The sequence below is a fragment of the Electrophorus electricus genome, chromosome 24 (assembly GCF_041902795.1).
Source record: "Electrophorus electricus isolate QZ-2024a chromosome 24, ASM4190279v1, whole genome shotgun sequence".
NCBI lineage: Eukaryota > Metazoa > Chordata > Actinopteri > Gymnotiformes > Gymnotidae > Electrophorus > Electrophorus electricus.
In genome coordinates, this window is record NC_137520.1 from 9,257,406 (window position 1) to 9,387,711 (window position 130,306).

The 130,306-nt window shown below is 43.8% G+C and overlaps 11 protein-coding genes and 2 long non-coding RNA genes across 29 annotated transcripts; 5 read left to right on the forward strand and 8 right to left on the reverse strand.

Moving 5' to 3' along the window:
* The first annotated feature begins 16,518 nt into the window (after positions 1 to 16,518).
* Positions 16,519 to 34,108, forward strand: avpr2ab (arginine vasopressin receptor 2a, duplicate b). Of its 3 annotated transcripts, XM_081706991.1 has the most exons (9): positions 16,519 to 16,647; positions 16,865 to 16,973; positions 22,998 to 23,378; positions 23,755 to 24,000; positions 24,152 to 24,298; positions 24,950 to 25,643; positions 26,795 to 30,334; positions 30,427 to 30,564; positions 31,765 to 34,108. In XM_081706991.1, the coding sequence occupies exons 3-7, from the start codon at positions 23,007 to 23,009 to the stop codon at positions 26,998 to 27,000; spliced, it is 1,665 nt and encodes a 554-aa protein (XP_081563117.1). In that variant the 5' UTR covers positions 16,519 to 16,647; positions 16,865 to 16,973; positions 22,998 to 23,006; the 3' UTR covers positions 27,001 to 30,334; positions 30,427 to 30,564; positions 31,765 to 34,108. The 3 variants fall into 3 exon arrangements, with proteins under 3 accessions (XP_081563117.1, XP_026882750.2, XP_081563118.1); XM_027026949.3 differs by having other exon boundaries at positions 26,795 to 30,564; XM_081706992.1 differs by having other exon boundaries at positions 16,525 to 16,973; positions 26,795 to 30,564.
* Positions 34,109 to 35,474: 1,366 nt separating this feature from the next.
* sephs3 (selenophosphate synthetase 3) lies at positions 35,475 to 41,031 on the reverse strand. Its single transcript, XM_027026950.3, has 8 exons — positions 40,573 to 41,031; positions 39,720 to 39,823; positions 39,401 to 39,508; positions 38,867 to 39,021; positions 38,648 to 38,738; positions 38,431 to 38,530; positions 37,953 to 38,165; positions 35,475 to 37,579 (listed from the first exon to the last, which is right to left on the reverse strand). The coding sequence occupies exons 1-8, from the start codon at positions 40,874 to 40,876 to the stop codon at positions 37,299 to 37,301; spliced, it is 1,356 nt and encodes a 451-aa protein (XP_026882751.1). The 5' UTR covers positions 40,877 to 41,031; the 3' UTR covers positions 35,475 to 37,298.
* Positions 41,032 to 41,256: 225 nt separating this feature from the next.
* LOC145653487 (uncharacterized) lies at positions 41,257 to 42,918 on the forward strand. Its single transcript, XR_014119736.1, has 2 exons — positions 41,257 to 41,355; positions 42,286 to 42,918. It is a non-coding gene; the product is annotated as an uncharacterized LOC145653487 (long non-coding RNA).
* Positions 42,711 to 45,818, reverse strand: ssr4 (signal sequence receptor, delta). The gene is made up of 6 exons (XM_027026945.3): positions 45,664 to 45,818; positions 45,024 to 45,142; positions 43,645 to 43,719; positions 43,452 to 43,541; positions 43,294 to 43,359; positions 42,711 to 43,091 (listed from the first exon to the last, which is right to left on the reverse strand). The coding sequence occupies exons 1-6, from the start codon at positions 45,713 to 45,715 to the stop codon at positions 42,987 to 42,989; spliced, it is 507 nt and encodes a 168-aa protein (XP_026882746.1). The 5' UTR covers positions 45,716 to 45,818; the 3' UTR covers positions 42,711 to 42,986.
* Positions 45,819 to 45,949: 131 nt separating this feature from the next.
* Positions 45,950 to 54,354, reverse strand: ikbkg (inhibitor of nuclear factor kappa B kinase regulatory subunit gamma). 2 transcript variants are annotated; one of them, XM_027026972.3, is made up of 14 exons: positions 54,060 to 54,354; positions 53,241 to 53,427; positions 52,879 to 53,156; positions 52,683 to 52,754; positions 51,488 to 51,655; positions 51,182 to 51,240; positions 50,905 to 50,952; positions 50,581 to 50,683; positions 50,310 to 50,425; positions 50,045 to 50,197; positions 49,826 to 49,913; positions 49,493 to 49,636; positions 46,730 to 46,910; positions 45,950 to 46,616 (listed from the first exon to the last, which is right to left on the reverse strand). In XM_027026972.3, the coding sequence occupies exons 2-14, from the start codon at positions 53,422 to 53,424 to the stop codon at positions 46,477 to 46,479; spliced, it is 1,734 nt and encodes a 577-aa protein (XP_026882773.1). In that variant the 5' UTR covers positions 53,425 to 53,427; positions 54,060 to 54,354; the 3' UTR covers positions 45,950 to 46,476. The 2 variants fall into 2 exon arrangements, with proteins under 2 accessions (XP_026882773.1, XP_026882774.1); XM_027026973.3 differs by lacking the exon at positions 50,905 to 50,952 and having other exon boundaries at positions 54,060 to 54,353.
* A 43-nt stretch (positions 54,355 to 54,397) lies between these two features.
* On the forward strand, positions 54,398 to 56,826 carry LOC118240703 (uncharacterized). The gene is made up of 4 exons (XR_004775572.2): positions 54,398 to 54,483; positions 54,870 to 55,032; positions 55,147 to 55,234; positions 56,688 to 56,826. It is a non-coding gene; the product is annotated as an uncharacterized LOC118240703 (long non-coding RNA).
* A 1,131-nt stretch (positions 56,827 to 57,957) lies between these two features.
* cav4b (caveolin 4b) lies at positions 57,958 to 59,912 on the reverse strand. Its single transcript, XM_027026946.3, has 4 exons — positions 59,604 to 59,912; positions 59,020 to 59,202; positions 58,615 to 58,802; positions 57,958 to 58,510 (listed from the first exon to the last, which is right to left on the reverse strand). Exons 2-4 carry the CDS (start codon positions 59,197 to 59,199, stop codon positions 58,360 to 58,362), a joined length of 519 nt encoding a protein of 172 aa, XP_026882747.1. The 5' UTR covers positions 59,200 to 59,202; positions 59,604 to 59,912; the 3' UTR covers positions 57,958 to 58,359.
* Positions 59,913 to 60,235: 323 nt separating this feature from the next.
* arhgap4b (Rho GTPase activating protein 4b) lies at positions 60,236 to 79,991 on the reverse strand. 7 transcript variants are annotated; one of them, XM_081706990.1, is made up of 25 exons: positions 79,664 to 79,991; positions 77,742 to 77,888; positions 73,305 to 73,853; positions 72,094 to 72,265; positions 71,793 to 71,955; positions 71,536 to 71,598; positions 70,894 to 71,067; positions 70,667 to 70,795; positions 70,047 to 70,268; positions 69,763 to 69,864; positions 69,238 to 69,420; positions 68,992 to 69,076; positions 68,722 to 68,749; positions 68,222 to 68,318; positions 65,896 to 65,956; positions 65,718 to 65,795; positions 65,442 to 65,570; positions 65,178 to 65,283; positions 63,504 to 63,731; positions 63,335 to 63,390; positions 62,888 to 63,068; positions 62,650 to 62,748; positions 62,357 to 62,551; positions 62,137 to 62,218; positions 60,236 to 61,975 (listed from the first exon to the last, which is right to left on the reverse strand). In XM_081706990.1, exons 3-25 carry the CDS (start codon positions 73,369 to 73,371, stop codon positions 61,772 to 61,774), a joined length of 2,904 nt encoding a protein of 967 aa, XP_081563116.1. In that variant the 5' UTR covers positions 73,372 to 73,853; positions 77,742 to 77,888; positions 79,664 to 79,991; the 3' UTR covers positions 60,236 to 61,771. The 7 variants fall into 7 exon arrangements, with proteins under 7 accessions (XP_081563116.1, XP_035378325.1, XP_035378324.1 ...); XM_035522432.2 differs by lacking the exons at positions 68,222 to 68,318; positions 77,742 to 77,888 and adding an exon at positions 66,293 to 66,320 and having other exon boundaries at positions 62,888 to 63,059; XM_035522431.2 differs by lacking the exons at positions 68,222 to 68,318; positions 77,742 to 77,888 and adding an exon at positions 66,293 to 66,320.
* A 3,536-nt stretch (positions 79,992 to 83,527) lies between these two features.
* zgc:103759 (U8 snoRNA-decapping enzyme) lies at positions 83,528 to 86,397 on the reverse strand. Of its 4 annotated transcripts, none has more exons than XM_027026960.3 (4): positions 86,133 to 86,397; positions 85,599 to 85,639; positions 85,268 to 85,493; positions 83,528 to 85,194 (listed from the first exon to the last, which is right to left on the reverse strand). In XM_027026960.3, the coding sequence occupies exons 1-4, from the start codon at positions 86,262 to 86,264 to the stop codon at positions 84,991 to 84,993; spliced, it is 603 nt and encodes a 200-aa protein (XP_026882761.2). In that variant the 5' UTR covers positions 86,265 to 86,397; the 3' UTR covers positions 83,528 to 84,990. The 4 variants fall into 4 exon arrangements, with proteins under 4 accessions (XP_026882761.2, XP_026882762.2, XP_081563380.1 ...); XM_027026961.3 differs by lacking the exon at positions 86,133 to 86,397 and adding an exon at positions 85,814 to 86,118; XM_081707254.1 differs by lacking the exon at positions 86,133 to 86,397 and adding an exon at positions 85,736 to 86,118.
* An 11,401-nt stretch (positions 86,398 to 97,798) lies between these two features.
* myh7bb (myosin, heavy chain 7B, cardiac muscle, beta b) lies at positions 97,799 to 112,422 on the forward strand. Of its 4 annotated transcripts, XM_035522325.2 has the most exons (43): positions 97,799 to 97,916; positions 98,184 to 98,320; positions 98,458 to 98,561; positions 98,793 to 98,936; positions 99,140 to 99,296; positions 99,405 to 99,432; positions 99,647 to 99,743; positions 100,249 to 100,341; positions 100,431 to 100,494; positions 100,626 to 100,724; positions 100,842 to 100,945; positions 101,065 to 101,203; positions 101,276 to 101,394; positions 101,511 to 101,660; positions 101,914 to 102,084; positions 102,191 to 102,370; positions 102,457 to 102,589; positions 102,780 to 102,856; positions 103,258 to 103,345; positions 103,497 to 103,614; positions 103,850 to 103,973; positions 104,087 to 104,223; positions 105,532 to 105,787; positions 106,083 to 106,325; positions 106,490 to 106,666; positions 106,853 to 106,998; positions 107,103 to 107,193; positions 107,281 to 107,670; positions 107,788 to 107,914; positions 107,999 to 108,117; positions 108,209 to 108,405; positions 108,665 to 108,848; positions 109,003 to 109,168; positions 109,283 to 109,407; positions 109,527 to 109,642; positions 109,799 to 109,991; positions 110,192 to 110,395; positions 110,496 to 110,621; positions 110,776 to 110,946; positions 111,059 to 111,163; positions 111,246 to 111,341; positions 111,574 to 111,711; positions 111,857 to 112,422. In XM_035522325.2, exons 2-43 carry the CDS (start codon positions 98,221 to 98,223, stop codon positions 111,866 to 111,868), a joined length of 5,808 nt encoding a protein of 1,935 aa, XP_035378218.1. In that variant the 5' UTR covers positions 97,799 to 97,916; positions 98,184 to 98,220; the 3' UTR covers positions 111,869 to 112,422. The 4 variants fall into 4 exon arrangements, with proteins under 4 accessions (XP_035378218.1, XP_081563311.1, XP_035378219.1 ...); XM_081707185.1 differs by lacking the exons at positions 97,799 to 97,916; positions 98,458 to 98,561; positions 98,793 to 98,936 and having other exon boundaries at positions 98,188 to 98,320; XM_035522326.2 differs by lacking the exons at positions 97,799 to 97,916; positions 98,184 to 98,320; positions 98,458 to 98,561; positions 98,793 to 98,936; positions 99,647 to 99,743 and having other exon boundaries at positions 99,185 to 99,296.
* A 454-nt stretch (positions 112,423 to 112,876) lies between these two features.
* Positions 112,877 to 119,874, reverse strand: trpc4apb (transient receptor potential cation channel, subfamily C, member 4 associated protein b). The gene is made up of 19 exons (XM_027026953.3): positions 119,521 to 119,874; positions 118,480 to 118,608; positions 118,219 to 118,335; positions 118,049 to 118,106; positions 117,765 to 117,820; positions 117,511 to 117,639; positions 117,145 to 117,346; positions 116,677 to 116,865; positions 116,404 to 116,546; positions 116,024 to 116,152; positions 115,874 to 115,932; positions 115,662 to 115,763; positions 115,470 to 115,553; positions 115,271 to 115,361; positions 114,977 to 115,117; positions 114,367 to 114,478; positions 114,137 to 114,249; positions 113,767 to 113,973; positions 112,877 to 113,632 (listed from the first exon to the last, which is right to left on the reverse strand). The coding sequence occupies exons 1-19, from the start codon at positions 119,641 to 119,643 to the stop codon at positions 113,495 to 113,497; spliced, it is 2,322 nt and encodes a 773-aa protein (XP_026882754.2). The 5' UTR covers positions 119,644 to 119,874; the 3' UTR covers positions 112,877 to 113,494.
* A 183-nt stretch (positions 119,875 to 120,057) lies between these two features.
* emp3b (epithelial membrane protein 3b (MAM blood group)) lies at positions 120,058 to 122,929 on the forward strand. 2 transcript variants are annotated; one of them, XM_027026965.3, is made up of 5 exons: positions 120,058 to 120,647; positions 121,606 to 121,690; positions 121,843 to 121,945; positions 122,042 to 122,182; positions 122,400 to 122,929. In XM_027026965.3, the coding sequence occupies exons 2-5, from the start codon at positions 121,613 to 121,615 to the stop codon at positions 122,573 to 122,575; spliced, it is 498 nt and encodes a 165-aa protein (XP_026882766.1). In that variant the 5' UTR covers positions 120,058 to 120,647; positions 121,606 to 121,612; the 3' UTR covers positions 122,576 to 122,929. The 2 variants fall into 2 exon arrangements, with proteins under 2 accessions (XP_026882766.1, XP_026882765.1); XM_027026964.3 differs by having other exon boundaries at positions 120,068 to 120,647; positions 121,595 to 121,690.
* Positions 122,930 to 123,449: 520 nt separating this feature from the next.
* nsfl1c (NSFL1 (p97) cofactor (p47)) lies at positions 123,450 to 129,221 on the reverse strand. Its single transcript, XM_027026963.3, has 9 exons — positions 129,067 to 129,221; positions 128,185 to 128,282; positions 127,996 to 128,067; positions 127,511 to 127,676; positions 127,324 to 127,419; positions 127,140 to 127,249; positions 126,816 to 126,953; positions 124,594 to 124,764; positions 123,450 to 124,422 (listed from the first exon to the last, which is right to left on the reverse strand). The coding sequence occupies exons 1-9, from the start codon at positions 129,166 to 129,168 to the stop codon at positions 124,260 to 124,262; spliced, it is 1,116 nt and encodes a 371-aa protein (XP_026882764.1). The 5' UTR covers positions 129,169 to 129,221; the 3' UTR covers positions 123,450 to 124,259.
* Positions 129,222 to 130,306: the final 1,085 nt, after the last annotated feature.

Consider the following 130,306-nt stretch of genomic DNA (forward strand, 5'->3'; position numbering starts at 1 on the left):
GACCCTCCGGAGCTGTGAGCATCCGGAGGCATGGCGCATGCGCCAGACGACCCGTGGAACATGATGATGGTGGAAGCTCGGTTACGTTCCATGGGCCAAATGTCATCAGAGTCCTTGGCTCCCAGCCAAGCCCTGCTGTCCACTGGCACTGACCAGCATTCCTTCTCTTTGACGGCAACCCACATTGGGTCCCCTTCCTCAGCTGGCTCTCGGCTGGCTCTCAGCTGGCTCCTGGGTTCACTACACCGCCCCATACACTGGCTCCACTGGGTGGAGGCATCCAATCCGTCTCAGTCCTGCTCACTCCGAGCATTTTCTTTCAGCACTTGGTTCATGTACCATCTGCTCTTCCTCCTCACTCTCTCTCTCTCTCTCTCTCTCTCTCTCACTCGCGCTCTCTGTTTTTTATGTCATGCTTATATAAAACAAGTGTACATACAAGATATCATTCTTTGCAGTGCTGTATCTCCTGCCCGTTCTCTGGTTCACTTACACGCAGCTGCTTGAGCGCATAAACATGTACTCTCATAAAAAATATCTCCCAACAAAGTCCTGTCCTAAATGTTGTCAGATGCAGAACAGTTTCAAACCGTGAGGGCACACCAGGCCCTGATGTCTATTCAGATCTATCAGATCTATTCCACCCAGCATTCTCACATAACACAACTTCCAACTCATTACCCCAACCGGCAGCAGACTTAGAATTTAAATTAAGGTAAACTAACAGTCTCTCTTTAGCCATTTTCCCTCTCCCTTTCGCTCTTTGCCTCTGTCTCTCTCACTCCCTCCCCCCTCCCTTCTGGCTGTCTGTCATGCTGCCTGGCTCAGGATCTTGCCGCTGATTAAAGTGGACTCCCGCTGCCCTCCTTAACACCTGCTGCCAGGCATTGTCAGCCTCAGTAGCAGTGGAGCACCAACCCTTCAGGCCTGTGCAGACCCAGGGGGAGCTCTAACCGCAGCAGGAGCCAGCAGAACCAACCTTGGGCTCACCGGGCCAGCCCGTGAAGGAGGGAACCTAGGCAAAAACATGGAAGAGGCTCCACGCTTCCCAACCCCATCGCAGAACTCCCCTTTGCCCTGGAACAGCCGCTGAGCCTCCAGCTCACCTCTCTGTTTCTGCAAATCCTTGCCATCCTCGCACCCCGTTTGAAAGCCCGCCACGGTCTGTGTGGATGTCCAGAGCACAATCTTCCACGGCGCAATCCATGACCACTTGTTTGGGTCCACAGCCATCTCTGTGGTTCCATCTCACTCACACAGACTCGGGAGCACACCACAGCTTTTAGGCTCTGTTTAGTTAATTCCCAGCATATTAACAGCTATAAGATGGAAGATTAATTGTTGTAATATAACTGTAACACTTATAATGTCTCAAAATAATCATCTAAAATTGACTGATTATGTGTCTAAATACATATTTAGTTTAACTAAATAAAAAGGATTGCTAACAGCCTACACACAATGTTTTGTGAGTCAGTAGTTTTGTGTGTGTGTGTGTGTGTGTGTGTTTGGTGTGTTGAGACTTGTTGAGTGTGTGTGTATGTCAGAATACATCCAACTGTAGCTGCGTGTTATCAGTAGAGAACAAACACCTGTTGCAACATGTCTCTTTAAGGCACCAGTACTGAAAGAGTGGAGCAGCTCTAATCGTGGTACCAGTACTTTTGTACTGCATTGCAATGAAGTTTTTCTAAGTGTGTGTGTGTGTGTGTGTGTGTGTGTGTGTGTGTGTGTGTGTGTGTGTGACTGTGTGTGTGTATGTCAGCTGTTTGTGCTCAGCTCTAATAAATAATATGCAGGAAAATATTTTGAGATGTGGTATTCTGTTTTCAGCAGAATCCAGAATCCAACTCAAACAGTCATTTCTAATGTTTCTACACTATTAGGTACTTTTCTTCATTAGCCATTAGAATAAATACACAAGCAAATCCCTAATGTCGTCTTCCCACCCAGGATCAAGGTTTCCCTCTCCATTAATCCCTGTTTTCCTTTCTTTTATTATTATTATTATTATTATTATTATTATTATATCTTCCTCCATCCCCTCTGTTGTCAACCAACCAACAGAAAGGCCATCAGATATCATCATCACACTGTGCTATGCATTTTATTATGCGTGCCTGCATCCACTCATGTTGTCCATCCCTTGTTTGGTAGCCCCTTCCTGCCCCTTGATCCCAGTCTCATGCCAACACAGCTCACCCCTGCATGATTCATTGCTCATCCATAGTAGTCTCTAGATGGTTGCTGGGAAGCATTAATTCCTCAAGCATGCAGACAAACAACTCCTGATTCTAACTGTTTACTACTGGCTGCTGACCAGCCACAGATGGATGGACACGTTGCAGGGTTTTTGGTGTGTAATATTCTGCCACACACAAGAACAAACATGCCTTTCATAATCTTTGTAGCTGATGGAGATCAGTTCTCAGGAAAAGATCATTTGGAAATAATAGTAACTGACTTAACAGCTTCTGCTCTTAAGATGCCTGAGGAAGTGGTGATGGTGCCAAATGGACTTTAGGTAATGGATGAACAAAACATGCAGACATGCCGGTGCACACTTCCTCTGCAACCTTCAGAAGCTTTGCAACCCTATGGAAAATGTTATCCAATGGGCAAGCCTGCTGTCTGCCAAGCACTCTCAAATGCACATTACATTTCTCTGTTTTGTCTGCTTTTTGTTTGGTTTTTGGCCCTTGATTTAAATACTTCATTTAAATACATTTAAATACTGTTCATATTTAAACACTTAAGAACAAAGTTAGTTTTTGAATTTATAAATAACATCAGCCCAACCAGTAGAATTTGTGGGTATACATTAAAACCTAGGTGTATGTTTTACATTTTGGTGATGTTTAAAAAACATGGATTCTCCTGTGAATCACTGCCAATAGCCCAGCATGCACTCAGGGACGTCCCCCACCGCTCAGTGTTGGAGTGGTGAAAGACCTCTAAGGACAATCTACAAGTCCAGTTCACTTAACATCACACTAACTGGCACTCTGGGTTTTGTTTGCTGATCAATGATGATGTTAAATGGTGACGTGCCCCTTCAAGATAATACATTTGATGATAATCAATTTAAAAGCTTAGAGAACATTTTTTGTTTGTTTGTTTGTTTGTTTGGAAGTTTTTTCATCCCTGGACCACAATATAAAGTTATTTATTTCTTTTTGCTTTGGCACTCCCCAGAGGTATCACTGGTATCTAATCCAAAGTTGTCACTCTTGTCCAACTATGAAATGATTTATGAATGTATTTCAATAAATGTAGAAAAAAGGTTGTATAACATCATTCACCATGACACCAATTTTCTCTGGCTTTCACTCTCACCAGTTAAACGGGAATACCATGAGTCTTCATCCAGATGGATGCCTGGCAGTCATTCTGAAGAGTGGGATGACCGAATTCCATATAGGAGATAATAGTTCTGGACAAAACATTTGTTATGGCTGTGCGATATATTGTTCATTCTATATATGGCTCGCCTTTGTATTATTAATATGACAGAAGCCTGCAATATGCAAATAAGCCCCCTAACAAATCATTCTGTAAGCAACAGCTACAGACCCAGATGTGTGTTCAGAATTTTCATAAATCACAGAATTGGCACGACGAAGCAAACGTAAACAACTTTGGACAAAACAAAGCAGGCCAATTTCGGTCATGTGACATGAAGCGATCGCCAACATGTGTAAAATATTGCAAGGCATGTCGCAATCATCGCAAATATCATTTGGAGAACTAGCAGTGCTGCGGACAGAGCGAAGCGCATGGCCCCTGCGCCTGCCCTGCTGCGAGGCAGGGGACTGCAGAATGTGCTGTTTGGACAGTGCTCTTCAGGCTGAGCCAAACAGCTGACAGACTTAGAGCCCCAGGGTCCTAAGCTGTGAAACTGTGAACATAAACTGTGAACAAATCATGTATATATCATCTTTACACTCTAACTACCCTGTGACCTAAAAATAATTTTGGACCAACATGTGAAATTACTGTAATTAAACTGATTGTTATAAGGCACTACAACATCCCTAGTTATTCCTGGGCAGTCGAGTGCTGTTTATCTAATGCAGTCCTCCTCCATGGGTCTGAAGTGTGAATGTGCTTGAAGCAATCATGAATCCCAGAACTTACCCACACCACAATGCCTGCAGAATTATCTAATCATAAGCCAGACCTCTTCTCCTACACTGCCCCTGCACTCATTCAACAATAGATTCAAGGACTGGTCCAAGAGATGTCTGAAAATAACCTATGAGAATGCAGGTGGGAGGCAGTCCTCATCTGTGGAGTATGCTAGAATTTTCTTGCTGAAATTGCAAGTATATTACTCATTAATACAATGGTTCAGCATGTAAACAACACCAGCAACAATTTCTAGTCCCAAAAGGAGTATCATGATGGGCATCTTAATATTTTTCATTTAAAATATTTTATTAATTAATGCCTATTACAGAATGGTTTATAATGTTTTATTCATGCCTATTACAGAAGTTGACACTTAAGCTTGTGTTGCCTATGACAGACATCACTGTTTTGACTTATAACAATAGAGGCCAGAGAGAAAACTGAAAACACAATACTTAACAAAGCTACTCTAAAATGAAACATGTCCACCAAAGATGACATTTGAAAAACACCCAGTATCTGTGGTTACTCAGTAACTCCCAGCCTTCCTATCAGTGTTTATTCTTCAGTCCAATTATTTGCTGCACTAAAACCTTTTCTTTCACATAAACATTTAACATATGCCAAAAACACAGACGCTAAAGCCCTTTAAAACCCTCTAATCAATTCAGCCGCACTTGCCTTCTAGCGTAAAAAAGATGATGTGGTGATGTTATGCAGGCCTCTAATGACATACAGCCTTATCTGATCTGAACTTCAGAAGACCAGGAAACCACTCTGTGATCCAGACACTGGGACGTGAATCCCCTCTACCAGCAAAACTAATACCTGATCTCCAGGTTCCCACTTTACATGTCCTCTCTTCTATCCCAGCTTGCATTTCATGTTGCCAAGACAACAGGACTGAACATAGTGTGTGACTGATTAATTGACAGAGCCTTTGCAGCCCTGTGGGACAAAAGGTTACATCAGAGCATATCCCTTATTCTGATGCAAATCTTCACTTTGGGCCATGAACTATGAAGACTGAAAGCAAGGAAGTCACAGCCAGTAATCGGGACATGGGCAGACAGAGGAAAAGCAAAGGTAATGAAGGAAATCGTCCTCCATGCTTTTCAATGAATGTCACAGATGCGAACAGCTGACTTTCCTAATGAAGCGTTTCCGATGCTTCAACCAGCCCAATCACCAAGAACAGCCCGCCTCGTGTGAAAACAACTTGCGCGTGCAGAGTGAGTCATTTGGTTAAATCTCTAAAGACTGGTAGGGAACTGAATGATTAGAATGTATCTCCAGCCATGTAGATGCTAATGATGCTAACTGCAAGCTCATTAATTACCCCTATCAGCTGATATTAGCTCCACACTGCACTCGGAGGGCTCAAGGGAAAAGTGTCTATATCGCCCTCTCTCCAAAAATGGACTATCTACAGCCCTAATGCAGTGCACGGTTTACCCAGGCTACTCGCCTCAATGGTGTGTTATTTTGCAGATGTGATCCCTCAAGAACGATGTCTAGAAGCATCACATGAATATTATCTGTTTCTCCTGAGTCAAACGTCAAGAGCTCGTTCTTCTACCTTGGCTCATGACGTTATGGTCTCCATTCATCTCTGCAGTTCTCCACCCTGCTACCTTTATGTGTCTCTGGAATGACACACCTGCAAAGTGAGTCATCCGCCTCCTCTATCAGACTACCACCTTAATTAAAGGTGGATGTCTTTAGAGCAGAATCATATGCAAGGTGACCACTGACTTGCTTAAAGGTGCTGTAATTAATATTTTAACATGGAGCTAATAAGTAGCCCAGTACTGACCCTGTGATAGCCATTACATAGAAATCACACTCTCACTAGATGAATCCTTTTATCACTATTTTTCTATCCTATCTATGTAATCCTTGTAAACAATGTCTTGTTCTGCACTCAGCTTTCACTTGTGCTGTGGTTCTGAAAACTCAGGTTAAGTTTTTTATGTTGTCTGAGGCCTTGAAGGAGTGTCATTTCATTCCACTATGTCCTTGACAATAAAGGTCACCCTGACTTCTAGTTATTGTAACTTTAAACTTTGTACACTAAAGTGTGTACAAATAAAGTATTGTTTCTACCTTGACATTTGATACATATTTCTCCAGTTAGTGGATATTTAATGTGAAAACATCAAGACTGCATTTACTAGCAGATCCTGTAATAAGAGGCAAAGTCAGTACTACTGATTACATTTCAGCTCAGCACTGCTGCTACTGCACTTTGCTTAGGATTATTCTAGCATTTGCACAGCCTTTTCTGTTACTGTGCATAGACTACAGCTGCTATTGCAGAAGAAAGCAGATGTCAGGCTTTTAAAGACGATATGCATCCGCCTGAATCACAGCGGGAGTACATTCTACAGCAGGGTCCATTGATCCAGTTCTGTGTAAATGGAGTACCTTCCACTATGCCCTGCAGAGCAATTATACAGCTACGTTAGTGTGCGTCCCACTCAGCTCACATGCATTAGAGGAACTGTTCTCCACTGTTACTCTGGCTATGTTTATGGGGTCTCCCCCCCACCACCACCAGCACCCATTTTACCCCCTCTGCCATTTGTTCAGGCACATGACCTGTGGCCTGCAGAGACACAGTGGAGATCTGTGGGCAAGCACCCGGGGCCAGGAGCTGCTCAGTCCCCAGGAAAAGCAAGCCAGTGGTTGGGTTTATCCAATTGCCTCCCCTAATGAGATTGAAAAAAGGGCAACCTGGACATTTGCATAACGAAGCCACCGTGGTTGTCGAGGGGGGACACATTTTGACAAATTATTAATTTGTGCGTGTGTTTGTGTGTGAGCTTGAAGGGGTCATGCTTTACTGACAGGCCTGTCTGCACATGTGCCCTAGTTTTGAGTTTGCATGTGTTCATGCAAGCCTTTATTCATGTGTTTACACTTTCAAGTGAGAAATCATTCTAGCCAAAAGATGATTACAAACAAATTACAAAAAAATTAATAAAAATTTCTATGATCTTAAGCTTCAACTTTCTTTTTATCTGCTTGCTTGTGCTCTGGCTTTCTTCTTATAGCCTCGGTATAACTCTCTTAATACCTCAATGACATTATGTTCATGATCTATTATTTGCTTAGAGATTTTGAATAACATGTCAGTACAAGAGTGACCTGAGGGAGGATTTGGGAAGGACATTTCATTTGGCAATTTACTAGTAGCCTTGCTTCCAGAACATCTTATTCTGTAATGACCATTAGGGCTCAGTTCCTCCTTGAACATCAAGTAAAGGCAGCACAGGCTGAGGCTTTGTCTTTTCCATATGTACAAACAAACTCACTGTGGCTGTGGAAGATGACCCTAGAGGCCAATTTCAAGCCAATAGCACAAGTCACCATCAAGTGCAGGATTTACCAAAAAGATGCCCTGTCCCTGCAGCTGTTCTGAAATGGCTTGAACCCCCTCAGTGAAATCATCACCAGGAATGGCTACACATACCAACTATGGGATGGAACAACCATCTGCCACCTTCTGTACATGGACGACATCAAGCTGTATGCCAGAAATGAACGAGACGTGGACTCACTGATCCATCTCACCGGGACAGACAGCAATGACACTGGAATGTCATTCGGACTGGATAAGTGTGGTAATATGGTTACAAGGAAATGGAAGGTGGCTAGAGCGGGGGGGATCACACTAGCAGAAGGTAATTTAACAGATGTTGGGTGCAGCGACAAGTACCTTGGAAACCCACAGGCCAATGAGAATCATGAAGAGGCCACAAGGAAAGCATCCACGGCCAAATACCTACAAAGAGTGAGGCAAGTCTTGAGAAGTCAGCTGAACAGGAAGAACAAGATCCAGGCTATCAACGCCCATGCTCTGCCAGTCATCATATACTCCGCTGGCATAATACGCTGGCCTAAGGAGGAGACTGAGGCTACTGACATCAAGAAAAGGACACTCCTCACAGTGCATGGAGGGTTTCACCCCAAATCCAGAACTCTGAGACTGTACACTAAGCGGAAGGAGGGGGCAGAGGATTAGTGAGTGTTAGAGCTACTATCTAGGATGAAAGAACCAAGATCCAGGAGTACAGCTGTATGATGGCCTCAAGTGATAAAGTGCTGAGTGAGTACCTCAAACAGCAGAAATCCAAGGCGGAAGGAAATTAGGAGGAGCAGGGACCATCATGGGAGTATAAACACCTGCACAGTATGCACCACCGGCAGATAGTGGAAGTGGCTGATATGGAGAAATCCAACCAATGGCTGGAAAAGGCTGGACTGAAAGACAGCACAGAGGCACTAATCATGGAAGCACAGGAACAAGTGTTGAATACAAGATCAATAGAGGCTGGGCTCTACCACACCAGGAAGGACCCCATATGCAGGCTTTGCAAGGATGCCCCTGAGACAATCCAGCATATAACAGGGGGATGCAAGATGCTAGCAGGCAGGGCATACATGGACCGCCATAACCAAGTGGATGGCATAATGTGCAGAAACATCTGTGCCGAGTACGGGCTGGGATATACCCCCAAAGGTGGTGAAAAATGACCATGCCAAGATCGTGTGGGACTTGAAGATACAGACAAACAAGATAGTAATGGCTAACCAACTAGACATAGACATAGTAGTGGTGGACAAACCACAGAAGAGGGCAATGGTGATAGATGTGGCAATCCCAAGTGATAGCAACATCAGGAAAAAGGGACAAGAATAGCTTTTAGAAATGCCAAGGGCTGAAGGAAGAGCTAGAAAAGATGTGGAGGGTAAAGGTGGTTCGTGTGATTATTGGCGCCTAGGGGCTGTAACCCTCAAACTGGGTAAAGGGCTCCGACAGATCCTAGGAACATCATCTGAGCTCTCGCTCCAGAAGAGTGCAGTCCTGGGAACAGCTAAGATACTATGCAGGACCCTCAAGCTCTCAGGGCAGAGGACCTGAGCTTGAAGGAAAGAGTGGGGAATTATATATATATATATATATATATATATATATATATATATATATACACACACACACACACACCATCTTTACCATCTAATCACTAGCTTTAGGACCACTGAAACTGCTGGTTTTATTTCAGCTGAAAGGCAAAAGTAAGTGTTCAAAAATAGTTGTACTTGTACCCACAGTTTACCCACAACAATATTCAGCCCATCTTGTGTTCTCATCCATAGTTGCATAAGCTCATGTTAATAAAATTTTAAAAAAAAAGGATAACAAAATATGACCACAGAGAGACTTTTTTTTTTTTTGGGTGGCAATGTGAAGATCAAGAAAGGAAAAGAAGAAAGAGAATGACATTAAAAACAATCCCAAGTGTCGCATGTCTCCCTTTTCTCCCCAAGTCCACCTCTGCATGCGTCCGCTTGTGGGAATTTAAAACCAGGTCTCAGCCCAGTGCAGCACTGACAACTCAACCTCACTGTCTTGGTTTAGAGATCTGTTCAAGACAAAGGAAGGTATTATCTCATAGTTTGCCATGGTGGTCTCTTATGTAATGCTGGTTTACATCCTGGTATTGAGTGTTCTCATGTAGCTGGAAGCAGAAACGTTAGCGGGAAGCCAAAGCTCAAGTCCGGAGCACTCTCTTGCAGAATGCTGGGAAGGTTAGGAAAATGCACTGGAAACGGCTCGCTGTGAGAGCAGTTTTTTGGGACTGGCCCATTTTGAAGACAAACATGGCCCCCTTCTAGAGTACACTCGCTGCCAACACCATGTGCAAGCCCAGAAAAATGACTTATTTGTCAACTGCTTTACATAATATCTTACCATGTGTGCACCAAAGGTATGTTTGAAGAAGACAGTGCTTTGGTACAATATAGAATATAAAGTAGTGTTTAGGAGACAGGACAAAGGGGTAACTGTTTAGAACAATGGCAATAATGATGGCAAACAGGAGATAAAAAAAACCTGAAAACCTCTTTTTCTCTGCTCCTCTCTCTATTACTCTCTCACTCATTCTGTAGCTCCCATTTTCACACCCTCTTCCTCTTGCTCCAATTAGCAGTGCAGGATGTTGAGGCTTTGGGCAGATACTCTGGTGATGCTGTTGACGTGTGAATGGACACCCTCTCAGCCATTCATGGCATGACAGAAAAGTCCGCTTTGCACTGACAACATTCTCCACCGTCTCCACCATGGAGGATCTGTGCAAGACCAACTGCTGTGGCTCAACTTTAACTCTCTCTTTTTGTCTGTACAACTTAATTGAAAATAATTTAAACATACGAAACAATAACACTCTCTCCACCGGTTTCCGTTTGCTGTTGAGTATGGAAAGCCAAAGTGATCAAAATTTGCTGCAAATACAGCATTATTTTTCACTATGCTGTAAAATACGCCACAACCACCTGCGTATTTTACGCAGTTTATATGTCAGTTGAAACAACTCAAAAAGTGCCGCTTTAAGTGCTCCAAAACATCGTTTTTTACGCCGTATTGGCATGCTTACAGCGACCTTTAAAATGCCGTTTTATAGTATGATAATAAGCTCTGCCTATTGGGTTTGACAGCCAATAGACTTTAACTTTCTTCACCCAATCACTCATGAACAAGGTCAGATCAGAACAGTTCATTACAGCTCTTAATCGGCTGATGAATCAGTGCTCAAGTTTGTTTATTTTTAGGATTTACATATTTGGTCATTCACTCAATAATTTATTTATTCATATACTTATTAGCTAGCTAGGTTAGCTAGCTGGCTAGAAGTTTAGTAGACCTAGCAGTAGTGACCATGGTTAGATACGTCGGACATTGTACTTTAAATGGGCAATTGGCTAACTAGTTAGCTAACTAGCTAGCAACATTTCCTACAGTACTTTAAATAAATACTTTAAATAAGTACTTTAAATAGGCAGTTGGCTAACTAGGTTAGTTAATTAGCTAACTAGCTAGCTACAAATTTAGTAGACCTAGCAGTAGTGACATAGTTAGATACTTCGGACATAGTACTTTAAATGTGCAATTACTTTAAATAGGCAATTGGCTAACTAGTTAGCTAACTAGCTAGCAACATTTCCTACAGCTGAAAGATGGTGAGGAGGAACTTCATTTTGCCTTGTAGACGGACACAGTATGACAGGACTCGACAATCCATGACCCAATGTAATTCAATCCAAATTAACGAGTTAATCACAGAGTCCGTTAAACTGGTCCAATACCAACCAATGACAACTAGCTAACTGATAACTGGCTGCAAAACAAAGCTCACCCAAAGGTAGCTGTAGTTGGCCAGTAATGAGTTGTTTCTAGAGCTAGACTGAAAGCAAGTTTATCTTGTAGGAACAAATGCATGTTTGTGTCAAGCTTGTTGCCTAGCTGGTTATCAGAAGTGTGGGTTGGTAGTGTTGTTATAGCAACTGCTAACTTCAGACTTTTGTTCTGGTTAAAACTGAATGAAAGGGGAAGGGGTTATCGCAACAAACTCAAGAGGGATGCCAAACAGTAAATATGGAAAACAGCACTATTGGTCTTGGAGTATCCCTGTTTTGTATACTTGTGTCCTTACTCCAAGTCTAGCACTCAGCAGTCGGGACCCTCTGTCTCATAAAGTTTCAAGAACTGCCTGGTCACAAAGCTTCTGAGTTTATTTGGTTATATATTCAAATTTGAGCGGTGTCTGTCTTCAAATGGGAGCTACTGAGTATTTCCAGCTTAGAAGATGGCTAGTAAGAAATAGCCTTGTTCTTTAAAAACTATACAGATTTTAAGAGGGAAAAAAATCCTAATAGTAATTATCTATGACAATGATCGTCTTAAAATTAAATTATTGGTTCATGCCTTGTGACGTTTGTTGAGAGAATCTATATAAAATGTCCTTCCCCCATTCATTCTAGTCCATTTGGCTTGTCTGTTATGTTTTATAAGTACACAAGATTTTTTTTAAAGAATGTTTGTTTGGTGTGCCCTCATTTGTATTTCTGTTCATCTCCCATTCTATGTGCTGTCCACGTGTGTTCTTGGTCAGGTTAGTCCCTACCACAGTGGAGTTGCCTGCATATCAGAAACACTCCTGCTGTACTTGAAAACAAAGGCCTCACCTGTATGCTCACCCACCCTGCTGAAGAGACTAAAAGACTGGGCTAGAGATTTTACTAATTAGACCAGCAACAGCAACTTTATTCTGTCTGGTTTGGTGACTGCGTCCTCTGTGCACTCCAAATACAGCAGTTTCACCCTCTGACATAGCTGTGATGGACTTAATTCTCATTGTCACTCTTTTTAGGTGACCTCACATTACTAGCTGCTCACACATTACTCAGTGGCCTTTTCTGATTAATCTTAAGATTTCTGTTTAATGACTAAGCTTGCTATCTATGTATCCATCTTTCCTAATACATTACTAATTACTGTATGCTCCCATCTTTTCTTAAATTAGCTCCTATCTCCCATTGCTTTTTTTGCATTGCTTGTGATATCTGGTGTCTACCAGAGGATGGGATACACTTGAGTTTTGGTTGCTCTCAAACTCCTTTCAGATCATTAAGAAACCTGTTCTTTACTAATGTTGCCTTGTAATTGGACTCTGATGTCTGTACAGCTGGTTTGTGAGTACACCAGTAATGAAAAGTACTATACAAGTAAACTTGAACTGAATGATACATGGGCAAGCTCATGAATTTTTAAACCATTGTAAATTAAATAAACCATTTTATTACCACGAGGAGTCTCTTTGCTTCACTCAACTTTGATAACTGAAGGATTGTGGTCTCCCCCACCCATTCAGTTTACCTGTATAAACATTAATCTAAAGGTTTGCAAAGAAATATGGTTTTAAAATAAGTTGAGAATAGCCTGATGTGGAGTGGGTCTGTAAAGATGACTGAAAAAAGAGCAGGGAAGTCTAGCAATGGACTTGGCGAATAATTCGTTCAAAATGGCCCTTACCTCCTTAATTTGGATTGAGTTAAATTGGGTCATGGATTGTCAAGTGCTGTCATTCTGTGTCCGTCTATGAGGCAAAATTAAGTTCCTCCTCGCCATCTTCTAGCTGTAGGAAATGTTGCTACCTAGTTAGCCAATTGCCTATTTAAAGTAATTGCCAATTTAAAGTATGATGTCCAAACTATCTAACCATGGTCACTACTGCTAGGTCTATTAAATTTGTAGCTAGCTATTTAAAGTACTTGCCCATTTAAATTGCCCATTTAAAGTACGATGTCCGACATATCTAACCATGCTCACTATTGAAACTTCTAGCCAGCTAGCTAACCTAACTATGTAAATCCCAAATTCCACATATGTAAATCCCCAAAATAAACAAACTTGAGGACTGATTCATAAGCCAATTAAGAGCTGTAATGAACTGGTCTGATCTGACCTTGTTCGTGAGTGATTGGGTGAAGAAAGTTAAAGTCTATTGGCTGTCAAAACCGGAGCTCATTATCATACTATAAAGTGACATTTTAAATGCCATTGTAAGCACGCCAAAATGGCATAAAAAACTGCATTTTGGAGCATTTAAATTGGCACTTTTTATGGCATTTCAATTGACATAGAAACTGTGTAAAATATGCCATTTTTGATGGTTTTTGCGGCATATTTTACGGAGTAGTGAAAAATAACATCGTAAAAGCATCCAAAATGCTGCTTTTTCCCCCCGCTGTTTTACAAATAAAACGCGTTTCGTTTGCAGCAAAGTTTGACCACTTTGGCTTTCCATAGTTGAGCTCTTCTTTGGATGGCTACATTATGAGGAATTGGTAGGGGGTGGAGAGGAGACTGGAACTAAATAGAAATGGCCATGTTTTTGTTGGCTGACAAGACTTCATAAGGGTCCAAAGAGTAAGTTTCATGTTCATTTAAGTGTAGGGAAGAAATACAATAAATTTGAGAATAAGGGGAGAGTGGAGTGTGGGTTTGTTCTACTCTTTGGTGTCACTCCTGTCAGAAAAACAGGTGTTTAAAATATGTTCCCAAAAAGAATGTTGCCTGTGTTTGTGTTGTTCCACATTTAAGCACTGCTGCACTTTCACCATTATAGGATGAGTGCTATTGCCTTATAATGCTGTCAAAAGCAATTTATTTCTCTTTCAGTTTAAAAATGTTTCCAGATGCTATTTTCAAACTGTCATAAAGGCACGGATGGATAGAACAGGCTTTTAGTCTGTTCATAGATCAGTCTGTCTGCAGTGTGATCTATGCAGACATGCACAGTACTCGATAGATTACAATCAGGTGTTTCTCAGGCCATACGTTTTTCCTCAGAGACTAATTCTACTACAGACCATGGATGTGGCCACATGAGTTTCACAGGGTGGCAGCTGCCAACCTGGAAAAAAAGCCTTCCCACCCCAGTTGTGACCATTAATCAAGATCTAAAATTAAATAACATAAACAATTCCATTTGTTATAATTTTGTGGTTACATTTTCATTATATATATATATATATATATATATATATATATATATATATATATATATATATATATATATATATATATAGATTAGCGATTTTCTGGAAACAGAATCAGTAAAACATTATATGGGTCTATGTTTTAACCTAGCGTATGTTCAGATTGGCTCAGCAAAAAAATATACCAACTTATCAATATTAGCTGAGAAACATTCGCTGACTCTGGCCACATTTTAAAACTATCTTGTCGCCTACTCCATCACTCCATCCGTCCCGACCTCGAATGTGCCATTAGCGTAAAGCTAGGTTGGCGCAACGGTGGCGCTTCAAGTGACGCGCGTGGGGCCCGCGGTGTCGCGTCGCGCGGTCGTGCACATCTCCAGTTTTGTAAGTTGGAGCGAACCGCACGTCGCTCTGGGTGAGCCAGAGACCCAGCGGGGAGACGGCGATCCACGGACTGAAATGCGCAACGGGGGGGGGCAGCCGCTCCGCTTACTGAATGGGCGTAATTGGAGGAAATGAGTAGCACCCTGAGCAATCTCCAGTTGACATAGATCAGACAATAAATTGTCATTTCTCTCATCGTCGACATGTTATTAATAACATGCCCATTTTGTATTGCGCCATTATGTATCTTCTCCGAAAAAAAAAACGTTTGTGTGAAATAATTAACGCGTAGGGAATGTTGCGACAGTTGAATATCATTTACGGTCACAGTTTAGGCTCGTTTAATTTAACCTGGCGCTTTGTGAGACTGGCTTTCTATTGCCGAATTGGACCGCGCCACCCGCGATTCAAGAGGACGTACACCGTTATTATCGTTATAAATGCAGATTTCAGAGGCTGTGCGAGCATCCTGAAGATTTTAACCACATGCATTTTCCGTTGGTAGTTAAAAGCGTTTCCAGTTATTCACTTTTAAATCTGATTACTATGTGGCAAGTAATATGCAAATCAGGTCATATATAAAAAACAACTGCTTGTGTTTTCCAGTTATCCGCGTTTCCTACTATGCAAAAAAATGTTGCTGCCTCAAAAATCGAAAGACCTACTGCATGTCTTTAAATTTAGAGGAACCAGCTCCTGCGGTCGATGTTAACAAGAAAATGACTGTTTGGGCTAATTAATACAACAGGTACCCAGTCACCCAGCTCAGGTTTGGTGCTAGAATGGTTAATAAGCATTTAGTTTCGTCCGGGGACCTTGATTGAGTCCCCGCGATCATGGATCGCGTATCCTGTGACGTACTGTATCGGACGGGGTGTTGTTAGTTGAATGTAGCTTGGATGCATTTAGACCCCGTTTACACCTGGGCGTTTCGTGGGACTAATATGTGGAATACATCCTGATAACATTTGAACCATATCCATAGTTAAAGGCGTCACTGGTTAATCACTTCGAAATCCGACTGCTACGTTGCGCCTATTATGCAAGTCAGCTCCTATAGAACAGCAAACTGCTTGTGTTTTTCCTGTTGTCCGCGTTTGCTATGCAAAAGATAATTGCTGCCTCTAAAAATCTAAATCTTGCATGGCGTCGTTTTTTTAAATTTTAAACAATTTTGGAGAGGGGAACGGGCCGGCTAACAAACATTTAGTTTCGTCCGGGTACCATCTGGTCGTAGTTGCGGTCATAGATCAAGTGCATTGTGATGTATTGAACGGGGTTTGGCTGTTGAATGTGGCTTGGAGAGAGGGCGGTATTTACATTAGCATAACATCTGGCTAAAACGTTTCTCAGACCCCCTCCTGCATATGTATACGACCATATGTATACGGTTTCTAATAAATGCTTATTAGTTGTTCTTGTGCAAAAATCTGTGGACCCTAGTGGTATTTGCTGTGACCAAGATCACTGCTGTATTAATTAATGTAACCAGTACTCTCAATGTAAAGAAATGTACAACACGCAAAACTAGATTTTCGAGGCGTCAACCGCCTCCTGCTCACCAGGTCTTGAAGTTAACCTGATGATGGAGCATGAAGAGAGACAGGGGAAAGAGCGAGCGCGTGCGGCGGGGGAGGAGAGATGTTAGAGGGCGGGCGAACGCGCAGAGAGGAACCGCAAGAGCCCGAGCACAGCACGTTTACTGAGCACGCTTGATCTTAATGCGCTTAGGTCGGGTAGACCGAAAGATGCTGTGGGAATGATCGATACCTTATGGCAGATATGGTATGCTTTTCCTTTTCGTTGAATTGAAATTATTTAAGATCATTAAGTTTAGAAATGAGTGAAACTATAAATCTATTAAACTAATTGCTGAGCAGTCACCGCGAACTGGGAAAATAAGGTTCAACTAGTATAATGAACTGGCAACCCGCACATTTAAAATAATTAGCTAGAATTTTCAGTGAAATTTCGTCACTTAAACAATTTATCTCAACTACAGAAGACCTGTCAGGACAGAAGAGCAAGGGATAGTATGGACGGAACGCCATTTGTGTTAGTTCAGAAGAGAAACGGGATAAGCCAACATCATTGAGTGCGTGGAAAGACCGGTAAGTCGGCTACATGGTTACAATGTTAAAACGTTACAATGCTAGTACTTTACTACTGCATTGCAATTTCACATAAAGTGAACAAATGAGAACTGCTTTGCGGAACAGTTAATATTGTTTTTATACTTGTGTATGCTTTCTAAATCTCAGTAGTTGCGTAATACGGTCTTGACTGGTTCACAGCATTTAGAGCGCACTCGCTAGAATGAATAAATCTTCCCACGCTCTCAGTTTACAGGCTTGAGGATGTATAAACTAGCTTGCTAACTTTAAGCAACAACAGCAGGTTAATTATAACAACAAAATAAATTATTATATTAGATCATCATGTTTTTATTCTAATATTATTTATATAATGAATGGGTGTATGTTGTAGTAGTAGAATAAATATTAACAACAACAACAACAATACTACTACTAATAATAATTATTATTATTATTACACTCTGTCCATCTTTTAATTCAGACTCTAAGATGCTCATAATACTCCATAATAAACTTGTGCATTACTGAACAGTTTGTCAGTCCTATAATGAATATTATGCTATCTCTATGAAGTCACAGTTATTGATTTGTATTATTTATATTTGTTTGGGGCTTATTTTAAATGGCCTATTAGTTTCACCTCTATGACTAGTTAAGGTTTCTTTTAGAGCTGATGGGCATTGCAGTTTACAGTAAGTTCCACAAGTCTCAGTGCAATGCAAGTGAACTGCAGTTTGGTGCAGGGATAGCTTCTCAGTGCTCAGGGGAACAATTTGGCTTCGAATGGCTTCACTAAGCTCCTTCAGCTGTGGCAAACAGCTGGAAAATATTTTTCAGCAGCAGTCCTTTAGTAGAACAAAGACACTAGTAGCGACAGTAACTCACAGAGAGCCGCACTACTTGATTCAATGTCAGGTGTTGGTCATTAAGACAAACAACTGCTAAAAAGTGTATGTCAGTAGCATTAATTGTGTTATCATTTGGATGAAATATATGGTGTCACAACAGCTTTTAGCTGTATAATTCAGATGTATTATAATTTCATATTAGGATATTCCAAACAGCAATGGATAATAAATAATAATAATCCTGGACAATAAGTAGTCAGTCAACTGAATAAAATGCTGTGTATTTTTAATTAATAATGAAATAGACACAGTTCTTGGATATACACTCTGACCTTTGGACCATGTCGTGGAAATATGTAGAGAAGCAGTTGGAATGCATCTGAAAGGCCGTCGGTGTGGTGTGACATTGTGGTGGTCCCGGCATGAGCTGCACCTCCGGTGCACCTACGACGAAAGTCACATTGGATGGCTCACTTTTATAAGCCAGGCCGCCATCCCCATGTATGAGGGTAGGTGTGATTAGAAGCAGAGACCGACGTGGTGTGGTGCATGCCTTGTGTCCAGCACAGCCACGCGGCAGCCTTGAAAAAGCAAACGCTGGATGAGTCCAGAGCTCATTTTTCTTCACTGGCAACGGAGAGGTGTTGCTAATGCCTCCGGGGATACAGAGATGCTAAGCTGCTATCAGTGAGCTGTGCAATTACAGGTACTTTTTCTGGATGCTGGAAGTACATTAACAAAGATGAGCATTTAAATAAACACATGAATTGACAACAAATACAATAATAACAAATAAATAGCACTTCTGCTTGCATTAATATGAATAAAACTACCTTCATGTGTTCCATTAAACTGCACCAACACGTAGTGGGTAGATACAACCCAAAGATTCAAACATTATTACTTGCCTTCATGTGGAACATTATTCAGTGACAACTGCTATTACCAGTAACATCTGCACTACTGTTGGTTTGATATTAAGAAATCAAATATCCAAACACAAATGATAGTCAATGTTTAATGCTTCAGAGAGCAGTATGTTATAAACACAGGGCCTTTCAGCTGGGAGTGGTTTCAAAGTCCTTTTGGGTCTCATGGCTCAGGCAGGAGTGCTAGTTTGTTTAGCTCACCGGCAGAAGCCCAGGGAGTACCATGACTTGGTTTGTTGACACCTGCCGAAAAATAGCCACTTATGTTTGAACCCATAGGAATGGGTAATGAGAAGGCAGTGAAAAAGAGTTTAGTTTTTTTTTCTGCAGGACAAAAGCAACACGCAGCAGTCTGTTTGAACAAGGCAGCTTATGTGGAGTTAATGAGTGTGTGTGTGTGTATGTGTGTGTGTGTGTACCTGAGTCATTAGGGTATGCAGGTCCATTTCCAATATGCAAGCAACTGTATGTTATGCACTACAGACACCCATCTCTCTCTCTCTCTCTCTCTCTCTCTCTCTCTCTCTCTCTCTCTCTCTCTCTGTCTCACACACACACACACACACAGACACACACACACACACACACACTTTCTCTCTCTCCCTCCCTCCCCTCTCTTGCACACATGCAGACACATATACAAAATGCGCATTCCCCTCCTACACACTGGTTTTATGTGTGATTTAGCGATATGACAACATGTCAAAATGTGACATATGAATGTGACTCTCATGCAGCTTTAAGTGCTCTACAGCTAAGAGCGCTTGCTTTCCTCAAACAGACTTTTGACACATACCCATCAGGAAACTACATCAAAGTCAATAGAAAGTGTGCAAGGAAGAAGAACTGATCTAAACTTGGAGATGGAGCACACGGGCCTGTGACATGCACAGGAGCAGCCTGACGGAGCCCCAGCTACTGGCCTAAGTGCAGCTGAGGGACAAAACACTACATAACAGGGAAGTGGGTTAGCCAAACAGAGAGGCCAAACAGTGGCCGAGTGGAGCGGGGCTTGTTCTTCTACCACTGAGTACTTTTCCATGACAAGAGACATACAAAACAAGACTATGCAGTGCTACGAAGCAGGGCACAATAGAAGAAAGTGGCTGCGTGGTGTTTATCCTCGGCTGGATCTCTCTCATCTTAATCACCTAATCTGTTAGGGGGTGAGGCGGGAGATGGTCGCTTCACTCAGTCCCGCTGCGGCGCGTGTGGACGTGCGCGCCTTTCCTTCCTCTTGCCGTTCCCCAGAACACGTCATCCTTTGCCCTCTTCACCTCTTGCTCCTCTCCCCCGTCGGTCCCCCTCTTCCTCTCTGTGCGCCGAGTGCCCCCCTGCTGCGTCCAAGCCGGAAAGCAGAGCTTACTTGGGCTAACTGAGCCTGGTTCCCCTCAGGCAAAACTCCCATAACTCAGGCAAAACTCTCTGTACAGGTGCAGATACAGAGAGACATGCAGTGCTGTTTGCTCCTTATCTTGATTCTAAGCATTGAAACACAACACTGGGATAGTATTTTATGCAATCCATGTATGTTTCATGCCTTTTAATATCTAAAGCCATTTTTAGCCAGCTTAGTGGCCCAGGGCTTCTCTCTGGTGCTCGCTCATGTGTGTACATGTGCCTGATCCCCCAAGGCGGGTTCAGGAGGACTCACTGTTCCCCGAGAGTCGGCTGAGGGGCTGTGCCGGAGACTGCCTTCCTCTGCAGTTGTTGCCTTTAGCTCCTGGGAAGAGAGCGCCGGTCCTGAAGGTGACCGCATACAGTCGTCCAGCAGGTGAAAAATGAGAGTTTGCATGACATACGATGCACACATGCGCACATGCGCAGCTTCGATCCGAAACAGAGACCAAGATTTGAATTACAATAGCGCTTCAATTATTTAAAAACAAAAAAGAGAGAGAACAAAAGAAAATGAAGGTGCACTGCAGAGCTTATAAGAAAACCCAGCAGAAGAATGGGTTCCAGGATGGAAAAGGGAGCATGAAATTCAGAGAAAGAGAAAGAGAGACAGAGAGGGAGAGACGGCGAGAGCGAGATATGAGAGCATCGCTGTTCCCTACAGTAGCCTCACACCTCCTCCATCTCTGTCAGATGCTGTTTTTTCTCCATCTGCCCTTTGACCTCCAGGAGGAGCGCAGCAGGGATCTTGGAGTATATTTAGAGTCTTATCATCAGCTGACGGGGGTCACCGAGAACGGGGTGGAGTGATATAGAAAAAGAGATGGAGGGGGAAAGACAAAGAGCAAAAAAAAAAAGATTTTTGTGTATTAATCTGACTGCTGACAGAGCTTGCTCTGCACCAGACTGCCGGTTTAAGTGTTTTGCAGCATGGGTCAGACTCTACCAGGAGCGGCTGCCACACTCATCATGCACACTGTCACAAGAGCGTCAGCTTCCCTTGCAAAGATGGCAACCACAGACTCCTGTCAGATTCCCAGTGAACTCGGATGCCAAGGTCTGACACTCGTGAAGCTCACCGTATCCAAAAAAAGATTCAATTTAAAAGAGGCTCTCAGAGAGGGATCGCTGTGATCTGTGGAGGGGCGGAGGGAGGCCTGAGAGGGCGTGACCTGTCTGCCCAGGACACCGCTGGACTTCATCTGCTAGCTTGGTGGTCCTTCATCAGTTGCGAAGTCTGGGGACCCGTTACACAAGTCGCTTCACTCATTTACTAAAGAGTTGCGATGCCTCCACGATGGGCCATCCGGAGTCGGTCTGCGATCAAAGGCAAATGGGAAGCATTTCATCATGTTTTCCTCACAACGCAACACACACACACGGAAGAACACACATGCTCATATGCACAGTGTACATCCAGGAGGGAGGGAACACACGCACATATGACCTCATAAACAGGAATAAATACAGACAGAAAAATACAAACATTGATGGCCACACAGGGATGAAGAGCAGTAAACATGCAAGGTTCTCATTACAAACACCTTTGTTCCTCACAAACACCTCTGTTCCTCACAAACACTCCTGCTCCTCACAAACACCTCCGTCCCTCACAAACACTCCTGCTCCTCACAAACACCTCTGTCCCTCACAAACACTCCTGCTCCTCACAAACACCTCTGTCCCTCAGAAACACTCCTGCTCCTCACAAACAAGGGAAGGAAATTGCATCTGTTTCCACAAATGAAACCATTCACTGTTAATCAAGACCTTTTATATTTAATATCTCAAGATCCTTCAACACCTTCACCACCAGTTAGGAACCTGTATTTATCAGGCCAGATTCTGGTAACGCAAAAAAATGAACACATTTTTAAAGAATAAATACAAGTAAAAAGGCTTGGGGACAACAACAGTCTGCAAAATCGCTCATTAAACTTGTACAACACGTGCAGCTATAAAGTGTTCTGCTCACAGACCTAGAGGGAGTACGGGACTGTCTGCAAGTCCTGAGTGTTGCTTCAAGAGTTCCACTTGACTATTTTTTTTAATCCTACATCCTAACATAGTGCATGGCTCATTTTCCTACACTTGTCATCGCCTGAGTGTCCAGACCTTTCCAAAGCTAATCTTAGCCACCATCATATTTCCTTTCTTTTCTAATGTCTCTGTAGTATTAAATTTAGCCATTAGATTTTCTCCAAATTATTTTCTCATACTCTCCAGATAAATCAATCTGCAGATTAAGGTAGCAAATATTATTCAGCCACTCCCAAAGGTCAGAGTCGTAAACATGCGGTGTGGCATAGGTTTGTGTATAAGTGTTTGTATATCAGAAGCATAAGAAAATAAGAGAAATTACGTTGTTATTCACCAAAGAGAGAAGAAAGAATGACATAAAGAAAACAAATACAGAGTCACGGGAAAGAAGACACAAAATAGCCCTCTATGATTGCACAGAGACAGATGTGCAGGACCAGGAGGCCAGTTTAGCAACAAAGGCCATCTCAAATTATGTAGGTCTGCGAGGCAAAGCCCTTCAAAACTGCACCATGTGACTAAATGGGTATTTAATTGTGTTATGTTATGATTGAAAACACAGATTGGATTTAATGAGAGTTTAATTATTTTAAGCATGCTAGAGAGACACTATAAATGAGCTTGTTTCAATTATGTAATGTTTTTCTCTGATGTTCTCTCCATCACTCCCTCAAAATTAGGGACATGAAAATAGTAAGGCAAAAACTGAAAAAACCATTTAATCCAATCTGTCTTAAAAAGGTTTCACCCTATTTGTAATCGCAATATGTGTCTGTGCATGTCCACCTTCTTTATTTACACTGCTTTCTCTCCCTCTTTTCCAGGCCACAGGAATGACGGAAGCCTCTTGGGAAGTGGATCTGGCTCAGTCCAATTGCTCCGCTCTGGGGGCAGATATGTCCAGCTCCTTGTTCAACCTGAGCAGCAGCTACAGTGTCACAGAGGCCTTCCTGTGGCTGCTCCCACTGGAGAACAGCTCGTGGTCTACTGCAGGCCCTGCGTCGTCTCCTGGCGGCATGGGCCGCGTGCGGGACCAGGCGCTGGCGCGGGCCGAGATCAGCGTCCTTGGGCTGGTGCTGGCCCTCACCACGCTGGGCAACAGCTTTGTGCTGTGGGTGCTGCTGAGACGGAGGAAGCACCATGCGCCCATGCACGTCTTCATGGTCAACCTGTGCGTGGCAGACTTGGTGGTGGCCTTCTTCCAGGTGACTAGGCCTTCAGCTGGAGGAAAGAGCCATGCATGAAGAAGATTCAGCTGTTCGAGCAGCAAACATTTATAGCGAGTCGCATATGCTTATCACCTAGTCCACCATGCGCAGTAAATCTGTCCAATCCCAGCGTCAGTAGTGACATGCCAGCGTAACAGTTTGCATTGCTCTTTTTTGCAATATATAATAATATATGACAACTAGTTCCATCCTAAACATGTTGGCTTTTCCACCCCGTCAGTCTCCCATCACCCCGGATTTACAGAGCAAAGACATGGGGAGGAAAAGGCATTTTCCCAAAGCCAAAGTGGCAGAGACAGGTCACACTCTTGTCAACTCCTTGAACACCCCCCCCCCCCCATTTCTTGCGCAGGTGCTGCCGCAGCTGCTGTGGGACATTACGGAGCGCTTCCAGGGCCCTGACCTGCTCTGCCGTGCCGTCAAGTACCTGCAGATCGTTGGCATGTTCGCCTCCTCATACATGATCGTCGCCATGACGGTGGACCGCCACTATGCCATCTGCAGCCCCCTGCAGGCGTACCGGGGCGGCGAGCCCTCGCGCTGGAATGTCCCCATCATGGTGGCCTGGGGCCTGGCCCTGGTGCTCAGCTTACCGCAGGTGAGGCATGGTGAAAAAGCCCCGGCCGGACGTGTGCCTGACGTCGAGCTGGGGATAGTGGGTGGAAGGGGGTGATGGTAGGGTTTACATGGGGTGTATTTTGGGAGCCTTTGTGGTGGCCATGCGTGAGTCGTGCCTCCTCTGACCGTAGGTGTTCATCTTCTCGAGGTCGGAGGTGGCCCCGGGCGAGTTCGAGTGCTGGGGGCACTTTGCTGAGCCATGGGGCCTAAAAGCCTACGTCACCTGGATGACCATTTCTGTCTTCATCCTGCCGGCGCTCATCATAACCATCTGTCAGGTAGCTCCTCCCCTTTCTGTCCTCGCCCATTCAGAAAGTTGGTTAGTGTTTAGTGACTCTTTATCGCTGGATTATTTTCCTTGTCACTGTGCCTGTGATCATGACCTTTCCCCACCATTTCAGTGGGATTAGTTCAGATCCTTCCTCACAGTCCGTGAGGATATAAAGGGACCCTTGTGACGACATGGGGTCAAAACGGACTGCAAATTCCAAGTGGCAACACAGACAAAACCAGAGTAATCTGCCTAGACGGAAGGAGATTATCACATCGTCTGTGCTGTCAGTGTCAACAGTTAAGCACTGCAGTAGGAATTGTTCCCAAAGGGTCAGACTTTTATCTCCCCAGGCACATTGGGGGAAGGGGGGGGATGCCTCTAAGCTGTGTGTCCTAATGTGAACTGAGCAGACAGTGTAGGGCTTCCAGACACATTTACTCCTTCTGGGTCACATGCCAGGATCATATAAGCTTCTGACCTCTGGAAACCTATGACATAACATGGAGTCACTTCATTTTCACATAGTTAGCAACAAGAGCCACTTGAAACAAATTCAGTGAGCGGTTGCTGAGAGTGTTGTGAGGGAACATGGAGGATAACTCCTCTCCGTTCCTTTGCTGATGTATGACATCTCTATTTTGTCCCTCCATCTCAGGTGCGCATCTTCAGGGAGATCCACGACAATATTTACCTGAAGTCAGAGAGGATGATAACTGCGGAATTTAAGAGGAACTCTGTGCTCTTCCATTTCCCTCCGAGAGAGGGGCACCATGGGAGGACCTGCAAGGGCAGAGACAGAGACAGGCAAGGCAGTCACCATCATCAGACGGACAGCAACCACCATAGGCGACCTCCTGGAAACCCCGCATACCCTTTACCCTCCCCCATGGATCTTCAGAACACACGCAACAGCCTTTCCATCACCCCTCCCTGTCGTAACTCCACCTGTGACCCCGGCTCTCTGCACCTCTCCCCCTCAGAAATATCTTCCCCTATCACACCTCACTTACAAGACTTCACTCCTGACCTCTCCCCTACCACTCCCTCTGACCCCTCCCACCCGCACCACCTACCAGCCAATAGCACGTGCGCTCAAGCCAAGGCCTCTTCTTCACTGGCTGGGCGGCTATCTGGAACTCCAGAACTGTGGCCAGACATGCTCCCGGACACAGCAGCGCTCGGCCTGCCTGCTCAGTACCCTCCCCTGCTGCCTCCCCCGGGCGTGTCCAAGGCCATGTCCAAGACAGTGCGGATGACTCTGGTCATAGTTCTGGTCTACACCATCTGCTGGTCTCCCTTCTTCATCGTCCAGCTGTGGGCGGCCTGGGACCCCAACCCACCAGACCAAGGTCAGAATGCAGATGCCCAGGCACGGCTGGTTTCCCTCCCTGGTCACTCGACACCCTCCCTCCTCAGCTTAATAAAAGCAGTGCAGGTGTATTTGTGCCTGGCACGGATCTGCTCTTTGTAGCACCGGGCTCATATTGCAAGCGCCAGCTTGCAATAAATAGCTCACTTTCGCTCCCTCTGCTTACTTTTATCTTGGCCAAGTGCGCTATAAACAGCCAGCAAATTTCACACATTTCAGACATGTCTGGCTGCAAGCAATAAGATGAACCAAATAAGCACTGACGTTCCCAAAAATGCTTGCGATTCTCACTTTATGGGTTTTTTCACTGACATATGTATTATGGTGTGTGTGTGTGTGTGTGTGTGTGTGTGTGTGTGTGTGTGTGTGTGTGTGTGTGTGTGTGTGTATATATATATATATATATATATATATATATATATATATATATATATATATATATATATATATATATAGGTTTAACCTAACAAAGAGAAAGGAGATCTGGGCTCTTCTAGGTTTTCATTAAAAGCTCCATGGGGTCCTGCCAAATATCCCTGAAACAGTAGAATTTTTCCTATTATTGTAGTGACATTTGGTCCTCCCAGTGAGACCAATGTAGACTCAGACATGCACGCACACACTGGCAGCAGTAACCCCATCCGGAGTGTATAGTAATCCAGAGTGTATCTCATTGGCTCTGTGCACTATTTCCACCTCTAAATTAAAGTGAGCTTTTACACAGTTTGATCTACTGGTCGCCAAGTAACCAGTGCATCACCAAACAGATGGCCTTCGTGCTGGCAGAACGAATGGCACCTTATGTTCATGCTCTCATATTGCACTAATGACCTGTTATTCCGATTGAACTTGAGGAACCTTCAGGTCAGCAGCCTTACTGGGTTTAATGCCTACAGATGCAGAGCCCTGCCCACTTAGCATTATAATGGGCCTGATTTACACAAGCTTCTGCGAGGTGGTAGCTCGGGGAAGGCGTAGTCAGCCTAAGGACTGCACACTTTTCCCAGGTGTCCAGTGGCAGATTTCTTTGAAAGTCCAAGTTTCTGTGGCAGAACCGCGGTTCCGTAAGGGCAGGGTCCACCCCCACCCACCCCCGTGCTCTTACGCCACGCTCCCTTCTCTGTGCTGCAGGAGTGGCCTTCACCATCCTGATGCTCCTGGCCAGCCTCAACTCCTGCACCAACCCCTGGATCTACACGGCCTTTTCCAGCAGCGTGTCGCGTGAACTGCTCGCCCTGCTGCGCTGCCGCGTGCTGCCAGCCTCGCGCCGCACCTCGCTGCCTGACGACTCTACGGCCACCCACACGTCCACCACCACCAAGGACAGCATCTACTGAGCCGCCCCGTGCCGGGCACATGCGCAGGAGCACACGTGGGTACAGGGCAGCATGCAGACACATACACGTACTCACCATCACTGCTACTGGTGAGCAACAGTCACATGATGGCATACGTGGACAAGCGTAACACAACGCAATGACCATGGCGAAGAAGCAAATCTGTCGACTAACCCAAAGATGTGCATTTTTGGGGGTATTTTCTCAGATTTATGTATTACTGTAGTTATATAATGCAATAGCCATATCTAAATCTAATGCTAACCTTAACCTTAGCAACCAAAAGGAAATCTTGGCTTTTTTATTTTCCAACTGCTATTTTTTTAAAGCAATTTTTCAGCCACTTTTTAAAAATACTTTTCTCTCATACTTACACATACACACACTTATATACTCCATTATATACTCCATCAAAAGCATGAAAACTCTGAATGAGATACAGGTACATAAGCAAGCAAACACATTTACCCAAATACACACAGACGTACTAAAAGAGGACTTGTCAAGACCTCCAGGGCAACGGGCCACAGCCGCTACCTAAAGCACAATGTACTAACAGCAAGGAGGACGAGGAAGGTAAAGGACAAACTTACGTGGGACGGATCCGATCAGAAGGGCGGCGTCATTCTCCGTTCTCTCTTTCTGTCTGTGCTGTCATCAGTTAGGTGCAGTGGATTATACAGACACATCATCATACAAAGCCACCTGAAGGAAATACTTTAATGGGAGAGAGGAAGGAAAGTGTGTGTGTGAGGCATGCACGTAAAGATATACGGCTGGCCCGGTGCACCTCTCAAAGAGCCACGGTCCACTGGCAACAATACCATAAAGCAGGAATGTCTTGAGCTCAGTAATGTGAATGTAAACAGTGGGAAAGGAATGTGTGTGTGTGTGTGTGTTTGTGTGTGTTTAATTAGGGGGGGGATGTTCAGAAATAAGCTGTGATAATGTGACACGTTGGCAGATGGTGCACTACAAGAGAAGCTCTCGACCGGTAGAGAACCAGGTGCAGGAGAAGACAACATTGTTGACACAGAGGCCGATGGAATGAAGGGATCACGGACATTGCCAAATAGATTAATCTACATTAATTAGATTAATTTGAGTGTTATTTGAGTATTATTTTGAAAGCAGTCTTGGGAATCTCAAATGGAAAGTGCTGGGAGGAAAACTAGAGGTGAAATGTTCCTGTATTTGTTTGTTAGGTGCCATGCATTGTTGGAGTGTGGGAGGTGCATCTTATAACTATGTAACCGTTGCAAAACAATATAACTATTGCAGAGCTTATAGCAATACTCATTTTGGAAATCCCATATGGAACTGAGCAGTGCAGTTAACACTGAAGTCCCATGAGTCCCCCACCCCAAAAAGGCACTTAGCAGTGTAAAAGTAAGCCATACTACTAGGATTTAGATTTGATCTAGTTTTTGGATTTTGTCATGTCACGTGCTGTCCACTGGGAGAAAAGCATATCAGCATATCCACCCTACAACCCCAACCAGACAGGCACCTTCACACCAGAGGCAAGGATATAACGTTGGGGAGAGAGTCTAGGTGCTCTGCATTGTAAAAGAGGCCAGTTCTTTATCACCTGCAAAAATGACCAGAACTAAAGTGAGAGAAATAATGAGATTAAATAAACTATACATTTGTTTAGGCAGTGCTAACTACGTATTTAAGTAACTACATTCCATGTCATCATATTTGAGAAATCTAAATTCCATTACATTTAAAAATGAGTGAAAACTGTCCACTAATGATGTAGGCAGGGTAATCCCAGCTCCACAGTGACAACGGCTACATCCGAAATTAGGTTCTACACACTATGCACTCATATGTGATAGTAATACATACTATTCATGTTCTCAGCACAGCTGTATTACGTCCATATACAATTACAGCTGAATATCTCATGACCTTTGAACTTCATGACCAAAATGTTCGATTTGATAAATTAAAGCGCAGCAAGCTTTTAAAAGTTCATGTAGTGCAAAGAAATGCCCAACAAAAAAAAAAAGCAACAATTACACAAAGACCAAAATGTCTTACAGTGTTTTGACAATATTGAAATCATTAAGGGGAGAAACCACAGAAACCAGCTGACAGTATTTGATGTGAGGTTATAACAGTAAGCCTAGAAGAGTAAGATTATTATCTAGCTAATAGCTATTCAAACATTTTACAAAATGAATGAAAAATATAAAGTTCATGAATCACTTTTGTTTATTAAGCATTATTCTTACACTTGAAAAATGTTTCACTGACATCCACCATTTTGCATAGGTTTGACTTCAGAAACCTCCCAGGACAATGGAATCACAGGGCTGAATAATGTCCAGTGTCTGCACACTTCAACATTTCACCTTACATAGTTTATAATCCAGGCACTTTTCAATATTAACTGTAAGGTTTCGGAGTCACTATCCATCCTAGAAGTACTATTTTGGCATACTGTTTAGTATAGATGTATATGATTCCGGATATATCCAGTGTGACTAGGTGAAAGATTAATATCCTACATCCTACATTCTCTGAATGTCCTACACCAGTTCATTTATAAAACTTAAAACATGAAGATTAGGTTGCGCTCCCGATTTCAGCTCTACCTCCAGTGGGATTATGATGAGGCTCACTAGTTAGAGCCATGGGACCATTTTTATTCTCCTCCAAAGATATTGATTAATTTATTTGTACAAAAGATATATAACAAATGTTCTAATTTAATAATGCATTCAAGGCTTAAGCATATACTTATGTAAATATATCTTACAAATATTACCTCTGAAGTGCCTGTAAGTATTATTTGGTTTGGGGTTTTTTTTGTTTTTGGATTTTTTTTCTCTCTCAAAAAAACACAGCTTTATAACCTTTACTATGACTATTAAATGTTAGATAATTGACCTCAAAGTGTCAAAAAAGAAAAACAAACAGCAATTTCACTTCAACTTCACAAGTGGCTCTGATGTATTCTAACATATTTACGTTTCTTGTAGGCACGCTGTCTTATTGAGCAATAGGGCCTTTGTCAAAATTATCTATGTGGTATTGTGCAATCTAACATCTACTTCTTTTAAGGCTGTACTTTTGAAATCTACAGAGCATATATTAGGATATTCACAAACACTCATCTCCTTTTATCATTCTGGAAATTGCATTAATACACGGCATACAGTATGTGTATTATATTAGATATTGTAATAAATGATTTTTTTTTAAATTCTTAGAGCCATTCTTTCAATTCATGGTCCATGTTTCACAGATGGAAGTTTCCCCAGTTGTTTTACAGCAATGTACGAAAATCATGGCTGCTCTTAATGATCTAGGCAGCACAGCAGTGAGTAAAGACAGCAGTCCATTTTCTCAGCAGTCGCAGATTCGTACTTCTCCTTCCTGCTTACATTTTGGTGTGTGTGTGTGTGTGCAAAGGGACCAGTGTTGCTGGAGGGGCTGTGTTACATATGTACAGTACACAGAGGGCTACCTAGTCTCTACTGCTCTGCTGACGGATTTGGTTCCAGATCGCCTGGGTTCCACTGATTGGCATGTCAACTGGAGAGAAGATGAGTATGTATATACCTGTTTTATTCACTGTTAGCCTAAAAAAATGTCTTTCAGCCTCTGTTCTCTGCATCCAAAGCCAAAAGCCCAGGGCTCTGTGGATAACTGTATAAGGAGCTGAAATACAGTGGCATTTTGGGGGAAATGTGTCTGACATTCCTGGTGTGATGGTATTAGGAGACACCATAGCTCAGCTTTCTCTGTGTGATCTCATCTCTCATCCTGATAGCACACAGAGTGGGACACAGCGAGGCAGCAAATGCTAGCATATGTGTTTGAACACACCACCAGTTGCCATCACACCAGGATAATACCATCTACTGTAAAGAATCACCAGGCAGTCCAGAGTCTCTTAAACCACATTGATTGGTTATGTACGTGTGAGACCATCAGTAAAGCACTTGGTCTAAAGTGTTGCGAAGTGGAAATTAGAATCACTCCGACTGATGGAGGTGTGGCACTGTGAATTAATTATTCTCTCCCATACTGCAAAATTTCATGAGATAGAGGCCTGTTGTGTCCTCATAAAGAGGAGGAATCTTTATGGCCACTACACAGCTCCTTGTATTCATGAGCTGGCACGGAGCACTGGGAACAGCTGCAGATGGTATTTTTAGAGATTGACTTGGAATAAAGGGGGGGGGGGTAGAGAAGCCCATGCCCTTACACTAGGGGCAGGGGTAGAAAAGCCCATGCCCTTACACCAGGGGCAGGGGTAGAAAAGCCCATGCCCTTACACCAGGGGCAGGGGTAGAAAAGCCCATGCCCTTACACCAGGGGCAGGGGTCGAAAAGCCCATGCCTTTACACCAGGGGCAGGGGTAGAAAAGCCCATGCCCTTACACCAGGAGCAGGGGTAGAAAAGCCCATGCCCTTACACCAGGAGCAGGGGTAGAAAAGCCCATGCCCTTACACCAGAAGCAGGGGTAGAAAAGCCCATGCCCTTACACCAGAAGCAGGGGTAGAAAAGCCCATGCCCTTACACCAGGGGTAGTCACTGTGTTATATAAACACACAGCACCAGCCCTTCTTTGATCCTACCTCTCGTACTCCCTCACAAACATCATTACATCACCTCACACACATACATCTGTATAGTTGGCAGATCACCCACGCGATCAAAAGCAGCTATTAAAGATGCTGAGAGGGTTGTATGATAACCTTGAAATAGTCAGAACAAAGTGAAGGTCTGTTTGTCTCCAAATAGACGCTGTAAGAAAAAGTGGAGGAAATTGAAGAAGAAGAAGGGTGTTGGCCAGAAGAGCAACACGTGTGCAGTGAGCTGTTCTCACCGTCTTTCATCCGGGAATGTAAAGAATACCAGAGGGAAGAGGGCAGAGGACAGACTTGTCCAGGCTGAAAGATAATAGTGTTTCAAGTCTAGAGGACAAGGGGGGGCGATTCATCGCTGTAGAGCTGAGTGGTTTGCATTTGCGGAGATGAGTGATGTTTATTGTGGGCAAATCAAAAGACCTGTAATGGACACGCAGCTGGGAGTTAATGAAACACTAAACAAAGTAAAAATAAACCAGGAATACTATAAAGCAGAAGCACCGGGAAACAAATACAAAGAAAAAGTCGGGACATGAAACCAGGAAGTTAACATGGTGACACTTTATTTAGACTGGACCTTTCCAGATTAAATAAACACTCAGCAGACTCTCAATGATATATCAATGAAGTAGAATCTGAATACATTCAGTAGATTTATCGAGAGATTTTCAATTGATACAGTTAATTTACACAGTCAATAAGATTTCATTTTTTAATTTGGTGAATACAATTGTTTTTCACTTTCCTTGGAATGTCCAAGTTCATATCTGTAGCTGTTAACCTGAAGTGAACGAACTTGTAACAGGTATAATACATACCATCTTAGCATACTCAATATGCTGTTATAGACATGCTGTTGACAACATTCTGTAACAGGGTTTTACCTAGATTTGATTTTGGAGTTAGGGTCAGGATTAGGTTTTAGGATTAGGATTATGGTTTTTATTAGGTTTTGGGTTGGGGTAAGGCTAGTTTGGTTGGTTTGACCCTTGAACTGTACTATTTGTGACTAAATTCAAGTGTAGGTGCATCCAAACACTGATTTATGTCTAACAATGATACAGAATCTATGTTTATTAATCATCCATAAAGGACCACTCAAAATACAATGTTACCATTAACATCAACATAAAATAAATTAAAACATGAAAACACAGTTTATAACAAAAAAATTAACAATACACCACCAGCAAAAGGACAAAGACTAGGAATATATATACACAGGTAACAAACATGGGACACCTGAGGACGAGTACTGGGAGCTACAGATGATGTACTATAGGTGAGGAACATGAGAAGGGGGTAGAGATGGGGAGGAGCACACAAACCAAAACAAGAAAAGCACATGGCACAGGAAACACAAGAAACCAAAGACAGACACAGGAAGACAAGGGGAACAACCATAACAGAGCGCCCTCCAAATGGCATGTATGTGGAATGGACACCATGACATGGTGTATAGGCAGATGGATAAACGGTGATGGAAACGTGAACAATGACAGGGACAGACACTAACAGAAATGGGAAGAAAAATGACATCAAGGGTAGGAGAGACAGACATCAGAGCAAAAGACAAAGGTTCTGAGTGCACAGGGAAGTGGCAAGGCAGCCAGACAGGGAACTGGGCAGCAGGAAGCATGGAGGTCAGCGGGACTGGGAGGCACGGGGACGTCAGTCTCTTGGGAGCAGGGTGCAGAGACAGCACCCCCAACAGGGCGGCATCTTCCACAGCAGAGGCTGGAGACACAGTAGTAGAAACTGACAAAGAGATCCCTGGGCATGCCCTGAATCCAGCAGTCTCCCTCAGGAAGGGTCAGACAAGGACTGGCTGGACATAGGAGAAGTAGACGTAGAGACACACCGCCTCACAAAATCCATGGAAGCCCTTCTTTTCGGAGGACAAGGCATTATAGGTAGATGGGGCTAATGTGACTAGGACTGCCGACAGCAGGACAGAGGTGGTCAAGACCTCAGGGGGCTGTAGGCTCGGCAGATAGCTCAGACAAGGTAGCAGGCAGGACAGCAAGATCTGGAAAACTGAGCCTGCATTAGCCTTAGAAATATTGAAGGAGGATGCAAGTGCAAGGGATGTTCAATGAAGTACATAGTGAACATGAAGATAACCAAAGCAGAAAAGACACAAAGGAATAACTAAATACCAGAGGGATATTGGGACAATGATATGGGAAAAGATTGTGACAAGGATTAAGCACAGGTGAGCATGCAACACAAACACAAGGATCCAAAGACAGACACAGGTAAACAAGGGGGACTACCATGACTGTCACATTACATAAGTATGGGGCAAAGCCAGAGAAAAGCAGGAAAGAGATGGAACAAGGGAAAGAGGGAAAGGGAGAGCAAAGAAAACTAGGTGGAAGTTTTCTGCACAGTAACAGGTACCCACAGAGCTATTTTCCATATTGAGGGGCACTCACTAGACCTATGGGACTGTAACTAGAGAAATAAAGACTCTGAATGAGTAGACCAAAGGAAAATGTGGAATCAGGGCTCCAGTTGTTTTTCATTGGGGTCACAGACAGAGTGGTTTTATTTGGTAAAAAAAAAAAAAAAAAAAAAAGTGTGGGCAGATGCCCACAGAGAGCCAATTAGTGAGATTTATCAGTAATGCAACATTCTCTCCTTGTCTGACAAATGCAATGCTCTATTCGAGTGCACAATAGAAGCTTTGATTTCCCTGCTGGCAAGATATCACATGGAAAGTGTGCATTTATGATGCAGAAAACTTTATTTTATGTTTGGTCCCAATGTCCATCCACTCTGTCTGTCTGTCTCTCTCTCTCTCTCTCTCTCTCTCTCTCTCTCTCTGTGTATTGACTTTGCACAGCAGCAGTAAGGTATCAATGGGGAAAATTAATGGGAATGGCATGGTTAGACTAGGCAGTATTCATAAATAGGACATTACCTTGATGAACTGGATATTGATATATGTATGTCTTGATAGCTTCTTTGCAAAACACCTCACAGCAGTTCTTAGCTTCCTGCCAAAAGGAAATGTGCTTATGCATGCATGCTCTGAGATTGGAAGATACATGACAGCTCATATTTCATGGTCTGCTGACATGGAGGCATTACTGACCTGACCTGTTAATATAAAGCTCAGCCTAAAAAAGGTCTTCTATGACTGTCCATTAGAAACGCAACTACTAGTCCTGTAGACAAACACTGGAAGAGACAAGGTCCACTTGGAAATAAATGGCCCACTCTACTTTAGTCCAAAGGGGTAAAAAAAAATCTTTGCTGAGTTCAAGGGTTATTATAGAAGGGATTTGGAGGAAAAAAAAAAATCCTTGAAGCAAAGCCTCAGGTTATTGCTGAGCGTCTTAACTTTTAAAAGGTGTAATCAACACGTGACATACATCCACACTGGAGATGACGTTTTGTTCTGGCATTGCATCGGATAAACCAGTTTTTCAAGTCCTATAACCACAACAGCAGTGATTTTAGGCCCAGCTCCATAAAACATGGGTCAGATCACTGCAAGTTGGACAACAAAGAGTGACTTGTTCTTGCTCTGAGCTTAACCTTTTTCTTTGTTTATATTAGAATATTAACTTCCATAGGGGCAAAATAAAATTTATCACCATGCAGACAACTGGATGCCTCATAATTGTTCAGTTTTATTTACGATATGCATGGATATCACCCAGTTCTGGTATCTGGAGTGTACAGGGTGCTGGAGAGCAGGGAGCCCCTCAGGGACCAGTACAGGGAGAGAAACGAAGCAAGACACTGCTGCAAACTAGGCTACCACCGTGTGGCAGGACACGTAAATGACACGTGTGGCGGCTCTTTGATAAGGACGGGAAATAAATACACTGACCAAATGAAGACGCAAGACGGTTTAGAGAAACTATGCTGATTGTTTTATTGTCTTGAGATGGCATATCGCTCCGTGACAAAGCCTGAGCCAACCGATGCAGCTGAGTAGACCAGGATCCACCCCTCCTTTCCAGTTACATCAACTTTTCCAATCCCCACGGTCTGGGGTTTCAAGGGAAACGCGTCATGATCAGGAGGGGCGGGTACTTCTGGGCCACTCCAGCCCTTCAGCACACTCTTCAGGTGTTGTGGCCTCACCCGCTGGGTCAAAGAGAGCTGCTCAACCCTCTCGGTGCCAAAGGGCAAGGAGACACCCACCGGTGAAACAGAGTAATGATGCACACCTCAGCATTACCAGGACATCTAGGCTCACCACCATTCCATTCCAAACATGACACAAAAAAAACCCCCCACACTCCACACGCCTCCCAAAAGCTACAAACAGTCACATCCGTCGGGAAACTAAAGCATCATTGCTAGTTGTGACTTTATCTTTAAACCTTGAAAGTAACTCCAGCAAAGATAACATGATAACATGGCCTTGGTTTGAACGCATATATTCCGTCACAAATCCACGAAAACTGAGACACATTCTAATGAGCTGATCACATATAAACACCTTTCACCCATTCCTGACATTTAGGCAACCACATGAGAAAATCAAACTGATCAGAAAGACAAAACAACCACCAAGAAAATGATACTCATTTGGATTATAGCATTCAATTCTTTGACACCAGTTCTAAAATTAAATATTAAATAAATTAAATATACCCAAGTTAATGATTAGACTTGTTTGGCTTGCTTTAACCACACTTCAGCTCATCTGAGGTATGCTGACTGAATGTTTCAGATTTTTTTAACTAACAAATTGGAGACAAACCATTGGCTCGGATTGTCACAAAAAGGAGCATTTGAGCTAGAGGTGTTTTCTTTTCAGAAACACGATGGAATGTTCTTTTGAATGGAAGAAGCCAAATGTAATAAAAAGCCATTTGTGTGACAGTTTTAAAGGCTATAAACTTGAGACTTTTCAGAAAAAGAAAAAAGTTGAAAGAATGCCAGAGAGAGCCAAGTTGTCAGAGACTAAATAAAAGACCAAGCAGGCAACATGGAGCACAGCTGGGGAACAGGTGATTAAACCGAGATGGGATCCGGAAGTGAAAGGACGAGGGTTGAAAAGACTGCAGGAAAAAGGAGGAATGGGAGTGTGTGAAAGACAAACAGTGGAGGACATGGCTGTGCTGTCTGTCCACTTCATCTCCCATGTGTAGGACAGGCAGCGGAGGACATGGTTGTGCTGTCCAGTGGAGGACATGGCTGTGTTGTCCAGTGGAGGACATGGCTGTGCTGTCCACTTCATCTCCCACGTGTAGGACAGTGTAGGACATGGCTGTGTTGTCCAGTGGAGGACATGGCTGTGCTGTCCAGTGGAGGACATGGCTGTGCTGTCCACTTCATCTCCCACCAGGTAAAAAGAAAGAATTTTTGGTCAGTTGCTCTCAACCCATCGGCTGAACAGGGGGAAGAAATGAACAGCAGGGTGAACCCACAAACCCCCTCTTCCCTCTCGTCTGCATGCACACTACTCCACACATTCAAACTGCATGCATGCATTCACACACTCATACATGCGCATTCATGCCTGCATTACACAGCACATTTCACAAAGCACTCAGACACTTTCAAAGGCCAAACCCAGAGGGAGGGAGGGAGGGAGAGAGATAAAGAGAGAGTGGATAAGAGAAAAAGTGAAAAAAACAAAAAAAACAAAACACAAACAAAAACACAGACAAACTAAATGATTCCCGTCATGTCCATGACGTACAGGTGCCCACGGGGCAACTAAGCCAGGGCAGCCTGCGCCTCGGGGGGACTGGCACCGTGACTGTTGCCCTCCTGGGTGGCAGCCACCGCGCCTCGATACGGCACCTCGATGATGCGCGGCTTGTCGATGATGCGGGCGCAGCGCGTGCCCTTCTCCACAATGCCGATGATCCAGGCCTGCTGGCCGTCGCCGGCGGTGCCCTCCTGAGCCCGCGCACACGACGCGCTCGCCCGGCTCGCCTTCATCTCGGCGCAGAAGCGCGCCGCCTGCTCGCGTGGCAGGCAGATCAACAGGCCACCTGAGGGGGAGAGAAGCTTCACGAATGGGCCGCACCTTACAACCGAGATGATGACTGATTTGACACAATCCAATCCGAGGCAGAACTATGTTAACACATTATTAAAAAGTTCTCACTATGGCGGTTCTGTGGTTTCATGTAGCAAAACGGAGACAGCAGATGGCACTAATGTACAACAAACATTTCACGAGATTGAAAAGCGTCAGAAGCTGTAAAAGTTTTTTCCATCTCCTAACACACGCAACTGAACCGTGTTGCTGCTTGAGAAAGCCGGACTTATGCCATTTTCTAACACGCCTAAATGAAGGCATGAAAAGCCACTGTCATTGGCTGGAAATAAATGAACACGAGGCGAGAGGTTTGGAGCGCTGACCTGAGGTCTCCGACGAGGTCCCCTGCAGCAGACCGAACAGGTTCCCGCCGGCCTTGCTGACAGCGGCCATCTTAGAGATGATGGGCAGGTTGTGGATGACGAAGGCCACGTCGTTGCGCTGCTGCTTAGCAAGGTTCCGTGCGTGCCCGATGATCCCAAAGCCTGTGATGTCAGTGGCAGCATGTGCGTTGAACTTGTGCATTAGTGCGGCGGCTAGGCAGAAAAGGCAAATGGTCAGAGATGATTACGGCAGAACCTGAGGAACTTTCTTGCAGTTATACGTGAGCCATATAGGGCATCATATACTTCATACGCAGCACTGTCATTATACCTGTACTTCAACCTGTTCTTGAGTTACCTGCAAATCAACCTTAACCTTTAGTCTAAAGCATCAACTGTTTTTGAATGTCTGCATTGCACCTTCTACCCCTTGCCCTGCTATTTTTTGTTTGGTTTTGTTATTTGGTTTTTGTATTACCAGTGCGGTTGAGAGTAGCCATGTTAAGCATGGCCTCCTGATAAGCGTGTTCCACCTCATCCTTTGAGATCACCAGCTTGATCTTGTTCCATTTTTCTGGCTACGAGAGGGGAGGAAGAGGACGAGACAGACGTAAGGCAAGTGCACAGACACACTCGATTCCTTGAACCGCAGCAAGGCGTGCTGCAGCGAAGGCAAAGGAAAAATGCTCCCTTACATTGTCCAACCACTGATGGGCATTGACAGCTACTTGGGTTCCAAGGGGTTTGGTGAGAACCAGCACATCACCTGGTATGGCGCCATCTGGCCTGTTCATGACACAATCCATGATGGGAAGTATGAACACACAGTATATAGAGAGCCAGCATGGAAAACAACAGGCCGTATTTGATCTTTGCACTTTAACCTCAAAGGAACCGTGTTCTAATATACTCACATGATAAAGTCACTGGGCTGGCAAACCACAGTGGCCACACCCCCTATGATGATCCAGGGGTTGATGACGGTCTGGCCACCGGTTACTGAAGTCCCGCCCTCTTCAGCCGCATCACGGAAGCCCTTCATCATTAATGGCATCACCTGCTCCCTCTCCTGACGCAACAGGGCCACAGTCAGAAAGACCTTCCACTGCGGGATGACCAGGCAGATGTGCACCCTATAGAGCACACCTGCTCAATTTGAACACGAGAGCTTATAAATGCTATCTTTGTCTGAAACAAAGGCTGAAGTTGGCATTTAAACCATTCAGTAATGACAGTCTCCTTCTGCATACTTCATACTTGCATACTTTAGACCACTGCACATACAAAGAAAGACAATAAGGGAAAGCATCATGGTTCACATGGCAGGCCAGAGCTTCCACAAGGCTGAGAATCTCAGTCGCGCCTTCCCCTTGTCACCAGCCAGACTGAACGTTACTGGAAGCTGAAAGGCACCAGTCTAAGGCAAGAGAAGGGAATTCAGTGCTCACCTTATCATTCATCTTCTGACTGACACTCAGTAACATCAGCATGTTGTCGCACTCAGTAATGCCCATGGCATACAGATCACTCAGCACATTCGCACAGGCTATACGACCCTGCGGCCAAGTGAAGGAAGACACTGTATTAGTAACACTGGGAAATACACATAGTGCAGGTAGAAGCCAGAGTACACAACTGTGTCAACAGTGAATGAGTAACACACTCCATGCAAAGATGACACAAAAGAACCTTTGGGCAACTGGGTGTAGATAAACGAACTTTGCAACACCACAAGAGGAAAAATATTGTCGAGCAGACAATACTTACCATCATATATGGATCTTCGACTAAAGGGTAAAAGAAATCTGTGGTCTGGATCAGGGACAAACCTCCATGCCTCAAAGGGATAACACAAGAGTCCATTCCAATACCTGCAAGGTCATCATAGATTAATTACAATATCATAATATGTTATTATTACATTATTACATGACTACTAACAGAACCAGATAATCAAATATAAGCTTGATTAAGTAATGGATGGATTAAGTAATGACCCCTTGCAACATACAAGCTGTTCTTACTTGCATTAGGCAGACTACTTGTCTTGGTAAATGTTAATAAACAATTCCAGCGACGGGTCCATAGCGCACTAGCCAATGGGTCCTCATCACAAAACAATACATGGTTTGAGGTTTACGGTTTACTGCTGAGCAGGTTGCTCAGGTTGTTTCATCAAGAAAAGTCACAACCTCAGCTAACTCAGAAAAAGCAAACAGCACACAAAAGAACTACGTTTTAACGTCGCATGCGGCTAATATAGCGGCAGGAGGGTTTAGTGATTAGGTACTAGGACTGTAAATATGTGCTTGGCTGGTATGGCCACCTACAGGAAAAATGCAGGTTAGTTAGCTAGCTAGGCAACTATATAGCTAGCTAGCCGGCTATATGGCCTTTCTTAGCAAACAATGCAGTTAGAGAGGTAGCGTTAGCTAGCAGTTAGCTAACTAGCTAGCTATCGAAGTTATGTTGTTTTAACCGGCATCTCTCATTTTAAAAGTTCGGTAACAAAAAAATACAAAATATCGTTATTTTTCTGGTGAAACTGTCGCTTACTCCTATCGGTTTCATTTAAAACTGTTAGCTAACGATAGCTAAGTTAGCAGATAGCCTAACCTACCTAATCGGGGGCCATGAGGAACCGAAGCAAGTTGTCCGAATTCAGAAGACTCGTCTTCGGTACCCGTCCCCGGGCCACCATCCTCTCCCGTCTGGCGATCGGGCTCCAGTCCCTGCAGGAGTTTGAGCAGAGTCTCCTGCGGGACTTTACAGCCTCATCCTTTCATATCGGAAAAGGCCGTGAGCCGAAAGACCCGGTCTAGGCCGTGGTCTTCAGGGTGAAGAGCCTGGTAGCCGGCCGGGTAAAAGGCTGCATATCCTCCGCACGAATCGACCGGCGGCGTTGGCGGACAGGAACCAGACATAGCTCTCGAAGGTTATTCTCTGTTCATCCGAACGAAAAAAAAAGCAAAAACACTGGACGCACGTAAACGTTATTTACCGAAATGACAGGCTGGTGAATATGAATGACGAAGGTACGCAGCCCGCTACGTTACTGCTGTAGCAACACATTGACCACCAACACTATCAGTCGATACCATTTTACCGCGAGACAGGTAATGTATGTTGATTTTGATGAAAAAGCTTATTGAGGATTTGGGTTTGTTGTAAGTTGTTTTTGTCTTTATTACTATTCAACGGTATTACATAAATTTGTTAGATAAAGTGGCTAAATAATATGCACGTAATATTTGATGTCGTTCAACCCGTTTTGTTTTTCTTTTGGTATGGCCTGTCTATTGTCAAGATTCAAGATTCAAGAATTTGATTTGCCACATGTGCATTAGTAGCTGGTGCAACAGCGCAGTGAAATGTGAGGTGGCTGCTACGAAGACAGCGAGAGGTAGAATAAAAGATAATACCAATATTTCTTTGCAAAAAAAGGGAATACAAAATACACACACAAACTATATATGGCATACACAAAATTGTATAGGTAGGGATGTTAAATAAGGGATGATATAGTTCAAGTCAAATTTAAAGTGTCCAAGTGTGCTGTGTAAAGTGACTAAATCAGGTATCCCTTGTAGAGATACATATGCAAGTATGGAGATATGCTGGGGTTTTATGTGTGTGTGTGCACGCGTGCTTGTAGAATGTATGTTATGAGAGTTTAACTGTTTATTTTCTATACGGCCCGAGGGAAGAAGCTCCTTTTTAACCTCTCAGTCCTGGCCCTGCTGGAATGGAGACATTTCCCAGAGAGTAGCAACTGGAACAGATTATAGTTTGGGTGGTCAATGTCCTTGATGAATTGCTTAAAACCTACACTGCCTGAAGTAGATGTCATTTAGTCCAGGCAGTGCTGTCCTGACGATGTGCTCAGCACATCGGATCTCTGTGGAGGGCGCTTATTGCCCTGGAAGCTGCAATTGCTTTTCCAGACAGTGATGCTCCCAGATAGAGCATACCCTACTATTGCAGTGTAGGTGTTCTGTATTGCTTTGGAGATCTTTAATTTCCTCAGCCTCAGGTCTTGAGATGTGGACTCTAAAGTTCCTGTAACAGCTACTCTTTCGATTAGGGTTCTGTTGATCCTTAGTGGTGTGTATTGGGTTTCATTGGGTACCTCATACCATGAGGGTTAAACAGACTGGGTGTGAAGTTTCCCATCTTCACCACTTGGGGTCTGTCAGATAGGAAGCTCTGAACCCAGGAACACAATGAGTGGCATAGCACCAGGTCTCTAAGCTTGGTCTGGTGGGAACAACTGTGTTGAATGCTGAACTGTAACGAACAGCAGGTATACATAATTCCCCTTTCCGACGTCCAGGTGGGAGAGGATGGCACCATCGGTGCACTTATTACTGCGACAGGCAAATTGAAGAGGGTCTAGTGAGGTTAGAGATTATTTTCTCCGAGCACTTCATCACCAGAGGTCAGTGCTACAAGGTTGAAAATGGAAGTATACACCAGACCTTTCATCACATCATGCTCTGAGATGGCTAGTCACATTCTGAGATGGAGTCATGCTCCGAGATGTCACCTTCATACTTAATGCACAATATTAAAGAATATTATACAATTGTTATGGTATTAGCTAATGAATTTAAAATGCACAAATTGAACATTAACTCATTTACGATCATTTACAGGCAAAAGTGTGTAATGATAACCAATTCACTTTCACACATTGGCTTTATAGGAATGAGTTTGCACAGTAAAAAAAATTCTGCAGAAAACACAAGAAAAACACACTTGGGAAAAATGTTTTATTCAATGAATTTCATTGACGTGCCAACATCCCATAAGCCAGAATGTGACCTCGAAAAATAGGTATCATAGGAGATGATGAATAGCCTCAACATTGGCCCTTATTATACAGGCAATATTCAAACTGTATTATACAACCTCTTAGTGTGAGGGAATTACTCACAGGCTTAGATGTGAAAACACAGCGGTACAACTAGAAGTACTTCATTGGCACCTGGTGCATGTCTGAGTTGCTTCTTTGCTATTTATCCCTTGAAATATTTATGCCTGTATTGAACCTTTAGTGCTGTAGGCCAGATAGTACAAAATAATGCCAACAGCAGCAGCCAACACCTCAGTGGAAACCCAAGGTCCACTCCATGCACCCTATAATAAAGAGTAACAGAGTTAAAATTATAAGTAGACACTGTAGGAAGAACCACCACAAAAATAAAGATTATAAATGCCAAAACATCAGATCAATACAATATTCTCAATAGGGAGCATTAAAAGTACTGCACATTTTTTTTTAATGATAAATGACATTTTGAGGTGCATGTTAAGTACTCATTTAATTACATGTACTCACTCTGTGGTCTACATTGACAGAAAACAGGGGCTTAATGGCTTCAACATCTTCATTATTTCTTTGTGCCTGAAATGGCAAAAATGTTTAGCATCAGAACTATTTATCAAAAAATACATCAGCCTGACACCTACCAGGAACAATTTACAAACAGATCAAACCTTGCGCAGGGCACTGAAGGACTCCTCATCAAAGAACTTGACATGGTGTGTGCCCGAGCTGGCCTGCTTGTGGGGAACACTCCAGGACACCTGCACACAAGATCCACTTGGGTTAATTATGCTCAGCTGTGGAAAAGTTGCTGGCTACACACTCTGTATGGGTTTAGCAAAAGCATAAACATGGAAATTAAACCTGATACTTCCCAACGTCCTGGCCTCTGGTCACAGGAAACTGGTTGCCATTGACATCTGCATAAAGGGCAACACTCTAGTTGTGGGAGAGAGAGAGGTGCATTTGTTCAAGCAAAGGTTAAAGGTTTGTTGCTGAAGTGCGCTTTTTTCTTTGATACTAACTCTCAAGCATCTAAAAAGCTATTGATAACAGAAAAGAACAATACTATATAGAACATCTATATAGACAATGTGGTCTTAAGTCACTGTAAAATAAGCAATACACTCAATCATGGTTAATGTGACAACACAACCCTATAACCATTAGTTAATTGCTTAATTTTTTAAATATACAAAAGCCACAGTCATTATTCTCCGGCTGTTTCGGGAAGTTTTCTGCTGCGCTTTCTCCATTGCCACACCCTGAACCTTTTTCACTTCACAGATAAAGTGGAAACAACATCAAGTATGTTTTTAAAATAACGTATAAATAAACCACTGTTTGATGCAGATCTGCAGAGGTGAACAGAGCTAAGATGTTTGGGTTTTTTTTGTCTCATTTAAATGCGTTCACTAGAAGGCAGATAACCTGTTCCCCTACACTGGGTTATCAAAAATACATGAGAGCAATCACCACATATCTGTAAGCACATGTGTATTTGCATTTGATGCTTTAATCATGAACGTGAATAAAACTCGGCAGTTTAACTCTACATCTGTATTTAAACTGTGCTCAGACTAACCTCGCTGTTGTCATGAGACCTGCAGTGTCCTGGTGCAAAGTACTGCTGTGCTATTTCCAGGATGGATTTGTGACATTAGATAGGTTTCCTTAAAGTCCCTCCCAATATCTGATCCAGCATTTTTATTTTTTTTTGCTGATATCGACCTGATTCCAGTTTGTGGTATTAGATCTGTGCCATCTGCACTCAGTGCCCAGTTAAAATATATCTGAGCGTAAGCATTTGGGGGAAAAAAACCAAAACACCACCAACCCAACAACCCTTCCTCTTTTCCCGTTCAAACATACATCTCACATGTTTTTTTTCCTATAGGATACCCATAGTAGTCTATAAATCAATAGGGTACACTTGATTTCTCTTTAACTGAAAGCAGAAAGCGTAAACCTAAAAGGGTTTAATAGAGTTTTATCCAACAAATTGTAGGAAATCTGAATTTATTAAAATTAAGCAGTTTACTCTGTTCAATTTCTGGGGGGAAAAAATCATTATTTTCCCCCAATCAGTTTTGCGAATACTTTTAGTGCTTTATGAATTAAAACCAAGTTACTGCTGGTAAATATTTTCAATTCAGAAATATAAGCCACTCACTTGAAATGTCACCCACGTCTATGCCATAATAAAGTGTACAAACATAATTACAACTTTTAATATTCCTTACCTGTGCCCCATTCCCACATGCCAGGCTGAGCTCAACAATAAAGACTGTCTCTGAGGAGATGACCGCATCAGTTGTTGTGTAAGATGAGGTAGAGATGGCGGGGTCTGTGCAAGTCTCACCTGAGGAGACACATATCGACACGTATAGGGGAATGCATGGTGGCCACTTAAGGATCCAGTCAAGCCGGAAGCCGGCAGCTCCCACTCCCAGAACGTCCTTTTCCCCCTTTCTGCTATAGCAGACATTATGAGCCAAGTTTTTAAGTGGGGTCACCCAAGACACGGATTCAGAATGACCGACTTCATTGAGCTTTTTAGTTAGCCGAGCTAGCTAACCAGTGTACGACATTCCATGCTAACGTTAAGCTACAGAGACAGGTTTAGATAGTGTAGTTTAGATAATATGATTAAACCTAGAGTAAAACATAACGTTAGCTAACGTTCGCGTTAAACAAACGGCACGCTAGCTAAATATGGTGATGTGCATGGCTAGCTAGGTTAGCTAGTTAGCTGTTCTAGATACGAACAGCCTGCCTGGATAATTGGTTTAAACGTAAGGTTTGCTAGCTATCTTGCTACCCTGGAACTAAAGCTTCTAAAGATAAACAAACGTGACTGCCATAAAAATGTCGCTAACGTACCTGCACATCGACTTAGACAAAGAGCCAAAATAGCTGCAATTATTCGCATCATTTCGCTCCTTACTGGGTTGTGGGAAGCTAGAACCTCAAACTTTGCGAAAGACCAATCACTGCACTACCCCAATGAAGCATGGACAGACACGTCAGGTTTTTAGCGAACGTAGCCGGCGGTTTTGGAGTGTGACCTCAGGCGAGATCCTCCAGTATTGCAGCTTTCCACATTAACAAAAAGATCGATGGTGCTTCGTTATGATGAGTTCTTGTGCATTAGACACAGACACAGACACACAAACACAGTGTTTTTTAATTCTTTAAATCTCTCCGTAACAATAGTCTGTACAAAGTATTTGTGTTCATTTGTCCAAGCAGACAGGCATGAATCCCCAAATAACCCATACACTGAGGGGAACAAATACCACAATTATAAAGGGAACATTCACTGATAGACATATGCTGTACAGCAAAAACAAACACATTCACTTGTGCAGTACATTACGTTATGCTGTCAACAAGATGGAGTACAGATCCTTTTTCCTAACAGAACTACTACACCATGGTAAATTGAACACTGGAGAGTTTCATTTCCCCAAAATTAAACGTCTGTCCAGTCTCCTGTTTATATTTTTTTGCTCCTTGGTTGCAAAGGTCAAAGTTTACATGCGACAGAGTGATCTCTTCACCCATTTTTGTTGTCTTGTGTGTTTTAAGTGTTTGTCGCTCGACTGCATCAATGAAGTAAGCTGTTGTGATGGCATTGTGCCTCTGAACAATACTGTCGGCCCACTGTCAGGCCAGGTCAGGCCTCCCCTCTTCTCACTGAATACAGTCCATCACATGAATCTGCAGGGTGTCCATGTCTGGCGCTTGGTACTGACATTTAGGGCATCGGTAGTCTGGCTGCACCTCGGGAAGAAGCCGGTTTGGCTGTGAAATCACCGGCCCCTGGAACGGTGCTGTTGTAGCGCAAAAGAACAGAGTCGGTGACCGGAAAAAGGCAAAAACATTTGAGTTATAAGCAGTCTTTTTCACGTGTGGATAGAGGTGGGAGATGAGAGGCACCGTGTACCTGGAGCAGGCAGAACAACCCCTCTGTAGTTGTCCGTGTGTCTCTGCTGCATCTTCTCCTGCTTGAGCAGGTTGATTTCAGCCAGCGCCTGGCTCAACTTTTCCTGCAGATCCTCCTTCTTCTGGTGGAGCTTCTCTCTGGCCTCCCTCTCTGCCTGGAAGTCTAACTTGTAGATTTCCGCCTGAGAATGAGGACAAATGCAAGTGGAGAAGTGCATGTGTTGGGGATGTTTTCAAACGGGTCTCAAGTTTCCCATTAAACAGTACAGGAGTGAGTAAATGGTGTATGTTAGATTAACTAGAAAAAGCACAAGTAGCATGTTTTGCCGGCCATGTCTGGCCACATACCACAATATACAAGTAACTTGCACACTGCGCATGTTCTTTGAAGTGCTCATACATGCAAGCCTTAGTACAAGCTTTCTGACAAAATGGGTCTTCACTGTGAAAGCTTTTTTTGGGAGGGGTGCACACAATTTACAAAGTGCCCAGTCAGTTTATGCTTTACCCATATTTGTTTGCATAAACAGTTTCTTAACATAAGGGCAGTGTCATTGATGTAAAGCACCACTGTGACACCACCACCTTGTGGAGAATTTCCTGCTTGCTAACTGAGTAAGTTACAGTCCAGTTCAATGAGGTGCTTTTTACATACATCCAGCTAATATCTTCATTTTGGCAACTCCATTAGAAGGATGGTCCCAATAAATCAATGATTTTGAGTAGTGTGTACTTATTAATACATGAATAATCAGCATATTCAATGTGTAATAAATGGTTTCTCACTAGTATGTACTTTATAAAGATTAAATCATACTGATGTAGTCTAATAATCTATATTAGATGTAGTCTAATATAATACCATTATATTTTGTGCAACCATAATAGTCTAGAATCAACATTGTGTTTTGTATAAATCCTACTCTGTAGTAATTAGTAAATTCAGCATCCTTAGTTATGTGTGTTTATTAAACACATTTGTATGTTCATACAAATGAATTTTCACTGCCTGGCTCCAAGCCCAGTGTCCCTTCCTACCCAGGTCATAATGGCTGTGCGTTCAAATTAACAAACGTACACCACAGGAAATGTGTCTCCAACTTCTGAGAACATTCAACAGGGAAATATGTATGCTTGTTGCTTGTCCCACTTTTAAATCCTTTTTACTTTTGGATGTGCATCAACTTCACTTTGTTCAGCAATAAATCCACCGCAAGAATTACCACTCTGAATGCTGATTCAGTACCAAGAAGCGACTTTACCACCATCATTTCATACTCGGCTGATTTGACCTACAGTCAGTAAAATGACTAAACATGATTAAACTCAGCATTAGCAAAAAACAAACAAACAAAAAAAACCCCCATCTATTACAACTTTAAATGGAGTGCAGTAGGCAAAGCTGCCTACTACATACCAGTATAAAATGCCAGAAAGTGGACAATGAGTGTGTGTCTGCATGTCAACAGTGTGCATAATGTTTTGTACCTAGCTGGGAAGCACTGTAAACTGCATCTATAGGAAATCTTCTTTTTGGACCTTATGAGACATTTAATACATTTACAACATACATGTTAATCAGTATGATGATATATGTACTCCCTGGGGCTCAAACCCCTGACCATGGTGTCGCTAGTATCTCTGTCTACTAGCTTCAACAGTAAATCTTTTTAAATACAGTAAAATTAAAAAAGCATTTCATATAAGGGTTATCATTTTGTATTTTGTCTGTCATTTCTTTTGTGATAAAATATTGCATAAACACTATGTCCAGATGGGGAAAAAAACCTCTTAATATCAAAAACCATCAAAGGCTGTAAAACAGAGGAAATTCACCTCAACGTCACAACCCCTAACCCGACCTGTTTACTGGTAACCAGACCACACACAGCCTTTAGGCGTGTGAACCCACTGTAAATACACTGTGCACTCCAAAAAGCACCACAGGGTCTCCTAACCACCGACCACACAGATCTAAGAGTATATGCAAAACATGTTTAATCATTCCCAAACCCACATACAATAGTCATCACAAATTTCCTCACTTAGCCTGCATGACATTTTTAAACAGGTTGACAGTCACAAAAGGGAAAGTTGTCAGTGTTGCCGTGAGCACCTATCCTAGGGCATTTACTGGTGGTAATTGGTGGGGTTTTTTTTTGCAATGCACAGCATTCAAACCTGAACTAAATATCATCTGCTTTTTTCTAATTAAGCTTCACTGGTAACTCGCAGCAAACTACAATTGAAACATCCCTCCCAGAATGGCACTGGGCTTTACCATTAAAAGCAAGCCATTAATTATAGTCTCAGACATCAGAAGAAGGGTCTGCACCCTTCACAATAAGCGAATTGTACGTGTAATACTCCTTGTCCTTGTGCATTTCCAGTTGTTGCAGTCATCAAATACACAACAGCAGTAATCAAATGCTGGTCTACAGTAAGCCCGCATGCATGCTTAAGACTTTGCACTTTTAATGCACTTTTGGTGGACCTAGTGAAACCCTGTTACCCTTAGCATATTCTATACTAAGGTTCCAACACCATAATGGTTGGTACCAGGAGACTTCTCTACTTTAAAACACCCACATCAGCATTTTCTCCTCCATATTCTATATTAATCAGTTCAGACACCAAGCTAGGTAAATTCCAAAAGATCAACTTGCTAAGGAAAATTCAGTGCAGACAGCTTGAGCTGATGGGAAAGGTAGGTTTGTTTACATAAGCAAGAGTGCAAGTTCCTTGTGTTCTCTGTGGTGCTGACCTGTGCCGTGAGCACTTGAATGGTCTCCTGCAGGGCCCTCTGCTGCTCCACTTCCTCCTTGAGTTTGTCAATGTGGGCCTGTTTCAATGCCAGGGCTTTCTCGGCTTCGTCCAGCCTGTTAATAAGAGTCTCCGTTTCGCCACCCTGCCATTGAACACACATGCACACACAGAAAGGAATTAAACATTTCCCACCACCTGACATGGTGAGGGCATCAAAAGACCTACTTCCTTAATCTCTCCAACCGCAATTCATTTATAGTATGTATATGAGTATTATTACATGAGCTGTAAGAAGCGGCAACAGCGCTGGCCAAAACCAGGACTCACGCACCCTTGAATTGGCTTGCTCGTTTTTCAGCTTGTTGTCGTAGTCCTGAAACAGACAGGTGTATGCATGCTGTAGCTGGGCGAGCTTCCTCCTGTTAGCAAGGAAAAGGAATCAATTAAGAGTCTTCATCTCAGGATAGATAAAAATAAGCAAAAGCTGGTCAGCACTAATGGCTCCGCCCATGGCTGGGCTCAGGCTCTCTGGGCCAGTAGAGCGCCTTACTTCTCCTCCACAATGACGAGACGCTCGTTCTTGAGCGCAGCCTCCAGGTTCTGCGTCTGCAGCAAGAACTTGTCCACGGTCACGCAGTGCTGCTTCTTCTGCTGCTCCATCTCCCGTTCCAGAATCTGCAGGTCCTCCGTCTTACTGCACAGCCTGAAAGGAAATAAAGGCATGCACTCAGATGCCCTGAAAACCACCCCGCTTTGCCTCGTTCTGGCCTGCCATGGACCCAAGTGCCCCAGGCACTTGGACGAGCTCAACTAACTTTTCCTCCAGGCAGTTTTTCTCCTCTTCACACTTGTTGAGGCAGGTCTGCCGCTCGTGTAGCTCACCAACCAGAGACGTGACCTGTGCCCTCAGGGCCTCGATGTCCTTAGTCAGCTGCACAGAAAAAAAAGGAAAAAAAAAAACAAAAAACAAAATAACTATAGACCTGAATAAGAGCAGCCATGGTATATAAGAGAAGGACAATGAGGGACATGAAGGACAAAAAGCTGTCTGTGCTTTGCATGAAGGAACAGAGCCTGTTTGTGTACCTGAACATAGTCCTTCTCCTTTTGCTTGAGCAGAGCCTCATTCCTGTCCCTTTGAATTGAGTTCTGCTGGAGAATGTTCAGTTTTTCCTGGAGCTCTTTATACCTACACCACAAACCACACAAGAGTTGATGGGAATCAGAAGAGGCAGCCCACATCTATTTTCAGCAATGCATCTTCCTTATTTGAATAGTGTTTATAAAAAAACATTTAAAAAAACAAAAACAAAAACCCTACACAACATGCTCAGGGGACCATGGGTGACTGAACAAGGGGGTAAGAGGTAGTGTGCATGCACACATACAGTGAGACACTGCTCCCCTCACCTGCCTTGTGTAGCTTGAAGCTGCTCTGTTAGTTTAGCCAGGTGTGAGCTAAGCAGTCACATGAGGCAGAGGGTCAAGAGGATTTTAGTCAGTGACAGTCAACAGCAAAGCACCCAGATCTATTTACGGTAAATATGAGCAAAGCAAGGAGATGCTGCCATTCTCTAAATGCTGAACCCACACGTGCTGTCTAGAGTTTGTATAATGAAGTCCTCACTGCTTTGCTATCTCAGAAGGACTGTGTAGAGCAAGATGTAGGATGGAGGCAGGACATTACCTTTCTATGGGGACCGTAAAAGCATTTTTCTGAACCGTCTCCTCCATTATCACAGCACTCTAAAAGAAGAACCAGACCTTTTTTTTTTCCAAGCAAACTTCCAATATCTTTTATTACAATGTGGAGAACAGTGCTTTCCAAATTTAGAGACCAGTTTGACTGATGCACTGTGGGAGAAACCGATACCTATAAAACTATTGACAACTCACAACACAGGGGATGTTAAGAATGAATATAGTAACCAGTTCTGCAGCTCTGTTCAGAATATATAAAATTAAGACGAGAGAGCTGCCAGGGAGCTGCTACCTGAGAGAGCTGCGACAATCGAAGGCGGAGCTCCTCCCTTTCCTTCTCGATCTCCGTCTTCTCTCTCTCCAGGTCATTATTTCTTCTCCTCAGGTCCCTCATTCCCTCCTCCAGTTTGTCTTTGTGACTCTTCAGCAGCCTCAAGAATTCATTAGAACCTTCGATAGGCTACAGAACACAGGGATGCACAGAGTCAGCAAAACCAGCCCAATATACTTAATACTCTAAAGCCAAAAAGCACACCAAAATATTGATCCTTTTTTGGCTGAGTGTGCTTTGGTCTTTGTCCTACGGTGTCTCAGAGGGAACCATTACATTAGCAGTAACATGGAGGACACATGCATTGCACTCAGCCATTTACCAAGCCTGCGCGTGCAGTCAGTGGAAAGCTGTAAATGTAGTAATGAAGCTAAAGAACCTCCAGACCCTGATGACCAGAAATCCTCACAGGTGATTGGTGCAGTAATTAAGTAAAAACAAAACCCAGCAAAATGACATGGTATTTGGGGTACAGGGACAGGGGTACTATCCTGCATAGTTCAGTTTAAAAAGCAGTCAAATACTGTTGATCCAACTAATCAGGCTTGGATTAGAACTGGAAGTACACTTTGCAGGGCAGTAGATCTACAAGAGTGGTAAAGATACCCAGCAAAATCTTCTGTAATAGTCAAAGGAGAGAGAGTAACAGGCAGCAACCTAAAAGAAAACCGAGCATCATTGTGGAATTGTCTAGGTTAAGGGGTTGGCAGAGTGGTGAGGGGCTCACCTGACAGGCCCTGCCCTCTGCCTTGAGCCAGCCCTGCCCTTCACTACAGGGCAGGCTGTCACACATACTGGAAGCGCAACTACTGATGGAGTTATTCCTACTAGATGCCTAAACACATACACACACTTGTTTTTACAATGCGCGCGCGCACACACACACACACACACACACACACACACACATATATACGCACACACACACACACATTATATAACTACCTGTATATAATAGCTTAAGACCCTAATAAGTCTAACCCTAAACCTCCTCAATGTCAGTAACTAAAACATTTTGTTATTGAGATACTTAGACTTTTTTCTACATAGTCAGGACATTTTTGCCCTGCAAATATACAAACACGCACACAAGGGCATGCACATGGATAACTAATTTAATGAGTTTTTATAGCATATAGCAGAAGGTGTGCTTTACCAAACTTCGAGGAATTGCCCGTGTGTCAGTGTCTCGCTCTGTGATGCCTTTCCCTGTAGGCTCATCTAAAGCCTGGAGAAAAATTAAAAATCATGAATAAACAATCTATTATAATGTTATATAGAAATGTAATGCTGTTTAACATCTAAATGAAATAATTCAAAGCAGATTTTTGAGAATATCTATATAAACCTACTTCAGGAGAATTGGTCAGTCCATTAATCTCTGTATTGGAACCCACTTGGTTCTGAACTTGGCTTCCGGTCTCTGCGGTGCCATCAATTTGAGCTGCTGTTTGGCTGTGCTTGAGCTTGCCCAACAGACTCTGGTTCTCCTGAGCCAGTCGCTCCACCAAAGCCCGAGCCTCACGAAATTTACAAGCAAGAAACTCTCTCTCTTCCCTCGATCTCCGCTGCCAACCCTCCATCTCTTCGCAGCGGTCTTTGAGGGCATCATTACTGCGCTTTAGTGCCTCTGTAAGATAAGAGGTCATTTCTCATATTGATATGAAAAATTACTGCAAGCCAAAGAAGAGAACTATGGTATGGTTTACTTTACCTCGTAATTGGTTGTTGTCTGCCAAAAGTCTGTGGACCACCTCGTTTCCAGCTAGTTCAGGTGGTACCCTTAGTGATGCTTGTGAACTAGCCACAAGTGAACCTTGACTGCTAGTGCCTATAGCCTCCTCTCCAGTCATCTCCCACTGCAAGGCACTGTCCCCGTGGGGCTGGGGCTGAACCATGACCTATGACAGAAAGGTCAGCAAAATAATAACGATTCGCTGGCAGTCATAGTGCTAGATTTCCCTTTACTGTCAAGCATAATGGCAACAACTGTAATGAATAAATTAGCTAAAAGCAATAGATCGTTTACTTCAGTGTGGTAAACACTTGGCCATTATATTATCTAGCTAGCTAACTTACTACCACAAAGCTTTCCAGTGACAGCAACACATAAAATGTTACTTAAGGTTAATTTATGGCCGCAAGTACGTTTAAAAAATATTTTTGCCATGTATTCCTGTCTACCACCATGACATTTCTCAACACACACTCGTTCCTGAAGTTCAGATAGCTTATGTTTTCAACTAGCCAGCTAGCCAGCTAATTAGTACTAAGCTACCTAGCTAGGTTAGGTTAGCTAACCGCTAACTGTCTAAGTAGCGAAGCTAGCTAGTGTGTCAACAAGACAGGTAAGCTATCCCCATCTAGATAGTTAACGTTAATGAAGAATAATGCCAGACACCCTGGTCATTTTTCGCAATGAGGCGAAAAAACATAGTTTAGCTAATATCTAAAATGCACAGGTAGGTAGGTAGGTAGGTAGGTAACGCCAGCTAGGTAACACGACTCCAAAAAAGAAATAGGGTAACCTTACCTTGATGTCCTAATGCGCGTTTCAAATCACTTTCCTCCTAAGCTAGAGAGCTAAGCTAGCAAACCAAAGAGCTAAGTTAACGCTGTCCGACTCCGGAAGACTTGTTGAGGTCTACGAAAAGCGCTGACAAACAGCACAAACAGCAGCTACGATAAAAACAGGGGTTAACACCCAGCTGTCAGTTCTACTAACGTTACCATCTTCGGTGTAACTCCCCCCATTAACAGACCCTTCTGCCTACATTTGGGTAGGTAGAGCCCGACCAAAGTAAATGTATTTATCAGGAATTCCCCCTTATTTCTTCCGCACTTCATCACACAGCCAGCCAGCATGCCGTAGCCAATGAGAACGGACGTCACTTCACGTTCCCGGATGGCGGAACGTGTGTTTTACTTCATGGACCTCGCAGATTGGCTTGCTGAAGGTAAGCGGCTCGGGTCGGCGCATCCTATTGAAGGTTAGCTAGGCCTAGCTACATTACATCAGTAATATATGTCGGCCCACCCTTTGCAGCTATAACAGTTTCAGCTAGGTTTAGGAGTGTGTTTATGGGAATTTTTGACCATTACACCACTGCATCCGAAGCTTTACATTGCAGTTGGTGATGTAAGGCTTGGATGCAGCTGCTCAGTCATGGAAACCCATTTCGTGAAGCTCTCTACGCACTGTTCTTGTCATTTTACGTGGCCTACAACTTCATGGTTGTGTTGCTGTCATTCCCAATCACTTCCACTTTGTTATAATACCACTGACAGTTGACTGTGGAATATTTAGTAGCGAGGAAATTTAACGACTGGACTTGTTGCACAGGTGGCATCCTATCACGGTACCACGCTGGAATTCACTGAGCTCCTGAGTGCAACCCATTTTTTCCCAAATGTTTGTCGAAGCAGTCTGCATGCCTAGATGCTTGGTTTTATACACCTGTGGCCATGGAAGTGATTGGAAAACCTGAATTCAATTATTTGGATGGGTGAGTGAATACGTTTGGCAATATAGTGTATATATAAAATCGGAGCATACGGGCTGTGACCCTTAAACTAGGACGGTGGCTCTAGCAGATCCCAGTATCAAAGTCTCTGTCCAGGTCCAGATATGTGCAGTCCTGGGAACGGTTAAGATGGTACACAGGACCCTCAAGCTCCCAGGTCTCTGGTAGAGAATCCTGGAGGAGGGTGAGTCGGGATTTTTTTTTTATTGCACACAGATAGGTGTCTCTATTCTCCCCATTCCTACAACTGTCGGAACAGCGTGCATAAGGCTGAAGAAAGCACAGCTGCTAGGTGGCAGCACAGAATAACATGGTTCACTGCAGTCATGTCTGATGATGCCATTGTGTTATGATTTTGTGTCAGAGACACAAGTTGGCATGTTATCTGTGACACCTCTGTTTGGCAGCTCTATCCAAGTTTAAATGGGTTTCTAATAATCTATTCAGGGTATCAGGGCCCATACACTAGCACATAAGGGTCTATTTAGCTATTACCTTTCCCCCACATGATCCCATGTTAATGTCTGTGCGCTCTTTTTTAGTGTCTACTAAAGAAGCTGCACTCCACATCATCTATCCTATGCCAGCATGTGTTATTTAGACAGGCTCCAACATTTAAGTATACTCTGCGGGTGATTCATTTGCTTCCATCTATTCGTAGTACTGATGAGGAGGCAAGATTACCTGTTTACATTATTCGTGGCTGTCAAAAGCTACATTGAGATTTTCTCCAGTCTGACGTATGGTTTGTATAACTAGACCACTAGAGGGCAGCAGCTTTCAGTTATCTGCCTCACGCTGGCTCAGCAGTACTATCCATGTTACATGACAGAAGTTCAGTGCACTCCACTGGACAATCTGCGCTGTCCTTCTGCTTTCAGATACATTGAAAATAAATTGGGGGAAGTGCCGCAATTCCTTTGTTTTGTCTATAAGGCATACTTTATCAGAATAAAAACTAAAATCTGACCTTTTAAAATAAGATTTGAGCAACGTTCCTGGTCGTAGATTCGTAGATGAGGTACATATCTGTTTCATGGCCATGCAGTCCCATTGATAACAATTTGGAATTCAAGTGTGTTTTTCTAGGTTTTTTGGGGGGGGGGGGGTTGTCTGCATCATACATCCTCATTCAACACCACTGCTTTTCGCTCTCATACCCACACGTGTCCCTACACTTCACCCGCAGTAGCTGCTAAAACAGGACCAGCTACGCCTTTTGCCCTTTTCATCTTCTCACCATAATCCTCAACAGCTGAGCACTTGTCCCCAGATAATCTTTGGAGTGAACGCTTATACTGCTATTTCATTCATTTAGCTTTTGCTTTCATGGACTGTTTTGTGAATAGAACGTTTTTGTTTGTTGTTCATGCTGCTACTACTAATAGCAAGAAGAGGAGGAAGAAGAAGTTTTATTTATATAGCTCTTTTTATTTTACAGAAGGGTACAGTAGGAATAAAATTAAATCAAATAAATAGAGATAAAGAAGAAGCTGAAATATAAAGCAAAGAACAACACAGCAGAAAAATGACACAATACATTAAGATAAAAATAAAAGAGAGGGTTACGTATTTTGCTGTCAGCTGTTGGAAGAAAGTTGTGATGGACTAACTTATATGGTTTTGGGTTTGTTTAGGCTGCAGAACACAGCGACACATCCAGGATATGATGTCCTATAGGCAATTAAATATGGAGTCGATGGACCTTCCACGGTCCATATCATCTGCATACTGGTGGAAAGAAATGTTGTATTTATGAATTATCCTGACTAACAGGAGCATGTACAGATTAAATATTTATTGCTGATACCAGGATTGAACCTTGAGGAACTCCACAAGGCAATATTTTATTCCTATTCACGGCCTCTCAGGTAGGTTTGGTGTGAAGCCAACCCAGTTTTATAGTTGATGAAAGAATATGTGGTTTACTATATCAAAAGCAGAGCTACAAAAAAAACACTGTATAAATAGGTTACCTGCATCTAAATTCACTCTAAGATTATCGGAAACATCAAGAAGTGCTCTTTCTGCACTATAACGAGTCCCAAAATCAGATTTAAGGTATTGGAATTGAGACAATCATATAATTGAAATAACTGAGTAGAAAACAAATTTTGCCGATAGGATAAAAATATTTGAAATTGGTCTACAATTGTTTAAAATTGTTTATGCCCATGATGTACAGGCATACCCCATAATAAAGAATTTGTATTGGAGTGTACGGTAAATGTAAAATCACTATGCCCAAGCAATTTATATATATAAAATTCATGAACAAATTAATAATATAAAAACAATTAACCATAATTTTCTAAAATTAAATGATTTAAATTCCCCTAAAGAGATCCAAAAGAAACACTCGCTACATCTTATTTCAAACTGTAATATGCTAATGCTAAAAAGTTAAATAACTATAATATGCTAAAATATACATATACAACTGTAGATACAATACTAGTATCACCTGGAAACATCATTATTATTCTGAGCATGTCTAGACAGTGACCCTACTTCAAGAGCCAATTTCAAGGGTTTTTATGTTTGTTTTTTGTTTTTGTTTATTGTACTGAACCAGCTTTGACAGTATAATTGCTGTACTAAAACCTGGCCTGAAAGATGTGGTGAGACTAGATGCTAAAAGCTATAGTCTGATCTCAGTATCAGATGTTGTATACTGTTGTATGTTGTATACAGAGAGAGCTAGCTCTAAAGATCTGAAATTTCAGGCTTCAAGATACAGCACAGCTTGTCCCATTTAGCACATAATTAATATATTTCATTTTAGAAATCATAGAAACTTCCATGATGGTCATTCAGTTGCGTATTTCTGATTGAGGTTTTTGTTTTGGGTTTTTGTTTTGTTTTGGTTTTTTTGGAAGAGAATATGGGTGTACCACAAAATAAATATTTCTGATTAATGCCAAAATGCTATGGAATTTTACTGTAATACATATAAAACACAAACAATAATAAAACATACAAAAAAGCGATTCAAAATTAAAACTGGGGGTGTATTTCTTGCATACAACAGTTGATAAAATATCAAGTTGTGTGATTTTCTTTCTATAGTTGAAGCTGATAGTAGTGTTAATGCTGTTTACAATATGACAGGTATAAAACATTAAGTTTACACAAGTTCACATACATTAATTCAAGTGGCACACATATGTTTAAGGATTACTCTAAATAACTCTAAACCATAAGATTCTATATTTATTTAATAATTGTTATTGTATCATAATCAAGTATCGACATACATAAGACAAAGGGCTGGGATGTTTTGGAGTGTATTCTTTCATCACGTTTGTATCAGTCTTGGGAAAGTAATATGTAAATGCCACTACAGCAGCGAGCGACCGACGTGCAGAGTGGCACTATGAAGATATTCACAGCACTCGTCCACAGTGACCTCACGCAAGGCAAACAGGTGTGACACACTTGTACACAGGGAATTACGCACCTGAGAAAGAGGAAAATTGAGCAAAAATGTGAGAAACTTGTACGTTAGACAAACGAAACACTTTTGAGCCATTAAACTGCTGGTTATGACTTCTGGTAACTTACCAGATGTGCAAAAAGGCCAGCAGGGCGAAGAGGCAGCCCGAGAGGCAAGAGACAGGGACAGCACACAGCGTGGTGAGGCAGCGGTAGCTCCAGATCCGCACGGCCTCAAACCCAATGCCACTGTACACCCAAACGCGATCATAACTGTGTGTGGATGCAGGCTCTGCCAAAACATCACTGAAATCTACCTACACCACCATGAAGAAAGAACGAAACAAAGACAGACCAGTAGCTGATGAGAAAGGGTGCGCAAATGTATCTTCAAATATCTTCAACTACCGTTACTTCCTGGGTAATGCAAAAAAAAAAAAAGAAAAGACCTGACTCTAAGCACCTCTTAATAAATGTTAATATGCCTGTTTTTTATTGTGTATGTAATTAAATCCCCCAGTCATGCGGTCTTACCTTCAAATGACTGTTGACTCCAAAGGGGTCCCTACTTTCAGCATAGATGAGGGAGTTCTGGGATGCAGAAGTGAACTGTGTTGGTGGAGTTGGACAGGAATGGATATTCTTCATCTCTTCATCATCCTCATTTTCATCATCATCTATTTTGCATTCTACCAAGTACTCATCAGACATCATGGTCTGAAGTGCATCAGAGCACAAACACACACACACATACAAACAACACACACACCATCATAACATTCAATTAACAAACACATAATTTAAGGGGAGAAATATTACAGACCAATGTTTACAGACCATTGCAAAGTTCAGTTATCAATACATTATTTAAGGAGAGAAGTCTAATGAATATCTGTTTAGTAAAGTTTTCCATATCAACAACTCTTGAGAGACAAATTGCCCTCTACATTAGAGACACCTTCAAGGCAAACTGAATATATTGTTATTTGCCTAATTTAAAATATATTATTGCATGATCTGGTGTGTAAGGGTTGTATTCCTCAGAATGATGTTCCAACAAATCACAACCGAAAACCATACAAACGATCTTCCACCAAAAGAATGACAAGCTGACTTACCCTGTTCAGATTAATTTAGTCCAGCTTCAGTAACGACGTATACACTCCTACACAGTGAGAGATGAGTTACAGGTTCTAACAGGGTGTTGAGATCCACGGATCCACAGGTCAATCCTGGGCGGTAGATGTGTGTAACTAGCCTTGGTTCTTGCAGTAGATAATAAACTAGAATGTAGAGAAAGACATGAGTGGGGATCCCTTAGTTATCACCTCACGTTTTCTGACCGCTTCCCTGTGTCATATGCCAGAAGCATTAGTTAAGCCTGTACTGTGCCCTATGAAGTATTAGTATGGGGAGTATGGTTATTTTGGGGAGAGAAATCGAAGTGCCTGCAGGGGACTGGAGATCAGGTTACTGCTAGATAGGCTATTCCAAAATCACACACACACACACACACGGGCCACCTTCACTCCACAATTATCTAATAAGAAATTTAAAGAAATTGTATATAAATAAATTAAGATCAAGAGCAAAATGTTGAGTTTTGTGTTAACTGTGGAAATCAAGTGGCAACTCCTCAGCTGAGTAGACATGAGTAGATGTAAAACTAGAAAGGCTTATAAAATGTTTGGCTTTACATAAATAGAACTGTTAAAAAGTTAATGCTCAACCAAATGAAAACTCAACAGTATTTCAGAATCTACATAATTTATTATGGTAATACTGCAATTCATACGACAACAATTATAAAGACATCATGTAACAGAGAAACACATTTTTAGAAAGAATGCATCAGTGAGTAGCGGGGGGGGGGGGCGTTGGGCAAGATGTGTGTAGTAGAGCTTAACAGGAAGTGAGGCATCCTGCACTTCCTATAACCACATCGATTCATTCACAGTTTCATCAGACCTATTAGTCTGTTCCTTTAACTCTCCCTCCCTCCATCTCTACATAGCTACTCTTGAGGTGGGTGGTGTGTCTAGAAACACTTAACTTCACAGTTGTCTGTCAGGCTTTTCGTATGTGACAGAGGAAGCAGTGTTGGTCAGGAGAAAGGCAGCTACAGAGCTACGCTTAATTTGGATGTCCCACCTGTTCCCATGCGAGATGTCTTTCCATTTTTATGTGCGTGTGTCCATATTTGTTTACATGTTTTACTGAGGTACAATGATCTGACCTGAAAATACTACATCACATGTTCACATATGATCACAAGATGAGGCAAAAGAACATTACACTAACATATGGACTGAGCACTGTAAGGACATAACAGATTCTAAAGCTTGCTTTGAGCTTTCCGCTAAGGGACCATTTTCCAGAGCCCTGTATCAGAATCCTATAAAATGCAAATGTCTGTTTCCATTCCAGCGGACCTTAATGTCTTAGTTCTTGGCGACATAAAGCCCTGAATAATGAGATTGTTGCGATTTTGAGCAGTAAGGGATTTGTGGAGTTTTCCCAATAGCGTACCTCCTTCTCGCAAGGCAAACAATTTCAACTTCAAGTCACAAAAATCCAGATAATAATAATAATAATAATAATAATAATAATAATATCTGGAGGAGATTTATGGAGGAAAAAGAATTATTCAAAACAACCAACTTGGCAACTCAACAATAATAATTTGAAAAATATGCAAAAACGACAAATTTTAAAAATAGTTATCTTTACATCCAGATTGGAATTTATGCTTTTTTTTCTGTTTGTTTGTTTGTTTGTTTTTTAATGTTGTCATATATTTGGGCATGGGTGTACATGTCTCATAACCCTGACACAGCATTGGCCTTTTGAGCCCGTAAGTTTGCCATCCATCAGAAACCGATAAGTCTCTATGACAACACAACCTAGCAGTGAAACAGTGAAAGAGATCAGCCAGTCCAGACATCACTGTAATGAATAAACACTAGAACCGGGGAATAATAAATGATCAAAGGAGAGTCTGTTTGGCCATACCCTTTAGTTTATGTTAGTTATGATAGTTAGGTAAGTACAGCTGTAATGTAAGCACATACAAAACCAGCAACATGGCCAGTAATTGGTTACCACAACTAATACCAAATACTTTTATCAATCACTGGTTGTGTTATGGGCACAAAAATGAACCAAAAACCTTTTGCATAAAGCTAAAGGGTTCATGATCTCGAGAACATCATAATGTATGTTTGGAAAAATATATTAATTTCTGCAGTAAGTTTGCCTTCCGCTCAGATTTCCTTCTCTCCGTTGATCAGTCCTGTTGGTCGGGGGGTTTGAAGAGGCCCCTGCCCCTCAGGCCAAAGCCTGTGCCCTTTTTCACTGACTGCCGGGAAGGTGCACCAGAGACCAGTGAAGAGGAGGGAGGCGATGAAGGAGCTGGCGAGTCCGAACTGTCCTGCGGAGACTGGCGAGACAGGAGCTCCTTGAAGACCGAGTTCATCTGCCGAGTGAATTCCTGGAGGAGGTGTGTGTGTGTGTGTGTGTGTGTGTGAGAGAGTGTGTGAGGGGGAGGAGGGGGGGTCAGAGAGAGAGAAATATGTTCAGCACATACCTCATCTTGTTTCAAAATTTTTAAACACTTTAGACACCAAGTCTGCCAGAGGTATTAAGTTAGACCTTGTCGACATGCACAGCCTGTCTGTCAGTAGCTCCGCCTATGGGCCTCAGAGTGTCCAGCGTGTGTCTGCGCTCCTGCGGACTGAAGGACACATACACATTGGCCCAATCAATCAATCGCTCGTGCCTTGGGAGGCAACGTTTTGTCATGCACTCATATTGCTCTAGGCATCCCGTTTCACAAAGGGAAGCAAGGCATAAGAGCTCCCTGCTCTCCTACCCTGACGGTGGCCGGGCTGTGCCGGGTGAGACGCCGGCCGACTGGGGTGCCATGATGACTCGGCCCTCGGGCACCTGCAGTGTGAACTTGCGTCCCGGACTCCCGCATCCGCCGGCCCCGCCTCCCACGAACCCACTTCCGCTGCCGGTCCGCTGGCGGCCCGGCAGAGACGCACTGTCGCTGTTGACCCGCATGCTGGTGACGGCGGACATCAGCACAGCCAGGGTTACACGGCAGCTCATTAGAGTGGTGACGAGGGGATGTGGAGGGGAGAGGACTACTCCGTGGCTTACCGGGTGCCGTGCTCAGCCAGCTGCTGCTCCTCAGCCAGATTGCCCGTGCTGCCGCCTCGACTCTCCTCCCGCTTTCCTCGCTCCTGCTTCCGCTCTGCTCTGAATTAGAGGACGACGGAGGCGAGTTACAGTGAACGCTCTGGATTTAGGCTGAAAAGAAGCCTCTGCAGATGATTAGATTAGGATTACATTACTTCCTGTTATTAAGGGAAAGATGAATATTTATAGTAATTCTCACCCCTCAGGCACGCTGATGTACTTATGAGGGATGAGGCCTTTCACTCCTCCCACTTCTCCTCTCCACCAATCAGGGGAGGCCTTGCTGTGAAGTAGGACGTGGTCCCCCTGCTTGAATGACAGCTCGGCTGGAGACCGTGCAACATAATCAAACAAAGCCAACGCTTCCCACTCTGCACAGCCTCACACACACAGATGCACATATACCAGCGGAAACACCACACAGCATAGCACGTGGCAATAACACACGTGATGGGAAATGTGGCACACACAATGAGCACACAGGAAACACAGTACAGAAAGCAACACAAAATGCACACAAAGATGAGCATACAATACACAGGTGAGAAACAATTACTATTTTATGAAGGACAAAATGCCCAACAATATCCCTTTATTATTTGTATCTAAGGTGTATTCAGGATCTTTGTATATATAATTTTCTCACCATCCTCACTGGGAACATGTTCGATGTCTCCCTCACCCTCCTCTGTAATAGGTTCACTGGAGACACAAAGGCAGACATTATTAGACGCCAATCAGGGAAAACATGCTCGCGGTCATTACAGCAGTGGCAGAAGTTAAGACCCCCTCTGGCTAAAGGGCGAGAGGCTGACCAGTACTCCTGCTCCAGGGTCATGCATTTCTCATAGATGGGGCCGGGCAGCTCAGAGGGCCCGGGGAAGATGCTCTCATGCTGGAGGATCAAGGTCTTGACCAGGGCGTTGATCTGGGGCTGCAGAGTGACAGCGTCACTGGACTCAGCACCTCGCAAAAGGCTGGGCCCGAAGCATACAGCCAGGTTATAGGGCTGCATCATGTTCTCGTCGCTGTACTGAGAGACGCTATAGCACGCACGCATGCACGCACACACACACACATACATACACACACACACACACACACACGTTATAGGGCTGCATCATGTTCTCGTCGCTGTACTGAGAGACGCTATAGCACGCACGCATGCACGCACACACACACACACACACACACACACACACACACACGTTATAGGGCTGCATCATGTTCTCGTCGCTGTACTGAGAGACGCTGTAGCACGCACGCATGCACGCACACACACACACATACATACACACACACACACACACACACACACACACGTTATAGGGCTGCATCATGTTCTCGTCGCTGTACTGAGAGACGCTATAGCACGCACGCATGCACGCACACACATATACACACACACACACACACACACGTTATAGGGCTGCATCATGTTCTCGTCGCTGTACTGAGAGATGCTATAGCACGTACGCATGCACGCACACACACATACACACACACACACACACACACGTTATAGGGCTGCATCATGTTCTCGTCGCTGTACTGAGAGACGCTATAGCACGCACGCATGCACGCACGCACACACACACACACACACACACACACACACGTTATAGGGCTGCATCATGTTCTCGTCGCTGTACTGAGAGACGCTATAGCACGCACGCATGCACACACACACACACACACATACACACACACACACACGCGTTATAGGGCTGCATCATGTTCTCGTCGCTGTACTGAGAGACGCTATAGCACGCATGCATGCACGCACACACACATACACACACACACGTTATAGGGCTGCATCATGTTCTCGTTGCTGTACTGAGAGACACTATAGCACGCACGCATGCACGCACACACACATACACACACACACATACGTTATAGGGCTGCATCATGTTCTCGTCGCTGTACTGAGAGACGCTATAGCACACACACACACACACACACACACACACACACACACACACACACACGTTATAGGGCTGCATCATGTTCTCGTCGCTGTACTGAGAGACGCTATAGCACGCATGCACGCACACACACACACATACACACACACACACACACACACGTTATAGGGCTGCATCATGTTCTCGTCGCTGTACTGAGAGACGCTATAGCACACACACACAAAAACAGGTTATAGGGCTACATTGGGTTCTCATGGCTGTGAGTGAAGCTGTAGCACACGTGCACACGCATAAACACACACACACACACAAAACCAGGTTGTAGGGCTACATCATCATCTCATCGTTGTAGCACACGTTGTAGCACATGCGCGCGCACACAGTAACGGTGTATATCTTTTACCCTGGTTAATTAAACGCCCCGTGTTACACACTAAACTAAAGAGATGCATTTCAGTGCAATATTAAACTAGCATTTCATGTGTGCGTGAGTGCTTGTGCTTGCAGCCTCACTAAAGGGATTACTCAGCATGATGGCAGAAGGCCCACACGACTTACTGATGGAGGAAGGCAAAGAGATAGCGCATCACTATGACAACGGGCCTGGGGAAGGAGGAAACCACCGTCTTTATCTGAGCCGCTCTCTCCGACACGTTCTCGATCTCTGTGGAGAGCATGAAGGCAGTTAGCCTAGCAATCCCTAAACCCAGTCAAAACAATCCAATACGGTACGACATCCTGAAGATCAATAAACATTATTGTATTAAATTGCGCACACACACACACACACACACACACACACAAATGTAACAGACTACTTACGGACACACTCCATGAGCTGAGAGAAGCTCTCTTCTGGAAAGAGAGGCTTCGTGAGACCTCGGAAGTAAAGCTTCAGTACTCCTGCTACAGAATCAATGTCACACTCGCTGTCTGTCAGAGGGTCCTCCCCTGGAAAGAGACACAGCCCACAGTGTACAGCTTGTATACGTCTACAGTATTGTGATCTGTGATATATATTTATATATATTATATATAAGGAGTTTTTTTTGGTCTGCACAGTAGGCAAATGGTATGAATACCGACAGATATCCTCACCACTTTCAAAAGAGTCTCTGATGTTATTGACTTCGCTCTGAGAGCCTGGAACTCTGAATATGCCCTCATGATGCAGACCTGGAAATAAACATGTTTAAAGTACAAACACACTCAAAGGCACTGCACCACTCTCAGGGATTCACAGTATGAGTTGAGCATAACCCTTCTCAAGACTTACCATGGAGGTTGATAAAGCGAATACAGCTTTCCACCACTAGGGGGATCTGCTGTCCAGAGCTCTGACACACAGGACGAGAATAAGAGAAATCACGAGATTTATGGATGGCTGTGGACAACAGCTTAGAGACAGCACAGCAACGGAGCACAGGCATTATAACAGACAAAGACAGGCATTATAAGAGACAAATGGTGCACAGGGAACTCGCACAGGAAAGACAAGTGCATGCAAAGCAGTCGTTTATGAGAAGCCTGCTGAGAGCCATTTGTGTGCATTTAGCTTGGTTATAATGGTTCCAGTTATGAATCTGGGGGGAAAGTCAGGGCACAAAGAGCACGTGCAGGCTGCAGGCAAGACGTGCTCGTACGGCCTGGCGTCAGGCCAGGGATGGCAGTACCTGAGTCCTAGACATCCGCCTCCGTCTTCTGCAGGCGCAGGTGGGGGGGGGGCAGAAAGTGCGACATGGCCAGGAGCAGGTGTGACACAGGCAGACAGAAAGAACCACCAAAAGAAGGCATGCAAAGGAGGGAAAGGGGAAACCAAGTAAAGGGAGACAGGGGTGGATGGAGGAGAGAGAGAGAAAAAACAGAGAATCAGAAGGTCAAATGGAAGGCAGCAGACAACGTCTGAGCAGGACTAGTTTAAACCCGGTGTCTGCTGCAAGATCAACCGAGCTTCGCAAGGGGACAGGACAGCAGAGCACAGATATTCAGAGGAACTCCCCCGTTAGCTCGGCTCGGGGCAACCGTGCTCCCGTTTTTCTGCCGTAAGTGTACATTTCATTGTCAAGAGGATGTCCACATCGATAACTCACTCCGGAGGGAAACTGCGTTGGCAAACGGATCTGTGGTTTTGGCCGTGTTATACAACACTCTGTGGTGAAACACGGCAGCGCACACCATAGATCACTGCCATCTTAAGATCAGACGAGACCGGCCAGCGGTAATCCAGGGTGCGGTCGACGTTCAGTACGGCATTCTGCTACCTCTAATGTGGCATAATGAAGAGTGAGCAGGGACAGGATGGGGTGCTCTGGTGAGGGAGCGAGAGCCAGCCACCTGGGTACCCCACCGGGGGGCAAGCAGTGCTCTGCCCCCCTCCCACCCCAGAGTCTCGGGGTAGGCCTCCCCCAGGGCTAGCGAGGACGCAGCCCGGCAAAGTCCAAGAGGTAGCGAGCGGGCGCGGGAGCCGCCTGCTCCTCATCCTGCTTCATTTCACCTGGCAAAAGCAAGCACTGGACCCTCTTTTATGGCAAATGGCAGCTGTTCAAGTTAGTGACCCTGGCTGGGTTTGCATTAGCAGGCCCAATATACTCAGAATCACACTGGAGAGAGCAGGAGACGCAGAGAGCTGTGGGGAGCATTTCAGCATGGCTAAGACAGAGGCTAAACCTGCCTCCAAGTAGACAGTAATGGCACACCCACAGAGTAGGGCTGGACACAGTATGATTAAGGACCCGGCTTGCACAACTACTGTGTGAAGGCGCAATATGGTGCAATATTTTCCGCAGAACAGCACACAGGACATGGGCTGATTAGTCACAAAGATGTGCAAGTACACATGTACCCATATAGACACATGCATGAGCACATTTACAAAACACACTAACAAATGGGTACTTGATCTCTCATGCAAATACTCTCGCACTCACACACGCACACACACTCATGGTCTCTCTCTCGCACACACACACACCCGCACACACACACACACACATACACAAACACACACACACAGAGTTTCCATTACGCAGAAGCATGCAGAGAGGACAACAGGCACGTTTGGATCAGCTTCTCTCAGAAACAGCAGCTCGATTGGACGTTCTCCTGGAGTATATACGGCATGACGCATCACCTCCGATGTTCGATGCAGTAATTTAACCATGCACACACGAAGCTAAGCCACTGTTCCTGCATGTTTACTGTCCTTAATAAGTGTGCATGAACGTACCCATGGCACACTTATTAAGGACAGTAAACATTTAAAGTCAGAGAGATGAGTCGCATTTAATTACATTTTCTGTCTAGATACAGTCGCCAATTTCCATTTCCAAAGCAGCAAGCGCCCAGCCACAACAAAGGACGGCGCAGTGTTAAGGTTGACAAAGCGAAGCTGGGCACCCGGCCGAGGCACGTGCACGGGCGCGGCGAAGCAGGGAACCGCGCGTCACGGAAGCTGACGGGAGCGAGCAGCGTTACGGAAGCAGGGAAACCGCTCGTCGCGGAAGCTGAAGGGAGGGCGGCATTATGGGAAGGGGCGGCAGAGGCATCTCGTCAGTGCGTTATGGCGACACAACCGGACACTACAGTGGGGCACAGGGCTGTACCTGGATGAAGGAGAGCATGTCTCCGGTGAAGAGTTTGTGGATGTACTGGGAGCAAGGCCTGGCTTTCCGCACGCGCACTGCCCTGCCAGGCTGCATTCTGGGAAACACATACACCGGCAATCCACTGTGACACTATGGCATCAGTACAACACATGCAGTCAAGCACGCCAGCTCCACACAAGCTTGTGGCTCCCATATACCCACTGCGACATGCACACGCGTGTGCTGCCCAGTGTCCCGCCCCATTCAGGTTACTCGTGCGCTCCCCACAGAGCTCAACGCTCCACGAGGACGGTTATACGGCATTCGGGCTTCCTGCTGTCAGCTGCTATGCGTTAATAAGTTACTGAGACCCAGTGCAGATGTTGCTCGATGGCTCCAGATCTGCTGAACATACAGGGAGCCCCAGATAGGCAAACACGACCAGATGTTGCCCCTTGATGTCTCGCGAACAGACAGACAGGCGTCAGACAAAGGAACAGATGGGAAGGGAGTCATACCTTGCTGGATCGCTGTCAGTGGCCTCAGCTGAGGAGGAGAAACGGAGAGAAAGAGGATGAGGTCAAGAAAGTGAGACTAACTTCAGACTAAGCGGATGGTTCTTAACATGGGTCCTGGTTGCTGAGTAATAATTCTGTTTTCATGACTGTCCTACATCATGATGGGCGGTGTGGTGAGCTGCGGTGTCTCTATGACGACACATTATCTGTTAGGCGTTTCTGTGTATTTGGACCCTTTCTGGCAAAGGACATCAAATCTTTTTCGTCTACCTTTCTGTATGGCCTCTTTCAACAAGTCATGTTTGGCCTGGAGTTTGGAGATGAGGGAGCTTCCACTAAGATACTCCTTCACTTTCTGGAAGAAATTAAGAAATGAAATTAAGAAAGTGAATGTCATTGCGCTGCTGTATGCGGCTCGGCCGAGCTTCCTCAAGCCGCAGATCTTTTGGGTTGTGAGAACACCATCCTGTACACTTACAATGAGCCAGCTTTGCATCCACCAATCAGAGTACTCACGGTAAAATAGTAGGTCTCAGTCTCCTGCTGATTGGCCCGACGCTTGGCCAGGCTGGGCTTGGTGCTGGGGCCATCGCCCATGCTCTCCAGGGGGAGGGTGGAGATGTCCGGGATGGGGATGCAGTCGTCATCGCTGATATTCTCTAAAAGGGCTGTAAGGGTTGCCTTGAGTGTTTTACTGACCTATGAGAAATAAAACAGTGAAAGATGGAGAGTATGTGATACATTTCATTACTATGGGGGGGGGGGGTCTCCTACTTCCTACTCCTACACTACTTTTTATATCCAAGTATCAAAGTTTATATATATTTGACCAAATTGATACAAAAAACCCCACTGTAATAGCTCCAAGACATAAAGTAATGAACTTTGATACACAAATGTTGGGGAACTGTAACTGTTTAATCTTTCTCTGGCCTTGTCTCAGTGAAGCATCACCTGCTCATTTAAACAGAATATGATGGTTTATTAATGTACAGTGTATGAGGTGTGAAGTGGAACGTGTTTAGGTAGGTATGCATGTACCTCCTCAGTTTCCAAGGTAACAGCAGCCAACCTAGACTGCAACTGCTGGAATCTGGTATCCATCTCATACCTCACCTGACAATCTGCGCTCACCTCACAGACCTACCACGCATGCGCGCGCACACACACAACATACACACACAAACACACACACACACACACCCAAACAAACCCACATGCAAAAATTAATCATCTTTAGGTCAGTGTCATGACGCTCATGATGACGAGCCTTCTACAGTGCATCCCAGCAGATCTCCTCAGGAGAGCGTCTGCCCACGCATTACCTGGTCGCCCTCGTGTGGCTGGTGCTGGAAGCGGAAGGGCAGGCAGAAGGTGACGTTGTGCGCCTGCAGCAGGGCGTCCCGGTCCTGGTTCTGGTCCAGGCCACTCACAGCGCCCTCCAGCTGCTGCAGGCCATTCTTCAGGTTCTGCATGGCCCGGCTCCTGTTGGACAGGTAGCCACGCATCACCCTTGTGACTGACAGGTGGTAGCCGAGGTCCGTGCACTGCACACAGCATCGAGGAGACACAACAACACAATGAGCTGGAGAAATGGAGCACTAAATTTCGCAACTAGACTGTTATCTATATATTTGTCTATCGGTCAAGAGCTATACAGATATCTATATTAAAACATTTTTTTTAAATCAAATAATTAACCCTTTTGAAGTTTGTCATTTATTGTTGATAGCCCAGCCATCATGTTACATTGTGTGCCTCAAAAACAAAAAGGATTGTGGCATACGGGAATACAAAAAAAAAACAACAAGTAACTGGATACCCCTAGATATTTTCCACAATGTGAAACCATGCCATATGACCGCACAGAACCGTACTAAGGGGAAGTGGAACAGGGAACCAAAACAGACACAAAGTCCGGAGGTGATCCGGGGAAGATGCTCACATCAATCATAGTGCATATGTCCTCTAGATAGTACTTATTCATGGCAGCATTGGCAGCAGCGAGGTTCAGCAGGTAGTCATTGCGAGCTTTAGTACACTTCAGCTGAGTCTCTTGGACTTTCCCTTGCCTCTGTATAACACACACACACACACAGGAAACAGTGGGTTACAGTTAAGTGCTCTTTCCTGTGCCATCGTCAGAAAACTGAAAAACACGGTGGGCTCTACCTTCTCCATTAGCCTCTCCATCTTCTTTACTGAGCTGCGCCTCTGTCCCGCTGCTTGACCGAGACCGAGGTCAGCCGACTTGCCAGTGTGTCTCTCCTCCAATCGTGTGGCTTCTTTAAGCTTTCCCTCGGCGGCAAGACACTCAGTGTGATATTGATGATAAGTTTTTAGAGCCTGCAGCAAACATGAATAACGGCACAAATGACTTGCCTGTACTGCTTTATGACTGAATAACACAGGCCTAAAATAATTTTTCTGCTGTGCTATTTTTTCCTCCTGATCAATGTAGATGCTACCAAGGGAAAGTATCTTAGTTCTCCAGCCACACTGACTAAAAAGCTGAAGGCAGATTTGTAGAACCCTACCCCCATACACTTGAACACAGCACCAAAGACCAAGCACACACAAGCCAAAAGGTCTTCAGCCAAGCCAATTGTGAAAGGCAAGCTGGTGTATGGCCATCGGAGGGTGCAGACCCAGGAGCTGTAACCTGCACCCAGCCAAAAAGGATCATGGGGTTGAGGGGTTTATGTAAGGTCATGGACAGCCCCAGAAAGCAGGAAGACGCTTGAAATGAAATGTCCCTGCCACTAGCTTAACATTGCTTAGCCTAGCATAGTCCTGCCATAGCCTCTGACTCACCGTCTGCAGCTCAGCCGTCACCTTTAGGAGCTCATCCTGCATCTGGAGACCCACTTCTTTGCTCTGCAACATAACCAAACTTTAACACCAGCCTCCGCACCCATGGGTGAAAAAGACTATTGTGTGTATATGCGTATGTATGTAGGAGAGAGGGAGAAAGTGTATGTGTGTGAGTGTGTGTATGTTTGTATACATGTTTGTGCATGCTTGTGCCTATATGTGTATGTACGGGGGGGGATGCGTGCGCGTGCATGCACCTTCTTGGCCAGGCGGTGTGTGTCCTCCATGCAGTGAGAGAGCCGCTGCGTGAGCGTCCCGCTGCAGATCTCGCTGAGGGAGCTGTGGTCACGGCTGTCCTGCCTGGTCTGATTCAGTAGCTCCGTCCAGCACTGCGAAACGGACAAGTCCGTCTGCTCCTTCCTGAAAGGCCGAGCGGGACGTTCAGCGGGACCCGCGCGAGCACACGTTGCGTGCAGATTTTCGGAACACGGCAGCGACGCCACGTGACGGCCGTTGCCGCGGTGACGGGGCAAGTGTGCGGGTGCGGGGGTTACGTACTTCTTGGTCTTGAGCGTGAACCTCTCGCTGAGCTTCTCCAGGGAGCGGGCGTACTCCGCCTCGATCTCACCGCGGCGTCGTAGGTAGTCGCTCAGGTCTTGCAGCTGCTGGGTCTTCTGCTCCAACTGCGCATCCAACACCTTTAGCTGCTCCGAGAGTTGACTGCGAACCTCTGAGAGGGATGGGCAAGAGAGATAGAGAGAGAGAGAGAGAGAGAGAGAGAGAGAGAGAGAGAGAAAGAGAAAGAGAGGAGTCAGGCATAAAAAGGACAAAATGTCCATGACCTCTTCATCTCACTGCATGTCTGTCTTGTTCTCTCAGAATACACACAGCCCGGAGCTTTTGGACTAGAGGGCACAGCATCTCTGACGCAGTCTATAAATACAGCCGCATAGCACAGCCACTCACTCTGCATGCCCTGACAAACGCAGAGAACATAGATAGAAACATGCCCGAGGACAAAGTGAGTCAGGGGGGAAGAGAGTGAGATAAAGTGAGCGAGAGGGGAAGAGAGTGAGATAAACAGAGCGAGAGGGGAAGAGAGTGAGATAAAGTGAGCGAGAGGGGAAGAGAGTGAGATAAACAGAGCGAGGGGGAAGAGAGTGAGATAAACAGAGCGAGGGGGAAGAGAGTGAGATAAACAGAGCGAGGGGGAAGAGAGTGAGATAAACAGAGCGAGGGGGAAGAGAGTGAGATAAACAGAGCGAGGGGGGAAGAGAGTGAGATAAAGTGAGCGAGGGGGAAGAGAGTGAGATAAACAGAGCGAGGGGGAAGAGAGTGAGATAAAGTGAGCGAGAGGGGAAGAGAGTGAGATAAACAGAGCGAGGGGGAAGAGAGTGAGATAAACAGAGCGAGGGGGAAGAGAGTGAGATAAACAGAGCGAGGGGGAAGAGAGTGAGATAAACCGAGCGAGGGGGAAGAGAGTGAGAAACAGAGCGAGGGGGAAGAGAGTGAGATAAAGTGAGCGAGAGGGGAAGAGAGTGAGATAAACAGAGCGAGGGGGAAGAGAGTGAGATAAAGTGAGCGAGAGGGGAAGAGAGTGAGATAAACAGAGCGAGGGGGAAGAGAGTGAGATAAACAGAGCGAGGGGGAAGAGAGTGAGATAAACAGAGCGAGATGGGAAGAGAGTGAGATAAACAGAGCGAGGGGGAAGAGAGTGAGATAAACAGAGCGAGGGGGACAGTCGAAGGCCCGCCCACTTCCCCCTTTACCTTTGATCTGCGTCTCATACTCCGCCAGACTCCCCTTTTCCTTCTTCAGCTTCCCGTGGGATGCCATGGTGTGGTGGGAGTGACAGCGTGGGTCCTGTAAAGTCCCACAGAGTCCTGCAGCTTCTGCCTGTCAGGTGTTAAAATGGGACGGCTGCACGGGACGTGCCTCTCCGCTCGACGGGGTGGAGGTGGAGATGCTGGTGGAGGTCCACAGTGCTGCAGTTGGATGCGCCTGCACTGGTTCTCTCCCTCGCTCTCTTTAAGCAGAGATATGGCTGCCTTGGTGCATGCGCTGACAGCCTATCAAAAAACGCTGCCTCTCGATCTTCTGTGCCCTCTGCCGAAACCGAAAAGAGAAGTGCGCGCGGGTGTGTGTGTGTGTGTGTGTGTTTGACGTAGCAGTTCCCCCAGTCCTTATTTTCTAGCTGAAGGGTGAAGCTCCTTTATGTGTGCTTTTATGGTTTCAGTTTTAGGACGCAGTAGGTAGGAGGCTTGCTAGCTTTCCCTTCTCTGGCTCATGAGTTGGGGGATGAATGTGATTGTCCTCACCTGGGAAACACAGACAGAGAGAGGACAGTAATTCGGAGCTGACCCAGAAGGCCTGGCCCAGCAGGCAGAAAACAGTTAACTCCAAATCACCTCCCACATCCGCTACAGCTCAGACTCTCACCAAGACATCCTGTTAATATGCAAGCACTGAAATGTATGGGCTGTTATCTAGATGTGTTACTTATAGAGGGTTCCTAAAGTATTCACGCATTCACAATGCACTGTATCTTTTCTAACCATATTAGACGCATCAGTCTCGAGACAAAGGCCACCTCTCCCTTCCCATCATGCATCATTATATTTTCCTCTACATGGTACAACTCTGCACAGCTTCTGTGATGAGTAGGTGCTCATCCAAAGATCTTTTCGCCACATCTCTCCTTTTTAACTGCCAACTCTCAGCGCAGCATCCTTTACAAACTGCTCGCCATGGTGGCATAGAAAGTGCTGCTCTAGATTGGTCTAAACCAGAGCCACTTCTCTTTGGTCTGCCATCTGTGGTAATGGGGCGCCTTTATGAGGAACGGTTTTCTTCGAGCAACCACATGGGTCAGTTGTGTGAGTGACGAGGGGTTGCCGCAATCCGCTGCTCAGCGAGGAGTCCAGGTGGGGGTGGCTGTCAGTGGGACGCCCCTCGTCACCACGGGAGCCAGGCTGGAGGCATGGCCTGCTCTAGGCAGGGAGGAGGTTGACAACACATCCCTTTTTATCCATGTTGTGGACAAAACCCAAATCCCATGATTTTTTAAAAACTTTTTTTTGGTCATATGGATTGTTTGGTCAAAAGCTTGTTTGGACTCTAGATTACTGTTCATTTTTATCCACCATACAGAACTTATGAATTTCTTTGGACATTGGAAAGCAGTACGATTTAGCACAGGTAGCTGTAACCCAACCTGTTAATTGTGTATTTGTCTAGTTTTGTATGTTCTGGTTAGTATTCGGTACATATGCAACTAAACAGGTTTTTTTCCTTCCTTCTCTAAAAAATGAGGAAATTCTGTTACCGTATTCGTATTCCAGACCACTATAATGCTTTCCGCAGTGCAGTTTAAAATTACTCTTCTTGTTTTAGTTTTGCTTACAGTTTTGTTACAGTTGTTGCCTCTCAGCATAAGAATGAAAAAGAGCCAAAGGTAAAGGGGGGTGGATCAGGGGATCCTGTGGGCTGCATCAGTACAGGGGTTGTGTTGGTCCTAAAAGAGGGAGGTAGGGCCTAACTCATTTCCTCCCTCCCTCCCTCCCAAACACACACACACACACACACACACACACACACACACACACACACACACACACACACACTTACACACACACACACTTACACACACTTACACACACTTACACACACTTACACAAACACACACACACACACACACACACACACACACACACACACACACACTTACACACACTTACACACACTTACACACACTTACACAAACACACACACACACACACACACACACACACTTACACACACTTACACAAACACACACACACACACACACACACACACACACACACTTACACAAACACACACACACACACACACTTACACAAACACACACACACACACACACACACACTTACACACACACACACACACACACACACACACACACACACACACACACACACACACACACACACACACACACACTACAGTTTTAGGCTTAAAGCATTTGATGTGGCTTCAGAATATGTCATAGAGGGGTTTCTCATCCCTCTATATAGAGAGTGGAACAGATCTTACATAAAGAAAGCTTTTGTGTGTGTGTGTGTGTCCCAAGATGTCCCTGTAGTGATGATCTGTAAGTACATACATCTCTGCTCTCTTCCTCCCTTTTGCTAGCTGAGTCAGCCCTCAAACCTTCCAAAACAGGCACAAGGGCAAAGTTTAAAGGTCAAAATCCTTGGCTAGCCAATGAGAACGCACAGTTAATTATGAGGATGCAATGATTGATTTCTGACCAGTCTAACAGCTTATCATGCATGTTGCTGCTACGCCAGCTAATATGCCACTGTGCATTCAAGTACATTACATCTGGTTATACTTTTATGCATTATGCACAGAGGCAAAAGCAAGCAAATCTAATGAAAGCACACACACTAACACTACACTGCTAGAATCCAAAAAACAAGCTTAGAAGACTGCAAGTCGGTAGAAATAAATTTTCCCCGCACCTAATAACATAATCCATTTAGAATTGATATCTCCTCGGATCAGAGTATTGTGAGCATCGACTGTCATTTTGTACTGTTCGATTTATTCTAAAAGTGATATATTAATCATGCAGCAGTGCATGTGTGTCGAGGGGGTACAGTCCTGACTAAACAGCTATGCTTGCTTAAACCTGATCTGGCTGCTGTATTGAGTTAAGGAGCCGTGTGGAATTAGAGATCCATAGGATCAATCCTGTTTTATGCTCCCAGTGGGGAGAAGATGAAACTGAGCACTGGGTCTTATCTCTCTGAGCAGGGAACTAGCTCTTACTTACACACACACACACACACACACACACACACACACACACACACACACACACACACACATACACATACACATACACATATACACACACGCACTCACATGCAAAATTCAGTATACTGATTGACACATAGTCATTCTCTTTCCTTCTCTCTCTCTCTCTCTCTCGCTCGTTCTCTCTTTCTCTGAGAATAACACGCTAATGTATGAGCACACATACACACACAAAAAGAGAAAGTAAACCGAAAAGCAAGCCAGCACTGGCAAATGCACAATGTACTTATCTCACACTTTCCACAATGTGTTTTCAGCTATGTCGGGGCTGGTTAACACTATGTGCAGCAGGACTCTGTAGTAGATCTGAGAGATACACCACTGAAGCAGTTTAACAGTGCTGTTTACAGAGTGAACAAAACCGGTGTCTCTTTGACACACATCACAGTATCGGGAACTGGGATGAACTCGCTAACACACCCCACCATAAAAAAGGTGATACGCATACTCCTTTGCTACCTCTGCTCGTCTGCACTGCGGCCGGTCGTTGCTTACGCCGTTGCAGTGCACAAATGCGCGAATCCCACGTAAATCATTCGCCAGAAAAAAGACAAACAACCCATTAACGGTCTCAACGACGCCGTGCCGACGCCGTGCCGCCGCCGCGCGCAGAGCCGATCGAAACCTTTTGTTTCCGACCTGACACGCTGCGTGTAACGTATCTAACAGTCGGTCTGCAGGCTTATGAACTGCGCGGTGTGCTCGCGACCTCCCGGCACTACCGTCACGCGCGCTCACACCCCTTAGCGCAGCCGACAAATGACTCGCGTGCTCCCGCTGCTGCAGCCACGCGCCAGCTCCCTGCTTATATCAAAGTCCGCGGCAGGCCTGCGCGCACCCGTATCAGCATGCGAGCTCCCCTAGCACGGCCAGATAAGGAATCGGAAGTCAGTCCTCGGGACTAATGACCGAGCTTCATCAAAACGAATAGCGGCCGACCGCTCCATCACGATCGCCGATAAGTCAATGAATAGCTTTACGTGAGGGATCTCTAAAAAGGTGAGTGACTGACTAACTGGGGTCATATCTGCTCTGTAATGAAACGGGTCGTTGTCTGGAACTGACAGATTAAAGAGACGGTGTGCAGTGAAGGAAGGGGGCGGTATGATGAGCGACAGATACAGGCTGCGGGAGCGTAGTCCGCTGCAAGAGGCAACGCGAGATTTGACAGGCAGCGAACAGTGCATGCTGATCTGAGACCTGTCATGTGATTCACCAGTCCAGTTGACTCTTTTCGGTGCACTTAAGCACGCGCGCACGCACGCTCACATCCACACCCTGTATAAATAGCATGTGTCTTCAGAACATCCTCTCTGTAAAAAAAGCCAGGCTTGTGCTCCTGCCTTTTGCTCGTCTCCGAGTGTCTCATTTCATCCTCTGTGTCTCTATCTCGGCCTGAGGCTGTCCAACTCTTGGCCTGCCCTCTCCACATGTCATCTGTGGGAGAACCTCAGCAGGGGGTGGTCCACTGCACTGGCCCAAACACTTATCTTCACAGGGTGAGAGAGAGAGAGAGAGAGAGAGAGAGAGAGAGAGAGAGAGAGAGAGAGAGAGAGGGCACAAAGCCATAAGTGAAAGAGAAAGACATAGTAAGATTGTTTAAGAATGAGATGGGCATTAATGACAGGGAGCAGGGGGAAGAGAGGGAGGGAGGAGCAGAGAGAGGAGTAGAGAGGAGGAGAGGAGCAGAGAGAGGAGCAGAGAGAGGAGCAGAGAGAGGAGGAGAGAGGAGGAGAGGAGCAGAGAGAGGAGTAGAGAGAGGAGCAGAGAGAGGAGCAGAGAGAGGAGCAGAGAGGAGAAGGGAGAGGAGAAGAGAGGAGCAGAGAGAGGAGCAGAGAGGAGAAGAGAGAGGAGAAGAGAGGAGAAGAGAGGAGAAGAGAGGAGCAGAGAGGAGGAGAGGAGCAGAGAGAGGAGAAGAGGAGCAGAGAGAGGAGCAGAGAGGAGAAGGGAGAGGAGCAGAGAGTAGAAGAGAGAGGAGAAGGGAGAGGAGCAGAGAGTAGAAGAGAGAGGAGAAGAGAGGAGCAGAGAGAGGAGCAGAGAGGAGGAGAGGAGCAGAGAGAGGAGCAGAGAGAGGAGCAGAGAGAGGAGTAGAGAGGAGGAGAGGAGCAGAGAGAGGAGCAGAGAGGAGGAGAGGAGCAGAGAGAGGAGTAGAGAGAGGAGCAGAGAGAGGAGCAGAGAGAGGAGTAGCGAGGAGGAGAGGAGCAGAGAGAGGAGCAGAGAGAGGAGCAGAGAGGAGAAGGGAGAGGAGCAGAGAGTAGAAGAGAGAGGAGAAGAGAGGAGCAGAGAGGAGCAGAGAGAGGAGAAGAGAGGAGAAGAGAGAAGAGCAGAGAGAGGAGAAGAGAGAGGAACAGAGAGAGGAGAAGAGGGTCTCCTGCATTCTGGCAGCTGGAGCTGAGGCTGATCGGGTGATTGGGAGGTGAAACCAGCTGCCTGATATGAATCTGTCCTGAGACATACAGAAACAGGAAGCAACCTCACAGCACTCAACGGTCTGTGGATTTTTCCTTTTAAAGCCTTTAACTATACTTCTCCAACACATGCATGCACACACACGTATGCACGCGCACACACACGCGCGCACACACATACACACACACACACACACAAACAGAACAACTCAAATGGCTAAAATATCCTCTCTGTAAAATCAGTTATTTTTTACATAATGTACATGCTGCATATAAAGTGGTGAGTGTGCTCCGGATCCAAGTTTAAGGGTGTCTGTAAATGCCACTCACTTAAATACACAGATGTGTGCACTATTCACATATTAGTCATTAATTACACAATACAACAACGTGTACACCCTTCAAAAATATGCACACACAGTCAGACACATATTCGCTAAATGACAGATGGACTGGAAAGAAAATACTCCCACCTCATAAATACTGTGTCTCTCTTTCTCTCGCTCTCGCTCTCTCTCTGTCTCACACACACACACACACACACACACACACACACACACACACACACACACACACACTCATACACACACACACACTCACACACACACACACACACACACACACACACACACACACACACACACACACACACTCACACACTCACACACACACTCACACACACACACACACACGAATGCCCACTCTGTGTGCATGTGAATCAAAGGGGTAGCAATGTTCTAGGCATGAAAAACCATGGACATACACACACAGACACACAAAAGCATACACACAGTTTGACACACTGACAGAGCAGAGACTAGATTCATATGCATCAAAAATAAACACCAAAATCCCACCTCATTCTCTGTAGTCTTCTGTTCTCTCTCCCTCTCTCTCTCACTCTTCCTCTCCTCCTCCCCGGCTCTCCCTCCCTCTCCGTCGGACACAGAGAACACTGTGTTTGAGTCACACAGATTTCATGGAGTCAATTAGATTTCCCTCTGACACGTTCAGCTCTTTTTCCTCTCTTGTTCTTTTTCGTTCTCTTTCGGAGGTGTGCGTTCAGAAGAGCCCTCTTCTCTCTTCCTCTCATTCACACACACATACATGCACACACTCAAGAAAACAGCTCGTCCCCTCTCTCTCTCATACACATACAAACATGCACGAGTGTGCAGTCAGACACACTCCCCCAATCCGGCACCGAGAGAGAATGTCAACGCTCAAGCCCCGCCCCCGCCTCCCCCTGCAGGCTGGCTATAAATACAGGGATGGATATGAATATGTTGTCTTGTTCCCTCACGCTCTCCTCCATCACCCATCCCTCACGACCCCCCTTGCTATGAGACGCTTCTCCTATGACCTTGCATTGTGCTCACTGGCTAGCAGTCTGCACATACGTGCGTTCCTTTAGAATACACATGCAGGCATGTGTGCACACACGCACCACACACGCAACCCTGTGCATGCCCTAAGCTATGGGGCTAATATACAGTAATGAATCGCACAGAGGTTTCAGCCCTGCAGATGATATGGCCATAAAACTGATGCTGGGTGTGCGAACGTGATTAAATCGATTATATGGATGGCTGGGTGATAAAAGAATCTCCCCACCACTACCTCCCCAACCCTTCGCACGACAGCAACAGCTCCACCTGGTGCCTCTGCTTGAACAGACACAGCCACTTCCTAAACCCAGTGACCTCTACACACACGCGTCTCACAGCCTGCACTTAGACTGCTGCTCTCATGTCTAACACTAACTAGCCACCTCATCATCTCTCCTGCTTCAGACAGCCCCACTTAGTACATGCAGCTGTTTTACACATATCTGACTAGCTAGTAGTGTCTGTTGTAATAGTATCACAGGGCCATTTTATGGCAAGAGCACCAAAACCCAGTATGCACCTTGCAGGAAAGGAAGGCTTCGACACAACCACACATGACACAGAAGGGCACTCAGGAAGCAGGTTTGCACGGCTCAGAGTGACATTCCAACCAGAAGGGGATTTGAAGGATGGGTTTGGGGTTAAAGAGTTCTAGATTGTAATGAGCCAGCATCGATAAGATTGATATTTTGCACTTTCCTGGGTGTGTTCTTATATGATTTACACAAAAGCAGAAAAACCACATAAATAAGCATGAGTCGAGCCTGCCTTGGAGGTTTTATCTGCATGTGACCTGGGAGCTTGAGGGTCTGGGAGCTATAAATATAACATAGTGTGTGTGTGTGTGTGTATAATACATAATGTGTGTGTATACGTATAAAGTAGAGGCGGGGGCATACAGTGCTGTGCTTTTAATAGGTGCAATGGGATGGAAGGAGCAGCAACTGCTCTGCTGAAGTCTTAGGGGTGAGCGGCAGCAGAGAGAAGTAGCACACCCTCTCAACCCTGCTTTCCTGTGCTTGTTTCCTTCCTCTGTTCGGCTACCTCAGCCTTGTGCTCTGCCTCAGTTTGCCTCTGAGACTCAGGATGTGGTGACAAGACTGCAAACGTAGAGAAAATTTGAACTCCAGAGCTTATCCTTCAATCAGAACCGCACCTGTGAAAATGCACACATATTAGTTGATATCTTCCATTTTTATATATATATATATATATATATATATATATATATAGATATATATATATATATATATATAGATCCACAGCTGCATATGCACATGTCCTGGTAACAAGTTGCCTGCCAAGTTGTGAATGATCTCGAGAGACTCCACACTTCCAGCTATAGTGGACAAGCTCTCGCACACATGGAGTCACTGCAGAATTGCACGTTGCTGCACACACTCTGGCTCTCTGCTGAAGAACGGCTGGGCTCTGTGTAGCGTTACCACACCCATGTGCACTTGGAGTACATCGATGGGAGGGGGCATGGTTAGCAGAACCTGTCCCACAGTGGGGGCCTTATGTAACCGGAAACACAGAGCTGACACCAGCAGTACTAACCCAGCGTTATACTCAGTCTGTCATTGGGGGCCTCACCTGCCCCTCTTGCCCATGTATTGCTCATGTATGCTGGCCTTCTCTCTCCCCCAGGGCCAGTTCTGCCTCCACTTGGCCGGTCAGTCCTCCAAGCTTTGACCAACCTCATCATTATAGCCTTGCAGATGCACAGACCGACAGAGAGCAGCACTGTATAAGTGGAGAGAAAGTGGTGGAGTTCCCACTCCATAAATGGAGTCATGCTAGACAAGCACTGAGCAAAAAACTAGTAGTCTGCACTTTCATTCTTCACCGCTCCAACAGGTAACTCATGGAACAACCTAATTTTAAATTGGTGATTTGTCATTATGAAAATTAAACACAGCAGGTTCCTAGTACACAGAAAATGCTCAGTCTGAAATGAAGAGTTTGAACTGAATTAGATCAGTTGCATCCTGCTCTTCTGTTTGTTCCAAAATGTCCGTATCTCTTAGGCAATGGTGACCATAGCAACAGAACTGTTATATTTCCTTAGGTTTGGAGAGAAGCAGTGCTACGAAATATCAGAATGTGGCTCCAGTCTGACTAGTTATATGCCAAAACACATGCAAGAACGTGCTAAAAATAGGGCCTCCAGAATTGGACAAAAACTAATTTATATGTATGAGTTTGGGGGAAGGTTTGAGATTGGTCAGAACATCCTTAATTCCATCACTGGGAGTGTCAGAGATTTTTCAAAGCCACCTGACTTGGAGGACAGAACGGAAATTTGTCATCTGCGAGAGAACTCATTTCATTTGCTGAGTACCATTTTGAACTACATCTTCTTTACTCAGATGCAGCCAGCAACCTTCTGAACAGAACACAATGTATTGTATGTTCTTATGGTATTACTGCAAAAGCTGTAAAGTGTAGCACCCGCATTTAGCACCCACAGCTTTAAAAAGAAGTAAATTCATGCAGTCCCGGTACACTTTAACATCTAGATTTGCATTCTTACATGAGTCACGGATTTTTAGAAACGGAAAAAAGGTTCAAGCCCCAGCAGTTGTTAAGTACTGCCACAGTGCTCTAACTAGGATGACCAGACTTGCGTGTGAACTTTCAACGAGACAAGGGTTTCCATGGTTACACTGGAGCGAGTATTGTTCTCCTCAGAACATGACAATGTGTTTAGCAGTGCCATGTGGTCCACAGTACAAAAAGATGGAATCCAGATATCCATATTTCTGGTATGCCTGTGAGGCAGGGCCAACCTCCACTACCACAGAAACTGTAACCAAGCTCAAAGGACCCATTAAAGGGCAAGTTCACCCAAAATTATGTGTCTTGGATGTGTTCTAGATGTGTCAATGTATTTTGTTTTTTATCAATTAGCAGTTTGAAGATTTTGTTTTTGTAACCCCTAATGACTGACATTAATTGTAAAAGTTAGTGAAACTGTTAATATCCTCAAAAAATATATTTCAAGAAAATAGTAAAATAACAAAAAAAAAATGTTTTTGGCACCATGATCCAAAACTTCCCATTGGAATTCAGTCCATTCACTTCTTCATGGTTCATAGTCTTGACTTGCTGTAGGCGCAACAAACCACTCTGGTCTTTGATTGGAAAATCACACACTTGCATGCAGCATTGGTCTTAGTTACTACTACTAGTCAGCTCATTATGCAATCACCCACATTGTCAACTCGTTGTAGGTTGTGGAAAAGTTTCATCAAGAGCAAAAATAAGATTTACTTTATATTAAGAAAGAGCTTTGTGTCAATTATTGCTACAAGCAAAAAAGACACAATGTTCAATGCATATTCATACTCTTGTGCAAACATACTTCCATGAATGACATTTGCTTAACTGACATGTTTGGGAAACAGTCCCGATACAGTACATAAGTCATTCACTGTCGACAAAGGCAGACAAAAAACAACTAAAGCATTATGAAACGCACCTTCTGAAAAAGAGTCTGGACAGATTTGACAAAGATGCGTATACGTAATGTGTATTTGTTGGGGGAGGGTGGTTTTTTGTATTAAGGTCCAAAATGTATGTAAAATTAATGGGGAAAAAATTGTCTGAAAAGTCTAGCGTCCAAAAATCTTAGAAGGGGTCACACGCACACCATTGGGACAAGGCCAGGACCTCTAGAAAACCAGACTGGACATCAATTGCTGGACATCAATCCATTTTTTTTTTTTTTCATTTTTCATTTTTATTATTATTTATTTATCTCTTGAAATTGTTCCTATTGTGGTGACCGGTGTCGGCCAGAGGAGAACGGGTCCCTTTGAATCTTGGTTCCTCTCCAGGTTTCTTCCTCATGCTCTAGCGAGCTTTACCTTGCCTCCGTCACCCTTGGCTTGCTCACTGTGGGCTTGGACATTTGTAAAGATGCTTTTTGTGACAACATCTGTTGTAAAAAGCACTATATACATACATTTGATTTGATTTTGACATGTGAAATAAAGTAAGCTCTCCTTTAAAATACTTAAAATTTACTGCTTTTAAAAGCTATTTATAAAATTTACTTTTAACTCATTAACCCATGGCTATCAATTTTAAATTAGATGTCTCAGCTTTACATTGTAGAAACAATAAATGCCCACTCAGAACGATTATATATAGAGTACACCACCCTTTTACTGAGCAGTTTTCATAAGTATTAGTGTAATGCAGCTGATGCATTATGTAATAGTCAGTTATTCTAAGAGATGAAGGAACACAACAGCACGATCAGGTGGCCATTCTGAAAACTGCAACCTATAAATGACTGACTAAGCGAAGTTCGAATACCAAAATGTAATATGCAACCAAAAAAAGATAAATAAATAAATAAATGCTTGTTACATTTACTTGCATCTAAACATATTACATATGAATATATAGGAGCAGGCCATAAAGCTTAGTCCATTCAAATGAAACAATTCTCAAAAAAAAAAAAAAAAAAAAAAAAGGATTTCCTCACAGGTCACTTAATTTCATGAAACATTCACCAGAGCTGAATACCCACACACGTGAACTCCACAGAAGGAAATGTCCTACGTTTGCACGTGTCCAAGTAAACAAGCCCTAATACCCCTGAAACACATCAATAAATGTCTGCCAGAGTAGATTCTGCCCATTCAGAGTGCAACTGAGGTAATGGGGGGGGGGGGGTAATCAACACAGGCCCAGAGGAGAGCACCCCAGTGTAACTGTGGAAGAGGTCTGAAAGAAGGGTGATGCCCCCTGCTCATGAAGCCTCAGGGAGAGTAGAGCCTGCATCAGTGAGGCTCACCCTGGTCGGCACGTCTCACGTCCGCCTGCCTTACTGCTTCCTCCAGGGCCCGGAGAGGCACCAGACCCAGACGCTGCAGGGCCTCCAGCAGCTGAGCACGCGAGTTACTGATGAAGGAGTGGGACAGGAACCAGGGAAGGCCACCGCCATTCCTCAAGGTGTAAAGGGGCACGCGCACCATGCCCAACACCTAGACAAAACACAGATCTGTTTCGGTCCTTTTATACGCAGACGGAGCTTGGTGTGTGTGCGTATGGGTTTACCTCCAAGCCATGGTCTGCAGCGGTAGCTACTGCAGCTCTCTCTATGTCGATCAGCTCAGCCTCCTCTATCTTCTTGGTGTAGAAGTGCGTGATGAGGCAGGGAGGGGCTGGGGCGAGGTGAGAGGACACGTAGTCGTCCGCCGTCACTGCCACAGGCACTCCCACCTCCTCCTGGAGCTCACGAGTCAGGCCTGCCTCCAGACTTTCCTCAGAGGGCTTCACCAACCTGCACCACGCACCAGCAGAACCACCAGGCACACACAGTGCACATCAGCAGGCTATTTCAGAAAGTCATGGTTAAACTGGATCACCGAGTGGGAATAAAACTCACCCGCCAGGGAAGCCAAGTAAGCCATCAAAACGCATCTGCATCTAAAAATAAATGACAAAATTAGGGATCTTTGTTTTACTCTATTTTCACAGTTGAAGTGGAGCGTTCAGTTAGATAGTGCGGACCTGCTGACACACCGTATGCATAGTAACACACAAGCATTTTCGAGGGCGATAATACGAAGACCTGCTATAAATCTGGGCAGTCACGTGTACCTGGAACGTCTGCAGTGTCACTGCTGGCACGGGCATTTCCCAGCACTCTCCTGCACATTTGAGTGTAGTCCCTGCTCCCAGCATGCCTTACTGAACTCTGAACTCACGAGTTAATTAACAAGTCTTTCATTTAAAGTGTTTTTAAAAAATGCGCCTAAAATTGCAGTGTTCATTTATAATTACGTTAAAATGGTTGTGTTAGAAGGACTATTCTGAGACTCCACAACCACGATTAGAAAACAACGTTGTTGGAATGTTATGAATGCTTTTTGCGCTACTTGTAAGAGAAACTAACGAGAGGTGGTGGAGACGTCCTTACCAGCACTATATGTTTAATCGGAATTTTCCCAAAGAGTTTAGCGCCTGTGTCAGCATAGAGCAGAAGGTGACATGCATGCTTGTGGTCCTCGCGCGACAGCGCAGCTTCTCTGGTGATTTCCTGACCTTCCATTAGCAGCTCAGATGGCGTTTAAATCGCGAACTGCTGCAAGGGGGAAAAACTTAGAAACGTTTGAATCATCTAGCGAACAACTGTGCGAAAGCCACCACAGTGACGCATCGTGTGAACGGTATTTCAAAATAAGGGTCAAGGCAACTTTTAGAAATGAAACATTTTATTAGCACATTTATTAGTTCATTCTTTCATTCATTCGTTTTTCTTTCTTTCTTGTCTGTCTACTATGCTGCCAGTTTGCTATTATTTAAATTTAATTCTTTAGTTTAATTTAATAATTTATTTAAATGTATTATTTAAATTAGAATTATTTTGCTCAAAATAAAATGCCATTAAGTATGAGCAGGCAATAATATTGTTTAGCCTGGTACTTTTGCACTTTTTTTTTTTTATCTTATACTTAATTATGAAAAATAAATGATTAATAATAAGTTTGAGAAATATTTATAGATAAATTTTGCTGGAATAATCTTAATAAAAGGTAATACAGTAGATGAAGAAGAAATATGCCTACTAAAAATGCTAAAGAGCTAAAAACATTTATTTTGCTTTTATTGTGAATAGAATGATGTGAGTACAATCTGAGTGACATCACAATACATGATGTTTTTTAAATAAAAATCCATTGCATAACAACAGTAAAAACAGCAAAGTGCAGTTAGCAAGTTTATGAAGACTGACAAAGACTGATATCAACAAAAACAAGATATTTTTCTAATGTAAGTACAGTTCAATTCTTTGAAACATGCACTTGTTCATGCTAAATTTAATAAAAATTAATTTGTCATTATTTTAAAGAACAATCTGTGAGAGAAAGTAAATTCTGAGACAGAATTTGAATTTATTGTATGTTGAATTGTGATATTTTTTTTAAACATCAAACCTAAACTGTAAAGATCAATTTACTTATCTTCTTCCTTCTTTTGCAGCCATTTGGCACAATAAGCAGGTAGAGATGGAGAACAACAAAAACCTGATGATGGTGGGAGAGAAGCGAACAAAGGAGCACACAAAGAAGCTAAGTGCACAAGAGGTTTTGAACGACCTTCAGAATACGCTCTCCAAGATGGATAAAGTCAGTGAAAGGCATGAGAAAGAGAAAGAGGAAATGAAAAAGAGAGAGAAGGAACTGGAGAAGGAGATTATGATCCTGCAGATGGAAAAGAAAAGGATTGAAAATGACAGGAAGGAAATGCAGGGCAAGTGGATGAAGGAGAAGAGAAGCTTGGCAGAGCACATAAAGAGGGCGGAGGCGGAAAATCTCAAGCTGATGCAAATTATCAGGTGGCAAAGCAGAGACAGCTTACAGGACATGCAGCATTTAAGGGCCTACCGAGAGAGAGAAAAACTAAACCTGATTAAAATAGAAGAGCTAGGGCAAGGGATGGATGGACAGGTGACAAAACAGAAAGAAAATACAGAGATGGAATTCAAAGAAAGGGAGCAGGTGAGGCTGCAAGAGTGGGAGAGACAGAGAGATACGCCGAAGGACTTTCAGAGAGAGCTGGAGAAGATGAGGATGGAGCTAGAGGAACCATGTAACAGAAGTTGGGATGAAAGGACGAGGGAGCTAGCAGATCTGACCAGTGAAAAGGTTTTAGGCTGCCCACAGCTTGCGCAAAAGGTGGTGATTGCATTGAGTAATGTAAAATGCAATGGCTCTCAGAGAAGAAGGGTGGGCCTATGGAGGAAGATCCTACAGCAGATCAAGAGCAAGAAAGACAGTTCGGAGCACAGGAGCAAAGAGAGCGTCCATCTCAGTGGGGAGAAGAGAAAGAAAAGCTTCATCAGCAGATGGCTCAAATGTGGCAATGAAAGGAAAGGATAGTGGAAGGACCTGTGCACAAGAGAAATTAACATTATTATGTTTTAGAATAGTAATCATAATGATATGTATCATTTTGTTATTAATTTTTTATTATTCAATAAAAATTTTATGATTTATTCATCCTGTTTTATTCAGTGACAAGATAGCATGTACATTCAACTACTTGATTACATCTGAAGCATTTTGAAGTTTAGCAGTACTAATAAAAGTACCATAAAATGTTGAGCTGTCCAGGCATTTGGCCAGATGGGAGTGCCCAAAGACTTGTGCTTGGTTATGTCTTTACATTGTTTGAATGGGAAAGGAGAAACTTAGGAGATACTGTAGCCAGATGAGACTATGTTCACTCACAGCAACAGACATCTCACCTGCTAAACGTACCAGTAGGCCAGTAGTACACAATGCTGGTCAGATTCACATATTTACACCCAAATAAAACAAACTCCTCCATTTCTTATCAAGAAAAATTTAGTTGACTACACCCAGTGTTATGGTTATATGGCTAGAATGTGTCCTATGTACCTGTAACCTCACTTCACTATAACTATGATAGCAGTACTTTCTGGACAAAAGTTGTTAACCTATTATTTCACAAAGATATAAAAATGTGTTGATGAGTGGTCCTGAAGAAAGACAGACACCAAGTGAAAAGGGATTTAAAGGAAGAGAGTTGGAACCTACAATTACATTGTTCCATAGCTCAATTTATCCTGGAACAATCAGATGGTGACAGAGCACCAAGCTAAAACAGAAAAAAAGACCCCTGCACTCAGGACTTTATCTTTTTATTACTATAAGTCTCTTCACTTGTCAAACTTCCATCTGCACAAACACCCACATGGATGAATTCACGCAAACTCTCTAGCTGGAAACATGCCATATTTGCACATGCCTGAGTTAACAAGCTCCGGTACCTCAAAACACAAACACTGGCACCACACGATCTGCCAAATCATGATGCAACTGGGGTAAGGCTAGGTATTTGGGATCCTGGTGATGTATGGAGCCTCACAGTGAGCAGAACCTGCATCAGTGAGGCTCAGTGTTGTGGCAGCATCTCATCTCTGCCTGTCTTACCACCTTCTCCAGGGCCCGGTAAGACACCAGACCCAGACAATGCAGGGCCTCTACTACAAAGCAATTTTATCTTAAATATTTTTTTAAATGTCCTTGTTAGAGCAAATCTGAATCCATAATGAAAAAGCCCCCACAAATTTTAATAGAATAGAATTTTAAATTTTGTTAAGATCGTTGGTATTTTGAAAGAAAAAAACCAACAGCTGGATATTGTCAAGCAACGGTGTTTAGCACTGCATAATTTAAAAAAAAGAAAAGGTTTTTGATGAAATTGTGAAAAATGATGAAAAATGGCATACATTTGAGGATGTCAAAAACCTTACACAATTTATTTACAGCTTTATGTATAACATAAGAAATCTGTGACTCTAAAACCCTCCAACATTTACATTTATATTTTCATCATTTAGCAGATGCTCTTATCCAGAGCAACTTACAAAAGTACTTTGTTATTCACTTATAGAATATATCCTAGCCAGTACAGTAGATTAAAGATACTGCTGAACCAAAATACTGTTGAAACATAGGAATCAATGCTGATACCTAGAAGAAATGCAAAATAAGTAAAGGTTCAATATCAAAACAATGATAAGTACAATACCAAAGAATGAGTACTAGAGTTTTAGTTACTAAACATAGGTACAGGATCAATGGTCATTTGAATATTCCACAAATAGCCAAGTCTTCAGTCTGCATTTGAAAACCTGAAGGGACTCTGCTGCCAGTGGAAGTTCGTGCCACCATCTGGAAGCCAAGACTGAGAATAGTCTCAATGCACGTCTTCCATGAGTCCTGAGGCATGGTGTTTCAAGTCGAGCCATAACTGATATTCAAAGTATTGGGGTATGGATGGGGCTTTGACCTTTGTCATCATGTATGGGGGGGCGCTGGTCCATTTTTGGCTTTGTAGGCGAGCATCAGGGTTTTAAATCTGATGCAGGCAGCTACTGGAAGCCAATGAAGGGCATGCAGCAGTGGACTGACATGCATAAAAAATCTAAATTAAATACTTATATAAAAACTGATTATTAGATGAAGATTCAATGATAGCTGTTAGAAAATTAAAAGATATTAATTTTATCTCAAAACTCATAAAAGGGCATCAGCCAAATAATCCAGTGCTGCTAAACATAGTAGTCTGTAGGAATATGCTAAAGTAACACTTACAAATATGTTTGGATGCCACATTATAAAATCAAAATTATCCAATAAAAGTGTTTTGCATTATAAAGTATATATCCTTAGGACTATGACACATTTACCTGTGCCAATACGTTTAATGATTAGTGAAGAACCCAAGGTTGCTGTAGAACATCTTGTAATCAGAGAATATGAATGGCAATGCCACTTGTAGTATTTCAAGACCATAACCCACAATATTACATCCTACATCATCATACAGCCTACAACATTTGTAATAAAGATAAGATGTGCAAGAAACGATAAACATGAAAGCAAATGAGAGAAACACTGCAGGCTCATGCAGGAGAAAAGAATAAGACTGAAGAGGACAGGAAGAAAAGAGGACGCACAGACGAAGGAGAAAAAAAACATATCAGAGCACATGGAGGGGGAGGAATGCTGAGAGTGAGAGAGAGAGAGGAGCTGATGCCAGAGATGACTGAAAGCTGCACCAAGCAGAAACGAGGAAGGGGAGCAGGTGAGGCTGCAGGAGTGGGAGAGACAGACAGAAACACCGAGGAAGGACTGTCAGAGAGAGCTGGAGGATGAGGATGGAGCTAGAGGAAGAAAGGAAAAGAAAAAAAAAAGCCACAACTCCCATTATTTGCTGAGCCAAATCTGATCAGCAGATGGTGACAAAGCGTCAGCCTGAAATTACAAAAAGTCCTGCACTGGGGAGACTACATTGGGTAGATTACTGTCGTACCAAACTTTTGCTGAAAAAATATTTCACACATTTTGTGCAAGCAGTAAATGCCAAAGCCTCAGCTACATGTACTGTATTCTGTATTTGACTGCTGATACATATTTATTGATGGACCACAGCTATATAGCATTATTATGCAGTAGGGTTTTAACAGTTTACACGTATGCAAAATTGTGGTTTTCTAAAATAGTCACCATATTGTAATAAACAGATGCCTACAATTTTCCTATTTCCCAAAACAAGCTGATAAGTGTAGCTGAGCAGTGTGCAGTTGCGCGGTATGTAGTACTACAGCATGTGCTGCCTAGTGTGTGTTCTCCATCTAAGGGGTGTAAGAAGGCACGAGAGAAAAAAAGGGAAGAGAGAGAGAGAGAGAGAGAAAGAGAGAGAGAGGAAACAGATGGGAGCTCAAGTGTCTGGCCTTATGCCCCCAAGCACTTGTCACGATTCTTGAGCAGCCTTGCAGCAAGATGGGTGCTTGTAGCCACCCCAAGCTATGGGCTTTCCATGCTCTGGCAGGGAGAGAGGAAGGAGTACATTTCATAGCCACACCCTTGTCCCCCAAAAAACCATTTGTCTTCACTGCTCTTGTGCCAGCTGGACATAGCAGCACACGTGAGCCTGGCACTGAGGTTCAGGAAGACGTTAACCTCCGTAGCATATCCAACATGAATGGGTTTACTGAGAGCTCACCTCTCAGCATGTATGTGTATGACCCGCTTCATCAGTGACACAGTGAAAATAACCGGAGATCTGATTCAATACTAAGGGCATGTTTTTTTAAACTTTGGCCGATAAACCAACTTAAAGGATATAATTAGAATTAGACATTTCTTTGAGATTCCACATATAGGTTTGCAGCAGATGAGAAGCTGAAATGTGTGAAAAATGTGGCATTTTTAACTTGTCAAGAAAATCACAGGTTATAAGTTAAGTGGCTTTTCCTACTTGAATAAACATTCCTCACTTGAATAAACATTTTCCACTCACTGTTTTCATGGTGGCCAATGTGATTTCATAAATTGTTTCACCTTGCACATCAAACACAGGGAAGTCAGACCTAGCGACATTCGACCAGGGGTTATTAATTTCACCTCTTTCATGTTTTCAGAGGTTGGTCACTCACCACATATTTATACTTCTGCTGTGCTGTAAACTGGTAACATTAACTTCCATGAGTAGTATGTTACTTCCATCATCTTTATGTGTGCTAAAATGTTGACATGACATGACATTAATGTTTGCAGAAATGATCCATTTCAGCCAAAAACTGAAGAAGAGAAAAATTCTAAATTTGTAACAAGTTCTCCAACACCATATAGCAATGGAAAATGTACACAGGCAATATATATGAGCAGAACTTTTTTTTTTAATTCTGGTGCTATACATTTCTTTGGATAAATACTACAAAGAATGATGTGTCCCAAAGGAGTCTGCCAGATTAGGGTCACATCATAGTACAGAAACCCAGCCAGCAGTCATTCCTGTTGACATCTACGACCTCCAGATTCAGCAAAGAATGACCAATACATCATCAAAATAGAAAGAAAGAGGAAAAACGATTCAACACATAGGCAATTGTATTGTAGAACCGACAGTTTTGATATGAAGCAACTTATCAATAACTAATCAGTAAAGGGAAGTGTAACCAATTATAACAGACACAACCAAGTTTTTTTTTACAACATTCACTTTGGAAAACATGATGTTAGTATTCTCTTTATAGCTTTGCTGTTTTCAAGTCGTGCCAGAAATATCGTATTTACGAACTGAGCGCACATGAACGCCACCACAACGTCGTATGTACGAGTGGCACACTCGGATTTTTCGACAAGGCCCGACTTTCCGAGTTGGGGGCCTTTCAGTAATAACACATGTCGGCTGCTGGTAGGGCTGCGGATCCTACAGTAGACGGAAAACGTTACGCTTGTATGTTAACTGTACAGTTCAAGCATGTATACATTTAGTGCACAACTATAAAGCAAAAGTAAAAACAAAATAAGTTTTCTCGTGGAGTCCATTTTCTCCATACCAAAAACCACTTGAACGCATAAGTTACCATGTCGTAATTACGACCCCAGAACTAGTAAAATGGTCATTTCTGAGGAGGACTTGAAGGCAGCATAAAATTAGCTAGGTTAGCAGTAACATTCTACTGCTGGTGTTGTTATAGCGTTACTGAATTGAACAACAAAAGAATTGTTGACAAAAATATCTAGCTTTTCTATTTTTTTTTTAATATTTCGATTTCTAGAAAGGCAGATAACAACAACGTTGGACTTGCATCTTTAAAGCTATGCGGATTCAAACTGTAAAAAGTGGAATGTTTATAATATAAGCGTGGTTTAAAATTTGAAAGGGTTATCACAGCGATATCTCAATTCGTCCAGTTATCTGAAGTGTATAACTAGCTAATCGTCTAAAGCTAATCACTTAGGGTTAATTTAGCTCGCAGAAAGGCGATTAATACAACTCATGCTGAAAAACAGCATTGTATATCTTATTAAAATAATATACTTACTATAATGTTATACTGTACACAAAATGTAATGAATTTAAATAAACTAAAACTAAACATTTTCACTTAATCTAGCTAGGTTAACAATGATAATAAAAGGGGACATACCTCGTCTGTTCATAACCTCAAGACTGCCATATTAAAGAATAGCCGTACGTTGCCAATCAGTGATTTAGCCATTTTGTTTCCCAGCTGCTTAAGAAAACAAATATGTGCTTGCTAGCTTGCCAGTTAACTTTAATGTTAGAAATGAGATCATGTGAAGAAAAATAAAGCTTAACCCAAATTTCCACCTACCTCAAAGTTTGTCGATTAGCTAAGACATTTTTACGTCCCAACTTTTTCTAATGATACAAGAATACCTTACTGGCTATCAAGCTACATAGCTAACAAGCGATTCATCCAAGAATTAGCACCACGAACTCTGTGAGCTAATTCGTTAGTCATCAGGTAAAGAAGTAAAATGAAGCAAACGTTAGGCACCAAATATAACTGACTACATTTGAAGTAAATGAGAAACTTGTATGAATTTAAACTTTCCCCAAAACCATTCCTTTAAGACTCCATAACCACATATGTGTGTGTGGGGGGGGCTGTTGCGGCTGCAGTTGTTGTAAGGGACAGGTGCTTGCCCGTCTCCTGAGGCTTTCAGAGTGAGCCACTCTGAGGCCTACCCTCTCGGCCAGCATTCCCTGACTCTTTGAAGCGGTGCCTTCTCCCGGAGTGGCTGACGGCGAGCAGATTTTACACGGGAATATCTGTGGCACACTCTCCACCACCACACACCACACGGACCAAGTTCACTCTTCTCATTTCTCTTTCACCCTGCCAAGATCAAGGTCTTGCAGCGTCACTGTGTGTGTGTGTGTGTGTGTGTGTGTGTGTGTGTGCGTGTGTGTGTGTGTTGAGGAGGAGTACATTTGTACAATGGTATGTGCATATTTGTGTATTTGAAAGAAGAGTACTGTGTTGCTGTGTCAGGATTTTAAGTGTATGTGGTGACTTGATTTGTTTACATTGTGCACACTTGGTAGCAGATGGCATACGCAAATGTGACTGTGTGACAGTACGGTGAAAAAAGATGCAACACAGAATTTGTATTTCGTTTCACATCAGCATAGGCCGGAGGCTTCATAAAAAGGTTGTTTTATGGTCACTATAATGTGAGCCATTTTCAATCCATTGTCAGAGGTTTATATTGATACCAAATACTTAGTGGTAACTGCCAGGGTTCAGGCCAAGTGACTTATATTTACTCAGTGACTTGTACACAGCTCAACATTAAAGAAGCTGTTGATTTCTCTTTGCTCTGTAGCAAACTTTAGCAGGTATAAATTTAAGGAAAATCTGGCAAATCCAGTCTCTTGATACATTCTTCTTTTTCTTTTATTGCACCCAGATTATTTTAAGATTCTGGTCCTTAATCAGTGACTAGTTCCTGTTCCTCCTGTGACACACAGTTGCTAAAAGACTAATAAGGCACTCGAGGGTAATGTTAGTTCAGACTCTTCTTGTTTCGCTTTGAACACTACAGTTAAAACACTGCAGGACATATGGAGCCAGAGCTTAAGTGTGAAACAAGAGGTCATGGGTTTGATCCCAGTTGACAAACATTCCTGCAGGTGGTTAGCATACGTTACTTTGAGCCAAAGGGTCCTCTAAATACCTAGCATGAGGAATTGGCCTTCTTGTGTTGACTCAAGGCCTTGTTACCTCTGTCCCTTTTCTCTGGGCTTACTGTGTGGCAGCAGAGGGATTGTTCTGGTATGGCTGTGCTATTCTGGAGCCTGCCTGCTTTCTAAGTTTACAGGGTTTCAGCCTGAGCTTGTGGCTATTGTTCTGGTCTAGGCGTCAGGGATAGGAGAGGGGGAGGTGGACATGTTGCTGTTAAAGCGTCGACGAAAATAGCCAAACAGCTGTAGGTGCTCATATCTGGGTTATGTGTTTGAGTGTGTGTGCAGTAGGAAAAGACGTTGTAGGCGAGGAGATCAGCCCTATCGCGATGCAGACAGGCCCATGGCTGGAGCCGTGAGGTGGGGGAAACTGGACTGGCATGTTCCTTTGGTGAGACACTCGCTAAAAGACTGATTAGCTCACGTTATTGCTAAACCTGGGGGTGGGCTGGTTTGTTAGCTGGAGATTAGAGCTCCTAGTGATGGCCAAAGTTAAACAGGCTCACCCAGCCCTCCTCTCTCTCTTACACTCACTCGCGCACACACACACAAACACAGAATGATGACTGGCTGAGGTGCACGGGGGGATGCCAGGGTTTTAAAGAGAGATCAGTGAGGGAAATTAAACTAAATCTTTAATTCAAACAAACAAATCAGGGAGGGGACTTAAAAGGCTGGTGGTTAGTGGTTGCCCCATAGGGCTCAGAGGTTACTGACAGCTGCAGTTGGGATAAATCTCATACAGGAACAAGAGAAAAGCTGCACATTTAGCTTTTTATAAAGATTGACAGAAATTATTGTTTGGCATGCAAGTTTTGCTTTTTATGTTCTTTTTCCATGCGTGACAGAGTATACTGTAGACAACCTTTTAGCTTCGGGTTAAGCTCAGACACAATTAGCTCTGTGTGTGATAATCTAAGACACCTGCAGGGCTGCATGAACAGAACTCTAAACCCAGGTTCCTGGAAGTCTTGCTGAATTTGATTTTTCCAGTCCTTTTTCCCCACTGGTGCACAAGGCTACGATACAGGCTAATTCACTCGTGCCTTCTGACATAGACAAGAAACTGCATTCTTGCTGTAAAGAACAAACTAAACATGCAGATGTTTCGTGCTGATGCAACGGTGTATGTTGCAAAGTCAAGGTTTCTAATTGGAAGCTATTAAGTTTGAAGCTATCAGCTTTCCTGAAGTCACCACTGCTGTTATTTTTACATGAGTAAACAAGATGGAATAAGTTATTGACAACAGCTTCAGGCATTTTACTGAATGTATTGAGAGGTTGTAGAATGTAAGTGATCCAAACAGTGCCGCCTGCCTCTTTAACCACAGAGCCATGCCAGACAGTATGTCTATCTCTAAACATGTCTATCTCCTCACGGAATGGCTGCCATTGGGAATGGAAATTGTATTCTCTTCTATTTTTGGACTTCATAGTGGGCTCTGCTAGAGGACTCTTGTCTCATTTCTGGCCCTCAAGGTTGAGAGCCTGTGCACCACCGTGCCCCTGTCTGCTGCCCAGAAGGAGGCTTGGGTTTTACGGTGATCAAGTGTTAACACTGCTCATCATATATCACCATAGTGGAGAATTACTATGGAATTACAATGACAGACACTGAGCAGCAAGTCACGCACAATATCAGTCACACACAAAGCCACTTTGATCATGATTTAAAAAGTTGCAAATTCTGCATGGAATCAATCAATCAGTCAGTCAGTAAATAAATCATTCAACACACACAGGTTTACCTGACATAGGTAATAAAGGACAGAGATTCATAATAGCCAGTAACCAATATTAATAATAATGTCAATACATTCATTGTATGTGACAGTAGACTACTGTACACTCCAAGCAGGACAATGTACACTGCTAAGCTATTCAATTTGCCGATTAGCCCACATATAAAAATGATTTCTGTTCCTCACCTTTAAATATTAACATGTTTTGGCATAGGTACACACTTGTGGTGTGGGGCAGGTTTAACTTGCCTCCTACTTCACCACCAGTTATAATCACCATTTATGCTGGGCTCATGTTCAAATGTCTGTAATGTCACATTACAATCCTTTACAAGACATCCTGTAAAATTGCTTGACAATTTTGCTGAATAAACCAAACTCTGATGGTGGTGCTGAAGCCATATTACACCGTGATGAATTCAAAATGTATGTTTACTTCTCTTTTTTCTTTAATCTCATAGTACATCTAAAAGTCTCTCTTCAGAGAAAAATTCAAACAGTGGATGATATGTGGCACATTGCAGTATTGTCTTAATTTATATAAACAAACACGTTACATTTCTGTATCGACTTTTCGGAAAGTCCTAGCTGTGATGTGAGGATGAACTTAACAGTTTAACCATAAGACAACTACACAACTACATTCCTGACATATAGCAGAATACGTTAACAAGTTTAACCTTGTGATTTCAGTATATAAATCATCGCATTAAAAATAGCCTGCTTACAGTAGTGCTAAGATAAAAATGCCGTTTGCCTTTTGTGTGACAGCGCACGACTACAACCAATGAGCGCGTGAACACACAGGGACACGCGGGGATGTCTGACATGCCTCCCCAACTCTGACCTTGAGGGAGACAATAAAAGCAGATCGGACCCTGTGCCTTGGGCCAACCAAGCCAACTCCCAAAGAGCTTTCAGAGGTTAGTGCTCATGTGCATGCACCTTACACTGCGCAATTATTGTCGGTCTTGTGTGTAATTCACTTGAGCAATTCTGTTTTAACCTATTGCACGAAATCAAGAACTTGTCATCTAAAGGCATATAATATTTGTATTTGAGGTTACCTGCTTTGATTTGGGGTTTTGGTTTTTGGTTTGTTTGTTTTTGTTTGTTTGTTTTTTGTATTTGCTGTTTTCTCAAAATTTGGAGTTGAACATTCGGGCGTTTCACTGAATACTTACTTCCAGGTGCGCGAGAGTTAGCGCGGGGCCCGGAGTGTTCAGCATGTCCCGCTTTACGCAGCTGGGGGAGTTCGGAGAGGCGGCCCCGTTCCTCCGGAAAACCAACCTGGAACAACTGGCTGCGCAGGCTCACGCTTTTGATGGTACTTATGCGGTATTAGGCTACCACAACTGAGTTTGTTATTCATTTGGATTGTTTTTCCAGACAAAGTTTCATGAAAATTAAGATCAAAATACTAGACGATACGAGGGCTGGTACTTATTACACATCCATATGCAGGAAAGAAACGGGTCTGGATCCCAGATGAGAGAGAAGCTTATATTGATGTGGAGGTCAAAGAATCAGATGGGGACAAAGCTATTGTGGAAACCAGAGATGAAAGGGTTAGTAAATAATGTATCGGTAGGAATGAACACACAGTCCGATAGAATTAAAATGTGTCTAATAAATGTGTCTCACAGAGAGTGCTTTAATAAATGCAAAGTATTATGAAATGCACTAACAAATTTGCTGGAGCAGATTTTGAAACAACGGGTTACAATGATGGAACCCATATAACAGCAATAAGCCTTTAGAAGAGCTCCAAACCTGTTGCTGTGATTCACTCTGGTCAGATATTAACAGTTAGAGAGGACGACATCCAGTTGATGAACCCTCCGAAGTTTGACTTGATAGAGGACATGGCAATGCTGACTCACCTCAATGAGGCCTCTGTTCTCTTCAACCTCAGTCGCCGCTATAGTTTCTGGATGATCTATGTGAGTATAACTCACAGACGCTTAGAACACGGTTCCAAACTGTACTGCGAAACATATAGTACGGGAACGAACGCCATCTAACAGCCTAATGCACTCTGGACCCGCTGGATTTTTCATATCCCATCGTTTGTTTTTCTCTTTCTTGGTCTTTTGGTCTGAGCCATGTTCTCTCCCTTTTCCTTCTCTTTATGTTCTCACTGCAGACCTACTCGGGGCTGTTTTGTGTAACAGTGAATCCTTATAAGTGGCTCCCAGTCTACACTGCTGGGGTGGTGGCAGCATATAAGGGCAAGCGCCGGTCGGAAACGCCACCTCACATCTACTCCATAGCCGACAACGCTTACAACGACATGCTAAAAAGTGAGCCTACGTCCATCTGCCCACTCTTAGAATTCCTCCTCTTTCCATTGAACTCTAATCCAAGTGTGAAAAAATGCTGATTCGGGGTTCCTTATGCATTTCCTGCAGATCGTGAAAATCAGTCCATGCTTATCACGTAAGTAGCCGTCTATTAGATGCACACACTCTTCTAGCTCAGTTTGCACATCTATTAGGGATTCCAAATGTCACTATCTAATCATTATCTAATCACGAAGGCTTATAAAAACTGTGGGGTTGCTGGTTTCCTTTTGGATTTTTTCACCACTATCCCATCTTATTCTTTGTTTTTTGGCATTTGCATATTTCTGATCCATTTTATCCACTCCTAGCGGAGAGTCCGGTGCTGGCAAAACTGTCAACACGAAACGAGTAATTCAGTATTTTGCCATTGTAGCTGCTATCGGAGACGCAGCGGGCAAAAAAGGAGTAAGAGCAGAAAGCTTCCCCTCTGTGTTTTTAATACCTCATCCTTTCCCTCATTTTTACTTCCCAGATCTTATTTTTGTTCCATTTTATGTTTTGTTTTGTTTTTTTTAAATAAGTCCTGAGTGTTTCTATGTTCCCTTTTGGTACAGCAAGCCACAGAAACATTTTAACAGCTAGAACGTGAGCTAAGTGTTTTGCAGCCCAGATTTTCCTGAATGTTTTTGTCAACCCCTTTTTTATACCACCATTTCCTCTTTCCTGTTTCCATATGCAGAAGTGTCTTTAGTTTTAATAACAATAATTTTTCTTCTCTTTTTTGAGACCAAGTCCTGTTTTTTGTCCATTCCCTTCCACCACATTGAATAATATTCCATGTCCATCAATTGTTATCAATTCGTGTGGCGTCTTCTGTCAGGATTCCTTTTTGGTTGTTGTTTTTTCACCCAAACTGAGCTCTGATCTTATATTCACACACTTATCCTTGTTCTCCTTAAAACACACACAGGGCACACTTGAGGACCAAGTGATAGAAGCCAACCCAGCTATGGAGGCATTTGGCAATGCAAAGACTCTAAGGAATGACAATTCTTCTCGATTTGTGAGTCTACATTAAATAAGACGTGTGATGTCTAACACAGACCTTTATTGTAGATTTTCATCTTCACTTTTCTTTATATCTCTCCACAGGGCAAGTTCATTAGAATACATTTCGGTCCCACAGGAAAGCTGGCATCAGCTGACATTGACATTTGTAAGACATTTGTCAGATATAACTATACAATGTTATAGTGTGCACTTTTTTTCCGTAATCATGGGCAATTTTTCCCCCAATTTTAATTCGTTCTCATGACCTCTTATGGATATTTTGTATTTTATCTCTAGACCTTCTTGAAAAATCTAGAGTGATTTTTCAGCAACCAGGGGAGAGGAGCTACCACATCTATTACCAAATCTTATCTCACAGAAAACCAGAGCTTCAAGGTATCAGGCCATCAATAACATGACGGAGTTGATTAACTTTAATGTAGAAACGTTTGGTTGTTTGTACGTTTTTGTACGTCTGGGTTACATCTGCCTTCTCTCCTTGCTCAAATCCAGACATGCTGCTGGTGTCATCCAATCCCTTTGATTACCACTTCTGCTCTCAGGGTGTGACTACCGTAGATAATGTGGATGATGGAGGAGAACTACTTGCAACAGATGTAAACAGAAAAATGCTTCCCCAAAGTACACACACACACACACATACAATTTATATATATATATATATATCTTTTGTGAGAGTCTTTATTTAACATCTCTGTTTTCCCTTTCAATTTAGCATGCCATGGACACTCTTGGCTTCACTCCTGAGGAGAAATATGGCTGTTATAAGATTGTGGGTGCCATTATGCACTTTGGAAACATGAAGTTCAAAGTGAAACAGAGAGAGGAGCAGGCAGAGGCTGACGGCACAGAAAGTACGACCAGCAATTTATAGACACACGCATGTTCACACAGCTGTGTCCTAAACTGTGATGTGTCTTGCTCAGGTGCAGACAAAGCCTCCTTCCTGATGGGGATCAACTCAGCTGAACTCATAAAGGGCTTGCTTCACCCCAGGGTGCGGGTGGGAAATGAGTACATTGTGAGAGGCCAGACCGTAGAACAGGTGAGTTTTAGTGCATTCACTAAAGGACCACAAAGATAGTGCGGAGGAGGGTACAGACCTGGGCCTGGACCTTGGAACAAGTTTTCATTGAACGCCTGCTTTTCATGGCTTCACAGGTGACCTATGCTGTTGGCGCTCTGGCCAAAGCTACGTACGACCGCATGTTTAAGTGGCTTGTCAGCAGGATCAATAAGACACTGTACACATCCATCCCTCGCCAGTTTTTCATAGGGGTTCTGGACATAGCAGGCTTTGAGATCTTTGAGGTGAGCCGGTCAGACTTTACTGTTTAGAAATATTATTTGCATAGTTGAAAACAACTCACCACCACATTCTGCAGCTCCTATAAAACAAAGAAAGGTGCTAGCAACATCAGGGAGCACATATACTGTCATAGTGACCATAAGACCATCTGCCAAATACTGTAAATGTGAGCTGGCCATTAGTGAAAGAACTGTATTACTATGTGTATAAATATTATTCTTATCTTGTTGCTTTCTCTTTTTCTTGTCTTGATAGTATAACAGTTTTGAGCAGCTGTGCATCAACTTCACCAATGAAAAACTGCAGCAGTTTTTCAACCACCACATGTTCATCCTAGAGCAGGAAGAATATAAGGCAGAGGGCATTGAGTGGACCTTCATCGACTTTGGCTTAGACCTACAGGCCTGCATCGACCTCATTGAGAAGGTGGGCTTACTTCATAGGCATACACTGGGCCGTGTGAAAGTGTATACTTGAGATTAAGCATCGAAGTGGTTAATTAATTCACAATTCCAAATTGTGTTGGCCACAGCCGCTGGGTATATTGTCTATAATGGAGGAGGAATGCATGTTCCCAAAAGCCACAGACAGCAGCTTCAAAGCTAAACTCTATGACAACCACCTAGGCAAGTCTCCCAACTTCCAGAAGCCAAAACCTGACAAGAAACGCAAGTACGACACCCACTTCGAGCTGATTCACTACGCTGGTGTGGTGAGTGTTCCCTATCCAAATGCTCCAAATATGACAAATTCTTAAGAACTACATTTTAAATATCCCCTTTAAAATTCTGTTTACAGGTGCCATACAACATAAGTGGATGGCTGGACAAAAACAAAGACCCTCTCAATGAGACTGTTGTAGGCATCTTCCAGAAGTCGTCTAACAAGTTAATGGCAAGCCTCTTTGAGCACTTTGTCAGTGTAGATACAGGTACACACAGTATATCCACTCCAAATATGATTTCCTATTTTAATTCATACATTTTAAAATTAGAACTTAAATCACCTAAGATAACCCAAGATCCTATGATGACCTATTCACCTAAGATTATCTCTGCTGAAACAATAAACTTACTTTGTAAGTACCTTTTAAATATATTACTTTCTTCCTGTCCTGGCAGGAGGGGAGCCAAAACCTGGAGGCAAGGAGAAGAGGAAGAAAGCGTCTTCATTTCAGACTGTGTCACAAGTCCATAAGGTGAGAGTGGGCACCGGGAGAACCAAAATGTATGGGGAGAATTGAACATATTATCACGAAAGCGCAGAGTAAATGTTAAACAGGTTTATTGCTTTATGTAAAGTGTATGTGCAAAGGAGTGTTTCCTATAGCTGTGTGGACCCATTATTCCTGCACTTTTGTTGGAGAGCGAGGCAGTTAAGACTTGCAGTGATGTTTAGGTAACGTCACCCATGAACATCACTTTAAGTCTGTGCTGACTCGACCCTCACCAGCACCATCCAAGAAGGTAAGAGCGAATCCCGTCATGATCGGCAGGACAACTGAAGTGTGACGTCTTCTCCAGGCCTGGAAAGTGTTGCTTTTGCCTCATCACCCGTCATTCAGCTGGAATATTGAGTTCTGTCTTTCTATCTTCACAGGACAACCTCAACAAGCTGATGACTAACCTGAGGAGCACTCAGCCTCACTTTGTCCGCTGCATCATCCCTAATGAGACCAAGACTCCAGGTGTGCCAAAGAGTACTGAAATCTCAAAAGCAGACGTTTTACCGCTGAGCAGTTCTCGTCAAACAGGAGCTTCAGCATGATACGGTCACGTCTCCCTCTCTGCTTAGATCTTTCAGTGAATGGCTATCGGTATTGTTCTTGCCACCTATAGGCATGATGGAGCCATTCCTGGTACTGCACCAGCTGCGCTGTAATGGGGTTCTGGAGGGTATTCGGATCTGCAGGAAAGGATTCCCCAACCGCATCCTGTATGCAGAGTTTAAACAGCGGTGAGGACTTTTTCTGCGGTGGTCATATTCTGACTTTTCATCAGCGGATGAGCTGATGATGATTCATCATGATGTTATGTTAATCCTTAAAACCTTACATATTATCAATGAAAAACAAACCCTCTGAGTAGGACACATTTTCTCATATATAGTGAAGTTTGTCACTATATAGGTCTGTCACGGGTACCCAACTGAAACACTGATTGAAACTTCGCTTCGTGCGTTTTATTTCCAGCTACCGCATTTTGAACCCTTTGGCAATTCCAGAAGACACATATGTGGACAGCAGGAAAGCTACAGAGAAGCTGCTCAGCTCGCTGGACATTGACCACACTCAGTACAAATTTGGTCACAGCAAGGTGGGAAAAACTCCTCTATTCCGCTCTCTCTCTCTCTCTCTCTCTCTCTCTCTCTCCTCTCTCGGCCTGTGATGAGCACGGTTTCTCGACGCTAAGGGAGCTCTCGTTCACAGGTGTTCTTTAAGGCCGGCCTCCTGGGCCAGCTGGAGGACATGAGGGACGAGCGGCTGGCGAAGGTCATCACCCTACTGCAGGCTTTCAGCAGGGGCAAACTCATGAGGACGGTGCGGAGGAGGATGATGCAAGAGAGGTACGTCCCACAACCCCACGGGTCTTTGCTGTCATCCACTGGGAGTTTTCCAAAATGCCTTTTTTAGGAGTTTGGCTTCTCAACTGAACTTCAAAAAATGTTTTACACACTCCAGAAGTCAAAACGACTGGCCGGTTATAAAAGTGTATAAACTCAGTGTCATACAAATAATGTACTCATACAGACTCTGGGTAGATTTTTGCTATTATTTATAAATGTAGTGTGAGGAATCTTTCAAGCTGTATGGTGTTCTGCTCGTGAGCTATTCCTAACCGCAGTGCTAAACTGTTGAATGTGTGGGTGTGGGACCGTGAGTTTATAGATCTATGTGGGGAATGCATAGGGTAGGTCCAGCCTGTGGTGTGGCGTGTGGCAGTCGTGTGCCCCCACACAGACACATGCACGTGCACTCAGAGGCGGCATTGAATGTGTGGTCCCTGTGGAAAAACCATGTTAAACCCCTTCCACCCCAAATGGCATGGACAAAAGAGTCCCTCAAAGAGTCCCCCAAGACAGTTGTTCAGAGACCCACCTCCCTTTCCTACTATAAATAACCTCCATCTACCCGCCCACCCAGCCCCTGTGTTAGGAATGGTTGCAGTCAAGAACAGACACATCACTGAGATGCCAGCCCAGGTGACAGAGGATTAAGTCCTCTTGTTTCAACACTGAGTTGGGTTGCAGATAATCAGCGACCTCTGTCCAACCCCTGACTGTTCCCGATTGCGCTGTCATGCCAGCGATGCGGAACTGATTGTGTTTCCAGGCATGTTCAGTGTCACCGTGGACTATATCATGCACTGATATAGACCACTAGACACAATGGCGTGTGTCGGCCTGGCCCTATTTGGTGATGCCCTCACAAAGCTAATTTGGAACAACGAGGGCAGGGAGTTTGAGTTATGCCATCAAAACGGAGGTTTTTCCCCCCATCATATTTGTACCTGAGACTAAAGGGAAAAAAATTCTACCATAATATATTGGGGTTTTTTTAAAAACTGAATTTAACAAAATGCACAGCATTGCTCTTAGAACCATCTGTATCCCCCATTATGAGTAAAATCCGTGATGTTCATTAATGATAGTAATTTAAACAGAGTACGAGATAGTTATGTGAGGTCTTTCACACAATAACACATTATATTTCTTTGAAATAAAGATGTAATCCATACTCCAGCATCAAAAGTGGGCCTTATCATGAATGAACCCTTTTGAGGGCAGTTTAATATATGCGAATGATTTTGTGCCTCTGTTGCTTGGAGGCAATGTTAACCACTTCAACCTTTTTCTCCTCCTATCCCTTCACAGGGAGGCCGTAATGGTGATCCAGTGGAACATCCGGTCGTTTTATGCGGTGAAGAACTGGCCGTGGATGTGCCTCTTCTTCAAGCTCAAGCCCCTTCTGAGGAGCGCGTCCAGGGAGAAGGAGTTCGCCGCACTAAAGGAGGAGTTCCAGAAGATGAAGGAGGCGCTGGAGAGATCTGAGGCCAAGCGGAAGGAACTGGAAGAAAAGCATGTCTCACTGGTGCAGGAGAAAAATGACCTCGTCCTGCAACTTCAAGCTGTAAGCACCTGAATACATTCATGTAGCTTTTAAAGGTACAAACTCAAAATTTAAAGCATATAGAATATAGAATATATATTTAACGAACCAACCGTGAAATAATCCAAAACAAAGAGAAATGTGATAGTGGAAGTAGCAAAATATTTTTAAAAGAATGAAGAGGCTAGTTATTTACCGGGGTTTTCTGCAGTAAAGTACTGCAAACAAAAGCAACTCCCTACCTAATATGCCCTAGTACATTTAATGTAAAATATGTAATGATAGCAAAGATGGCTTGTTCACATTTGACCTACAGGAGCAAGATAATCTGACCGACGCAGAAGACAGATGCAACATGCTCATCAAAGCTAAGATCCAGATGGAGGCAAAGTTGAAGGAGCTCATAGAAAGATTGGAAGATGAAGAGGAGATTAATGCCAGCTTGCTCACTAAGAAACGCAAACTAGAGGATGTGTGTGTGGAGATGAAGAAGGATCTGGATGACCTGGAGATGACCTTAGCCAAGGTGGAGAAGGAGAAACACGCCACAGAGAACAAGGTGAGAGAAGGAGAGCCCGAAAGAGTCGCATCAAAGACTAAAGAATGAAAAGGGTCTTAAGATGCAACTCCGTTTTTGTTTTTAACTTCTCTTCCCGCCACGTCCACTGCATGCTGTTATCCCTGCTTAGAAAGTTCTCACGACAGTGTGTCTCTGGTCTCTAGGTGAAGAACCTTATGGAGGAGATGGCAGTTCTGGATGAGACAATCCTCAAGCTGACTAAAGAGAAGAAGGCCTTTCAGGATGCCCATCAGCAGGCCCTAGAGGACCTGCAGGCGGAAGAAGACAAGGTCAACATGCTGACCAAGGCCAAAATCAAACTGGAGCAGCAGGTTGATGATGTAAGTGTGGAGTAAATCCAACAAGGAACAACCCTGACTGTAATACACTGAAGCAGAGCTAATGGCATAATATGCACTGTATCTGCAGTATACAGCTTCAGTCTGGGAGGATCAAGGTGATACAGTTAGAAATGTATTATGCATCCATTGTTTATCAGTGCTGATCTATTAAACAATCCTCCACAGCTGGAGGGTTCTTTGGAGCATGAGAAGAAGGTGCGCATGGATCTTGAACGAGTCAAACGCAAGCTGGAAGGAGACATAAAGCTTTCTAATGAGTCAGCCATGGACCTTGAGAATGACAAACAGCAGCTAGAAGATAGACTAAAGAAGTGAGAAATATGGCATTCCTACCTTCAAGGGACATTATCTTATTATTATCTATTATTTTATACACATTGTCTGTGGTTCCCTTGTGTTCATTTCCTCTTTTTAGGAAAGACTTGGAAATAAGTCAAATCACCTCCAAGATAGAAGACGAACAAGCCCTGGTGCTTCAGCTTCAAAAGAAAACAAAGGAATTGCAGGTGAGTAGAATAAAGAATTTTTTATCCAATGATTTTCCAAGTAGTGCGTAAATGAGCAGGGTGCCTGACGAGATGACGTGCTGTCAGACTCGTACAGAGGAGCTGGAGGAAGAGCTGGAGGTCGAGAGGGCGGCTCGAGCTAAGGCCGAGAAGCAGCGCACGGACGTGTGCCGGGAGCTGGAGGAGCTGAGCGAGCGGCTGGAGGAGGCCGGGGGAACCACCGCAGCCCAGATCGAGTTAAACAAGAAGCGGGAGACGGACTTCCTGAAGCTACGCAGGGACTTGGAAGAAGCCTCTCTCCACCACGAGGCCACGGCGGCCATGCTGAGGAAGAAGCACGCGGACAGCGTGACCGAGCTGGGTGAGCAGCTAGACAGCCTGCAGAGGGTCAAACAGAAACTAGAGAAGGAGAAGGCGGAGGCCAGGATGGAGGCAGAGGATCTGGCTTCGAACCTAGAGCATCTCTCCAGGGCCAAGGTGAGCCAGTGCAACTCTCCTGGCCAGCAGTACAGAGTAGTACATAGGTGCTACAGGTAGTAAGGCTTATGGTCAAACTTAATTAAACAAACTCTGACCTTGAAACTCTGAACGCAGGCCGCAACGGAGAAGATGTGCAGGGTGTACGAGGACCAGCTGAACGAGTCCAAGGCCAAAGTGGAGGAACTTCAGCGGCAGCTGATGGATGTCACTTCTCAAAATGCCCGGGCCCAGACGGAGAGCAGTAAGTAAACATTTCGTTCTTGATGTAGCTCCAACCGTCCAAAACTTCCCGGCGTTTTTGACTGCCTCGCCGTCCCTTGTCCAGCTGAGATCAGCCGTAGACTGGAGGAGCGGGAGGTCCTGGTCATGCAGCTTCAGCGTTACAAGTCATCCCTCACCCAGAATGGGGAGGACCTGAAGAAACATCTGGAGGAGGAGTGCAGGGTGAGATAGCCACAGGCAACCCTGTGCTTTGTTCGGAAGCTCAAAAGCATAAACATAACCATCACGCCTTTTGTTGCGTGTGTGACATCAGGCGAAGAACGCTCTGGCTCACGCGCTGCAGTCATCCAGGCATGACTGTGACCTGCTGAGAGAGCAGTTTGAAGAGGAGCAGGAAGCCAAAGATGAACTGCAGCGGGCATTATCCAAAGCCAACACTGAGCTTGCTCAGTGGAGGACCAAGTACGAGACTGATGCCATCCAAAGAACAGAGGAACTGGAGGAGACCAAGTGAGTGTCCAAGGATAGTCATACCATTATGTCCTTAGAAATTCTTATGTAATCCTGGAACTTTCTCTGTCCTGAGGAATTCTGATTAAAGGCCTAGTAATTCCATAACAACAGCCGAAGCGTATTTATAAAATATATGCTGATTCCATCTTTTTTTTTTTTCAGTGTAATCATTTTTGAGGCAGGGTGACTGAGCATTCCAAACTTTTTTCCAAGGCTACATTACTGATCCACTTCTCCTCGTATGTTCTCCACACAGGAAGAAGCTGGTGGCCCGGCTGCAAAATTCAGAGGAGGCCATAGAGGCCTCAAATGCCAAGTGTGCCTCACTGGAGAAGACCAAGCAGCGGCTGCAGACTGAGATCGAGGACTTGATGATCGACCTAGAACGCTCCAACGCTGCTGCAGCCGCACTGGACAAAAAGCAGCGCAATTTTGACAAGGTTCAATCCTATCAGTAATCAGCATTAAAGCTCTTTAGATTTACGAAGACCATTGGCTCTTCATTATATTGTTCCCTTGACATTGCTGTTCCTTAATGAGAATGGAAAAACCTTATTTATATTTGTTTTCTTTTTCTGACATGAACTTTTCCAGGTGTTGTCAGAGTGGAGGCAGAAGTTGGAAGATACACAGGCGGAGCTGGAGAGCTCTCAGAGAGAGTCCCGCAGTCTGAGCACCGAGCTCTTCAAGCTGAAGAATTCCTACGAGGAGGCCATTGACCACCTGGAGACTGTCAGCCGGGAGAACAAGAACCTGCAGGGTACAAAATGAGTGTCTTTTTGATGAGTGTAATTACTACACACACTTTAGGGAGTGACCCATGAGTCATTCAAATCAAGCACTTAATAAACAAGCAAACCCTTTTTTTTTTAAGAGGAAATCACTGACCTGACTGAGCAGATTAGTCAAGAAGGTAAGACCATCCATGAGCTAGAGCTAACGAAAAAGAACCTGGACCAAGAGAAGAGTAATATCCAGGCAGCTCTGGAGGAAGTAGAGGTACACACCACATCATACCAACACTGATGCTCAGCAATTCCACTAATATCTATTCATGAGGATGTATCTGTCACACTGATGTGGTGACGATGGTCCTTGCCCTTTGGAACTGGCTTTAGGGCACGCTGGAGCATGAGGAGACGAAAACCCTGCACGTCCAGATGGAGCTCAGCCAAGTCAAAGCTGAGGTTGACCGGAAGGTAGCGGAGCGGGATGAAGAGATAGAAAATCTCCGGTAAGGAAGGCTCTTGTTAGAAACAAAATGAAAGACAGAATTGCTTGCATAAATTTAATCAGTGAAAATATCAATCCTACATAGCCAGAAATACCGTTTTATATAAATACCTGTGTTATACAAATGTCTGTTTTTTCCACTCTTGAACCCATGCAGGCGGAACCACCAGCGGATTCTAGAATCCATGCAGACATCTTTAGATACAGAGGTCCGAGCCAGAAACGAGGCCATCAGGGTGAAGAAGAAGATGGAGGGAGACCTAAATGAGATGGAGATTCAACTGAATCATGCCAACAAACAGGCTGCTGAATCCCAGAAATTAGTTCGCCACCTGCAGGTTCAGTTAAAGGTGTGAAGAGTTATTTGCAGTAAAGAGTGACCTGGAAATAGGAATGGCTTCAGTTCTGATTTGGTGACTTATTAATGGAAAGGTCTACACATCTTTCAAAGTAGCAAGACGACGCACACGACACGTTTAGCGTAATCAAAGTCCATCAGAGCTCATAATCCCAGGTAAGTGGTGTGATTCTATTTGTGTGTGGCCCTTAGGATGTGCAACTGGAACTCAGTGAGTCTCTGCACCAGTGTGAGGACCTGAAGGAGCAGGTGGCAATGACAGAGCACAGGAACACCTTACTGGCCACAGAGATGGAGGAGCTCCGCTTAGCCGTCGAACAAACTGAGCGACTGCGCAAAGTCGCCGAGCATGAGCTGCTGGAGTCAACCGAGAGAGTGAACCTATTACATGCGCAGGTAAGAAGCCCACCTAGCAGAAACACTGTATGTTGAGCACACTCAAGCACATACAAGCGACAGAGCAGATGGCCATTTGTATGTTTGGTGGTGCTTGTAGAACATGGGGGCGCTGAACCAGAAGAAGAAGCTGGAAAGCGATCTCTCCATGCTGGCCGGCGAGGTGGACGAGGCTATGCAGGAGTGCCGCAGTGCTGAGGAGAAGGCCAAGAAGGCCATGACCGATGTGAGCTCCTGCAGGAACACGTTCACCATCTCACTAATCCACTCCTAGGCCCAGCAGCCTTGTACAATGTTCACACCAACACTGATTCAAAATAAACTTTGCGCAGCTGTTATGTACGCTGTCCATGTATAGAGCTTCCAAACCCCCACTGCAGGCAGCCATGATGGCAGAGGAGCTGAAGAAAGAGCAGGACACTAGCTCCCATCTGGAGAGGATGAAGAGGAACATGGAGCAGACCATCAAAGACCTGCAGATGCGGCTGGATGAGGCGGAGCAGATTGCCCTGAAGGGTGGCAAGAAACAGATCCAAAAACTGGAAACCTGGGTGAGCGTCACAATGTTTGAGAGACCGCATTTAATTCATTATATAAAACTGTGAAGTTTATATAAATATATATATAAACTCTCCAATATGTCAATAATATGCCAATTCCCAGGTCAGGGTGCTGGAAGGACAGCTGGACTGTGAGCAGAAGAAGAGTGGAGAATTCCAGAAAGGAATACGTAAACATGAGAGGAGGATCAAAGAGCTTACATACCAGGTACCACCCACAAGCACCCGCAGAGTACAGTGAACATGTCACTGTGTTGCATCCAGCCTCTCTGAGTTTCTGCACTCTGCAGACGGAAGAGGACAGAAAAACTCTGCTGAGGATGCAGGACCTGATCAGTAAGCTTCAGACTAAAGTGAAGAGCTACAAGAGACAAGTGGAAGAGTCCGTACGTATCTGTTGTCACAAAGCACTTTCTCTCACGCATGTGCCTCAAGTATTGCATCTTTCCAGGCGCCATATGTAGGCCACAACTTGTATGAACAACTTGAAGATATTAACCTTTTATATCACAAGCAACACAGAAAGGGATCTGTAGGAATCACACACTCATGTCATGTCACTGTGTTCTTGCAATGCATTGTGACCGAGGTGAGATTGTCTGTGCACGTGTGGGGCAGGAGGAACATGCCAACTCCAACATGGCCCGCTTCAGGAAGATCCAGCATGAGCTGGACGACGCCGAGGAGAGAGCTGACATGGCCGAGACCCAGGTCAACAAGCTGAGAGTGCGCACTCGAGAGACACACGTCTTCAAGGTAACGCAAACACAAACAGAACAGAACACCACGTGCTGGAGCATACGGCAGAGAGAACCAAGACTAGATTCTCAAGGAGAAAAAAAATACAAGCAGATAACTTATTAGTTTTCATAACATCACAATTGTTTCCTTGTGTTTTCAGATCACAGAGTAAGGAACAAGCCCAAAAGTGTTCAAAAGGACTTCACAGAGTGATGTAACATGTGTCAAGCTACTTCTGATATTTGGTTTACACAACACAATGGAAAAAAGCACTTAATGTAATGCTTATTTGTGATCACTGCAGACATTTATTTAGTGGTAGAATTAGGGCATGCATACATTAACACAGTGGGTTTTAAAAGGCCTGGGGACCCCAAGCCAGAGACCCATTTTCCTGATCAGACCGTCTAAAACAATAATTTTGAAATAAAAACATTAGGAATGATTGGCTTTTGATTTTATACTACGAAATGACATCTCAAAAGAGCTGCGAGGTTTAGGTTAGAGGCTGTTTAATAACCACCTACTATCTGGTACATCACACCCGACGTTTTCTTAGGGTTTTTGAGGACTGCTTCCTGAAGCAACTGTATTTTTGAAAGGGTTAGGGTCAATTGACCTTTAGCATAGTATAAATATCATAATAAATAATGAAATATTACATTTGACCATTTTTCTTCGATATAAAACTCCAGAATTAAAAAAATAAAAACATTTTGGGATATCCTTCATCTCCACCCACAGTCTGATGACAACTGGTACTGGTGACACACATCTAATCAGTCACCATCAGTTAATTTCATGATGCATTCACACCTGAAACTTTTAACACAAGTGTATTTCCCATAGTGATTGGAATGAACTCAAGATTTTTTTGGATTTCCACTGCTTTGGTCTATAAATCTGAGTTCCACTGATATACATGTTCCAAACAGTGAAGACGCAGCCACAACTGTTACCACACTAGGCGATGTGAGAAGGCCTCCCGTGGGTCTCTTCTTAGGGCACTCCAGTGACTAGTCAGTATTAAATACTCAACAAAAATACCTGCATGTGTCAGTGTTGCAGTTCACATGGGGAAAAAAAAAAAAATCATCTAACACATCCTTGACAATGAATTGGGCAACGTAGACACACCAACACTGCACTTGACAATAGATTATGGAATCATAAGACTTAGTTGTGATAAAATGTCTTTATTTTCATTGACTGTCCTTTGTGATTGGGCTTAAAAGTTAGAATTTATGTTCAAGAGTGAGCTACACATTCTTAAATACAGAGGCAGTATTTAAACTAAGCAAACCACCAACATTAAAGAACTGCAATGGCCCTGAATGTCCTCTGTTTCTCTGCTGGAGGAGTGGGCTCTCGTCATCTCCAGAGCTGATGTTTTTTTCCTTTTCTTTAATCCAGTCACTCCAAAATGTCTAAAAAGGAGAGCGAGCCCTTCAACTACAGCTGAAAGTGTGCCTCTAGACCTGGAGAAACAACCAACATCTACTGTGACTCTTGCACACAGAGGTGTGCTAACGCATTTACAAACAAACACGCACCCTCACACCCCCTGAAGATTTAGAAGAGCTGATTCTTTAGAACTAGAGCATCCAAACAAGTGCCCACAAACTAACTTACTGTCTTGTGCGCGCGCGCGCGCACACACACACACACACACACACACAATCCCTATAGAGCAGTCCTGTCAGTGGAGGTGTGGGTGGTGCTCTGTGGACGTGTTGAGCCCTCCCGGTAGCTCATTAGGATGTCACTGTGCCTCCACAACCACACCCAGTCTCCACAATCACACTTCCAGAAAATCCCTGTCCAGGTCCCTGTAAGCATCATCGATATATGAGGCTATGGCACAGAGGGAGCTCCTGTCCGAACTCAGCAACACCGTCACCGTCTCCTTCCAGTATGTGAAAGGAATACAAGAACTCTGTACAAACAGGGAGAAAGAAAGGCATTTCTGAACTGAAAAATACAGCTATACAGTGGTGTGCGTGTGTGCGTGCATGCAAGTGTGCCCGCCAGCATGTGCGTTTTTGAATGACAGCAGAGCGGCGTGCTCACGTTCTCCAGACATGTGCTGTCTTTGTCCTTGTTGAGGTAGTGGTGCTGCCAGAAGCGGAGCAGCTGGTGGAAGTTGTTGAGTAAGTAACCTGGGTATTTCTCCACAAATTCCTTCTGTCGCAGGGCATTCAGGTAGAAGGGAAGCTTAGCTCGCCAGCGTGCCAGCATCAGCACCACCAGGCTGGTGTTCAGACAGCTCACGTTCTCCTGCAAGTGGGCAGACAGACATCCAGATCAGAAGCGTTCACTTAAACTTACCATCGCTAAGCATCAATGAGGTTGACGGGCCATAATTCAGACCACTGTGCTCCTGTGTCTGATGGCATCTGTCATTTTGGGGAAGGGGGTTTGGGGGTGGGCTCTGCCTTGCCTGAGTTAGTGTCTGCACGTTAATGATGCTGATGAGCCTGAAGAGAAAAGACAGCCTGTTCTCCACGTGAGCCATGTAGGACAGGAGGCGACACTCTGACAGCACCTCTACCACTGAGAGAGAGAGAGAGAGAGAGAGAGAGAGAGAGAGAGAGAGAGAGAGAGAGCGCGTGAGCAAGACCACTTGGTCAGCCCAAGAGGCACCTTGCCACAGCGCTTCTTCGCCACTACCTTTCACATCCTCCGTCTGGCCCTCAAAGCGGTCCAGGGACAGCACGATACAGCGCACCAGCATGTTGGAGTCTACCAGTGAACTGTTGATCTGACCCAGGAATGTCTGGAACTAAGAGCAGACACCGACAATGAGGAACCCCTCAGAGATCCGTTAAAATCAGTAGGCCTTTAGACAGCTAAAGACTTTAGAAAGCGTCATCCATCCCCAAATTGGCCATTTCAACTGCTAGAACTAAGCAGCAAGACAGGCAAAGATAAAGAAGGTACAGTACATCATTACTGTATTTAAGACAACTTTTAAATGATGGGTATTTCATGTCAATATGAATTATCTTCTGATCAAAGAACGAAAGAAAAACAATACTTTTTATCCCAGTTAATTTTTTGTGCATGCAATTACATTATGAGACTTGTGAACAAATTATTTCACAAGCATGAAATGAGCCGAAGCAAAGTGTTGCCGCTTTTGATGTCTTCTTAATCAGAAAAGAATTCTTTGAAACGTCACCAAGCAACAGGACATCTGTAGAAAAGCAAGCGCTAACATTTTTCTCTAAAATATCATCACAGGGCCTCTTATAAACAAGTCCAGCTGGCCTGCACCAACCTTCTCTTCTGTGTTCACATATTTGTTGAATCTCTTGAAAGCATCAATGTTGAACTTCATGAGCTCGCCCAGAAGATCGAAATAGCTCTGAAGAACATCGCGCGATTTACAGCCACTGTCGATGATGCAGAAGAGGATGTGCTGCAGACACACACACACAATGTTGAAAAGAACAGAATGGTAGAACCCTCTCTCTCACACACACACACACACACACACACACACACACACACACACACACACACACACACACACACACACGTGTGGAGGAATAGACAAGCCAAGATTACTCACTTCCAACAAGCCCCTTTTCAGCAGGAATATCTGGTCTGCATAGGATGTGGCTCCTCTCAGAAAACTCTCTACTGCTCTAGCTTGCCAGAACCTACAGGGCAGAGTACAAGTGGCCTCACACATTGTGTGCAGAGTTGCCCCAGCGCCTCCTTCCTGTGACGGCGCAGCACCAGCGAGGGGGCCGCGCTGTGGATCTCACCTGAACGACGAGTCGACTGGCTCTTTCTTCATGACCGAGATCAAGCGGGTCAGGAGGCCCTTCTTCCCATCGCACACAAGGTTCCTCCGCAAGGTAAAGGAGACAGAGCAGGGAGCATGTGGATCAAAAGAGAACCTCAGGATCTGGCGGAGTTACACACACGTACATATGCCCTGAGTAACCCCTCGGTACCTGTCTGTGTTGACCAGGGCCTCAACTTCAGGGATGTTCGCTTTCAGGGAGATGGCACTGAGCTCATTCAGCTCCTGGCTGTTCAGGAGCAGGTATTTGTTCCTGAGGCAGGACAGGAACAATATTTTACAACACTTCCAAACAGTTGGGTAGGGAATGGAAAAGAAACACGACTCGCCGGCTTTCTCTGCTTGTGTTGTGGCTCTGCTTACTCATGGTGGTCGCTGAAGCTCTGAAGTAGCCTGAGGAACTGGATCTTGAATGAGATCTCCTGCAAACACAGACAGTGTGCATTACAGGTGTGGCAATGTTATATACAGACTAAGTTATAATGATTTAGTGGTTGATGGACTGGGTCTTACTGGGCTGCAGTCACAGTTTTGATTCTGTCTGTGTAGGGCATGGCTGGATGGCTGTCTCCTCCAGATGAGCTTCTCAAACAAATTGTTTAGGCCAGGAATTAAACGGAACTCTGCTAGCATCCTGTGAACCTGTTAGACAAAAAGTTACTTTGATGGCTACTGGCAAAACATCCGAGTCGTATTATACATAACCCCTAAAGACTTCGGCATTTTGGCACACTCTTTCTGACCCCATCAAAAGTCAAAGGCCAAACTATAGATTTAACTACAATTAAATTTACAAACATTTCTCCAAAGGGAGATCTTTTTAAAGAACGTGCAATACCTGAAGTAATGATATATGAAACAGAGGCTAACTAAAGCTCAGCCATCCATTCTACCTGATTTCTCTGGCGTCCCATAAGCAACACACACAGCACGTAGAGGACTTCCACTTTGTACATGATCTCATGCACTATCTTCATGGACTGAGGCAACGTGTGCCGTAGAGGACTTGAGGAAAGTGAGCCTTCATCAGACGACTCTGGAAAACAAAGAGGTCCGTGAGGTGATGAGGGGACTGAGCAGAGAGACGTGACACACACAGACCAACCATCCTGCAATGAAGCAGCATCCCAGAAGTTTCCTCTGCCCGTCAAACTGGCCTCCCTCACCTGTGCTGCTCTGCTCAGCCTCCTCAATGGCCATCTGCATGAGGGCGTCCAGCACCAGGGCGTTGTCCAGCCAGCTGTGCCAGTCCTCCAGCTCCTGCAGCAGGGCAGCGGTGCCCGACGCCTCCGACACCTTCCGCGTAGCCAGCTTGCAGAGGCGCTCGATGAAGCCTGGGATGTTCAGCAAAGCCACTGGGGTGGGAGGAGGGCAGGTCAGGGGAGCACAAAACCAGAGAGTTCGAGATAGATTGAGATAGAGACATCGAGATCACGGAGGGCCACAAAGTTACACACCTCATCCAGGCATGCAATGGTGATATGGTGTGCAGTGGAAAGATTTCAGATGCTGAGTCTATTATTGCCTGCCATAAAAAGCTTCACCATTTTAAAAGAAAGCCGAGTCCTGCTGCTTGGATCCCCCCCGCACAAAAAACAAACAAACACACCAGTAAACACGTGGTCCACGCTTACCTTGATTGCTCTCGGCACGTGATGGAGAGACAGTGACCTTCTGCTGAGAGTTGCGGGCCAGGAGGGTGTGCTTATCATCCACACCCACGTCTGGCTCTGATATGGTGACAGACAGGATGCGACAGAAATTGGCCAGCTGCTGCTGGTTAAAGCTCTGGACTAGACTGGCCAGGTTGGGAATGTCTTCCAATCGGATCACCTCCTGACAAAACAGTTATTTAAAGGTCTGGAGTTTCAGCCTGCTCTCAGTGAGCCACAGTAACATCATTATGCCTGGCTCTAAGTGTCATTAAACAAACACCACCAAGTAAGGGAAACAACACACTTTAAAAGCTGAACTTTAAAGTAGGCAAATATATTATTTACCTTCTTAACCCCCATTATGTCTTCAATAAGTGTGGCAGTTTGTAAAAATGTCTTTTTGTTTGACATAAGAGTGAAAAGAAACATGACAAAGTCATCCCTTGCCGCCAGACTTTTCGTAACACCCTCTGTCTGTGAAGGAGGAAAAGAAAGAGAAAGAGAGACACAAAGATGTTACATTCACATAAAGTGAACAGAAATACAAAGAATATTAAGTTCTTAACCTCGCGAAAAGACAGGTATAAAAATATACCTACACATATACAACAGTTGTAAAGAACGCTTAAACAGTCCTTGATGAGATCATCACTCACTGTAATATAAAAATATTTAAAATGTGAAAACATACATGCATGTAATGATTCAAAGCAGTATGTATTTCAAATGAATGTGAAAAATATCTACAAGTTTAAGAACTCTTGCATTACCATAAGAAGAAACAAAAAAATAAAACACTCATTAGTTACCTTTATACACACACATGCAAAAAAGCAACCAAGAGAGCTCTGCACAAAATAGCTTAATTTATTCAGCTACTTACTTATAGGTACATCCCTCTGTGCTGAAAGAGTGGGCCGCATCAAAATTTCTACAAACAACTAATGAAAAATAAAAAAGTTCATAATTTTTTCAATCATACTTCCAAATGTTAAATATATTACTGAAATAAACAAAAGTGTGTGTGTGTGTGTGTCATTACACATCACTCACATCAACTCCTCCAAAAAGATCAAAGGTGTAGGTGTTGGGAGAAACAGACTCTTGAGGTGTCTTCCTGTCCTCTGTCACAAATGACATAGCCTCCATAGACAGCAATGACGACAATTCCTGCATGACCACAACATAATGTTTGCAATGAAATGCTGCATCATAAATGTTCAGACATTAAAAAAAGATATACACAATGCTAGTTTGAGCAATGTAAAATTCTAAGATTGTTTTGATTAATTTTTTGTTTTTTACACTGGATACCTTAACCATGTTGTGGGTCTTGGTCAGGTCACTATGTGTGTGGCTACTCTCATGCAGTCTCTTCAGTAACAACGGTATGCCCTGCCATCGGGCTCTCTTATCCCTCTCTTCAAGAAGGGCCACTGGGATCTACCAATTGTCCACAACAATGCAATGTAAATGACCAAGCAATTAAACAACTGACACACACGTAGTCGCCAAACTGTACACAAACTATACTAAATGTATACATAGCAAATAAAAGGGGCAGAGAATAGGTAATCGTTAATTCACAGGAAAACATTTATTCGAATGAAATCAATATTATAAACAGTAGCTAAAACTATGTTGCTTAATCAGTATGATTACATGTACAATAGAAAAATCACTGTGTACAAATGTATTATCTAACAGCGAAAGGATGAAACAATAAACAATGTGGTAACAGTCTAAAAACAGGAGCCAGCTTGTAAACTAAATCTAGCTAGCTAACAAGTCATCTAACGTTACCGTAAGATTATAGTCAACAGTTGTATTACATGCGCAGTGCGAACGTGTATCCTTGTTAGCGACCCATTTCTCATTTTTACTCGTGACAGTTAGCAAATAAAATACAGATTAACACAATCTGAGGCTGGATAGGTTAGTTCGAAAGCTTCCACTAAGTCAAGACAACCTGACTAGGTTATTTTAGCTAAGCTAGGTCCGCTTGGTTAGCAATTTGACAAGACAGCAATGGCCACTGCTAGCAAGCTAAGCTAGCTACAATAATAAGATAGCACTAACGTTTCCTAACGCTGCATCAGTTTGCAGAAACACGTCATGTAATGCAAATCAAAACCCATTTTAGCAACGTTCCGATTAGAATTCTGAAAAAACATCTCTCTGCGTAAATCGACATTAAAACAATAAGCATGCTAAAACTACACAGCTAAGCTAACCTAGCTAAATTATCGTGCTAGCTAGAGTTACAACTTTACGTTCGGGGCTCCTGCGGCCTGCTAAACTGTAAACGGCTAAGAAGATAAATACTCCAGCAATAGCCTGTTTGGGGCTACTTACCTGCGTGCCCCGCGTCATCCCCAAGCCTGTTATATGACCGTTTTTTATCTTGTGTAATACATTTTTGTTTCGATTTCTTCGCCTTGTCTGAGTTCGAGACGACTGTTGCCCGTTAGCCGCCATTGGTTTTCCTCTGACGTTGCACTTTTTTTTTTTTTTTTTTTTTTTTTTTTTTTTTTTCTTCAATAAGCTCTCCAAGGCACCGCACACAGGCAAAATACTGGCGCCTACTGGCTTGGAGCATAAACATGGACGTTTGGGTTTGCTGTTTTTGATCAGGGTGCCGCACTCCGCTTCTTGGGAGTCGAGTACAGCACCGCTTAGTAGCTTCTCTGCTCAGACACCTAATTCAAGCCCTCAGGGTCATTACGAGATTTACCAAGAATTACCAAGATGGGCGGCACTTTCCCGGCCTGACTGTGAATGTGTGTGTGATTTACTCATATACGCCCCCCCCCCCGCCCCCGCAAAAAAACAAGAAAAAAAACCCAGCTGTATCAACAATAATTCTCATTCAGCCTTCTAGCCACACTAAAAGTAAATAGAACAAACATAACTGTAGGAAACACAAAATTCTAATTCTATTGGATCTTAAAGGATGGTTTATTCTCTTAATGACACTTAACATGTAGTCAAAGATTTTCCCAATTATTGTATAAATAATTCTGAATTTTGAGATTCTGCAATTAGACACAGAACATACTATGAAAGTAAACACTGTAATTCCTGTAATTTCAAGCTTGCTATTCAACAAATTTTGAATAAGGAAATCAACCTAATGCCTCATGGCCAACACAGTATAATAGAATAGGAAATTTAATGGGGTAAAGGAAACATATTTGTAGATGCCGTCTTGTGTGCCTGTGCAGTTGGGTGGGCCCTGGTTAAAAAGTAGCCTCTCTCTGTAGACGTGAGGGAGTGCAGAGTAAAGGGGGTGTTGTTCACGCCAAAGGAAACAGCCGTTTAGATGGTCCAAAAAAAGAAAAAGAAAAAGAAAAAAATAGAAAAAAAATGAAGGGGGAAAAGAAGGAGAGTAAAAGAAGAGAGTGGAAAAGACTGAGCAGTCGTCTGAGCGGAGGAACACCCCTGAAGCTGACGATACTCGTTTTTGACTGAAATCATTGCAGGTAGGGAAAACTTTTTTTCATCAATACAATATTAAGCTGAGTAGCATGTAAGTTCTCACGAATCTTTCAACGCTTTCATGATCTGTAGCAAAATTGCTGAAATTTATTTTACTAATGTCAATATTTTAGTCTGTTAGCTTCACATCTGTCTCGCTAGCTGATGCGAATAGCTCTGTGTGACGCTTATGATCAAGATGGTTTACATATATACCATTTAGATTGTGATGATGTCACCGGTTACATGTTTTTGTTCTTACAAATGTGTATATAATCTAAGTCATTATGAGCTTTCTTGAAAGTATTTCTGACTCCACTACTCCATGTAGCACACGTCTACTTGCTCCGAGCATGAAGTAACTGACTACACCACAAGGATGTTGATATCTGATGTGTTATCTAAAGTCATTGTGTGGGTAATTAGAATGTGATTTCAATTAACTCGTCTTATTAAATCCCTCCCTCTAATTATAAGGGGAGGTAGCATAGTCCAAATCCCCAAAGACTGTATAAATGCTTGAAAGTGGGCTTGCAGCCCTTGGCCCTGGCCCGAAGCCGGGCAGTTCACCCAGCCCTCCAGGAGTTTTACTAGTTGCCCACTTTCCACTCCTGGTTTTGGCTAGAACAGATAAGTTCAAGATTCTAACCACAAAATATACAACCAAGGACAGTGTTATGAATAAAAATACCACTTCTTACATGCTGGAAAAAAAGGACTTTATTTCAGCACCAAACTTAAGAAAAGATATTGAGGTACTAGACAGATGTATGCATAAGAAGAGATAGCAATTCTACATGTCTTGTGTATAACCAGTAATTAAATCTGAATAAATTGTTTGAAATCCATTTGAAAGAAAGTGTACTCTGTCACAGATTAATGTGCTGTGGGGCTTTCGTGGAGGCGATACCATTGCAAATAGGAATGTTTGTCATTGTTGATCGTTTCCAAGGCTGTTTCCAGAGAGACCATGGCCTACCTGCTGATGTCTATCACCCTCCTTCATCTTGTCACATTGGCAGTTCTCTTCATTGCCATCATGGAAAAGGTTATCTCAAAGCCAGCAAACATAAACTGATTCATTCTGTGTACATCATATATACACAACACGATAAATCTAGTGATGTGTTTGAGATTATGAAAGAGATCTCATCAGGCCCACCTCTCACTGAAAAGATCCTCATCTGTTTCTTGGCTCAGTCCTGGTGGCTGTTGGATAACACTGAGAGCTCAGACCTCTGGTATAACTGCAGATTAGACAATGAAACCAAGACTTGGCTTTGCGCTTCATCGAGAGAGACAGGTAACAAATGCCTTCTTTGAGTAGAAAGTCCCCTTCACTCTTCAATTGGGATGTTTTATTTAACTCCCACCTCATCTGTTACAATTTATTTTCCAGCGTGGCTTCAAGCTGTCCAAGTCCTGATGGTCCTATCTCTGGTGTTCTCCTCTGTGTCATTCCTCGTTTTTCTTGGTCAGCTCTTCACCATGTCTAAAGGAGGGCTCTTCTACCTCACTGGTGTCTGTCAAGCTTTTGCAGGTGAAACAGAACTTGGAGATCTTGGTTGAGTTTGCATTTGAGTGCATCTCACACTGTATAATAAAGGTTGTGTTGTGTGATATTGACACAATAGCTTGTCTAAACATTGTCGCTACATTATATTTACCAAGAAAACACAAATTAAGTACAAATGCAGACAACTATGACAAATCTGCATTGATTTTAGTTTCCCCTCCTGTCTCCACGTTTGTCCCAGGTCTCACAACCTTTACAGGAACGCTCATCTACACGCTACATGCTAAAGAAATCCTTCCAGACTCCAAAGAGTTGAGCTCGGGACACTTCGGTTACTGTTTTATTTTGGCATGGGTGTGTGTACCTTTGCTACTGTGCAGTGGGATCATGTATATCCATTTGCGAAAAAGGGAGTAGCTTCACATTTTGATGTTTAGAGTTGTACAAAAGCAAAACTACAGATTTAATCTTCAAAGTATTACTTTTAATAGTGGTCTAAATTATATAAGAACTAAGTCCCATACAGCCACTATTTAGGACCTAGTTCAGACTTCCCTCCTAATAAAGGCGGTAGTTTAGCATTAACAAACTACGCCAAAGCTAAGTGGAACAATACAGAGGAAGGGGAGACTGCAACTATTTAATGTAATAACAACCAGCAGATTTCTTCACCATTTACTGTATGGGTAATATTTTTTATACACGACATCATTTGCTTTTATATACACTAGTGTAGCCATTTTAACAAATAAACCTGATTAAAATGACTGACACACTGGTTTTGAATTGACACTGTCTAAAACCTTATCCAAGTATGTCTAGAGAGTGGGTATGACACCGTGCACACGTTCTCCAAGTAACAATCACGTCTGGAGTGCAGTCGTCTTGGGTTCCACAAACACACGGATCCGCTCCGACTTCACTGCAGTTGCGTGTGGTGTGATGAGCTGCAGAGTAGACCTTATGGTTCTCAGCAGCAAAGACGCGGAACCGGGCTTCTAGAGGCTGAGAATCAAGACTGCAGTTAAAAAGAGGAATGGGCCGATAAAGTCATGACTCGCGCTAGTGTGCTGATGGCTTCCCTGGAGGTGTCAAATGCGCATAATATTGCTACGAGCACAGTCCTCACCAACAAGCCACTCAAAGGCATATGAAAGCTACTCAAGGCTTCTCCTCTTACAAGGATGTTTTTCTTTGGTACCAGCGGCTACTTGGGCTACCTCTGAACCTCTAAAGAAACAAAGCCCTGCAGAAACAATGTTGAGGATTGTTTAAAAAAGAAAGCCCTCTCCAACAGCAGACAGAGAGATTTTAATTACAGGTTTACTTTAGCTCCACATCACGCACTTCCTCCAGTTTCTACAGGAACTTGATGCAAGATGTCTGCCAATATTTTAACCAGCAATAGTGTCCAAAAATGTCTCAAAACCACCTAATGTTATCTTGCTAGCATATAATTGGAGGAAAAAAAAGAAATCAATATGGCATGTCCCATCAAAATTAGACACTGCAGTGCTAAAATTCATAACCCTCAAAGTAAAAAAGTAATCTTTAGAAAGAAAAAGCAATTCTTTTGTGTCTTCAACAGCTGTAGTAGAATGTGACGGTCCATTGGACTGGGTGCTGGGATGTAAGGCTACTGGCACTGGCACAGAGTGAGTTTGGTGAGAGCGAAGGTTATGGTGAGAGAGGGACTACACGGGAGAACCGAGAAAGATAAAGAGGTAAAAGGAGAGCAGCACAATTGCTTCACAAAATACTTAGGTAAAAGCCTGTCAAAACTTTTTAGAAAGCTCTTTATTTCTTAATTTGGATAAGTGTTCACCCAGTATTTTCAAACCGTAAAATATGCTGTTAAACTTCCAATCTGCTTCTCTCACCTTCCCTTAAAGCATTTCACAGAACCTAGTTTATTCTCCCCAACCCCATTCTGTTAATCCAGATGTACCCACTGCCACAAACTGCTGAAGAGGAAAAATGTCACTAAAGAAACAAACAAAACAAACAAAAAAAGTAGTTAGAAGTCCTCAAGTCCATGAGTTTCCCATCGATGAGGAAGCTCAAGAGTGCAGTGATAAAAGCAGGCCACCGGAGGGCGTCGTCACTTTAGCCGCTGCACAATCACGGCATTCAGCAGGTTGGCCTCCTTCAGTGTCTGGCTCTCATCCATCAGCTCTTTGTTGGGAAAGGTCGTCATGAGAACGAACTCGGCTGCAGCCATGGCTGGGCGAGCGCTCACCACAAACTGACGCACATCAGAAACCCTGAAGGGGAGAAATCGGGCATGAGAACGCCACAGTGTTAGGGGCATTGCCCACGCAGCTGTCCATGGACATGATTACATTATGAGGCAACCTCATAGGTTCCAGATGATTACGCAAGCGAACGCCAGTAAGCCTGGCTGTGACTATGAGTCATTATGATTGGCTCTTCACCTGTGGGTGTGGTTGAACTTCTGCACCAGCCGGCCCCCGTCGGCCAGCCTGATCTGGATGTTGGTGACAGGCTGCGAGTCATCCACGCTGATGGAAGCGCTCGCCTGAGCCTCGCTCACAGCCTGATCCTGCGGACTCATTCTTGGGCCCGATACCAGCTCTGGAGTGGCGCTGACAGGGATGGCAAGAGCGTGTGGTTAGGACACACACACACACACACACACACACACACACACACACACACACACACACACACACACACACACACACACACACAGGGGACATGCTCTCATGCCACTTTGTGGTAAAATGGTAGCATCCAATCTTGCACAAAGGTAACAATCCAACCAAATTAGCCACCAGTTTGTGCCGTGTTACTATAATTGGATTAGAGAGATAAAACGAGTGTTTTGAACTCAAACAATTATGAAGATGTTTGGGTTGATTTAAAAAAAAAAAAGTTTGTTTGTCTTTTGGTTTACAGTGTCCTATTTACTGGATGTGTTCACTAGAAAGTAGAGCACAACAGACAGCAGCAATACATTTTTTTGGATTCCTTTATAACCAGATGCACACCTGATCATCCATGTAAGTAAGCAATCAGCTACACAGATGGCAGCACCACAATATATGCAGACACGTCAAAAGCTTCAGTTAATGTTTATGTGAAACATCAAAACAAGGAAAGGTGAAAGAATAATTTTGACATGGTTGTAGTGCCAGTAAGGTTGGTTTAAATATTTTAAAATCTGCTGATGAGATTTTCACAATCAGTTTCTAGAGTTTACACAGAATCCAGAGAAAACAAGATCCAATCCAATAAGCAGTAGTTCTGTGGGCATAAACACCTTGTTGATAACATAAGTCAGAGAATGAGCAGACTGGTTTGAGTGGACAAAAACTTAAATAACCACTCTACAACCGTGGTGAGAGGAAACATTCCTTGGAATATACAACATCGTGTCAAACCTCAAGCAGATGGGCTACAACAGCAAAAGAGCACATTGTGTTCCACTCCTGTCAGCGAAGAAAGGGAATCCGAGGCCACAGTGGGCACAAGCTCGGTGAAACTGGAGAGATGAAGGTTGGGGAAAAATATTCCCTGGTCTAAAGAATCTCGGTCTCTCCTCTGACATGCAGACGCAGTGTCAGTATGTGGTGTAAGCATCATGAATCTATGAAGCGAACCTGCATTATGTCAACAGTGCAGGCTGTTGGTTGTGGTGTAATCAGTGATGATGTGGTTTCTGTCCATTCCACACACATCTTTCACAAGAACTATACTTTAAGGTGTTAACTTACAGCATGGACACTATTACAAATATTTTTCTTCTTTTTTTGGTGCAGTTTGTGTTATATTTTTCACCATTTTTGAGAGCTTGTGAGTGGTTACCCCATTACAATTTTGCTGATATTCCTGCCACAAACTCACTCTTTCTGATATGATCTCTATGGAACTGTCTTGTTGGTCTCATTCTTCTCTGTAACGCAAAGTTCTTTTATTTACAAGAATTCAATTTAGAATAATTAATTCAGTTTAGAATCACTAAGTAGCAAACTAGCTCACAAGATAACATAATGCTCGCTTTGTTTATATCTGATGTTAAGTAAGCTATTTGAAATTGTCCTGGCTAGCGTGACTAAATGTTACTAAAATATGATGGAATATTTACAGTTTGAATGTCCTAGCCCATCTCAGTACTGACTGGTAAATGGATGCCAGTTGTCAATCTTATAATCGCCACGTCCATTATAAGACTGAGCCATGTCAGACAGCACATGTCATATGGTTTCATGACTGTGACAGCACACTGCAGTGGCCTGCCTAGTTACCAGATCTGAATCCGATAGAATTATGGTAGAAATGGGGATTTGCATCATGAAAGTGCAGCTGACAAATCTGCAGCAACTTCTGGCATGGATGCCACCTTGTAAGACCCAAGCCACAGAACTGAGGCTGGCTTGAGAGAAAATGTTGCGGGGTGGCTTACTCTTTCATTCAACATGTGAATTTCCATGTTGGAGGCAGTACATCTTTCTAACTGTGAAATCTGTCAACATGATCAAGAAACACCACCTATTCAGCACACGTTGACTGATGTAGCTCAAAGGTCTTTAAAAGTCAACAGGAGTGTTATTTAAAAACAACTGATTAGGCGATCAACCTTCAGGCTGACATCAAGAGAGAGACACATGCGCTGAAACACTCAGGAGCTGCTCACCTGCCAAGTTTCTGTCCTTCTCCAGTGAAAGCACGAAAGGCAGGCTTGGGCCTAGAGAAGTCCTCATCCCGATGGTCCTCCATATCCAGGTTTACCTGCCCACCCCGGGCACGCTGCCTCAGCTCCAAGGGAATCTCCCTGGGAGCCAAAGAGAGCGAGAGGTTCACGCACTGCGACTAGTCCTTCATAGCCCAGCTAGAGAGATAGGATACCAGCTAGCCTAACGCTGCAGGTGAAAATGAAGAGACCAATATCCGGCACTAATACGGCTGCATTGCAAGCCTTGTTTGGCATCAGTCAGACTTATGGTCACAGTCCACTCACCCCCTGCGGATAGACTCCAGAAAGAGGGCGTTCCCGGGGTCACTGTAGTTTCTGAGGTCGCCCTCGTCAAGGCTGAACCCAGTCTTCCACAGCTTCAGCACCACGTGCACCTGCAGTATGGCAGCACGTCGCAGGTCACGACAATCAAACTCGTTCAGAAGCACCACTGTGCTTGTTTACTCACGTCTTGTGAACTACCAGAGGCTCTCCTGTCTCCAGCCACGTAAGCAGACTCCTCCTCTGGGGCTGCGCCCAGCCGATATCCACCTCCTACAAACGGCTGTTGAGGAGACACCATCGGTTAGAATAGGCATCACCCAGCAAGTATTTGAGCAGGGTGTGTCCAATTGCATGTGATTAGTGAGTAATACCTTAGACCTGCTAGGTTCCCCTAGCCCCTTGCCAACTCTGTCTACTGGGACGGCCCCGTGCTCCTTAGCACCCTTGAACAAGTCCTCAACCACCTCGTTCGTGCTCTTCTTCTTGGGAGGGCCAACAATCTGCTGTCCACTGCGTTCTGAACCACCAGCAAAGAACCTACGAAAGATGGATCCAATATTAGGCTGATCACACAGTCAACGGTTGTAGCAGCAGAGCAGCGAGTACTAACAGCAAGGATGCGATGCAGACTGCCCTATTATCAAGGAGTTAATAATGAGGGGTTAATAAACAGTTTTTAAAATCACTGAAATTGAATAAAACAACCATGTGTGCACATTAAAATACTGTAATTGTCGATTTAAGAATGTTTCATGTTCAACATCAATTCTATGTGGTATTCCTAATTATTGTACTGTGAATCAAAAGCAACGCTTGTAGAATTCAAACTGAGAATGTCACAAATACTTATACTGACCTCTGACCTTCATCATCACTCTCCTCTTCATCTTCATGCCTCAAGTCTCTGAAGGATGTCACTCTGTGTTCACTAAATGAGTGAAAATTAAGATAAGCCTACAGAAAACACCAACAACATCAAAGATCTCTCGGAAGAAAAGCAAAACGAACGCTGTACTACTTGAAAAGGGTAGGCCAGGTCATTTACCTCGGCCCTGTCGATCGAGTCACTGGGCCGCTTTCTGACTGAGGAAGAGTGACAATATCATCATCTGCTCCATCCTCGAAGAAACTCGCAAGCGCAAGCTGCGAAGGAAGTTAGGTGACACACAAGTTACCTAGTTAGCGAACAAGCGGACGCATGTGTAGGCAATAACTAGCCTCCTAAGCGGTCCTTGGCGAGTAAACCGAGAGCGATTGGACCTCCCTAGCCAGCTAATAAGCTGGGTTAGCTAACAACGCAGCCAAAAAACGAGTTAGCTAGCGTTAGCTAGGTTAGTATAAGCATCATAAATGAGAAACCAAAGCCAACCATTGCCAGCTAGCAGTAATTTAACTATTCTCACATACTTTTTGAAAACTTAAAGATTTGACATTGTAAATAAGGATGGTAATACATACACAGTTAGCCCTTGTCCAAAGAAAATGATGAATGAACTGCTACCAATAAATAGCTTGTTCACATACTGTCGTAGCAGGCTAGCAAGCTACCTAGCTATAGAGCAAAACTATGTATTCCTATCTACCTATTCACAGCGATCGTTGAGCCATGTCAATATAGCTACTTATATACATAGGTTTGCATTTTGAACTGATCGTTATGAGTCCTACTTCGTCAGGCTAACTATGCCGATAACAAAGAACGCAAAGAGCCCAAACCAAGGGGGGGGTTTCCAATAAGAGTGACTTGCATAATTCGCCAGTTATTGCTAGCTAGGAAGCTAACCCAGCTACTGTGCTACTTAAGTCTACGCTGGCTAGTTAGCAACAGAGCCAGTCTAGTGCTAGGTAGAAAACTGCTCCCTGTCAGCCACAGTGCTTAGAATTTACGGTACAGCATAACACATCAAAAACATGGGGCTCTCCTCACCTGTAAATCCCACCCGGCCGAGTCAAGGAAAAACCGAGCCCTCTCTTCATCAACATCGGTAACTGCAACAAACTCCCTCACCAATTCATCCCGGTTCGCCATTTTGATATGTCAAACTGTGGAAACGTCCGACTGCTGACTGGGAAGCAGTTGACTGAAAACTTACGTTCCCGTATATCAGATTAATATTCCGAAATAATATAATTCCGTGACAGCGCACTTCGCAGTATGATCAAAGTAGATAATTTTTCTGTTATCCCAAGAATGGCAAAAAAAATTTTTTAAAGGAACAACTAAGATGCCTGAATTATGTAGCGTTAGCTAGCTCCAAGTAAGTCAAAACAGGGTTTTTAAACCCAAAACGTGCCTCTCACTGGTTCTTTTGTTTTTATGAAAAGATGCCAATTAATTAGTTATAACTTTTACGTTGTATATCAACCAGGTCTTAAATACAGTTATTTTATCTTCGATTAATGTCCCCGCAATACTTCTATATACCACTAGATGTCGATATAAATTCAAGGGGTGAACTATTATTCAAAAATTACAAATGCATGTGGAATATAACCCTGCTTGCAGAGGCGTCGTACTAGTTCTATATGCTATAGCATTAATGTGACGTTATTCTCTGTATTTGGTTTATAGACCAGTTATCGCTCCCGTGAATTGTAGACCCAGCAGAGAGCATAAGTTGGTGGATATCTTAAAGTAGGAAGGAAAAAACAGCATTTACGTCTACAGCTACATTCATGCCTGCACATACACACTGCTCATCCTCAAAAGAAGATTAATTCTGAAGTGCTTTAAGAGTCCTTTGCCTACTTTTTCTTTAGTCAGAACTTTAATAATAAGAAAACAGCTTCCTGACCCCAGACAAGACATAGAACAGATAATGCCCTGCCTGCTAGCTTGTTATAGATCCCGGAGTGTTTTGGGGAAAGTTTTATAAGAGTCATGGAAACATTCATTCATCATGGCAATGATGAAAGGCTACAGGGAAAGTTTTCCTTTCATAGACAAAATAATTTTAGAATGTTCCCTAGAGGTTGAGCAATGCTTCCAGAATTGAAATTTCATAACATCACTAAAGCCTTCGTGTTACATGACTGTGGTTTGTAGGTGTTCCTAATAGAACCATTGCTGCAGTCACATGACTAATGGGTCAAAAAGCCTTAAACTAAATTTTAGGGTGGATGTTTTTTTACGGTCCCTTTGCTAGTTTTGTTCAATAAAAATTGAC

Bases quoted from the DNA above. Each gene is read 5' to 3' on its own strand.
- avpr2ab (XM_027026949.3), top strand. From the start codon at position 23,007: ATGACGGAAGCCTCTTGGGAAGTGGATCTGGCTCAGTCCAATTGCTCC. The intron at 23,379-23,754 runs GTGACTAGGCCT...TTTCTTGCGCAG, and splicing joins TGGTGGTGGCCTTCTTCCAG to GTGCTGCCGCAGCTGCTGTG. The intron at 24,001-24,151 runs GTGAGGCATGGT...CTCTGACCGTAG, and splicing joins TGGTGCTCAGCTTACCGCAG to GTGTTCATCTTCTCGAGGTC.
- ssr4 (XM_027026945.3), bottom strand. From the start codon at position 45,715: ATGATGCGAATAATTGCAGCTATTTTGGCTCTTTGTCTAAGTCGATGT. The intron at 43,720-45,023 runs GTAAGGAATATT...TCCCACAACTAG, and splicing joins CATGTGGGAATGGGGCACAG to AGTGTTGCCCTTTATGCAGA. The intron at 43,542-43,644 runs GTTTAATTTCCA...TCTTGTGTGCAG, and splicing joins AGGACGTTGGGAAGTATCAG to GTGTCCTGGAGTGTTCCCCA.
- ikbkg (XM_027026972.3), bottom strand. From the start codon at position 53,424: ATGGTTCAGCCCCAGCCCCACGGGGACAGTGCCTTGCAGTGGGAGATG. The intron at 52,755-52,878 runs GTAGGTTTATAT...ATTTTTCTCCAG, and splicing joins GACTGACCAATTCTCCTGAA to GCTTTAGATGAGCCTACAGG. The intron at 51,241-51,487 runs GTAGCAGCTCCC...TTCTTCTTTTAG, and splicing joins GATTGTCGCAGCTCTCTCAG to AGTGCTGTGATAATGGAGGA.
- cav4b (XM_027026946.3), bottom strand. From the start codon at position 59,199: ATGATGTCTGATGAGTACTTGGTAGAATGCAAAATAGATGATGATGAA. The intron at 58,803-59,019 runs GTAAGACCGCAT...ATGGTGGTGTAG, and splicing joins GAGTCAACAGTCATTTGAAG to GTAGATTTCAGTGATGTTTT. The intron at 58,511-58,614 runs GTAAGTTACCAG...CCTCTTTCTCAG, and splicing joins CTGGCCTTTTTGCACATCTG to GTGCGTAATTCCCTGTGTAC.
- arhgap4b (XM_027026957.3), bottom strand. From the start codon at position 73,371: ATGGCATCCCACGGGAAGCTGAAGAAGGAAAAGGGGAGTCTGGCGGAG. The intron at 72,266-73,304 runs GTAAAGGGGGAA...CATCCCTCTCAG, and splicing joins GTATGAGACGCAGATCAAAG to AGGTTCGCAGTCAACTCTCG. The intron at 63,391-63,503 runs GTCAGCCTCTCG...TTGTGTCTCCAG, and splicing joins ACCCTGGAGCAGGAGTACTG to TGAACCTATTACAGAGGAGG.
- zgc:103759 (XM_027026962.3), bottom strand. From the start codon at position 85,897: ATGCTGGGAGCAGGGACTACACTCAAATGTGCAGGAGAGTGCTGGGAA. The intron at 85,640-85,723 runs GTCCGCACTATC...ATTTATTTTTAG, and splicing joins TGCATACGGTGTGTCAGCAG to ATGCAGATGCGTTTTGATGG. The intron at 85,494-85,598 runs GTGAGTTTTATT...TGCGTGGTGCAG, and splicing joins TTACTTGGCTTCCCTGGCGG to GTTGGTGAAGCCCTCTGAGG.
- myh7bb (XM_035522325.2), top strand. From the start codon at position 98,221: ATGTCCCGCTTTACGCAGCTGGGGGAGTTCGGAGAGGCGGCCCCGTTC. The intron at 103,974-104,086 runs GTGGGAAAAACT...TCTCGTTCACAG, and splicing joins ACAAATTTGGTCACAGCAAG to GTGTTCTTTAAGGCCGGCCT. The intron at 106,667-106,852 runs GTAAGTGTGGAG...AATCCTCCACAG, and splicing joins TGGAGCAGCAGGTTGATGAT to CTGGAGGGTTCTTTGGAGCA.
- trpc4apb (XM_027026953.3), bottom strand. From the start codon at position 119,643: ATGGCGGCTAACGGGCAACAGTCGTCTCGAACTCAGACAAGGCGAAGA. The intron at 116,866-117,144 runs GTAAGCGTGGAC...CTCCCACCCCAG, and splicing joins ACGTGCCGAGAGCAATCAAG to TGGCTTTGCTGAACATCCCA. The intron at 114,250-114,366 runs GTAGTGGCGAAG...TCTCTCTCTCAG, and splicing joins CCAGACGGAGGATGTGAAAG to TGGTAGAGGTGCTGTCAGAG.
- emp3b (XM_027026965.3), top strand. From the start codon at position 121,613: ATGGCCTACCTGCTGATGTCTATCACCCTCCTTCATCTTGTCACATTG. The intron at 121,946-122,041 runs GTAACAAATGCC...TTTATTTTCCAG, and splicing joins CGCTTCATCGAGAGAGACAG to CGTGGCTTCAAGCTGTCCAA. The intron at 122,183-122,399 runs GTGAAACAGAAC...CGTTTGTCCCAG, and splicing joins TGTCTGTCAAGCTTTTGCAG to GTCTCACAACCTTTACAGGA.
- nsfl1c (XM_027026963.3), bottom strand. From the start codon at position 129,168: ATGGCGAACCGGGATGAATTGGTGAGGGAGTTTGTTGCAGTTACCGAT. The intron at 127,677-127,995 runs GTCAGTATAAGT...CATCTTTCGTAG, and splicing joins AGTGATGATGAAGGTCAGAG to GTTCTTTGCTGGTGGTTCAG. The intron at 124,765-126,815 runs GTGAGCAGCTCC...CATCCCTGTCAG, and splicing joins GAAGGACAGAAACTTGGCAG to CGCCACTCCAGAGCTGGTAT.